General features: G+C 48.0%; 1 protein-coding gene and 1 pseudogene across 1 annotated transcript; both read left to right on the forward strand.

The window, feature by feature from the left end:
• The first annotated feature begins 43,691 nt into the window (after positions 1-43,691).
• On the forward strand, positions 43,692-105,575 carry LOC139229870 (H-2 class II histocompatibility antigen, A-U alpha chain-like). Its single transcript, XM_070861504.1, has 5 exons — positions 43,692-43,840; positions 68,754-69,002; positions 78,472-78,753; positions 84,795-84,942; positions 105,392-105,575. The coding sequence occupies exons 1-4, from the start codon at positions 43,774-43,776 to the stop codon at positions 84,938-84,940; spliced, it is 744 nt and encodes a 247-aa protein (XP_070717605.1). The 5' UTR covers positions 43,692-43,773; the 3' UTR covers positions 84,941-84,942; positions 105,392-105,575.
• On the forward strand, positions 94,526-94,728 carry LOC139230662 (U2 spliceosomal RNA; annotated as a pseudogene).
• Positions 105,576-144,179: the final 38,604 nt, after the last annotated feature.

Raw genomic sequence — 144,179 nt, forward strand, 5'->3', positions numbered from 1 at the left:
ACCAATATCCCAACCAGGTCAATAACTTGCGTTCAATTCAATGTGCTTCAACTTTAGCTAACAGTCTCTTATGGGAAACCTTATCGAGTGCCTTCTTGAAGTCCATATAAACTGCATTCACAGAAATTCCTTGTCTGCTACTTTAGTTACTTCCTCAAAAATTTCGATTAGGCTCGTCAGACATGACCTCCCCTTTACAAATCCATGTTCCCTCTCTAATCAGCTCAAATTTCTCTGAAGTGCCCAGTCGCTCTGTCCTTACACCTTGTTTTGGCAACAGCCTCGCTTCAGGCACTGGCATCTGTTAGACTACATCATCGTCCGAGCGAGGGACCGCAAGGATGTCCGCATCACTCGCGCCATGAGTGGAGCTGATGACTGCTGGACTGACCACCATCTAATCCGCTCTGTCATCTCCATCAACGTAGCCTCAAAACGGCGGGGACAACAGAAATGCTGCCGTGTAAAAAACCAACACTGAAGCACTCAAAGACCCTGCAAAGATAGCCCTACTCAGCCAATGCCACACAGCCAACCTGATAACTTCCAATGAACCCGAGCTACAGAGTGCCCACAGTGCCTGGTCTTCCCTCAAGTCCACCATAATTAGATCCTGTGAAGAGATGCTCAGTCACTCTACCAGAAAACATCAAGACTGGTTCGATGAGAACAACCAGGAGATCCAGGAGTTAATAAGTCGCAAACGCAATGCATTTTTGAATTGGAAACAATACCACAACTCGAGTGAAAGAAAGCAGATATATAGACAATGGAAGGCCGAGATCCAACAAAAAACTTGTGTCCTAAGGAACAGATGGTGGGTGGAAAAAGTGCAGGAGATCCAGCAACTAACCGACAACTATGATATGCGTGGATTTTTTTAAGGGCAATCAAGACCACCTATGGCCCAAGCACCCAAGGTCCTATTCTACTGACAGCCAAGAACAGAGAAGTTCTCATCAAGGACTGAGAGGCAGTCAACACTTCGAGGATTTTCTCAACCAAGACTCTGTCTTCGACGTGAGTGTAGTCCACTCCCTCCCACAGCATGCAAACCACCACCATCTCAGCACAAGCCCAGCCCAGCATGAGGTTGAAAAGACCATCCAACAACTGAAGGACAACATGGCCTCAGGAGTAGATGGAAACCCTGCCGGAGTACTAAAGCATGGTGGAGAAGTACTCTTGGTGCAAATCCATGACCTCATCTCTCGTACCCGGAAGGAGGAGAGCATGCCAGGGGATCTCATAGACCCCGCAATTGTGACCATCTACAAGAAAAGTGACAAGTCCGACTGCAGTAATTACAGAAGCGTTTCCCTGCTGTCTGCCGCAGGGAAAATCATCGCAAGAATCCTCCTCAATTGTCTTCTCCCAGTGGCTGAAGAGCTCCTCCCAGAGTCGCAATGCGGATTTCACCCACTAAGGGCACAACGGACATGATCTTCACCACACGGCAAATCCCAGAGAAATGTAGGGAGCAGCATCAACCTCTGTAAATCTAAACGGGTCAGGCAGCATCTGTGGAGAGAAAGTAGAGATAACGTTTCTATTATTTATTTAACCTTTGGCAACCTGTATCACACCACAACCAGAGGGCCTACCTGTTGGAGTCCCAAGGGATCCCAGCATCCCTTGGGAGCACGGTATATAAGCAGGCCACCCACATGGTACCTGCATTCTGGAGTCTTATTAAAGGAGCTAAGGTCACACCTACTCATTGAGCTTATCAATTGGCAACGAGATAACGAAGAGATAACGAACAACCGCGCGAAAATGCAAAGAACAGTTGGTATCCTGGAAAAGTTCTCAGAAGGGGACGATTGGAAGGCCATCATGGAGAGACTAGACCAATACTTCATGGCCAACGAGCTGGAAGGGGACGAGAATGCTGCTAAATGAAGGGCGATCCTCCTTACTGTCTGTGGGGCAACAACCTATGGCCTCATGAAGAATCTTCCAGCTCCGGTAAAACCAACAACCAAATCTTATGAAGAATTGTGTACGCTGGTCCGGGAGCATCTAAATCCTAAGGAAAGTGTTTTGATGGCGAGATATCGGTTCTACACGTGTCAATGGTCGGAGGGCCAGGAAGGATACACCTTCGCAAACTATTGACTGTTGAAACACCGAATCTGAGCAAAGCTATAACGATAGCCCAGGCATTTATGGCCACCAGCGACAACACCAAACAAATTTCGCAGCATAAAGAGATTTCGGCCAATAGTGTGCACAAAGTAACCTCGTTTTTGAGCAGGAATATACATGGCAGAACGCACACACCGGCTGCTGCCTGACCTCAGATGACCCAGAGTCTGCCATCAATCGTTAATGTGAGGCAGTTAACACCCTGTTGGCACTGGAGGTGACCATCAGCCCATCAATGCCGCTTCAAGCACTATGTGTGCAACGGCTGCAGAACAATGGGACACCTCCAGCGAATGTGCAGGCGAGCTGCAAACCCTGCAAACCACCACGTTGCAGAGGAAGATCGATCCACTGTGGATCAGGCTGAATTGGAGACTCGAACCGAGGAGGCAGAAATGTATGGGGTACACACCTTCACCATGAAATTTCTACCAATAATGTTAAAAGTTGAACTGAAAGGAATTCCAGTATCCATGGAGCTGGACATGGGTGCGAGTCAGTCCACAATGAACAAAAAGGCCTTTGATAGGCTGCGGTGCAACAAGGCACACAGGCCCAAGCTCAGCCCCATTCACACCAAGCTAAGAACTTACACCAAGGAACTGATCCCTGTAATTGGCAGTGCAGAAGTCAAAGTCCCCTATGTTGGAGCAGTGCACGAACTCCCACTATGGATTGTACCAGGAGATGGCGCCACACTGTCTGGCTGGGTAAAATCCGCTGGAACTTCGACAACATCCGAATGCTTTCGTCCGTCGACGCTGCCTCATGTGCCCAAGTTCTGAGCAGATTTCCATCATTGTTCGAGCCAGGCATTGGAAGCTTCTCTGGGGCGAAAGTGCAGATCCATTTGGTTCCCGGTACGTGACCCATCCACCACAAGGCACAGGCGGTACCATAAATGATGCGAGAGAAAGTGGAAATTGACCTGGACAGACTGCAGCGAGAAGGCATCATCACACCGGTGGAATTCAACGACTGGGCCAGTCTGATTGTTCCGGTACTTAAAGGTGACAGCATGGCCAGAATTTGTGGGGACTATAAAGTAACGAATAACCGTTTTTCGCTGCAGGACCAGTACCCACTACCCAAGGCAGACGACCTATTTGCGACCCTGGCTGGAGGGAAGACATTCACGAAGTTGGACCTGACCTCGGCCTACATGACACAGGAGCTGGAGGAATCTTCGAAAGGCCTCACCTGCATCAACAAGCACAAAGGTCTGTTCATCTATAACAGATGCCCGTTTGGGATTCGGTCGGCCGCGGCAATCTTCCAACGGAACATGGAGAGCCTGCTAAAGTCGGTTCCTCGCACCATGGTTTTCCAGGATGACATACTGGTTACAGATGTGGTCACCATCGAGCACTTGAAGAATCTGGAAGAGGTTCTTAGTCGGTTGGATCACGTGGGACTCAGGTTGAAATGCTCAATGTGTGTTTTCCTGGTGCAGGAGGTCGAGTTCTTGGGAAGAAGAATCGCAGCAGACGGCATCAGACCCACCGACGCCAAGACGGAGGCCATCAAGAACGTGCCGAGAATACAGAACGTGACGGAGCTGCGGTCATTCCTGGGACTCCTTAACTATTTCGGTAATTTCGTACCCGGGTTAAGCTCCCTGCTAGAAACCCTTCATGTGTTACTGCGCAAGGGAGATGACTGGGTATGGGGGAATTCACAAGAGGCTGCCATTGAGAAAGCCAGAAATCTGTTGTGTTCAAACAAACTGCTTGTTCTGTATAACCCTTGTAAACGATTAGTGCTAGCTTGTGATGCGTCGTCATATGGGGTCGGGTGTGTGTTACAACAGGCTAACGAATCGGGGATTTTACAACCAGTCGCCTATGCGTCCAGGAGTCTGTCCAAGGCCACAAGGGCCTACAGCATGATTGAAAAAGAGGCTCTGGCTTGCGTTTACGGGGTGAAAAAAATGCACCAGTACTTATTTGGCCTTAAGTTTGAGCTTGAAACTGACCATAAGCCGCTCATATTGCTGTTCTCTGAGAGCAAAGGGATTAACACCAATGCCTCTGCCCGCATCCAAAGATGGGCGCTCACACTGTCGGCATACAACTATATAATCCGCCACAGACCAGGCACAGAGAACTGCGCTGATGCTCTCAGTCGGCTACCATCGCCCACCACCGGGGTGGAAATGGCACAGCCTGCAGACTTGCTCATGGTAATGGATGCATTCGAAAACGAAAAGTCACCCATTACGGCCTGCCAGATCAGGACCTGGATCAGCCAGGATCCTTTACTGTCCTTGGTAAAAAAACTGTGTCCTCCATCGGAGCTGGTCCAGCATCCCAGCAGAGATGCAGGAGGCAATTAAGCCGTTCCACAGGCGCAAAGACGAAATGTCCATACAGGCGGATTGTCTGTTGTGGGATAATCGCGTGGTCTTGCCCAAGAAAGGAAGAGAAACGTTCATTCGTGACCTACACAGCACCCACCCAGGCATTGTAATGATGAAAGCCATAGCCAGATCCCATGTGTGGTGGCCTGACATCGAGTCAGATTTAGAGTCATGCGTGCACCAGTGCAACACTTGCTCTCAACTGAGCAATGCACCCAGAGAGGCACCGCTAAGTTTGTGGTCGTGACCTTCCAAACCGTGGTCGAGGATCCAGGTGGACTATGCGGGCCCATTTCTAGGCAAAATGTTCTTGGTTGTCGTGGATGCTTATTCAAAATGGATTGAATGTGTAATAATGTCTGTAAGTACGTCCACTGCCACCATCGAAAGCCTACGAGCCATGTTTGCCACACACGGCCTGCCGGATGTCCCTGTCAGTGAAAATGGGCCGTGTTTCACCAGTGCTGAGTTCAAGGAATTCATGACCCACAATGGGATCAAGCACGTCACATCTGCCCCATTCAAGCCTGCATCCAACGGCCAGGCAGAACGGGCAGTTCAGACCATCAAGCAAAGCTTGAAACGTGTGTCAGAAAGCTCCCTGCAGACCTGGCTGTCCTGAGTGCTGCTCAGCTACCCACCAGACCCCACTCACTCACTGGGGTTCCCCCAGCCGAGCTACTCATGAAAAGGGTGCACAAAACAAGGCTCTCTCTTGTCCAACCTGATCTCCATGATCACATGGAGGGCGAGCGACATCAATAAAGTGTGTACCATGACCGCGCAAATTTGTCACGCAATATTGAGGTCAATGATCCTGTGTTTGTTCTCAATTATGGACATGGTCCCAAATGGCTCGCTGGCACAGTCATAGCCAAAGAAAGGAGTAGGGCGTTTCAGGTCAAATTGGTCAATGGACTAACACGCAGAAAACATTTGGACCAAATCAAATTGCGGTTCACTAACGGCTACGAACAACCCAAAGAAGACACCACTAACTTTGGCCCTCCAACACACACACAAGTGGCAACCGACATCATGGTTGACCAGGAAGCCGAACTCACCATCCCCAGCAGTCCAGCAAGGCTGGATGCCCAGCAGCCCAGTGAAGAACTAACCAACCCTCCCACACCCACATTTGTACTGAGACGATCGACAAGGGAGCGAAAAGCCCCAGATCGTCTCGCCCTGTAAATAAGTGTACTATTGACTTTACGAGGGAGTGATTTTATCTATTTAACCCTCGGCAACTTGTATCACACCACCACCAGAGGGCCTACCTGTTGGAGTCCCAAGGGATCCCAGCATCCCTTGGGAGCACTGTATATAAGCAGGTCACCCATGCGGTACCTGCACTCTGGAGTCTTATTAAAGGAGCTAAGGTCACACTTACTCATTGCACACAGTACTCAGTTTCATCCTTTATTATGAGCTTATCAGTTTTGGGTCAAAAAGAACAAATTCTTAACAAGCACTGAAAGGGGGAGGGGAAGAAAGAACAAAAGGGAAGGTCTGTGATAGGGTGGAAGGCAGGAGAGATTAGAGAGACTGTCATGTATTCAACTATCATTGTAACCCATGTATAAGCTGACCTAAGTTGTACACCTTGAGAACATTGACCACAAGGGGGTGAACTTGTGGGAGACACTCCTAACCTGGACTTTCAGGTATAAAAGGGGAAGCTCCACCCACCTTCATCACTTGAGGTCTTGGTAATAAAGGTGACTGGTCACAGAGTGACCTTCTCTCAAGTATGGGCCTCGTGTGCATTTATACTGTATAGTAAGGACGTATCAGAGACAAAAGGGATAATGGGCCGAATTGAAATGGTAATGCGGGAGTTAGAAAAAGGTTAGTCAAGATAGGGTGAGAATGGCAGAATAATGACCAGCTGCCATTAGAGACAAGGGGGAAAAAACAGGCTCTGGAGGGAGTCAGAGATTGGCAGCGGTTACGCTCTGAAATTGTTGAATTTGATGTCGAGTCCAGAAGATTGTTAAGTGCCTAAACAAAAGATGATGTGCTGTTCCTCGAGCTTGCATTGAGCTTCATTGGAACAGTATAGGAGACCAAGGACAGAGAGGTCAGAGTGGGAGTGGAGTGGAGAATTAAAGTGACAGGCGACTGGAAGCTCGGGGTCACACTTGCGGACTGAACGGAGGTGCTGCACAAATCGATCACCCAATCTACACTTGGTCTCCCCAATGTAGAGGAGACCACATCGTGAGCAGCGAGTACAGTGTATTAAATTGAAAGACGTACAAGTAAATTGCAGTTTCACCTGGAAGGAGTATTTGGGGCTCTGGATTTTTTTTCCTTGTCTCCAAGGGACCTGAAGACAGTGGAGACAAGAAAGAGAGAGCTAGTATTCTCTGACTTCCTGTCGATGCTGCTACAGTAACTCAATGAGAATAAACACCCAAATATATACAATTCCTTCAGAGCCTTCAACATCCCTTTTCAGTAATTCCAACAGATACTTCGCTAAATATCTTTATTCAGTTTACACGAAAGACAGAAATCAAATGTTAACAAAGTCCTTCAGTGTCAACACCATTCAGAAACCGGTAGGAGCTAAAGCCCACTGAGGATTCTGCCCGATATATACTTACTTTCTTTGACATTGAACTAGACTGTTCAATGGGAATGATGTGGAGCAGACCACAGAGCCTCTCCTAACCTGAAGGCAGAATAAACGTCCATTTTACACCCCAATGGTCCTCTCAATGACCACTCTGGTAGAGACATGTGCCTTGTTTCTGTGCTCCTCTGTCACTGTTCACACAGCTCCATCTGGGTCATTGCCCTTGGAGCAGGGACAGGCTGTCACCCACCCAACTGTTGACATGGTTTTCCTCCTGAAGTGCTCAGAGAGGGTCACATTTCCACAGACAAATGCATCGGGCCAACTTGCAGCATGTGTGACATTGACTGTAGGACCCACTGCACCTCGTCACACTCAGTCTGTGCATTCAGGGTATGGAAGACTCTCCTCTTGAGGTAATTGAGGGATTCACTGATGGAGTTTGTAAAGCACCATGGGTCACACTGACTGCACCCTGGACCTTGAAAAACCATCAAACTGTAAAGCCGGGTGTCCCTATTCACTGCCGCCTCGCTCTGCTATCAAACTGTATGGTTGTGTCAGCTCTCCTGTAAAGTGCGTCAATCACCTGAGAATGGAGGCCTGTACTGAACCCCGCCTGATGTTACAGAGATCGCCCCTGACTGTCTGCAATGGTCTGATTGTACATATAATGAATGGCTGTAGGGAATTCAATTCCAGCCGGTGAGCTGCATCCGCCTGCAATGCTGCCTCACTCTCCGTTGCTCCATCCCTCCTCCTCCTGCTCCTCTATGACAAACACATACAGAGAATGTCCATCGGGAATGTCACTCCTGTTCTAGAGAGCTCTCAGTGTGGGTGGGGAGGGTTCAACACATGCCACTGATCTCACACCCTGCGGGCAGTCAGAAGCAGGATGCTGGAAATAATGGTCCCACAAAGTGGTTTCCAGTTCCAGAAATGGCTGCTCAAACTCTCCACACACTTCAGGCTCAGAAACTCTCACTTCCCCTGTCTCAGCTGATCCTGGCAACAGCTGAGCCTTATCGCTCTCAGTCTAACGTACCCTGAGAGCACGACCAGTGTAACAGCAGGAGGTTCAGGGGCAGTGCCACTAAATGTATTGATATTTGCTGGGTGGGGACTCAGCGAGTGGATCATAGGAAGCAGTAAATTGTCTTTGGAAACTCAGGAGGAATTGTGGGGAATCAAACCAGCGTAAACAGCTTCTTTCCTTTTTCACTGGCCAATCCACTGAGTTGCTCCAATTTTAGGCCCACAAATAGCAAAAATGACATGCAATTTCAGGTCACAGAAATTACAACACACAAGGAGCCGCTCGGTCCATTGGAGTACGGATGCAATGGGCTGAATGGCCTCCTTCGACAGACACCTCTCCTCTTCTTCAAAATCAAACTCTTCAACTATTCCTTTGGTCACCTCCCCTTACTCTTCTAACCTCTCCTCATTCTCTGCCTCACCTGCTCAAACAGCCTTGGAGGTGAATTCTCTCAGAGTCTCTCCCACTCCACCTCAGTAACACTGGCTGAAGTTCAGTGTTCAGGGTTTGTACCTATGATCCAGAGATGGAGCAGGAGGAACACTGAGCAATTTCACCCCCTGGAGATGTTTCACTGTGTTACAGACTCTGTATAAGTGTGAGCTGGTGTTCATGAGATCAGGGCTTCTGATCCCCGATGCATCCAGTGCGATAAGATGAATTGTGCTGACAATATCAAACTGTCTCAGACTGTCACAAATAAACTCCAGTCGACAACCAGTGACACCTCTCTATGCCACGTCTCATTGGTTAATAGTGCAGATGGGGGAGGAGTTATTGTTGAGCAGATCAACAGTTTAATGTGTTGTTCAACCAGTTCACAACATGGTTTGAACCACATCCAGGGACTTTCCAGTTATCACTTCCTTAAGACGGAACAGTCCCTTCTCAGTACAATGCCTAGTTTGGTCATTTAAAGCTGGTTTCACAATCAGTGCAGGAAAGGTGCCTTGTTAATCGTTTACAGCCCAGTGCTTTTCTTCAGGAGAACCTTTAACCAGGCAGACACTTCGATTCCCTGCAATCCCCCATCCTGATCTCTACCCTGCGTTCTCTACATTGTAAACAGTGATCCCTCATCTCCTTGTCTGTGCCTCCTTCAGACTGGTCTCATACTTCAATAGATTATAAATCATTCCCACCACTTGTTCCCTCTGTTTTCGCCCATCCCGAAGAGCCTGAAGAATAGGCTTCAGACATCCGTAGAATCCTCACTGACACATTCTCAATCTTCAAATCCCAAATTCCAATTCTAGATCCTTAATGTTGATTCCCTCAAACATTAACTAGCACGACATTTGGAACTGTTGTTAGATGGAGTGATGTGTGTGGCAGGATGGCTCAATTTGTCATTCTCTCAGCTTGGAATTGGACAGTTGTTAGTTTTATCAGAAAGACAAACATATATAAACATTGATGGGACTCATCCCTCCCCAATCCACATGCTAGACTGAGGTTTCTAGACTGACACTGCAGTGCAGGACTGAGGCAGGGCTGCATCATTAGGCAGGGGACTTTCGGTTGATATGTAATTCTGAGGATCGTTGCCTTTCCAGGTGGATATTAAAGGCAGGAGATTCCCTAATGTCCTCACCAAGATTCCTCTCACAACCATCACCATAAACAAACATAGCAATTATCTCGAGGGTAGAAATCACTGCTGGTGATAATGGTCGAGGAATAGTTAGACCTGGAGATTCCGCTTGGATTCCGTCCAGATATCAGCATAATGTGGGCGGAATTGACTGACTTTGCACAAATATCGCGGAATTTAAAACGTAAGTGAGTTACGTCTGTTACCATTTACCCTCGGATTTCTCTGATCTTTTACTCTGGGTCTGAAGTCAATTCGTCCGAAGCAGTCCCCGCCCACAAAACCGGTCACGCCCCCACCACCCCCCCCAGGTTGGCATGGAGAGTTTCCCCCGGTTGTGCCCATTCAGGGATGTTCATCACATTGCGCCCAGAATTGTGGGCACACAGGCACCGGTGGCAATATTAATCCATCATTAATGACATGTAGTTGCAGTAAGCAGCAGTCAGTTGAAGCCTCACTCAGGTCTGTTTCTATACTAAGGCTACAATGACTTTAAATTCAGTTTCAATTCTGGTGTTTGTGCAGACATCAGCTTTCCATGCCCCCATTTCACACTGTTCACACAGGGCTTGTAAAGCACTGGGCTTTGGCCTGGCTGAAATCCGATTGGTTGCTCTGTGAAATTGACACTATTGTGTCTGGAACTGAGAACAGGAGAGCAATTGAGGTCCCGGAGAAAGATCTGGGAAACAGATTGGGAGTTGCACATTCAGATGAACAGCAACTAAGACCTCAATTTGAACCTTGCCCATCCGATGAGAATGGTGTGTGGGGAGGAACTAAAATCCCCCAAGTCCATTTTTAGGCCACTCCATTCCCCCCGTGGCATTTTATAATAACCGCCTTTCAAGTGAGCCAAGGACCTTGCTGCAGACAGGCGAGGGCCTCATGGACACTGTGTAAATCAGGCCACCAAATGTCATTCTCAGTCTGACACCATTCTATTGTCGGAAAATCCCACCTGGTTCACTCGTGTCCTTTAGGGAAGGAAATCTGCCGTCTTTACCTGGTCTGGCTGATACATGACTCCAGACCCACAGCAATGTGGTTGATGCTTAACTGCCCTCTGAACTGGCATCGCAAGCCGCTCAGTGGTACTAAACCGCTATGACAAAGTCAGCACTGTGGTAGTGCCTTCACCACACGGCCTGCAGCGGTTCAAGAAGGTGTCTCACCACCAGCTTCTCGAGGGCAATTGGGGATGGGCAATAAATGCTGGCCTTGGCAGTAACGCCCACAACCCAGGAACAAATAAATAATATTAAAGAAAACAGCCCGATAGGGGCACCCTGGCGGGATTGTCTGGAGTATAATTGTGAACGCGAGCTGCAGGCACTCCGATCAGCTGTACCCGAGTGTGGTGTTGTCTTACAATCGAAGGAACTTCATCAAACTCAGCCTCAGGGAGGCGGAACAGACAAGATGGCTGCTGAGGGACAAGGGCTACCCTTTTCAGCCATGGTTATTGACACTGTTTCACAGCCTCAACACACCGCACCACATCAGATGCAACAACAGTAATGCCACCACAAGGAGGTCATCGAGCTCTCCGTCGGCTCCTCAAGCAACGGGGGCTCCTTGCAACATGCTGCAGACAGACTCACCCAAATAACAGTCACCTCCTGTATCCTACACAACATCGCCATCCAGAGAGGTTTGGAGTTTCAGGAGGTAGATGAGCACAGAGACCCATCCTCCCATCAGGAGTGGGTGAGCAAATGTGCTCTGGAGGTAGAGGGAGAGCAGCCTACAGGTAGAGATGTAAGGGTCCTTCTTATTGAGCAACACTTACTCTGAGCAGCTCAATCCCCCTCCGCTAAACATGAATCCAATGTCTTTGTAGTCACAGTCCTGATCAGCTCAGTCCCCATTCCCTTAATCCTGCATTCTCTAACACTAAAACCATCCAACCAACTTTCACATCAAGGACTTAATGAGAAAACATACTCAAAGCTGTTCAAATTGAGGAAGATTTTACTGAAGACTCAGACACAACCTTATCCATCAAATTATCCATCATTAAATCTGGGGACCGATGCCAAAGTTGTGAGAACTGTCTCACAGACTAGTCAAGCAACACCCTGCCATAGAATCGTACCTATCAGTCCCAGTCCCAGACTCCTCCATCACCAGTAAGTTCCTGCTCCATGACTGCAGTGAAAGCTCTGACCTTAGTTGTCAGACGCTGCATGATGTCGGGCTCCACAGGTCATTGGCTGGAAGTCACCACGCTGGAGAGGATGGGTTCGGCACGAAGCCATGGGTCAAGCTGAAGACAGACTCCTCCATCCTCGTAGCCACGACCCGTAAGCTTTCAGGCAGGCTGCCCGGCCCACCAAACATTTGATTTGTCAGACCCATCAGCCTTCTCTGAAGCTTGACCCGGTGACATCCTCATCTGACTCCTCTACAGCTAAACTAGTATGCAACCTACCACCCCCCCCCCCCCCCCCCCCGCAATGTGGGGCATATGGTGTCTCTTCTACCCAGCGTGGCTGCTGCCCACTAGTGCCTGGTGTGTCCCAGTGTGAGGATCCGTGTTGTACCTTAGCATCTAAGTCACGTGTGGTACCGGTCTCTGAGCTGGTGCCTGCAACAATGGTAACAATTGACACAGTGCCTTCTTCCTCATTCTCTTCCTCCGGAGGGCAAGGTGGCTCTTGCTTTTCTTCCTGTTCCTCCGGGTGGGCGAGGTGGACCTTGCTTCTGGGAGCCTGCAGTGATAAAGCTCGAAGGGTTAGGGTGCAGCCCGTGTGGCCACTATAGGAAGATGTATGTGATGGGACCATATGGAGCTTGTGAGTGAGAATAGGTTTGAGGAATTGGGAACCAGGAATAGTTGTGGATATATAAGGAAGTTGGAATGGCCATATCACTCCAGGCAATATGTCCCCAGCTCTGCAATGGCCACGGCATCTGCCACTTCCCTCGCGATTACCGCCAGCACTGCATTCTCAAGGGGAGTGATCCCATGGAGCCCTGCTTTCCCTCCCCCATTCAGGTCCTCCTGGCGCTTGTTATGTGTTACCTTGTCCTAGAAGAGAAAGAGTGGTGCATGTGAATGGGTGTATTGGCAGGTGTGTTTGTGTGTGTGTGATGCCTCATGTGGTTGAAGAGCTGTGAGATGTATTTGAGGTGTGGGTAGTGCCTTTATAGGATGCAATAGTTTGGGGTGTGTGAATGTCCGTGTATAGTTAGATGGTGGATGAAATGCGTTGAGGTTGTGATCAGGGACGGATTAAGGGTGCCTCGGGCCCAGGGCAGTACCCTGGCCATGGGCTCCCTTCTCTCATTCATATCGTGCAGTAAATGACCTTAGTGAGCTAAGTCACAGGACACTATACTGAGTATGCATCAAGTCAAGGTTTGGTCAGGTCCACATCTCAAGTTATGTTCTCATTGATACTATGACGATACTCATTTAATATTTTATTATGTTTCCAAACAATCAAACTGATACCTTGATGAAATACTGTATAAACAGTAAACAACAACGCTTTAATAAAAAAAAATCTTTACATTTTGAAACTAAATCGACAATGACACCAATTTAGAACAAGACAGCACAATTATTTTTGGAAGACTGTTATTTTATTCCATTTTCTCCACAGAGGCAACTACAAGTGTAACATTACATTGGTCTTTTCCGAGATTTTTGTCAGCTAAACCCGACAATGATTTTCGAGAAATCAAGTCCTCTCAGTACTTCGCTCTCGATGTTCATGATTGAAAGACTATTAAACCGATCTTGTCCCATTCAGTTCCTGATCGCTTCCTTGATGCATTTTAGTTTGAGAAGGACCGCTCACCACTGCAATTTGATACCATTATCGACAGATATAGCCGAAGAGCTATTTCAATGTTAGAAAAGGTCTGGGTGAGGGTGCGTGTATGGAGGAATTGGTACATTCTCAGCTCTGCTGACTTAGGGCCCAAGATTCCACATGGACTTTTTTTGGAGGAGTTGTAGAGGTACGTCCGATTTTTTAGTGGCCTGACTGTGCAAAAAAAAAGTTCCAAGTTTTGCCGGCATAACCTTTCATTTTGGAGCGGTGCAGATTGTCCTTAGGCTCTGTGGGTGGAGCTTAAGGTCTGCGCCGAAAAACTGAGGTTGCCAGGGTAACGAGGGACACACTGAAAGGCTGAGGCACAAATAAAGCATTTCCCCTTTGTAAAATAGATCACTGTGCGACTTGAGACAACAGACTGAAATCTTAATATATGAAATTATATGACATTTCTTTATTCCTTTTTAAATTTATAGATTTTTTTCACCTCTACAGTGCTGGTGCCACTGCAATCCCAGGCCAAAAGGCCCCCGCACCGACCTGCACCTATCCCGGGCCGAAAGGCCCCTACACCCACCCCCCCCCCCCCCCACCGCCGTGTCTTCAGCTCCACTGAAACAATGGCGTCTTCTCTCCACCGATTTTCTCTTCTCTGTGCCGATTTCCTTCAGTGTAAGGAAGGTTTTTCAGAAAGGTGCAGTGCGCCGTTTTAGAAAAAAATCATACTTGGCCAAGCTCGCTTAAATGGCCAGAAATGGCACTTCCGGCAGGTTCCGTCCCCAGTGACGTTAAAAAAAAAATCTGGAACTAAATAAAATCAGACGTGCCTACTTTAGAATGGCACAGAAACTTTGGTGAAATTTGCAGATTTTAGTCTGCTCCAAATAAAAACAGCGTAGGCCGAACAAACAGTGCAGAATGGTGGCGGAAGTTCAGGCCTTAGTTTGTTTGACACAAATTGAGGTTTGAAGCTCTGTTGAGGATGTCACAAAGCTAGAAAACTGGATGAATTCACTTTCAATCATACGTTCCAGATCTTTGGGATAGGAGCGGGCAAGATTTGTTGGCGGCTTGCTTGACCTCATGAGTTAAGAGAGTGGCTAGCTTGAACAGGAATCCAAACTTAGTGGATTTCCTTGTATGCTTCATGGCGGTGTTTCAAGGTACTGATTAGTTGATCAATGATGACAAGGAACATTTCAGTTTTGAATTTCTCTTTGGGTGACAGCACAGTGCTTTCAGCAGCTCCATCGACAGCGATGGTTGCATTCCGGGACGCGCCTCTGAGCTGAATTGTACTCGTTGTGGCCACACAGTTTAATCCCTAGGTCTTCGAAGTCCTCAAACTCTGTCCGCTGGGTCTTGACAAAATCGACAGGGACTTGAGTAACGACACCATGACATTCAGATTCAAGCCGATCTCTTGAAGCGAGAGATTGGACAGGTGAAAGCGCTTGAAGACTGTGTTCCAAATAACAATGAGAATATCTGAATCCAGTTCGCCCAAGTTTATTAAGGATCAACTGAGCTTCATTTCGGCATTCAACTTTCTGTTCCATGTCAGTTGCCAGGGATTCCAACACGTCGCATATGGGAGTGTAACCTTTGAGCAGGGCTGACACTGCTTCATACCTTGCTGACCATCCAGTAGCAGAAAGCTGTTTGATGACAGACAGTCCTAAAGGCTTTAGTTTTTCAAAAAGCAGCCGCCAGCAATATGCCGATGCAGAGAGAAAAGTGTACAACTTTTGTACAATGTCAAAAAATCTGGCCTGCATTCGGCACTGTTTTTCCCCACAAGGCTGAGTGAGTGCACTACACGCATGGTATAAACGTTACATATGGGCATTGCTCTTTGATGATAGTTTGGGCACCAATGTATTTCCCACACATATTTGAAGCATTATCATAAGATTGTCCACGACAATTTTGTTTGTCGATCCCGCTCTCATCCAGAAAGACCAGTATTATTTCTGCTATTTGTTGTCCAGTATGACCGATTATCAGCAAGAACTTTAGGAACCTTTCCTCAGGACCAGTTGGTAGAACATAGCAGACGACAAATGTCAGCTGATCTGAGTGTGTGACATCTGGCGTTGAATCAACAGATATTGAATGATGATGAACGTGGACCACTTCCCTTATCTCGGGAGATTCCTATCAACAAGAGCAGGCTTTGACAACGAGATCCAACACCGCCTCCAGTGCGTCAGTGCAGCCTTCGGCCACCTGAGGAAAAGAGTGTTTGAAGACCAGGCCCTCAAAACTGTTACCAAACTCATGGTCTACAGGGCTGTAGTAATACCTGCCCTCCTGTATGGCTCAGAGACGTGGACCATGTACAGTAGACACCTCAAGTTGCTGGAGAAATACCACCAGCGATGTCTCCGCGAGATCCTACAAATCCCCTGGGAGGACAGACGCACCAACATTAGCGTCCTCATCCAGGCCAACATCCCAACATTGAAGTACTGACCACACTTGATCAGCTCCGCTGGGCAGGCCACATAGTTCACATGCCAGACATGAGACTCCCAAAGCAAACGCTCTTACTCTGAACTCGTTCACGGCAAACGAGCCAAAGGTGGGCAGAGGAAACGTTACAAGGACACCCTCAAAGCCTCCCTGATAAAGTGTGACATCCCCACTGACACCTGGGAGTCCCTGGCCAAAGACTGCTCTAAGTGGAGGAAGTGCATCCAAGAGGGCGCTGAGCTCCTCGAATATCGTCGCTGAGAGCATGCAAAAATCAAGCGCAGGCAGCGGAAGGAGCGTGCGGCAAACCAGGCTCCCCGCCCAACCTTCCCTTCAACCATTGTCTGTCCCACCTGTGACAGAGACTGTGGTTCTCGTATTGGACTGTACAGCCACCGAAAAACTCATGCTAAGAGTGGAGCAATTGTTCCTCGATTCCGAGGGACTGCCTATGATGATGATGATGATTGAATAGAACCTCGCTGATTTCAATTGCTACATAACCGTCTGAAGTACTTTGCCACCCATCAGACTAATCAGTTCTTCACAAGTGGTGGGAGACAAATATCAAGTATGCCCCTTGCCTTTGTTGGCGAACGCTTAATGTGTTCAGCAAGAAATGCATCGTAGTTTGCGAGAACCTCCAACACATCCAGATAATTACCATTACTTGGAGACTCAACGATTTTGTCTCTGCCTCGCAATGAAAGACCTCGTTCTCGGAGAAACATTATCACACAGACAGTCCGCTCTAACATCTTGTGCCAGTACTGCTGTTCATTTTCAAACTGGAAGACAATATGATCATCCACAACCAGTGCCTGCTTGTCTACTGCACATTATTACCATGGCTTCTCTATGCTGGTGGCTGTTTTCATGAGATGAAATACTCTCATCTCCATGCTTCCAGTCATTAAACCCATGAGTAAAGTGGCTACTTGTTTGTGCTGTGACCTTGTAAGCAGAGCAGTATATCTACTGTTTGATGGTGAATAACACAGCCACGTTCACTCCACACGTTCCCCTGTCAGTGGGTGCACACGTGTGAAGACGGACTTCGAGCAGTATCGGCGACATCCTTCCTTGGCATGAATCACACCGGAGTTTTGGAAGTCTTTATTACAGTTTCGGCAGTCCTCACTACCTTTTGCAATCCCATGGTTTTACATATCTTCTGAGATATTGTCGCCCCACAGCCCAGTGTCACTCGTAAGTTGCGTCTCTTTCAGCTCAGTGTGCACCGGTTGGTTTTCATCTTCTTCAACATTTGGACTTGGAGCTCCACCTCGGCCCACTCCGGGTCCGGGGCCACTCCGGGTCCGGGGCCACTCCGGGTCCGGGGCCACTCCGGGTCCGGGGCCACTCCGGGTCCGGGGCCATTCGTGCTTTCGTTGTTGAAGTTGACTGCACAGCGTCGTCTTGGCCTTCATCTTCATAATCTGGAGTTTTTAGTTGGAAAAAATTACCGAGTTTAAGCAGTTTAGCGACTTCTCGTCCCTTTTGCTCCTTGCGTAGCTGGTGCTCTGTACTTTTTTCACCCCCGATTTGAGTGTAGAATGCATCTCTAGAAAAAGGGCATTGAGAGTCTGTTTACATCCTGGGAGACCCTGGGCGAAGATCGCCCTAGGTGGAGAAAGTGCGTCCGGGAGGACGTTGAGCTCTTCGAATCTCAACGCTGCGAGTGTGAAGAGGTCAGGCGCCGGCAGTGGAAGGAGCGTGTGGTAAATCAGTCCCACCCCCCACTTCTGTGGCTCTCGTGTTGGACTGTTCAGCCACCAAAGAACTCACTTTAGGAGTGGAAGCAAGTCTTCCTCGATTCCGAGGGACTGCCTATGATGATGACATCAAGTGGAGAATAACATGTGCCTGAGCCCTCGTAGCTTCTCTCTGCTCTTGCTACGTCACTTATGTCAATATTGTTTACCCTTAATCCCACCCTGTATGGGTCCCACTCTAGGCTTGGGCTCTGCCCCATCAGCCCCCCACAACCACCCCCCGCCTTTAATCTGTCCCTGGTTGTGATGCTGGTGGTGGTGCAGTTATTGAGCAGTTTGTTTGTGAGATGGGCTCTTACCTTGACCAGTCGTGTCAAATCATTAAATTTTTTGCAACACTGGAGCTATGTCCTGGGGACAGGGCTCCCGGCTGTCACCTCCCGAGCAATCTCCTCTCACATCCACCACATTAGGTGCCTCTGTGGTCTCCTTCCCCCCTTCGGGTACAGGACATCCTCCTCCTCTGGACCACTGTAAGTCGACAAAATCAACTCTGGACTGTTGTGTTTATATCCCTGTTGGCTGTACACCCTGAAAAGGACTTTTGAAATACTGTGACACAAGATGGCTGGTCTGGATTAGGAAGAAACCTGTTGCTGGGAGAAACACATGGGGGCGGGTCTCTCCCACAGAAACTGATGAGAGAAGCTAGATCTGTTCAAATGTTAATTTGAACACTGGCCTGCCAGCAGCCTATGACGTCAGAGCTGGGTGTCAGAGCTTAGCAAGGCCAAGGGACTCTTGTGTGTGGAGCCAAGTTGTCTAGGGAAGAGAGCAAGGAGCTAGGACAAGACCAATACCTGCATTGTCTCCACAATGGTCCAGCAATCAGGACCGATGGGTCATTTAAAACCCACTCGGGAAGCCTTCGGACATCGATCGGCTGGCTTTGTTCAGACCCCACCACATCTCAGTTAGCGCAAGATAAGATCTGAAGAAGCCAGAAAGGTTCCCCGGAGGGAACAGAACCAGCCAAACCCAGCCAGAATTGTGGATTCTATCGCATCCTACATGAAGACACGTTTGCCCACTCCTCGAGGATAAGGACCGAGAGCCAAGCCTCGCTTCTCCAACCCAACGGACTTTAACCTCGCATGCTTCAGCCAAGCATGGAGCCATGGAGGGCAGCGAAGGTTCACCAGGCTGATTCCCGGGATGGCAGGACTGACATATGAGGAGAGACTGGATCGACTGGGCATGTATTCACTGGAGTTTGGAAGGATGAGAGGGGCTCTCATAGAAACATATAAAATTCTGACGGGACTGGATAGGTTAGATGCAAGAAGAATGTTCCCGATGTTGGGGAAGTCCAGAACCAGGGGACATAGTCCAAGGACTGAGATGAGGAGAATCTTCTTCACTCAGAGAGTTGTTAATCTGTGGAATTCCCTGCCGCAGAGAGTTGTTGATGCCAGTTCATTGGATATATTCAAGAGGGAGTTAGATATGGCCCTTTTGGCTAAAGGGATCAAGGGGTATGGAGAGAAAGCAGGAAAGGGGTACGGAGGTGAATGATCAGCCATGATCTTATTGAATGGTGGTGCAGGCTCGAAGGGCCAACTGGCCTACTCCTGCACCTATTTTCTATGTTTCTATAAAGCACTGAGGAAGGACCAGCGAGCAAGGAAGGGTGGATTGGGTGAGAACTCAATAGTTGCACACTCACCAACCAATCCACGAAAGTGCGTGAGGGGGTGTCAGTGTGCCCTAACCAAACCAGAGGGGGGTTTAGAGTTAGGTGGGTCCTGGGAGGGTTTAGCCCACGGGAAGGGTTGGTCTGTTGTAAGGCTAACAAGGGAAGTGCACTGTTTTACTGGGTATTACTGCACTGTGTGGTTCTACTTCACCAGCATCTGGCAAGTGGAGTGGAGGTGTTGATCTGTTGTAATAAACCTTGTGTGATTTTGAACGCAAAACATTGATCCGCGTCTCACTATAAGACAATCCGTTGTAACTCTTTTTGCCCGAACATAAGGACAGGGTTAGTGTGCTTGCTATAAGTGGGTGTTAAATCATAAACAGCAGATTGGATAACTGTGAGAGACCTATTGGCACCGGTCTCTGCGGAAAACCAACCCGTAGCACAGCAAGCAAGGCAGGGCCGATTTGGCACCTGTCACTGCCAAGTAAAAACCCTTAGGTATTTGGACCCTACGGGGAGGCCTCGAAAACCTCAGGAAATAACCGTAGACTGACCACTTACAGATCTGGGGACCACGAAGGGACCGGAAATATCTGTGAGAATGACCAGTGTGGGAAGTAAAAGATCCAATATGGAGGATAGGATAGCCTCACACGTTTTTACAAAGATTAATGTGGCCCAGCAATGGGTGCTGGACATGTTACACTCAGACAGTCCTCAGGCTAGGGCTGCAGAGTGGACAGGGAGTGTAAAGCATAAGAAGTCAAAGGAAAAGGCAGTCTGGCTCTTGTGCCTACAAAGCCAAGTCCGACTGCTCCGGCATGAGGTCGAGTGCCTCAAAGTGGGGCTGAGAGAGTCAGAAGAGCAGTCTGACGCTAAAGAGATAGTGGGGAAAGGGTTAGTGGAGGACTTGCATGAGGAGAGGTGAGCATTGGAGGAATATTCCCGTAATACTGGGGAGTACCTCCGATGCCAAGTGACGGAAGCCAAGTGCAACGAGCAGACGTTAAAGGAAGAAAACGGCAGGTTAGCAGCGAAAGCTGAATGGACATAAAGCCAGTTAAGGGACATTAAGGCCGCATACAGGGTAACTAGGAGTAGGAGCTACGAGGATTGTGACCATGGTCCCTGCGAGGAAAGAATTAAGAACTTGACCCAGGCTTTGTCAGGACCCCGAGGCATGGTCTGACTTATGGTGCCGGGCAAACCGCGGGTTGAATGAGAAGGGCAGGAACCTCCACCGGTACAGGAGACAGAAGCTCAGGTTAGGGTAGTCCCAACAGCACCAGAGGTGCAACTGAGACCGATGTGTCCTCTGTGGCAGCAGAGGTACGGCCCACCCACACCAAACCGCGACCAGGGACCGTTACAGAATGATTACGTGGTCCCATTCACCACCCCTCAGTTACAGGCCATGGTTGCTGGTCTACCAAAGTTAAAACAGGATGGGGATCTCTCGGTTTACTTCATGGAAGTTGAGCAAGTAGTGGGGATTAATGGGTGTAAGACCCACAGGCTGATACTGTGTTCCCTGGATACAAAACTGTATCAGAACTTGTCCACAAACATGAAAGCAAGGCACTATAGATAGGTTAAAGGAGGAAATCCTGAGAGTGATGGGGCAATACCCAGGGTAGTCTGTTCTCACAGGTAGAGCGGACCCTACAGTTGTCCGGCGAGGCCCCAGTTGCCTTTGCGGACAGGCTATGGCCAGTGTACGCGAGGGCAACTGGAGGGGTGTCAAACCATGCACAACTGATCGGGGCCCCCAGAAATCACTGGCTCAGGACCCTAATCGCGAACAGCTTGCCACGTGTTAAAGCCAAGGCTGAAGCATGGTTCGATGCCGACGACCCCACCAACACGGAGGCAGGACTGGCCTTTAAGACCAGCTGTGAGGAAGAGACCAAAAGTAAGGGTAGGATCTGCGCGATCAAGGTCAGTAAAGGGGATAGGAGGGAATGGCGTCAGGAGGGGCCCCACACTGACGTGTCTAAGACTTATTTTAGATGTGGAGAAACGGGGCACTGGAGACGGGACGGCCCGCTCCAGAAAACGGGACCCGGGAGGAAACCCCAGCCAACCGAGGCGAAAAGGGCGACCGAGGAAACCTTCGAGGTCCTGGTGGCAGCCCTCCGTACGGTGCTGGGGAAGGACGGAGGGAGGCTAGATGCTGTCGTGAGCAGCGTTGTGCCGACTGAGCCCGTATGCCCTCCTTCATCCTGACTAGAACGTGCCCAGCCTCAGTACCTGTGTCCACTCCTCTATGATGAGTGGGGCAGGCCCTGTGTGAAGGTGGGGGTCGAGACGGTTCAGGGGAAGTATTTGGTGGACACCGGAGCTTCAAGCACGGTGGTCCACTCAAAGCACCCAACCAACTAGCCCCGGTCTAACAAGGTCCCATTGAGTTTAATGGGATTCACAGGGAGTGAGCAGGCAGGAGCGATGTCTAAACCCCTGAAAATACAGTCAGGGTCTCTCACCACCACGTAGGAGTGTGTGTTAATGAAATGGGAACAACCCGGGTGGGGAATCTTCGGGTACGATTTTATGTTAGCACACAGGATCATTGTAGACATGAGGAATCACTGCCTATGGGGGGGCAGTCGGATCAGACAAGGTGGAAGAGGTGGTAGTTATTCCCAGGGACAAGGGGACAGGGATAGTGTCTGCACCATGAAACCCAAGGGGAGTTACAACCTGGAACAGTTGGTCAGTAACACCCCAGCCCAGTACCAGGTGGATGTGAGGAATAACCTCGCTGCATTCACCACCCACAAACAGATTGTGGACGGGTGACTGAAGTAAAGGTTTGGGTGGACGGGGGCCCTGTGTCACGGCCTCAGAAACAGTACAGTTTTCCCCGGGAAGCAGAGGCAGACCTGGAAACAGCGCTGGGATCCCTAGTACAACAGGGAGTGTTGAGAACGATTGCCACGCATGTGAACTCCCCACTCTGGCCGGTCAATAAACACGAACAGTTGTGGAGGGCCACTGTGGGCTATCGGGTCATCAACAGCAACATCCCAGCTTGTGCGCCCAGAGTCGCGGCTGTCGCTGACCTGATCGGAAATATCCCAGCGACCGCGATATTTCCAACGGGTTCTGGTCCATCCCCCTCCGCCGGGATGACCAGTCTAAGTTTGCCTTTATGTTTAAAGACAACAGTATACTTGGACGTGTCTTCCCCAGGGTTTTCACAACAGCCCCTCCATTTTCCACCAGAGCATGGCCAATGCTCTAAACAATTTAGCCAGCCCCAGCAGCTCATTCAGTATGTGGACGACATTCTCGTTTGCAGACTATGCAGCCACGGCAACCCCCCTACTTCGGCTCGGATTTGCAGACAGCACCTGCGTTGGATGCGATTAATCAGGGGGAAGAGTTTTCCCTGGAGGTAGTGGCCAGCGGGGACAGTTTGAGCATGGTGTTGCTCCAGGAGTGACACGGCAGGCTGAGACCCGTGGTCTACTCCTCCAGGGTTCTCATGGATGTTGAACGGGGATATTTCAACTGCGAGAGGCATTTGCTAGTCACGCATTGGGCCTTAAAGCACTCCCAGTTCTTTACAGGTTCATCCTCTCTTACACTCCTCACCCATCACACACCCACGCAGATGCTGCTGGACGGCAGGATTAAGGATGGGACAGTGAGCAGTTCTTGCAGGGGTTGACCGAACCCAAGTTAGCAGCTAATATGATCTACCCAGGGACAGCCCATAGATGCACGGTGGAAGGGGTATGGGATGTGGAGGAGTGACTCAGGGCTGGGATACACCCGATGGGCCGGGACATCTATGTGGATGGGTCCAGCACCGCGTCTGATGGGGAGCGTCCCACAGAGTGTGGGATCTATGACCCAACCGCTAAAGTTGAGAAGGCCATAAAGCTCCCCAACACCATGAGCGCTCAGCACACCGAACTGGAAGCAGTGGCCTATGTGGTGACCCATCCCATCGGGTTCCCTACTCCATACATCATTTGCTCAGATTCAATGTTCACGTGTAACTCCTGCACGGAATATTTGGCAATCTGGGCAAGGCGAGGTTTTAAGTCCGCCGATGCACAAGGTTTTAAAGGCCACTGGCACGCGAGGGGATTACTAGATCCACAAGGTGAAACCTTACTCCAAAACGGAGCCGAGAGGGGAAAGGAACCAAAAGGCCGACGAGCTAGCCAAAAGGCAAGCTTGGGAGTGCATTTTATGGGATCCAGATGGAGCAGGTCCAATAGCAGCGATTCTTGACAGGGGAGGCATGCAGGGGATAGCTCTGGCCCCGGATCTCAAACAGACACAGGCCCAGGACCCTGTTCTTAAAGCTGTCCTACTAGACAGAGAGAAAGGGGAAAATGTAGAGGGTGCTGCAGACATTTGCGTCCGGGACGGAATGCTTCAAGGGGGACCGGTGGGTGGTCCCAGCACAGCACCGAGAGGAATTCCTCCAGCTGGCCCACAGGGGCCCAGGGGCGGGACACCTGGGGCCAGAAACGACTTGGCAGAGAGTAGAGGAGGCAGGGTGGCGGCCACAGCTGAGGGAGGATGTCCGGGACTTCTGTGCACATTTTCTGGTGTGCGCAGCAAACAATCCCGACCCCCAGCGCAGGAAGGCTCCCCTGGGACACACCAGGAGGATGGAGGGGCTGTGGTGATCATTGCAGATCGATTTCATCGGGCCCCTACCCACCACTAAATCAGGTAATAAATACTGTTTATTTGATGGACGTTTTCTTAAAGTGGATTGAAGCCTTCCCTTGCCGGGAGGCCACAGCCCTGGCCACTGCTCGGATCCTGGTAAAGGAGGCATTCTCCAGGTGGGGGCTGTCCCAGGTCATGGAGTCCAACCAGGGAAGCCATTTTACGGGTCAAGTGATGCAACCACCCTGAAACTCCTGGGGATAGAGGGGAAATGGCATGTGGCTCACAACCCTCAGTCATCAGGGATAGTGGAGCGCATGAACCGGACCCTGAAGGAACAGTTGAGGAAGGAGGTGGGCCAGTTCCCAAAAACCTGGGACGAGGTTCTGCCTCTGATTCTCATGGGGGTCCGACCCAGCCCCTCCAGGAGCACAGAGTACTCCCCTGATGAGCTGATGACCGGGAGGACCATGCGCACTCCAACCCATGTGTTGGTGCTGGTCCTCACCGAGACACAGCTCCGGGAGGTAGACCGGGATAAGTTTGTACAGCAGCTGTACAGTACTTTAAAACAAGTCCACATCCAGGCAGCCAACAGCCTGGGGAGGCAGCACCAACACAATCGGCTGTTGCTAGAGTCTCAGTACACACATGAATGGGAGGTGGGGGACCAGGTAATGGTCTGTAATTATACCCGAGTGGGGGTGTTTGAGCCACTGTACATGGGGCCGTACATCATCGTTGACAAGGCGAGCCCCATGGTCTACGCAGTGAAGCTCCCCAGATGCACGAAATGGTTCCACATCAACCAGTGCAAGCTGGTCAAGCCCGATGATGGAAGGACCAGGGCTAAAAGGCACCAGGGCACCACCATGAGCCTGGTGGAGGTGGGTCTCCCTCCCCTGATATGGGACAACGATGACCCGGTGAAAGGGGCGGTAAGGAGGAGCAGTCTGATCCCACGGCCGAGGGTGCCGTGGTCACCTCCCTACTCGCCCACCACGAGCCGCAAGAGGCCCCGAGTGTAGAGTCATGGGGCTCTCGAGCCCTGCGACTACCGGACCCACAGTCTATATAGTTTGTTTTACATTTTGTTTCGTTGTCAGTCTGTGTGTGTCCTGCTGCTTGTGTATAACCTGATGGAACTGTGGAGGAGAAAACTCTCTCACAGAACGGATTTTTGCTTGTGTTTTATGTTATAGGAAAGTAAGGAAGTCCAAGAACACCAAGGGAATGCCAGGAACGTTCGTTGTGGTCCTGTTCCTGAACTGGTTTGGGATCGGCAGCTTGGAGAGGGGAGACACTGAGGAGTCCGTCCTGTACGGCTGCACTGGGGGGAAAGGACCCAGCATGGTACGGGGGGGTAGGACTGGGGACACCGACGGTGTGGCAGCCTACTTCCATGAGGGAAGCTGGTCGGGGTGGCTGGGATCCAATTCCTCGCGGTATTCCAGCAGCAAGGCTTTCACGTATGGCGAAGCTTCCATCCTGTGCCCCGGGCTACAAGTCACAGCCACACGGGTTAGGGTGACCGAGGGGAGGCGCGTATACTTGCAGTGTGAGGGACACATACCCCTGGGACGGTGGTGGTGGCTCAGGAAATTGAGCCAAGATAAAGGCAATCGATCCGTGGACTGGGAACAGCTGGGGAACGATGTGTACCGTCAGATTATGGGGACGAAGGGGAGCGTTGAAGTGTACTGGCACAAATGGTGGAAAGAAGAGGTCGGAATTTACGTGTGTATGTGGGGGTCTGAATGGGTCTGCCCAACGGGCGTGTTGATCGCGTTTTCGCAACGGTGACAAGACTCCAGGACCGGGATCGTTTGGGGACGGAGTATGGACTCGTGTGTGATCCCAGACTCTCCAGATACCGTAAATTCCACGGAGATGCTAGCACGCGATGTAGAGCCCCTTCCCACAGGCCCACCGGTACAGGAGACGGGGGTTAAATGCCCCGCCACCATCCTGGGGTCAAGGAATGGGTTGGTGCTAGTCCCGACCGGGAGGATACTGTACCATGATCTGCACTACTCAGTTGCCTCAGTTATCTTAAACCTGACCCAGGTTCACTGCCACGGTGGTGTCCTGCAGAGACCAAAAGACATTACGAGGCTCTGATTAAAGAAATGTTTAGGAGGTTCTATGAGTTAAGTTACGGAAGCACGGATCGGGACAGTGTGTATGATCTGACCTCGGATTAGCGCGGGCGGTTGGGAAAGGTACAAGTGGGTGTTGTTTAACGACGCAGCCACAGCATTTAGCACTGGCATGTCCATTGTTTACAGTATGGGCGATGCTCAGTTGCAAATGCAGGTAAATACCTTGAGGGATCGGTTGCACAAGATACTGCGAGAAGGTAACGTGATAGAGGGGTCAGAGTTACGGAAGGATCAGGCTATGACCATCCATTTGAAGGAGATCATAGCCGAGCTGGAGGCACACGCTTAAACGATTAACAGTTGGATCCGAGAAGATCGGAATGCCTCAGCTCAGGTGATAAGCTGTGTGTTGTACGGTGCTTGGCTGCTGAATGAAGGATGCAGTAATTGGGAGGACCTTCAACAAGGTCGCATTCCTTCATGGATCAGCAACTGACACCTCACCGCGCTCAGCCCGTACAAAGGTTCCATGAGCCCTGTGCCAACTCCGACTCGCCTCAGAGGCTTACCCAGTCCCGGTAGATTGTGTCCGGTCCAATGCTACGGTAATGGGGGTTGTACTTCGGATGCCGGTGATGAGCGGGTCACCACGATTGGCACTGGTATACCGAGTACAGAACATCGGCGTTCTGAGGGACATCATGGGGTGCCACCGTTTGTTGTAAAGTGGGGATCCACCATGCCCGGCACTGACCTTACTGGGTGCCAGAGCAGGGGAGCACACGTGGTACTATGTCCTCAGCATTTGTATTCTTTTGATCAACCGATGTGTGGGTTTAAATCAGAGGGTGCGGAGCCCATTAATTGCACCATGGAGGTGATGGCCCAGAGCCACGTTCCACCCCAGGTAGCTTACACAGGCGGAGGGACATACTGTATCATGACCAGCGTGACTCAGTACCGAGTGCGTAACCACACTTGGTGTCCAGTTACAGATCAGATCTTCTGTTTCAAACCCCACACCGAGGTCCAGATAGCCCAAGAACGTATTATCCCCATCGCGGAACCCGGTACTGATCACATCACGGTAAACGACACCATCCGCGATTTGTAGCGGTATGTAACTCAGTTTGGTAACGAGTTTCCACTTCTGCCCGAACATCTCACAAAACTACTCAAAGAGGTTGAACTATCCCAAAAACACTTTTACATCCTGGTACAGCAGAACCGGGAAAGGGAAAGGAGATAAAACTGCTTGTATCTCCACCATGGTGGGACATTGGCGTTGACATCGAGGTCCCTCCATGGATTTGGGTCATTTCTCATGTGTTGGTGTTAGCTCAATGTGTGATAACCGTGTACCTGATTCATTTATGCTGCAGAAAGCGTGGAAAGACACTCAGAAATCAGCAGCTAGCGTTGATCGACAACCAGCCCGGAATTTGAAACGTCTCTTGCCTGTTCCCGCGGGATGTGTGTAAATACCTATATATTTCGTCTGGAGAATGTATTTATGTATTTTCTGTCACTGTTTGTAAGGGCACTCAAACCCTGGCTGCTGACAGTTGATTAAAGTTTTGGCCATGGTGGTGAGTTGCCTGGTTTTAAAGGAACGTTGGTAATACCCTTTGTAAAGTGTGTTATAAACGTTATATGCTGTAACCGCAGAGGGGGACCCATGGGGAATAGGTAACTTCGGTTTGGTAGGGCTATCACGAGGCATTCTCCTCGGAAGGATGATATTTTCCCCGTGGAGGACAGTGTTAATATCAAAGGGGAGTCGACAAAGTCAACTCTGGACTGTTGTGTTTATATCCCTGTTGGCTGTACACCCTGAAAAGGACTTTTGAAATACTGTGACACAAGATGGCTGGTCTGGATGAGGAAGAAACCTGTTGCTGGGAGAAACCTGTTGCTGGAAGAAACATGTGGGGCGGGTCTCTCCCACAGAAACTGGTGAGAAGCTAGGTCTGTTCAAATGTTAATTTGAACACTGGTCTGCCAGCGGCCAATGACGTCAGAGTTGGGTGTCAGAGGTTAGGAAGGCCAAGGGACTCTTGTGTGTGGAGCCAGGTTGTCTCGGGAAGATAGCAAGGAGCTAGGACAAGACCAATACCTGCATTGTCTCCACAATGGTCCAGCAATCAGGACTGATGGGTCATTTAAAACCCACTCGGGAAGCCTTTGGACATCGATCGGCTGGCTTTGTTCAGACCCCAGCACATCTCAGATAGCGCGAAATAAGACCTGAAGAAGCCAGAAAGGTTCCCCGGAGGGAACAGAACCAGCCAAACCCAGCCAGAATTGTGGATTACAGGAGTATAACTGTCGAGCGTTTTGGAAGCTCTCTCTTCGTTCTATCGCATCCTACATGAAGACACATTTGTCCACCTCTCGAGGATAAGGACCGAGAGCCAAGCCTCTGCAACCCGACAGACTTCAACTTTAACCTGGATCTCGCATACTTCAGCCAAGCACGAGGCCGTGGAGTCGAACCACTGAGGAAGGACCAGCGAGCAAGGAAGGGTGGATTGGGTGAGAACTCAATAGTTGCACGCTCACCAACCAATCCACGAAAGTGCGTGAGGGGGTGTCAGTGTGCCCTAACCAAACCAGAGGGGGGTTTAGAGTTAGGTGGGTCCTGGGAGGGTTTAGCCCACGGGAAGGGTTGGTCTGTTGTAAGGCTACCAAGGGAAGTGCACAGTTTTACTGGGTATTACTGCACTGTGTGGTTCTACTTCACCAGCATCTGGCGAGTGGAGTGGAGGTGTTGATCTGTTGTAATAAACCTTGTGTGATTTTGAACGCAAAACATTGGTCCGCGTCTCACTATAAGACAATCCGTTGTAATTCTTTTCGCCCGAACATAAGGACAGGGTTAGTGTGCTTGCTATAAGCAGGTGTTTGCTAGTGCTGTTGAGGAGGGGTTAAACTAATATGGCAGGGGGATGGGAACCTATGCAGGGAGACAGAGGGAAGTAGAATGGGGGCAGAAGCAAAAAATAAGAAAAAAAGTAAAAGTGGAGGGCAGAGAAACCCAAGGCAAAACGCAAAAAGGGCCACATTTAAGCAAAATTCTAAAGGGGCAAAGGGTGTTAAAAAGACAAGCCTGAAGGCTCTGTGCCTCAATGCGAAGAGTATTCGATATAAATGGACGAATTAACTGCGCAGATAGCAGTTAACGGATATGATGTAATTGGCATCACGGAGACATGGCTCCAGGGTGACCAAGGCTGGGAACTCAACATCCAGGGGTATTCAACATTTAGGAAGGATAGACAGAAAGGAAAAGGAGGTGTGGTGATGTTGATGGTTAAAGAGGAAATTAATGCAATAGTAAGGAAGGACATTAGCTTGGATGATGTGGAATCGGTATGGGTGGAGCTACAGAATAGCAAAGGGCAGAAAACGCTAGTAGGAGTTGTGTACAGACCACCAAACAGTAGTAATGAGGATGGGGACAGCAACAAAGAAGAAATTAGGGATGCATGCAATAAAGGTACATCAGTTATCATGGGCGACTTTAATCTACATATTGACTAGGCTAACCAAACTGGTAGCAATGCGGTGGAGGAGGATTTCCTGGAGTGTATTAAGGATGGTTTTCTCGACCAATATGTCGAGGAACCAACTAGAGGGCTGGCCATCCTATACTGGGTGATGTGTAATGAGAAAGGACTAATTAACAATCTTGTTGTGCGAGGCTCCTTGGGGAAGAATGACCATAATATGGTAGAATTCTTTATTAAGATGCAGAGTGACACAGTTAATTCAAAGACTAGGGTCCTGAACTTGGGGAAAGGTAACTTCGATGGTATGAAACGTGAATTGGCTAGAACAGACTGGCGAGTGATACTTAAAGGGTTGACGGTGGATAGGCAATGGCAAACATTTAAAGATCACAAGAATGAACTTCAACAATTGTACATCCCTGTCTCGAGTAAAAATAAAACGGGGAAGGTGGCTCAACCATGGTTAACAAGGGAAATTAAGGATAATGTTAAATCCAAGGGAGAGGCATATAAATTGGCCAAAAAAAGCAGCAAACCTGAGGACTGGGAAAATGTTGTAATACAGCAGAGGAGGACAAAGAGTTTAATTAGGAGGGGGAAAATAGAGTATGAGAGGAAGCTTGCTGGGAACATAAAAACTGATTGCAAAAGCTTCTATAGATATGTGAAGAGAAAAAGATTAGTGAAGATAAACATAGGTCCCTTGCAGTCGGATTCAGGTGAATTTATAATGGGGAACAAAGAAATGGCAGACCAGTTGAACAAATACTTTGGTTCTGTTTTCACGAAGGAAAACACAAATAACCTTCCGGAAATACTAGGAGACCAAGGGTCTCATGAGAAGGAGGAACTGAAGGATATCCTTATAAAGCAGGAAATTGTTTTAGGGAAATTGATGGGATTGAAGGCCGATAAATCCCGGGGCCTGATAGTCTGCATCCCAGAGTACTTAAGGAAGTGGCCATAGAAATAGTGGATGCATTGGTGATCATTTTCCAACATTCTATCGACTCTGGATCAGTTCCTATGGACTGGAGGGTAGCTAATGTAACACCACTGTTTAAAAAAGGAGGGAGAGAGAAAACGGGTAATTATAGACCAGTTAGCCTGACATCAGTAGTGGGGAAAATGTTGGAATCAATTATTAAAGATGAAATAGCAGTGCATTTGGAAAGCAGTGACAGGATCGGTCCAAGTCAGCATGGCTTTATGAAAGGGAAATTATGCTTGACAAATCTTCTGGAATTTTTTGAGGATGTAACTAGTAGAGTGGACAAGGGAGAACCAGTGGATGTGGTGTACTTGGACTTTCAAAAGGCTTTTGACAAGGTCCCACACAAGAGATTGGTTGCAAAATCAAAGCACATGGTATTGGGGGTAATGTATTGACATGGATAGAGAACTGGTTGGCAGACAGGAAGCAGAGAGTCGGGATAAACGGGTCCTTTTCAGAATGGCAGGCAGTGACTAGTGGAGTGCCGCAGGGCTCAGTGCTGGGACCCCAGCTATTTACAATATACATTAATGATTTAGATGAAGGAATTGAGTGTAATATCCCCAAAGTTTGCAGATGAAACTAAACTGGGTGGCGGTGTGAGCTGTGAGGAGGATGCTAAAAGGCTGCAGGGTGAATTGGACAGATTAGGTGAGTGGGGAAATGCATGGCAGATGTAGTATAATGTGGATAAATGTGAGGTTATCCACTTTTAGGGCAAAACCCAAAGGCAGAATATTATCTGAATGGCAGCAGATTAGGAAAGGGGGAGGTGCAATGAGACGTGGGTGTCATGGTTCATCAGTCATTGAAAGTTGGCATGCAGGTACAGCAGGCGGTGAAGAAAGCAAATGGTATGTTGGCTTTCATAGCTAGGGGATTTGAGTATAGGAACAGGGAGGTCTTACTGCAGTTGTACAGGGCCTTGGTGAGACCTCACCTGGAATATTGTGTTCAGTTTTGGTCTCCTAATCTGAGAAAGGACGTTCTTGCTAGTGAGGGAGTGCAGCAAAGGTTCACCAGACTGATTCCCGGGATGGTGGGACTGAAATTTGAGGAGAGACTGAATGAACTGGGCCTTTATGCACTGGAGTTTAGAAGGATGAGAGGGGATCTCATAGAAACTTACAAAATTCTGACGGGACTGGACAGGTTAGATGCAGGAAGAATGTTCCTGATGATGGGGAAGACCAGAACCAGGGGACACTGTCTTAGGATAAGGGGTAGGCCATTTAGGACTAAGATGAGGAGAAACTTCTTCACTCAGAGATTTGTTAACCTGTGGAATTCCCTACCGCAGAGAGTTATTGATGCCAGTTCATTGGATATATTCAAGAGGGAGTTAGATATGGCCCTTACGGCTAAAGGGATCAAAGGATATGGAGAGAAAGCAGGAAAGGGGTACTGAGGGAATGATCAGCCATGATCTTATTGAATGGTGGTGCAGGCTCGAAGGGCCGGCTGGCCTACTCCTGCACCTATTTTCTATGTTTCTGTGTTGCTATGTGTTAAATCATAAACAGCATATTGGATAACTGTGAGACCTATTGGCACCGGTCTCTGTGGAAAACCAACCCGTAGCACAGCAAGCAAGACAGGGCCGATTTGGCACCAGTCACTGCCAAGTAAAAACCCTTGGGTATTTGGACCCTACGGGGAGGCCTCGTAAACCTCGGGAAATAACCGTAGACTGACCACTTACACCTCCTCCACCAGAACTTGCAGTTTGCAAAATTGGGTGCCTCACAAGCCAGTCACTGGAGGTGAGGTGCCCGAGTCCTGGGCTGGAGGCCACCAGCTGTGTACCTCTTAAATGTACCCTTTTGTTTTTCTCACTTATTTCACTTCATGTTGTCTTATTAATCCACTTCGGTCACAATTGCAAATATTGGAAATCTGAAATAAAAACAAGGTTGCTAGAAATAAGAGTTTGAATGGAGTAAATGAGCAAAGGAATCTAAGGGAACAGATTCACAAATCATTTAAAGTAGCAATGCAGGTTAACAAAGCTATAAAAACGCATCAAAGCCCTGGGATTAATTTCTAGAGAATAGAATTGAAAAACAGAGTCGTAATGTTGAACTGTATAGAATCTTAGTTTGACCACTTAGTGTACTGTGCACAGTTCTGGTTTCCATATTACAATCTCGGGATTGCTACCAGTGCCACGTGCTAGTCAGAGTAGGAATCGCAGGATAGCGCAGATGAATACATGGCTTGAGCAGTGGTGCAGCAGGGAGGGATTCAAATTCTTTGGGGCATTGGAACCGGTTCTGGGGGAGGTGGGACCAGTACAAACCGGACGGTCTGCACCTGGGCAGGTCCGGAACCAATGTCCTAGGGGGAGTGTTTGCTAGTGCTGTTGGGGAGGAGTTAAACTAATATTGCAGGGGGATGGGAACCTATACAGGGAGACAGAGGGAGACAAAAAGGAGGCAAAAGCAAAAGACAGAAAGGAGATGAGGAAAAGTGGAGGGCAGAGAAAACCAAGGCAAAGAACAAAAAGGGCCACTGTACAGCAAAATTCTAAAAGGACAAAGGGTGTTAAAAAAACAAGCCTGAAGGCTTTGTGTCTTAATGCAAGGAGTATCCGCAATAAGGTGGATGAATTAATTGTGCAAATAGATGTTAACAAATATGATGTGATTGGGATTACGGAGACGTGGCTCCAGGATGATCAGGGCTGGGAACTCAACATCCAGGGGTATTCAACATTCAGGAAGGATAGAATAAAAGGAAAAGGAGGTGGGGTAGCATTGCTGGTTAAAGAGGAGATTAATGCAATAGTTAGGAAAGACATTAGCTTGGATGATGTGGAATCTATATGGGTAGAGCTGCAGAACACTAAAGGGCAAAAATCGTTAGTGGGAGTTGTGTACAGACCTCCAAACAGTAGTAGTGATGTTGGGGAGGGCATCAAACAGGAAATTAGGAGTGCATGCAATAAAGGTGCAGCAGTTATAATGGGTGACTTTAATATGCACATAGATTGGGCTAGCCAAACTGGAAGCAATACGGTGGAGGAGGATTTCCTGGAATGCATAAGGGATGGTTTTCTAGACCAATATGTCGAGGAACCAACTGGGGGGGAGGCCATCTTAGACTGGGTGTTGTGTAATGAGAGAGGATTAATTAGCAATCTCATTGTGCGAGGCCCCTTGGGGAAGAGTGACCATAATATGGTGGAATTCTGCATTAGGATGGAGAATGAAACAGTTAATTCAGAGACCATGGTCCAGAACTTAAAGAAGGGTAACTTTGAAGGTATGAGGCATGAATTGGCTAAGATAGATTGGCTAATGATACTTAAGGGGTTGACTGTGGATGGGCAATGGCAGACATTTAGAGAACGCATGGATGAATTACAACAATTGTACATTCCTGTCTGGCGTAAAAATAAAAAAGGGAAGGTGGCTCAACCGTGGCTATCTAGGGAAATCAGGGATAGTATTAAAGCCAAGGAAGTGGCATACAAATTGGCCAGAAATAGCAGCGAACCTGGGGACTGGGAGAAATTTAGAACTCAGCAGAGGAGGACAAAGGGTTTGATTAGGGTAGGGAAAATGGAGTACGAGAAGAAGCTTGCAGGGAACATTAAGGCGGATTGCAAAAGTTTCTATAGGTATGTAAAGAGAAAGAGGTTAGTAAAGACAAACGTAGGTCCCCTGCAGTCAGAATCAGGGGAAGTCATAACGGGGAACAAAGAAATGGCAGACCAATTGAACAAGTACTTTGGTTCAGTATTCACTAAGGAGGACACAAACAACCTTCCGGATATAAAAGTGGTCAGAGGGTCTATTAAGGAGGAGGAACTGAGGGAAATCTTTATTAGTCGGGAAATTGTGTTGGGGAAATTGATGGGATTGAAGGCCGATAAATCCCCAGGGCCTGATGGACTGCATCCCAGAGTACTTAAGGAGGTGGCCTTGGAAATAGCGGATGCATTGACAGTCATTTTCCAACATTCCATTGACTCTGGATCAGTTCCTATCGAGCGGAGGGTAGCCAATGTAACCCCACTTTTTAAAAAAGGAGGGAGAGAGAAAGCAGGGAATTATAGACCGGTCAGCCTGACCTCAGTAGTGGGTAAAATGATGGAATCAATTATTAAGGATGTCATAGCAGCGCATTTGGAAAATGGTGACATGATAGGTCCAAGTCAGCATGGATTTGTAAAAGGGAGATCATGCTTGACAAATCTTCTGGAATTTTTTGAGGATGTTTCCAATAAAGTGGACAAAGGAGTACCAGTTGATGTGGTATATTTGGACTTTCAGAAGGCTTTCGACAAGGTCCCACACAGGAGATTAATGTGCAAAGTTAAAGCACATGGGATTGGGGGTAGTGTGCTGACGTGGATTGAGAACTGGTTGTCAGACAGGAAGCAAAGAGTAGGAGTAAATGGGTACTTTTCGGAATGGCAGGCAGTGACTAGTGGGGTACCGCAGGGTTCTGTGCTGGGGCCCCAGCTGTTTACATTATACATTAATGATTTAGACGAAGGGATTAAATGTAGTATCTCCAAATTTGCGGATGACACTAAGTTGGGTGGCAGTGTGAGCTGCGAGGAGGATGCTATGAGGCTACAGAGTGACTTGGATAGGTTAGGTGAGTGGGCAAATGCGTGGCAGATGAAGTATAATGTGGATAAATGTGAGGTTATCCACTTTGGTGGTAAAAACAGAGAGACAGACTATTATCTGAATGGTGACAGATTAGGAAAAGGGAAGGTGCAACGAGACCTGGGTGTCATGGTACATCAGTCATTGAAGGTTGGCATGCAGGTACAGCAGGCGGTTAAGAAAGCAAATGGCATGTTGGCCTTCATAGCGAGGGGATTTGAGTACAGGGGCAGGGAGGTGTTGCTACAGTTGTACAGGGCCTTGGTGAGGCCACACCTGGAGTATTGTGTACAGTTTTGGTCTCCTAACTTGAGGAAGGACATACTTGCTGTTGAGGGAGTGCAGCGAAGATTCACCAGACTGATTCCCGGGATGGTGGGACTGACCTATCAAGAAAGACTGGATCAACTGGGCTTGTATTCACTGGAGTTCAGAAGAGTGAGAGGGGACCTCATAGAAACGTTTAAAATTCTGACGGGTTTGGACAGGTTGGATGCAGGAAGAATGTTCCCAATGTTGGGGAAGTCCAGAACTAGGGGTCACAGTCTAAGGATAAGGGGTAAGCCATTTAGGACCGAGATAAGGAGAAACTTCTTCACCCAGAGAGTGGTGAACCTGTGGAATTCTCTACCACGGGAAGTAGTTGAGGCCAATTCACTAAATATATTCAAAAGGGAGTTAGATGAAGTCCTTACTACTCGGGGGATCAAGGGGTATGGCGTGAAAGCAGGAAGTGGGTACTGAAGTTTCATGTTCAGCCATGAACTCGTTGAATGGCGGTGCAGGCTAGAAGGGCTGAATGGCCTACTCCTGCACCTATTTTCTATGTTTCTATGTTTCTATATGGAGGCATTGGAGAAGGTGCAAAAAAAAATTCAAGAATGATACCAGAACTCAGAGGTTATGGGATGGATTTTCCAGTCCTTTGCACTCCAGGTCTCGCCCCGGAACGGCGTGAGATGGACGGTGAGATCTCCTGCATCAGGTCGCGATCCTCGGGTCGGGTTTTACAGCAGCGCTGAGCAGCACCGCCGGGAAGAGCTGCTCTGGGTGTGCAACGCCCCTGGTTGTGACACCGGCGCGGGTTTAGACTCGAACCCGACCCGTCCGCCTGGGAAACCAGAGCGGTCCAGCCATGCCGGCGGTGAGGAAGGTAACGTGCTGCAAAGCTAAGTGCGAGTGTTTGTTCTTTTAATTGTTTTAGTGATTTGTGTTGTGGTGGCGTGGACAATGTTTTGGGGATGTTTTTGTGTTTTTTAAGGTTTCCACCCCACCCCCAAGGCCTCTCTTGGAGCGCACACGGCCTGGCACTTTAGTTTGCGAGTTTCCTATTTTTGTGCCTCGAAAGTTACAATGCCTCCCTTCGTGCTGCGCCCCCAGACACAGGGCCCAGATGGTGAAAATTCCTTATTAAAGCACAAGCTATTCCCAGCCAGTAACTTTCTTGCCCTGCCTCCGTTTTCACCCCCAAAAAAGAGTAGCCTAAAATCCAGCCCTATAACCATCAGGAAAGACTGGACAGGCTGGGGCTCTTTAAGAAAAGCTGAAAGGTGACCTAATAGAGGCCATTAAGATTATGAATGGGTCCGATTGGATAAACATAGAGAAAATATTTCCACTTGCGTGGAGTCCAAAGCAAGGTGACATAATTATAAGATAATAAAACCAATGAGGAATTCAGGAGAAACTTCTTTACTCAGAGTGGTTAGAATGTGGAACTCACTACCACAGGGAGTAGTTGAGGCAAATTGCACAGATGTATCCAAGGGGAATCTAGATAACGACATGAGGGAGAAAGGAATAGAAGGATTTGCTGATGGGGTGAGATGAAGCAAGGTTGGAGGATGCTCGTGTGGAGCATAAACACCAGCATGGACCTATTGGGCCGAATGGCCTGTCTCTGTGCCGCAAATACCACGTTATTCCATGTACACTGAAGGTCTTGCAATGCCTATAATGGGAGAACAACATCTCGGCTAGAGCTCCTTTGTCAGAACGAAGAATTGCCCGATAGGAGAGCTCTTTATTGGAACTGACTAAAATGCAGGGAGAGAGATAATCGGTAGACTGGCCAGGCAGTATTTTCAAAGCTAAAAAGGGATGAAAACTGCTAAAGATCACCACAGTGAGACAATTCCAAACATTAAAGGAAACTAAAAACAGCTACATAAGGAAAAGAAGTGAAAATACTGGGACACCCAAAGCGTTTGTTTATTTCGCCCACACTCATTTATTTGAATGTAACTATTGGAATCAGTTCTGACGCAGGGTCACCACCCTGAAACATTAACTCTTTCTCTCCACAAATGCTGCCTGACCTGCTGAGATTTCCAGCATGTTCTGTTTTATTTCAGATTTCCAGCACCCACAGTATTTGGCTTTTGATTTATTTGGGGTGAGATTGGCCCACACCAGTTGTATGAAACGGGTCTTGGAGAATGGGCTGCCTGTTTTACACTGCACCCCATTCTCTTCTCCAATTAAATCACCAGAAAATAAAACGGGGCGCGGTGTAAAACGGGCTGCCCATTCGCTATTGGCCCACACCAGGAGTTTCACCCTCCAATTTCACCCACCCCCCAGGTTTGTAAGCCGATTAATGAGAGAATGTAAAGCTCCTCCTGCAGGGGGCGACATTGTAAAGCCACTGTGTTGATCACAGCATGAAGTTCAGCTTTGAATATCCTGCATGTGTTTGGATTAAGCATTTGTCCCAATAACAGCTAATCTCAGCCAGGCTGTGCTCTGATGGGTGTAATGCAGATTATCTGGTCACACAGCAATTCTGGACATTTGCAAGTGAAATCAGTTACTCAAGGGGATTCCCATTCTGCAATGACATGGAGGAGCTATCAGCTTCCCCAGTCACACTGTGCAGGAACACACCGCCCATTGAGACGATGCCACAGTGTCAGAGTCTCTGTCACACTCTCTGCATTCAATTGGACATCAGCTGTCATCATCATAGGCGATCCCTCGCTGTAGTGCAAAATGGGCAACAGTTTAATCATTTCATCGCACCCTCACTGACTCATTGAGCTCAATGGAAAGGAAATGTGATGGCGTGTAAAACGGACCGCTGATTCACCATTGTCCATTTTGCACCAAAACAGATTTCTACACATTCACTGCCCCAAATCTGGTGATTCAAGCTTTGCAGTTGATCAGATGGAGCTAATTTAATGGCATTATGTCCACTGCCAATGATGAGAATCAAAGTGATACCCCTATTAATATTCATCAACTCATTCTGACCCTCCTAACCCATCACTTGTACAGCTAGTGTCAGCAATCAATCAGAATTTCCAATCAATAATGGTCTGATTCATTGTTGGATGTACTCGGGATGGAGTGGGTTAGACCGACATGAATCTTCCATCTCGTGGATTCAGGTTCAATCTCGGCTAAAAAGGTAGAAGCAGTGGCAGAACCAGAGGATGTGGGCCCCAATACAAACATAGATTTAAAAATCACAGAACGACAGGGAAAAGTGCAGCCGGCCAGGGAAGATCCCACGCAGCCGCTCCTTGAGTGAGGGGGTCCGGGGGGCCGGAGGGAGTTTGGGGTCTGGGGGAGCCGGGACCAGTGTGAGGGAGGGTTTAAGGGGTGGTGGGTTACCGTGGGGTCCGGGAGCGGAGCTGAGCCGGGAGCAGACGACGGGACGATGGTGCTCCAGGCTCGGGCTCTGTACGATTTCCAGAGCGAGAATGTGGGCGAGATCTCGGTACGGGAGGACGAGGTGCTAACCATGTACAGCGAGCACGACATTGAGGGCTGGCTGGAGGGGGCCAACAGCCGCGGCCAGAGGGGCCTCTTCCCGGTCTCATACGTGCAGATCCTGCGGGCCGGGAGCGGGGGTCACGCTGCGCCCAGTGTCGGTGTCGGTGTCGCCGAGCCTCCCGCTATGCCAACGTGCCGACCGGCGGCTAATACAGCCCGGCACCGCCTCAGCCTCAGCAGCCTTCCCCCTGCCGGCCTTCCCCACCGCCAGCACCTTCTGCCCCCCGCGTCTCGCCCAAACGGGCGGCGGCGGCCTCGGGGGACTGGTCCTGGTGGGACTGCAGCACCAGGCGTCGGGCAGTTGGCGATGATGACGACCGGGACAATAACTCGACGGTGGGGGACGAGCCGCTGTCCGGGGGCGGCGAGAGCAGGGGAGGGCGGTGGATTTCGACGGGATGGGCCGTTATCGAGTGAGCATGGGGGCGAAGTTCCCCGCCATCTCGATGCCCCACATCCCCGAGAAGCAAGCCACTGGCCATTTCGAGGAGGACTTCATTTCCAAGCGGAAGAAAGGGCTGACCCTGTGGATGAACCACATGACGAGCCACCTGGTGCTGGCCCACTGCGACATCGTCCAGCACTTCCTCACCTGCAACGACCAGAAGGTTTGGAAGCAGGACAAGGGGAAAGCTAAGAACAACATGGGGGGGGGCAACTTCTTCCTGACACTCAGCACCTCACAGAGCCCCCTCGACCTGCAGGAGGTGGACAGCAGGGTCGACGGGTTCAATACTTTCACCAAGGGGATGGACGAGAGCGTTTTCCAGCTGAGCCACACCGCCAGTGAGTTTGTGAGGAAGCAGGTGATGGGCTCCCCTTCAGGCGAGGGTCCCAATGCCACGGCATTGGCTGCATTGGTATTGTTAGGCCACTGGGTTGAAGCTTTTTCCTGAGTGTTGGCTGCAATGGTCAGTTCAAAATTAGTGTGAACACCATCAACCCAACTCTCACAGCTTAAACCTGCTCTTGGTCAACGTTAGTGACAATCTCCACTCAAACTTAAATACCCATCAATAAAACATTGTCCTGCTGGGTGTCGAGGAAATTTCTAAGTTAAAGTAACTCAAGCGGAGATTTCAGAGTCTTGCTTCAAGAGATTCTTTTAATATGTACAGGCGAGATATCTCGGAGAGCTGCTTGGTCCTTACCAAGGCAATACTCTGAAATTCTATAGAAACTTGTTCCATCTTTATACAGAAAAAAAGGAATTTTATCTCTACAATTGACACCTACATTATTCAGGAACATTACCAATTCTAAACAGGGCACAAAGGTCAGTTTACACAGCCCAACAGTATCTTGTCACGTCATTATTCAATCTTTTCGAGGGTCAGCAAGATCATCACTAAAAGCCCCTCTTATCAGAGAAATCAGTTTGTCCAGGCAATGGGGGTATCTTAACATATACAAATACCAGATGTACAGCTTTCATGTTATCTGTTCTTTTCTAACAAAGAAGAGACATCAAGTATTTTCTGGCCTTGCAGGATTCTGCAGTCTCAGCACAGAATTAAACTTACTAAAAGGAAGAGAGAAATTTAACCCCTTCCTATATCGTGAACTAAAGTTCTTCCACACTGGGACTGCCAATCAGAATTTTGGGCACAAATTGCTTGTGATTTCCCATCAGACAACACACCTTCTGTAATGCACACCCTAATTGCCAATAGAAACTCCCAGCGGGTGAAGCTCATTCTTGGGTACTGAAGACGAACGTCTACGCCAGGATTTAGGGCGTGTGAAAAAAACATCATACTTGTGCAGTCAGGGCAACCTTCTGATTTTAGGCAACATAGCGCGGCTCGACACTGTAGCTAACCCATGCTGTACCTGCCCTGGGAGTGTTTAATGGGACAGTGTAGATAGATCTTTACTCTGTATCTAACCCGTGCTGTACCTACCCTGGGAGTGTTTGATGGGACGGTGTACATAAGAACATAAGAAACAGGAGCAGGAGTAGTCCATACGGCCCCTCAAGCCTGCTCCGCCATGGCTGATCTGATCATGGACTCAGATCCACTTCCCTGCCCGTTCCCCATAACCGCTTATCCCCTTATCATTTATTTCTGCCTTAAATTTATTCAATGTCCCAGCTTCCACAGCTATCTGCGGCAGCGAATTCCACAGATTTATAACCCTCTGAGAGAAGAAATTTCTCCTCATCTCTGTTTTAAATGGACAGCCCCTTATTCTAAGATCATGCCTTCTTGTTCGAGTCTCCCCCATCAGTGGAAACATCCTCTCTGCATCCACCTTGTCAAGCCCCCTCATAATCTTATACATTTCAATAAGATCACCTCTCATTCTTCTGAAGTCCAATGAGTAGAGGCCCAATCTACTCAACCTTTCCTCATAAGTCAACCTCCTCACTCCCGGAATCAACCTAGTGAACCTTCTCTGAACTGCCTCCAAAGCAAGTATATCCTTTCGTAAATATGGAAACCAAAACTGCACGCAGTATTCCAGGTGTGGCCTCACCAATACCCTGTAAAGCTGTAGCAAGACTTCCCTGCTTTTATACTCCATCCCCTTTGTAATAAAGGCCAAGATTCCATTAGCCTTCCTGATCACTTGCTGTACCTGCGTACTAACCTTTTGTATTTCATGAACAAGTACCCCCAAGTCCCGCTGGACTGAAACACTTTGCAATCTTTCTCCATTTAAATATTAACTTGCTCTTTTATTTGTCTGCCAAAGTGCATGACCTCACACTTTCCAACATTATACTCCATCAGCCAAATTTTTGCCTACTCACTTAGCCTGTCGATATACATTAATGATTTAGATGGAGGAATTGAGTGTAATATCTCCAAGTTTGCAGATTACATTAAGCTGTGAGCTGTGAGGAGTACGCTAAGAGACTGCAGAGTGACTTGGACAGGTTAGGCGAGTGGGGAAATGCATGGCAGATGCAGTATAATGTGGATAAATGTGAGGTTATCCATTTTAGGGGCAAAAACACGAAGGCAGAATATTATCTGAATAGCGGCAGATTAGGAAAAGGGGAGGTGCAATGAGACCTGGGTGTCATGGTACATCAGTCATTGAAAGTTGGCATGCAGGTACAGCAGGCGGTGAAGGCGGCAAATGGTATGCTGGCCTTCATAGCGAGGGGATTTGAGTATAGGAGCAGGGAGGTCTTACTGAGGTTGTACAGGGCCTTGATGAGGCCTCACCTGGAATATTGTGTTCAGTTTTGGTCTCCTAATCCGAGGAAGGATGTTCTTACTATTGAGGGAGTGTAGCGAAGGTTCACCAGACTGATTCCCGGGATGGCAGGACTAACATATGAGGAGAGACTGGATCAACTGGGATCACTGGAGTTTAGAAGGATGAGAGGGGATCTCATAGAAACATATAAAATTCTGACGGGACTGGACAGGTTAGATGCAGGAAGAATGTTCCCGATGTTGGGGAAGTCCAGAACCAGGAGACACAGTTTAAGGATAAGGGGTAAGCCATGTAGGACTGAGATGAGGAGAAACTTCTTCACTGAGAGAGTTGTTAACCTGTGGAATTCCCTACCGCAGAGAGTTGTTGATGCCAGTTCATTGGATATATTCAAGGGGGAGTTAAATATGGCCCTTACGGCTAAAGGGATCAAGGAGTATGGTGAGAAAGCAGGAAAGGGGTACTGAGGTGAATGATCAGCTATGATCTTATTGAATGGTGGTGCAGGCTCGAAGGGCCGAATGGACTATTCCTGTACCTATTTTCTATGATTCTATATTTCTATCTTTTGCAGATTTTTTGTGTCCTTCTCACACATTGCTTTTCCTTCCATCTTTGTATCATCAGCAAACTTGGCTACATTACACTCAGTCCTTTCTTCCAAATTGTTAATATAGATTGTAAATAGAGGGAGCTTTACTCTGTATCTAACCCGTGCTGTTCCTGCCCTGGGAGTGTTTGATGGGACAGTTTAGTGGGAGTTTTACTCTGTATCTAACCCATGCTGTTCCTGCCCTGGGAGTGTTTCATGGGACAGTGTTGAGGGAGCTTTACTCTGTATCTAACCCGTGCTGTATCTGCCCTGGAGTGTTTGATGGGGCAGTGTCGAGGGAGCTTTACTCTGTATCTAACCCATGCTGTACCTGCCCTGGGTGTTCCAAATGGGACAGTGTAGAGGAAGATTTACTTTGTATCTAACCCGTGCTGTACTTGCCCTGGGAGTGTTTGATGGGACAGCGTAGAGGGAGCTTTACTCTGCATCTAACCATGCTCTACCTGCCTTGGAGTGTTTGATTGGGCAGTGTAGAGGGAGCTTTACTCTGTATCTAACCCGGTGCTGTACCTGCCTTGCAGTGTTTGATAGGATGGTGTAGATGGAGCTTTACTCTGTATTTAACCCGTGCTCTACCTGCCCTGGGACTGTTTGATAGGGCAGTGTAGGGGGAATCTGATTGTTGGTGGACCATGTGTGTGACGTCAATAGCAGATGCTGAGGGTGAAGCAATTCTTTCTCAAATAAAGCAAGCTCAAGGCTCATTCGGTGAAATTCAGATCAGGCTTGCATTTCACCTGGAAACAGCTGAGGAGTGATATCTCAGTTTGTGATTGGCTTATTAACCCTCAGCCACATGTCAATTACAGTGTGATACTTCAGTAAAGTGAGTGAGATAGAAACTTAACTTCAGAGAGAAACTGACTTCAAACTAAGAGGAGCTGGCAGTGGGTGCAGACTGATCACACTTGGGAGACTTGAGAGGATCAGAATGGAAGCTGGGCGTTACTTTACTGTGTTCACACTGGTTTTAATACACGGAGCCTGTGCTGAGAAATGTGAGTTATTAAATAGTAACATTTTATATAGATTCTAAATATTATTAACAATCCCTAAAGTCAGTGTGGTATTATTAAACTGAGTTAAATTATATTAATAATCCTGATCTCACTGGGGTCGGTGTGGTGTTATTACAGGCTGTGAGTTATTATATTATATTATATTATATTAATAATCCTGATCTCACTGGGCTCAGTGTGGTGTTATTACAGAGAGTGCAGACTGTGAGGTATTATATTATATTATATTATATTAATAATCCTGATCTCACTGGGCTCGGTGTGGTTTAATTACAGGGAGTGCAGGCTGTGAGTTATATTATATTATATTATATTAATAATCCTGATCTCACTGGGGTCAGTGTGGTGTTATTACAGGGAGTGCAGACTGTGAGTTATTATATTATATTATATTATATTAATAATCCTGATCTCACTGGGCTCGGTGTGATTTTATTACAGGGATTGCAGATTGTGAGTTATTTTATTATATTATATTATATTAATAATCCTGATCTCACTGGGGTTGGTGTGGTGTTATTACAGGGAGCGCAGATTGTGAGTTATATTATATTATATTAATAATCCTGATCTCACTGGGCTCGTTGTGGTTTAATTACAGGGAGTGCAGGCTGTGAGTTATATTATATTATATTATATTAATAACCCTGATCTCACTGGGCTCGGTGTGATTTTATTACAGGGAGTGCAGATTGTGAGTTATTATATTATATTATATTATATTATATTTTATTATATTAATAATCCTGATCTCACTGGGGTTGGTGTGGTGTTATTACAGGGAGTGCAGACTGTGAGTTATTATATTATATTATATTATATTATATTATATTAATAATCCTGAGCTCACTGGGCTCAGTGTGGTGTTATTACAGGGAGTGCAGACTGTGAGTTATTATATTATATTATATTAATAATCCTGAGCTCACTGGGCTCGGTGTGATTTTATTACAGGGAGTGCAGACTGTGAGTTATTATATTATATTATATTAATAATCCGGATCTCACTGGGGTTGGTGTGGTTATTACAGGGAGTGCAGAGTGTGAGTTATTATATTATATTATATTAATAATCCTGATCTCACTTGGCACAGTGTGGTGTTATTACAGGGAGTGCAGACTGTGAGTTATTATTATATTATATTAATAATCTGGATCTCACTGGGCTCGGTGTGATTTTATTACAGGGAGCGCGGACTGTGAGTTATTATATTATATTATATTATATTAATAATCCTGATCTCACTGGGGTTGGTGTGGTGTTATTACAGGGAGTGCAGACTGTGAGTTATTATATTATATCACATTAATAATCCTGATCTCACTGGGGTTAGTGTGGTGTTATTACAGGGAGCGCAAACTGTGAGTTATTATATTATATTATATTAATAATCCTGAGCTCACTGGGCTCGGTGTGATTTTATTACAGGGAGTGCAGACTGTGATTTATTATATTATATTATATGAATAATCCTGATCTCATTTGGCACAGTGTGGTTTTATTTCAGGGAGTGCAGGCTGTGAGTTATTATTATATTATATTAATAATCCTGATCTCACTGGGGTTGGTGTGGTGTTATTACAGGGAGTGCAGACTGTGAGTTATTATATTATATCATATTAATAATCCTGATCTCACTGGGGTTAGTGTGGTGTTATTACAGGGAGCGCAAACTGTGAGTTATTATATTATATTATATTAATAATCCTGAGCTCACTGGGCTCGGTGTGATTTTATTACAGGGAGTGCAGACTGTGATTTATATTATATTATATGAATAATCCTGATCTCATTTGGCACAGTGTGGTTTTATTTCAGGGAGTGCAGGCTGTGAGTTATTATTATATTATATTAATAATCCTGATCTCACTGGGGTTGGTGTGGTGTTATTACAGGGAGTGCAGACTGTGAGTTATTATTATATTATATTAATCATCCTGATCTCACTGGGCTCAGTGTGGTTTTATTACAGGGAGTGCAGACTGTGAGTTATTATATTATATTAATAATCCTGATCTCACTGGGGTTGGTGTGGTGTTATTACACAGATTGCAGGATTTGAGATATTGGGGTAGAGTTTACACTTTGAGCGCCTTTTACATCGGAAAACATCCCAAGGTGCTTTACTGGAGCATAAAATGATAAAATGTAACACCGAGCCAAAGAGGGTGACCAAATACTTGGTTAAAGAATTGGTTTTAAGGAGTTACTTAAAGGAGGAGAAAGAGGTGGGAAGCTTCAGTGAGGTAATTCCAGAGCTTAGGATCTAGGCAGCTGAAGGCATTTCTCCCAATACAAAAGCAAAATACTGTGGATGCTGGAATCTGAAATAAAAACAGAAAATGCTGAAAATACTCAGCAGGTCAGGCAGCATCTGTGGAGAGAGAAACTGAGTTAATGTTTCAGGTCAATGACCCTTCGTCAGAACTGGAAAATGTTAACAGGTTTAACAGATTTTAAACAAGTGTAGGGGCAAGGAAAGGGGGAGGGCAGGAAAGAACAAAAGGGAAGGTCAGTGAGAGGGTGGCAGGCAGGAGAGATTAAATGACAAAAGGTATGGTTGTACAAAGCAAAAGGAGATGGTAATGGGACAACTGTACTGATAGATCGCTGGGGATCCCGGAGGTAATGCTGCGGGGGCAGGAAGAGAACCATTGCAGGTGATTCTCTGGCTACGACAAATAGATAAGAATGGAACCAGGCGAGGGCAGTCCCACCCAGCTGGACGACAGGAGAGACATTGGAGGAGGATCATGTAGTCAACCGTGTCAAAGGCTGTAGACAGGTTGAGAAGAATGAGGAAGAAATAGTTTAGCACAACACAGTCACAGAGGATGTCATTTCTGACTTTAATAAGGGCCGTTTCAGTGCTGTGGCAGGGACGGAAACCTAATTGGAAAAGGCTCGGGTGTATTATTTAAGAGGAATTGCTGACAGCATATTTGAAATAAAGGTGGACAGTACCTGAGAAGAGAGAACTGTTAACAATGTCAGCTAACATGGGAGCTGGGAAGGGAAGTTGGGTGGTCAGCAGTATAGTGGGAATAGGGTCGGGGAAGCAGGAAGTGGGTCTCATTAACAGGATGAGCTCGGAGAGAGCATGAGGAGAGATCGAGAGAACCTGGAGAGAGATGTGAATTCAGGGCTGGGTCAGGAGGGAACCTTGGGAAAGTTTAGCCCAGTGGGCGAGGGGGAGGGAGGAAGGGAAGAGGCAAAGGCAGCTGAATGGATGGTCTCAGTTTTAGTGACCAAAAAGTCCATGAGCTCCTCGCATTTGTTGGGAATGACGGTGGAGATGGGACTTGGGAAATGGGATTATGGGACTCGGGAGGGAGGGTGAGGAGCGGAGATCAGGGCTCTGGGGGGGGGGGGAGGGTGATCAGGGTTCGGGGGGGTGGGGGGAGTCGGGAGATCACGGTTTGGAGGGAGGGGCGCGGGAGTCGAGAGATCAGAGGTCGGGGGGTGGGGTGGGGTGATCAGGGTTCGGGGGAGGGGGAGAAGTCGGGAGATCATGGTTCAGGGTGAGGGGGGGAGGGGAGATCACGGTTCGGGGGGAGGGAGGGGAGATCACGGTTCGGGGGGTGAGATCAGGGTACGGTGAGGGGGGGGGAAGTCAGGAGGTCAGGGTTCGGAGGGGGAAGTCGGGAGATTAGGTTTGGGGGGGGTGGGGGAGATCAGGGTTCGGGGGTGGGGGGGGGAGATCAGGGTTTGGGGGTGGGGGGGGAGATCAGGGTTTGGGGTGGGGGAGGGGAGGAGGAGATCAGAGTTCGAGGGGGGAGATCAGGGTTCGGGGGTTGGAGTTGGGAGATCAGGGTTTTGGGAGGAGTTGTGAGATCAGGGTTCTGGGGGGTTTTGGAGTGGGGGGGGGGGGGAGTTGGGAGATCAGGGTTCCTGAGGGGGGGGGAGGGAAGTCGGGAGTTGGGAGATCAGGGTTCCTGGTGGGGGGGGCGGGAGGAGTCTGGAGATCAGGGTTCCTGGGGGGGGGGGGGGGGCGCGGAGTTGGGAGGTCAGGGTTCGGGGGGGGGAGTTGGGAGGTCAGGGTTCGGGGAGGGTTCAGGGTGGGGATGGGGGGAGATGGGAGTTCAGGGTTCGATGGGGGGGTGGGAGATGGGACATCAGGGTTCGGAGTGGGGTGTGGGTGTGGGGAGATGGGAGATCAGGGTTTGGTGAGGGGGGGGGGGGGAGTTGGGAGATCAGGGTTCGGGGGTGGAGTTGGGAGATCAGGGTTCCTGGAGGGGGGGGCGGGGGGGAGTCGGGAGTCGGGAGATCAGGGTTCCTGGGGGTGGAGGGAGGAGTCAGGTGATCAGGGTTCCTGGGGGGGGGAGGCGGAGTTGGGAGGTCAAGGTTCGGGGGGGGGAGTTGGGAGGTCAGGGTTTGGGGGGGGTGAGTTGGGAGGTCAGGGTTCTGGGTGGGGGGGGAGATGGGAGTTCAGGGTTCGATCGGGGGGTCGGAGACCGGACATCAGGATTCGGGGTGGGGTGTGGGGAGACGGGAGATCAGGGTTTGGTGGGGGTGGAGTTGGGAAGTCAGGGTACAGGGAGGGTTCGGGGTGGGGGGGGGGGACGGGACATCAGGGTTCGGGGGTTTTGGGAGATTGGGGCTTGGGAGTTGGGACTCAGGAGATTGGGACTCGCGGGGAGGGGGAGGGAGTTTGGGAAAAGCGTTCAGCTTTCCTCCAGAATCACTCGTCCTGCAAAGCCGGGAGCAGCAGGTGCAGTATGTTGGTTGGGAGTGGTACTGAGAGAGGAGGAACCAGTAAAGGTGTGAGTTAAAGCTGAGAACATCACTGTGGGTAAATAGTGAGATTGTTTCCACTGGTGGGCGAATGGGGAACAAGGGGACGGAGTCTAACTGCTCGCGGGGAGCTGCATGCCCCGATGTCACTGAGCGGCTGCAGGGCATTCTGGGAGGAGAGGGTGAACAGCCAGAGGTCGTGGTCCATATCGGTACCAATGACATAGGTAGAAAGAGGGATGAGGTCCTGCAGGCAGAGTTTAGGGAGCTAGGAGAGAGATTAAAGAGCAGGACCTCAAAGGTAGTAATCTCCGGATTACTCCCAGTGCCACGTACTACTGAGTATAGAAATAGGAGGATAGAGCAGATAAATGAATGGTGCAGGAGGGAGGGCTTTAGATTCCTGAGGCATTGGGACAGTTTCTGAGGGAGGTGGGACCTGTACAAGCCGGACGGGTTGTACCTCAACAGAGCCAGGATCAATATCCTCGCAGGGGAGTTTGCTACTGCTGTTGGGGAGGGTTTAAACTAACTTGGCAGGTGGATAGGAACCTGAGAATAGATTCAGTAGTTAGGGGAGTAAAGCTGGAATTGGAAAGCAAAAATATAGAAAGTGAATTTGAAGGACAGATGAAATAAGGGCTCGAAAGTAGTCAAGGAGGAAGTCTGGCTGTACTAACTGGTATATACTTCAATGCAAGCAGTATAGCAAATAAAGCAGATGAGCTGAGAGCACAGGGAGACATTTGGGAGTGCGATATTACAGCTACTACAGAGACATGGCTAAAAGAGGGGCAGGTACGGCAGCTCAACATTCCTGGTTACAGGATCTTCAGATGGGATAGAGAGGGGGGTAAAAAGGGAGGGGAGGTCACGGTATTGATTAAAGAAACTATTACAGCTGTGAAAAGGGATGATATGTTAGAGGGATCATCAAACGAGGCCATATGGGTCAAACTGAAAAACAAAAAAGGGGCGATCACACCATAGACCCCCAAACAGTGAGAGGGAGATAGAAGAGCAGATATGTTGGCAAATTTCTGACAAGTGCAAAAACTATAGGGCAGTAATAGTAGGGAGTTTCAACTATCCTAATATTAACTGGGACAAAATTAGTGTGAAGGGTATAGGGGGTGCGGAATTCCTAAAATGCATTCAAGAGAACTTTTTTTAGCCAGTATGTAGCAAGCCCAACATGGGAGGGGAGGGTTCTGGACTTAGTTTTAGGGAATGAAGCTGGGCAGGTGGAAGGGGTATCAGTGGGAGATCATTTAGGTACTAGTGATCACAATTCAGTTAGACTTAAGCTAGTTATGGAAAAGGACAATGATAGACCAGGAATAAAAGTTCTCAATTGGGGAAAAGCCAACTTTGCTAAGCTGAGAGGTAACTTGGCCATAGTGGACTGGAAACAGCTACTTGATGGTAACTCAGTGTCAGAGCAGTGGGAGGCATTCAAGGAGGAGATCCGGAGGGTTCAGGCCTTAAAGAAAATGGTTGGGACTAATAAATCTAGAGTCCCCTGGATGTCTAGGGACGTACAGGGTAGGATAAAGCAAAAAAGGGAGACTTCTAACAGAGACTGAGGGCTAAATACTACACAATCTCTAGAGGAGTATAGAAAGTCCAGGGGTGAAATTAAAAAGAATATTAGAAAAGCAAAGAGAGAGCATGAAAAATTCTTGCCAAGTAAAATCAAGGAAAACCCAAAGATGCCTTATAAATATATTAAGAGCAGGAGGATAACTAAAGAAAGGGTATGGCCTATTAGAGACCATGAGGGTAATCTGTGTGTGGAGGCAGAAGACCTGGGTATGGTTCTTAATGAATACTTTGCCCCTGTTTTCACAAAAGAGAGGGGTGATGCAGACACTGCTATCGAGGAGGAGGAGGAGGAGGAGGAGGAGTGTGAAATATTAGATGAAATAAACATAGTGAGAGAGGAGGAATTAAGGGGTTTAGCAGCTTTGAAAGTGGATAAATCCCCAGGCCCAGATGAAATGTCTCCCAGGCTGTTAAGTGAAGCAAAAGAGGAAATAGCAGAGGATTTGACCATCATTTTCCAATCCTCTCTGGCTTCAGGTGTGGTACCAGAGGACTGGAGGACCGCTAATGTGGTACCTTTGTTTAAGAAGGGAGAAAGGGATAGACCAAGTAATAGCAGGCCAGTCAGCCTAACCTCAGTGGTGGGAAAAATATTGGAAAAAATCCTGAAGAACAGGATAAATCTTCATTTAGAAAGACATGGATTACTCAAGGACAGTCAGTACGGATTTGTTAAGGGAAGGTCGTGTCTGACTAACTTGATTGAATTTTTCGAGGAGGTAATCAGGAGGATCGATGAGGACAAAGCGCATGATGTATTGTGTATATAGATTTTAGAAAGCTTTTGATAAGGTCCCACATGGCAGACTGGTCACGAAAGTAAACGCCTATGGGATCCAGGGCAAAGTGGCAAGTTGGATCCAAAACTGTCTCAGAGGCAGGAAGCAAAGGGTAATGGTTGATGGATTTTTTGTGACTAGAAGGATGTTTCCAGTGGGGTTCCGCAGGCCTCAGTACTGGGTTCCTTGCTTTTTGTGATATACATCAATGATCTAGACTTAAATATAGGGGGTATGATTAAGAAGTTTGCAGATGATACTAAAATCGGCAGTGTGATTGATAATGAAGAAGAAAGCTGCGGATTGCAGGAAGATATCAATCAACTGGTCAAGTGGGCAGAACAGTGGAAAATTTAATCCAAAGCAGAGTGAGGTAATACATTTGGAGAGGGCTAACAAGGAAAGGGAATACACATTAAATGGTTGCACATTGAGAAGTTTAGAGGAACAAAGGGACCGAGGAGTGCATGTCCACAGATCCCTGAAAGTAACAGGCCAGGTAGATAAGGTGGTTAAGAAGACATACGGAATGCTTGCCTTTATTAGCCGAGGCATAGAATACAAGAGCAGGGAGGTTATGCTTGAACTGTATAAAACACCCGTTAGGCCACAGCTGGAGTACTGCGTGCAGTTCTGGTCACCGCATTACAGGAAGGACGTGATTGCACTGGAGAGAGTACAAAGGAGATTTATGAGGATGTTGCCGGGAGTGGAGAACCTTAGCTGAGGACAGATTGGATAGGCTGGGTTTGTTTTCCTTGAAACAGAGGAGGCTGAGGGGGGACCTCACTGAGGTGTATAAAATTATGTGGGGCTTTGATATAGTGGATAGAAAGGGCCTATTTCCTTTAGCAGAGGGGTCAACAACCAGGGGCATAAATTTAATGTAATTGGTAGAAGTTTTAGAGGGGATTTAAGGGAAAAAAATTTCATGCAGAGGGTTGTGGGGGTCTGGAACTCACTGTCTGAAAGGGTGGTAGAGGCAGAAACCCTCACCACATTTAAAAAGTACTTGGATGTGCACCTGAAGTGCCATGACCTGCAGGGTTATGGACCTAGAGCTGGAAAGTGGGATTAGGCTGGATAGCATGGAAACGATGGGCCGAAATGGCCTCCTTCCGTGCTGTAAACTTCAGTACATGGAGGAGGGAGCTCCAGGAGGGCCAAGTCCAGACCGACAGCAGCTCACAGCGGTGTTGTGGAACTGGGGGACAAGACAAGGGAGAAAAATATGACAGTGCACTGATTCAAAAATTTCTATGCTGAGAGAGGAAGGAAGTGAGAGTGAGAGAGCTGGGGTTCAGAGAGAATCTAAAGAGTGAAGGAGTGAGAAAAAAGGAGTGAGTGTGAGTGAGTGAGTGAGTGAGTGAGAGAATCTTTCTTCCCATTAGTTCAATTTCAAAGGAAACACCAAATGAATTTTGAAGCCAATTAATTATCTGAGCTGTGCTTATTGACAGAAAAAAAATCATTGCTCGTGTATTTCTACTGTAAGACAGAGAAAGAGAGACACATTCACTTATTTTTAAAAGTTGAATTTTGAAAGATAGAGAGCCTTTTGGGGAGACACTGATAGGATAGGGAGGGAGGACAGGAGGGAACCAGATTGAGTGAGGGGACCACTGACACTGCTCCTAAAACTCCACACCCTCACTGCAGCCATTGGCCCTGCTGCCAGTTCACAAAATATTTGGTCGAGGAGAGATTTTGAGTTAATTTATTATGTTATTGCCAGTAAATTAAATTTGAGTTGAGAACTCTTACCTGGAGACAGATCGATTAGGTGGAGCCAGATGAAGATATATACATACCATATCAGTTTGAGACAATTTCAGTTTCAGACAGGAATTGAATTTAACATTTGAATAGCTTCCACTTATTGACCTCAGTCATTGCCCTACCTGACCAGACAATCTTTGACATGACCCTCACACTGGGAGAGGATGGGCAATGGGAGTTTTGATTGGCAGTGCAATAAGCCAATCCTCAACACAGAAAGCTGATACAGAGGTCAGAGGTCAGGTTTCTGCTTCCTGTCTATCTGGTAAAGGAGACAGTGTGAAGTAAGTTTGACTTGGAAACAGTCACAGAGTTCTCTCTTCCTAAGGTTCGGGCCAGTTACTTCAGCAAATACTGACGTGTAAAGTGAAACTAGGTCTATATCAAAAGCTAAATTTGTGCAATAGGTTTAATTTCATTGAACACTATTCTGTTCAGACAAGCAATACCTGTAAAATAAGCCAGTTTGTTAGCCTCATCTCACTAGAGTGCTCGGCAGGCTACTTTCCAGAAGATTGAAATGCCCATGGACAAGATCACGGTGTCCAGCACACAACAAGGGGTCTTCTTGTTACAGGCCTGGGTTCTGGCTATCGTATGACTAGATTTTTAAATATTCAGTCATGGGATGTGGGCATCGCTGGCAAGGCCAGCATTTATTGCCCATTCCTAATTGCTCCGCTGCCTTGAACCGCTACAGTCCGTGTGATGAAGGTAATCCCACAGTGCTGTTCGGAAGGGAGTGCCAGGACTTTGATCCAGTGACGATGAAGGAACGGCGATATACTTACAAGTCAGGATGGTGTGTGACTTGGAGGGGGACTTGCAGGTGATGGTGCTCCTATGTGCCTGCTGTCCTTGAATGTTGTTGGAACTGCACTCATCCAGACAAGTGGAGCGTATTCCATCACACTCCTGACTTGTGCCTTGTAGATGGTAGAAAGGTTTTGGGGCGTCAGGAGGTGAGTCAGTCACCGGGTATTGAACTTGTGGATTGGGCCCAGAAGAGCCGAGGGCCCAGAGGCAGCACGGGCCTGCCCATGCTGCGATATGTGTGTGCACTAGGTCTATGCAGCAGAACCGGTCTCCAGTCATCCTGGTTAACCCTTGCCACTGGCTAAAGGCTTAGCTCTGTCAAGCCGTGTGGTGGCTGATGTGTAACGATCACCACACGTTAAAAAAATCCACGCACAGGCATCTTCCATCCCCTCAACTGGAACATCTGTGAACTCGTGGAAACAAGTCATCCTCATTTGAGGGACCCCCTATGATTGATTGATTGAGTAGTTTTGATTTGATTGAGTTTTTCCGATGATACTTCTCACCTACAAAAAGTACTTTAACTGATTGACATCAGAATGTGATACTTAACAGCAATTAGAGTTTGTAGATTTAAAGGGACACCAATCCACCTTAGCAGCAGAATAATACATTATATGGTATACACGCCTGTCCTTATTAAACAGTGCAGTGAATAGTGTCATGAGAGATCCACGAGGAGATGCACCATGACCACCTCCTAACCTAACTGCTCATCACTGTTACCCTTCCTGGAGCCACTGACATTCATCAATGGGTCACAATTCTGGTTTATTTCCCCCATTTTTCAAAATTGCTATCATCACTCTCCTCCTCAAAACAAGACACTCTCAAACCCAATATCTTCTCCAACTAACAAACTATCTCCAATTTTCTCACCTTCTTTCAAGTCCCCTAATGTATAATTGACACAAACACTCCCACCTTTCCCATCATTCTCTCAGAATCCATTCAATCTGGTTTCCACTCTTCCCCCAGCACCAAGACTGTCCTGATCAAAGTCATTAGTGATACCCTTTGTGACTGTGACTATCCTTGTCTTCAATTACCTCTCCATGAGATCCAAAACAAGGAACCACTGTACCCTCTCCACAATCACTCGTCTGGTCCAACTCCATGGCACCACTCCTACCTGTCCCAATGCCGGAGTTCAGTATTGGCTTCTCCCCCTGCCTGTACCTCAGGAGCCTCCTTGGCCTGTTTTGTTTCCTTGTCGACCTGTTGCTGCTCAGCCACCCTTTCAGAAGTATGGCCCAGCTTCCATACTCGGTGTGTGTGCTGGCGATGCCCAGCTCCGTGCCCACTCACTGGTGAACATGCTGTGCAAGTGTTGGCCCAGCAAGAGCCTCTTCCAGCTCCACATTGGTTAAAATAAAGCTATCGATTATTTCTTCACTGCCTGGAAAATCTGGGGTTTAATTCCGGGGTTTGTTGGGGTTTAATTCCGGGGTTTGTTGGGGTTTAATTCCGGGTTTTGTTGGGGTTTAATTTCAGGGTTTGTTGGGGTTTAATTCCGGGGTTTGTTCCGGTTTAATTTCGGGGTTTGTTGGGGTTTAATTCCGGGGTTTGTTGGGGTTTAATTCCGGGGTTTGTTGGGGTTTAATTCCGGGGTTTGTTGGGGTTTAATTCCGGGGTTTATTGGGGTTTAATTCCGGGGTTTGTTGGGGATTAATTCCGAGGTTTATGGGGTTTAATTCCAGGGTTTGTTGGGGTTTAATTCCGGGATTTGTTGGGGTTTAATTCCGGGGTTTGTTGGGGTTTAATTCAGAGGTTTATGGGGTTTAATTCCGGGGTTTGTTGGGGTTTAATTCCGAGGTTTGTTGGGGTTTAATTCCGAGGTTTATTGGGGTTTAATTCCGGGGTTTGTTGGGGTTTAATTCCGAGGTTTATGGGGTTTAATTCCAGGGTTTGTTGGGGTTTAATTCCGGGATTTGTTGGGGTTTAATTCCGGGGTTTGTTGGGGTTTAATTCCGAGGTTTATGGGGTTTAATTCCGGGGTTTGTTGGGGTTTAATTCCGAGGTTTATGGGGTTTAATTCCAGGGTTTGTTGGGGTTTAATTCCAGGGTTTGTTGGGGTTTAATTCCGAGGTTTATGGGGTTTAATTCCAGGGTTTGTTGGGGTTTAATTCCGGGATTTGTTGGGGTTTAATTCCGGGGTTTGTTGGGGTTTAATTCCGGGGTTTGTTGGCATTTAATTCTGAGGTTTATGGGGTTTAATTCCAGGGTTTGTTGGGGTTTAATTCCAGGGTTTGTTGGGGTTTAATTCCGGGGTTTGTTGGGGTTTAATTCCGAGGTTTATGGGGTTTAATTCCAGGGTTTGTTGGGGTTTAATTCCGGGGTTTATTGGGGTTTAATTCCGGGGTTTGTTGGGGTTTAATTCCGGGATTTGTTGGGGTTTAATTCCGGGGTTTATGGGGTTTAATTCCAGGGTTTGTTGGGGTTTAATTCCGGGGTTTATTGGGGTTTAATTCCGGGGTTTGTTGGGGTTTAATTCCGGGATTTGTTGGGGATTAATTCCGGGGTTTATGGGGTTTAATTCCGGGGTTTATGGGGTTTAATTCCGGGGTTTGTTGGGGTTTAATTCCGGGGTTTATTGGGGTTTAATTCCGGGATTTGTTGGGGTTTAATTCCGAGGTTTATGGGGTTTAATTCCAGGGTTTGTTAGGGTTTAATTCCGGGATTTGTTGGGGTTTCATTCCGGGGTTTGTTGGGGTTTAATTCCGAGGTTTATGGGGTTTAATTCCGAGGTTTATGGGGTTTAATTCCAGGGTTTGTTGGGGTTTAATTCCGGGGTTTATTGGGGTTTAATTCCGGGGTTTGTTGGGGTTTAATTCCGGGGTTTATGGGGTTTAATTCCGGGGTTTATGGGGTTTAATTCCGGGGTTTATTGGGGTTTAATTCCGGGGTTTATTGGGGTTTAATTCCGGGGTTTGTTGGGGTTTAATTCCGGGATTTGTTGGGGTTTAATTCCGGGGTTTATGGGGTTTAATTCCGGGGTTTATGGGGTTTAATTCCGGGGTTTGTTGGGGTTTAATTCCGGGGTTTATGGGGTTTAATTCCGGGGTTTGTTGGGGTTTAATTCCGGGGTTTATTGGGGTTTAATTCCGGGGTTTATGGGGTTTAATTCCGGGGTTTGTTGGGGTTTAATTCCGGGGTTTATTGGGGTTTAATTTCGAGGTTTGTTGGGGTTTAATTCCGGGGTTTGTTGGGGTTTAATTCCGGGGTTTGTTGGGGTTTAATTCCGGGGTTTATTGGGGTTTAATTCCGGGGTTTGTGGGGTTTAATTCCGGGGTTTGTTGGGGTTTAATTCCGGGGTTTATTGGGGTTTAATTCCGGGGTTTGTTGGGGTTTAATTCCGGGGTTTGTTGGGGTTTAATTCCGGGGTTTGTTGGGGTTTAATTCCGGGGTTTATGGGGTTTAATTCCGGGGTTTGTTGGGGTTTAATTCCGGGGTTTGTTGGGGTTTAATTCCGGGGTTTATTGGGGTTTAATTCCGGGGTTTGTTGCGGTTTAATTCCGTGGTTTGTTGGGGTTTAATTCCGGGGTTTATTGGGGTTTAATTCCGGGGTTTGTTGGGGTTTAATTCCGGGGTTTATTGGGGTTTAATTCCGGGGTTTGTTGGGGTTTAATTCCGGGGTTTGTTGGTTTTAATTCCAGGGTTTGTTGGGGTTTAATTCCGGGGTTTGTTGGTGTTTAATTCCGGGGTTTATTGGGGTTTAATTCCGGGGTTTGTTGGGGTTTAATTCCGGGGTTTATTGGGGTTTAATTCCGGGGTTTATTGGGGTTTAATTCCGGGGTTTGTTGGGGTTTAATTCCGGGGTTTATTGGGGTTTAATTCCGGGGTTTATTGGGGTTTAATTCCACGGTTTGTTGGGGTTTAATTCCGGGGTTTATTGGGGTTTAATTCCGGGGTTTATTGGGGTTTAATTCCGGGGTTTGTTGGGGTTTAATTCCGGGGTTTATGGGGTTTAATTCCATGGTTTGTTGGGGTTTAATTCCGGGGTTTGTTGGGGTTTAATTCCGGGGTTTATTGGGGTTTAATTCCGGGGTTTGTTGGGGTTTAATTCCGGGGTTTATTGGGGTTTAATTCCGGGGTTTGTTGGGGTTTAATTCCGGGGTTTATGGGGTTTAATTCCGGGGTTTATTGGGGTTTAATTCCGGGGTTTATTGGGGTTTAATTCCGGGGTTTATTGGGGTTTAATTTCGGGGTTTATGGGGTTTAATTCCGGGGTTTGTTGGGATTTAATTCCGGGGTTTGTTGGGGTTTAATTCCGGGGTTTATGGGGTTTAATTCCGGGGTTTGTTGGGGTTTAATTCCGGGGTTTATGGGGTTTAATTCCGGGGTTTATTGGGGTTTAATTCCGGGGTTTATTGGGGTTTAATTCCACGGTTTGTTGGGGTTTAATTCCGGGGTTTATTGGGATTTAATTCCGGGGTTTGTTGGGGTTTAATTCCGGGGTTTATTGGGATTTAATTCCGGGGTTTGTTGGGGTTTAATTCCGGGGTTTATGGGGTTTAATTCCGGGGTTTGTTGGGGTTTAATTCCGGGGTTTATGGGGTTTAATTCCGGGGTTTATTGGGGTTTAATTCCGGGGTTTATTGGGGTTTAATTCCACGGTTTGTTCGGGTTTAATTCCAGGGTTTGTTGAGGTTTAATTCCGGGGTTTATTGGGGTTTAATTCCGGGGTTTATGAGGTTTAATTCCAGGGTTTGTTGGGGTTTAATTCCGGGGTTTGTTGAGGTTTAATTCCGGGGTTTATTGGGGTTTAATTCCGGGGTTTATGGGGTTTAATTCCGGGGTTTGTTGGGGTTTAATTCCGGGGTTTATTGGGGTTTAATTCCGGGGTTTCTTGGGGTTTAATTCCAGGGTTTGTTGGGGTTTAATTCCGGGGTTTTTTGTGGTTTAATTCCGGGGTTTATTGGGGTTTAATTTCGGGGTTTGTTGGGGTTTAATTCCGAGGTTTGTTGGGGTTTAATTCCAGGGTTTATGGGGTTTAATTCCGGGGTTTATGGGGTTTAATTCCAGGGTTTGTTGGGGTTTAATTCCGGGGTTTATGGGGTTTAATTCCGGGGTTTGTTGGGGTTTAATTCCGGGGTTTATTGCGGTTTAATTTTGGGGTTTATTGGGGTTTAATTCCGGGGTTTGTTGGGGTTTAATTCCGGGGTTCATTGGGGTTTAATTCCGGGGTTTATTGGGGTTTAATTCCGGGGTTTATTGGGGTTTAATTCCGGGGTTTGTTGGGGTTTAATTCCGGGGTTTATGGGGTTTAATTCCAGGGTTTGTTGGGGTTTAATTCCGGGGTTTGTGGGGTTTAATTCCAGGGTTTTTTGGGGTTTAATTCCGGGGTTTGTGGGGTTCAATTCCAGGGTTTATTGGGGTTTAATTCCGGGGTTTGTGGGGTTTAATTCCAGGGTTTGTTGGGGTTTAATTCCGGGGTTTATGGGGTTTAATTCCAGGGTTTGTTGGGGTTTAATTCCGGGGTTTGTGGGGTTTAATTCCGGGGTTTGTTGGGGTTTAATTCCGGGGTTTATTGGGGTTTAATTCCGGGATTATTGGGGTTTAATTCCGGGATTATTGGGGTTTAATTCCGGGGTTTGTTGGGGTTTAATTCCGGGGATTGTGGGGTTTAATTCCGGGGTTTATTGGGGTTTAATTCCGGGGTTTATGGGGTTTAATTCCAGGGTTTGTTGGGGTTTAATTCCGGGGTTTGTGGGGTTTAATTCCGGGGTTTGTTGGGGTTTAATTCCGGGGTTTGTGGGGTTTAATTCCAGGGTTTGTTGGGGTTTAATTCCGGGGTTTGTGGGGTTTAATTCCGGGGTTTGTTGGGTTTAATTCCGGGGTTTGCTGGGGTTTAATTCCGGGGTTTGTTGGGGTTTAATTCCGGGGATTGTTGGGGTTTAATTCCGGGGTTTGTTGGGGTTTAATTCTGGGGTTTATTGGGGTTTAATTCCGGGGTTTGTGGGGTTTAATTCCGGGGTTTATTGGGGTTTAATTCCGGGGTTTGTGGGGTTTAATTCCGGGGTTTGTGGGGTTTAATTCCAGGGTTTGTTGGGGTTTAATTCCGGGGTTTATTGGGGTTTAATTCCGGGGTTTGTTGGGGTTTAATTCCGGGGTTTGTGGGGTTTAATTCCGGGGTTTATTGGGGTTTAATTCCGGGGTTTATGGGGTTTAATTCCAGGGTTTGTTGGGGTTTAATTCCGGGGTTTGTTGGGGTTTAATTCCGGGGTTTGTTGCGGTTTAATTCCGGGGTTTGTTGGGGTTTAATTCCGGGGTTTATTGGGGTTTAATTCCGGGGTTTGTTGGGTTTAATTCCGGGGTTTATTGGGGTTTAATTCCGGGGTTTGTTGGGGTTTAATTCTGGGGTTTGTTGGGGTTTAATTCCGGGGTTTATTGGGGTTTAATTCCGGGGTTTATTGGGGTTTAATTCCGGGGTTTGTTGGGGTTTAATTCCGGGGTTTATGGGGTTTAATTCCGGGGTTTATTGGGGTTTAATTCCGGGGTTTGTTGGGGTTTAATTCCGGGGTTTATGGGGTTTAATTCCGGGGTTTGTTGGGGTTTAATTCCGGGGTTTGTTGGGGTTTAATTCCGGGGTTTATGGGGTTTAATTCCGGGGTTTGTTGGGGTTTAATTCCGGGGTTTGTTGGGGTTTCATTCCGGGGTTTATTGGGGTTTAATTCCGGGGTTTATTGGGGTTTAATTCCGGGGTTTGTTGGGGTTTAATTCCGGGGTTTATGGGGTTTAATTCCGGGGTTTGTTGGGGTTTAATTCCAGGGTTTATGGGGTTTAATTCCGGTGTTTATGGGGTTTAATTCCGGGGTTTATGGGGTTTAATTCCGGGGTTTGTTGGGGTTTAATTCCGGGGTTTATGGGGTTTAATTCCGGGGTTTATGGGGTTTAATTCCGGGGTTTATTGGGTTTTAATTCCAGGGTTTATTGGGGTTTAATTCCGGGGTTTATTGGGGTTTAATTCCGAGGTTTATGGGGTTTAATTTCGGGGTTTGTTGCGGTTTAATTCCGGGGTTTGTTGGGGTTTAATTCCGGGGTTTATTGGGTTTTAATTCCAGGGTTTGTTGGGGTTTAATTCCGGGGTTTAATTCCGGGGTTTGTTGGGGTTTAATTCCGGGGTTTATTGGGTTTTAATTCCAGGGTTTATTGGGGTTTAATTCCGGGGTTTATTGGGTTTTAATTCCAGGGTTTATTGGGGTTTAATTCCGGGGTTTATTGGGTTTTAATTCCAGGGTTTGTTGGGGTTTAATTCCGGGGTTTATTGGGTTTTAATTCCAGGGTTTGTTGGGGTTTAATTCCGGGGTTTAATTCCGGGGTTTATTGGGTTTTAATTCCAGGGTTTGTTGGGGTTTAATTCCGGGGTTTATTGGGGTTTAATTCCGGGGTTTGTTGAGGTTTAATTCCGGGGTTTGTTGGGGTTTAATTCCGGGGTTTAATTCCGGGGTTTATTGGGTTTTAATTCCAGGGTTTGTTGGGGTTTAATTCCGGGGTTTAATTCCGGGGTTTGTTGAGGTTTAATTCCGGGGTTTATTGGGGTTTAATTTCGGGGTTTGTTGGGGTTTAATTCCGGGGTTTATTGGGGTTTAATTTCGGGGTTTATTGGGGTTTAATTCCGGGGTTTGTTGCGGTTTAATTCCGGGGTTTGTTGGGGTTTAATTCCGGGGTTTGTTGGGGTTTAATTCCGGGGTTTATGGGGTTTAATTCCGGGGTTTGTTGGGGTTTAATTCCGAGGTTTATGGGGTTTAATTCCGGGGTTTGTTGGGGTTTAATTCCGGGGTTTGTTGGGGTTTAATTTCGGGGTTTGTTGGGGTTTAATTCCGGGGTTTATTGGGGTTTAATTCCGGGGTTTGTTGGGGTTTAATTCCGGGGTTTATTGGGGTTTAATTCCGGGGTTTATGGGGTTTAATTCCGGGGTTTGTTGGGGTTTAATTCCGGGGTTTATTGGGGTTTAATTCCGGGGTTTGTTGGGGTTTAATTCCGGGGTTTATTGGGGTTTAATTTCGGGGTTTGTTGGGGTTTAATTTCGGGGTTTGTTGGGGTTTAATTCCGGGGTTTGTTGGGGTTTAATTCCGGGGTTTGTTGGGGTTTAATTCCGGGGTTTGTTGGGGTTTAATTCCGGGGTTTATTGGGGTTTAATTCCGGGGTTTGTTGGGGTTTAATTTCGGGGTTTATTGGGGTTTAATTCCGAGGTTTATTGGGGTTTAATTCCGGGGTTTGTTGGGGTTTAATTCCGGGGTTTATTGGGGTTTAATTCCGGGGTTTATGGGGTTTAATTCCGAGGTTTATGGGGTTTAATTCCGGGGTTTATTGGGGTTTAATTCCGAGGTTTATGGGGTTTAATTCCGAGGTTTATGGGGTTTAATTCCGGGGTTTATTGGGGTTTAATTCCGGGGTTTGTTGGGGTTTAATTCCGGGGTTTATTGGGGTTTAATTCCGGGGTTTGTTGGGGTTTAATTCCGGGGTTTGTTGCGGTTTAATTCCGGGGTTTATGGGGTTTAATTCCGGGGTTTATTGGGGTTTAATTTCGAGGTTTGTTGCGGTTTAATTCCGGGGTTTATTGGGGTTTAATTCCGGGGTTTATTGGGGTTTAATTTCGAGGTTTGTTGCGGTTTAATTCCGGGGTTTGTTGGGGTTTAATTCCGGGGTTTATTGGGGTTTAATTTCGGGGTTTGTTGGGGTTTAATTTCGGGCTTTATTGGGGTTTAATTCCGGGGTTTATTGGGGTTTAATTTCGGGGTTTGTTGGGGTTTAATTTCGGGCTTTATTGGGGTTTAATTCCGGGGTTTATTGGGGTTTAATTTCGGGGTTTGTTGGGGTTTAATTCTGGGGTTTATTGGGGTTTAATTTCGGGGTTTGTTGGGGTTTAATTTCGGGGTTTGTTGGGGTTTAATTCTGGGGTTTATTGGGGTTTAATTCCGGGGTTTATTGGGGTTTAATTCCGGGGTTTATTGGGGTTTAATTCCGGGGTTTATTGGGGTTTAATTTCGAGGTTTGTTGGGGTTTAATTCCGGGGTTTATTGGGGTTTAATTTCGAGGTTTGTTGGGGTTTAATTCCGGGGTTTATTGGGGTTTAATTCCGGGGTTTATTGTGGTTTAATTCCGGGGTTTATTGGGGTTTAATTCCGGGGTTTATTGGGGTTTAATTCCGGGGTTTATTGGGGTTTAATTCCGGGGTTTATTGGGGTTTAATTTCGAGGTTTGTTGGGGTTTAATTCCGGGGTTTATTGGGGTTTAATTCCGGGGTTTAATTTCGGGGTTTATTGGGGTTTAATTTCGGGGTTTATTGGGGTTTAATTCCGGGGTTTGTTGGGGTTTAATTCCGGGGTTTGTTGGGGTTTAATTTCGAGGTTTGTTGGGGTTTAATTCCGGGGTTTGTTGGGGTTTAATTTCGGGGTTTATTGGGGTTTAATTTCGGGGTTTATTGGGGTTTAATTCCGGGGTTTGTTGGGGTTTAATTCCGGGGTTTGTTGGGGTTTAATTTCGAGGTTTGTTGGGGTTTAATTCCGGGGTTTGTTGGGGTTTAATTTCGAGGTTTGTTGGGGTTTAATTCCGGGGTTTGTTGGGGTTTAATTCCGGGGTTTGTTGGGGTTTAATTCCGGGGTTTGTTGGGGTTTAATTCCGGGGTTTGTTGGGGTTTAATTCCGGGGTTTATTGGGGTTTAATTTCGAGGTTTGTTGCGGTTTAATTCCGGGGTTTGTTGGGGTTTAATTCCGGGGTTTATTGGGGTTTAATTTCGAGGTTTGTTGCGGTTTAATTCCGGGGTTTGTTGGGGTTTAATTCCGGGGTTTGTTGGGGTTTAATTCCGGGGTTTGTTGGGGTTTAATTCCGGGGTTTGTTGGGGTTTAATTCCGGGGTTTATTGGGGTTTAATTTCGAGGTTTGTTGCGGTTTAATTCCGGGGTTTGTTGGGGTTTAATTCCGGGGTTTGTTGGGGTTTAATTCCGGGGTTTGTTGGGGTTTAATTCCGGGGTTTATGGGGTTTAATTCCGGGGTTTATTGGGGTTTAATTCCGGGGTTTGTTGGGGTTTAATTCCGGGGTTTATTGGGGTTTAATTTCGGGGTTTATTGGGGTTTAATTTCGAGGTTTGTTGGGGTTTAATTCCGGGGTTTATTGGGGTTTAATTTCGAGGTTTGTTGCGGTTTAATTTCGAGGTTTGTTGGGGTTTAATTCCGGGGTTTATTGGGGTTTAATTTCGAGGTTTGTTGGGGTTTAATTCCGGGGTTTGTTGGGGTTTAATTCCGGGGTTTGTTGGGGTTTAATTCCGGGGTTTGTTGGGGTTTAATTCCGGGGTTTATTGGGGTTTAATTCCGGGGTTTATTGGGGTTTAATTTCGAGGTTTGTTGGGGTTTAATTCCGGGGTTTATTGGGGTTTAATTTCGAGGTTTGTTGCGGTTTAATTCCGGGGTTTATTGGGGTTTAATTCCGGGGTTTGTTGGGGTTTAATTCCGGGGTTTATTGGGGTTTAATTTCGGGGTTTATTGGGGTTTAATTCCGGGGTTTGTTGGGGTTTAATTCCGGGGTTTGTTGGGGTTTAATTCCGGGGTTTATTGGGGTTTAATTCCGGGGTTTGTTGGGGTTTAATTCCGGGGTTTATTGGGGTTTAATTTCGGGGTTTATTGGGGTTTAATTCCGGGGTTTGTTGGGGTTTAATTCCGGGGTTTATTGGGGTTTAATTTCGGGGTTTATTGGGGTTTAATTTCGAGGTTTGTTGGGGTTTAATTCCGGGGTTTATTGGGGTTTAATTTCGGGGTTTATTGGGGTTTAATTTCGGGGTTTATTGGGGTTTAATTCCGGGGTTTATTGGGGTTTAATTTCGGGGTTTATTGGGGTTTAATTTCGAGGTTTGTTGGGGTTTAATTCCGGGGTTTGTTGGGGTTTAATTCCGGGGTTTGTTGGGGTTTAATTCCGGGGTTTGTTGGGGTTTAATTCCGGGGTTTATTGGGGTTTAATTCCGGGGTTTATTGGGGTTTAATTCCGGGGTTTATTGGGGTTTAATTTCGAGGTTTGTTGGGGTTTAATTCCGGGGTTTATTGGGGTTTAATTCCGGGGTTTATTGGGGTTTAATTTCGGGGTTTATTGGGGTTTAATTCCGGGGTTTATTGGGGTTTAATTTCGGGGTTTGTTGGGGTTTAATTTCGGGGTTTATTGGGGTTTAATTCCGGGGTTTATTGGGGTTTAATTTCGAGGTTTGTTGGGGTTTAATTCCGGGGTTTATTGGGGTTTAATTCCGGGGTTTATTGGGGTTTAATTTCGAGATTTGTTGGGGTTTAATTCCGGGGTTTATTGGGGTTTAATTTCGGGGTTTAATTTCGGGGTTTATTGGGGTTTAATTTCGGGGTTTATTGGGGTTTAATTCCGGGGTTTATTGGGGTTTAATTCCGGGGTTTATTGGGGTTTAATTTCGGGGTTTGTTGGGGTTTAATTTCGGGGTTTATTGGGGTTTAATTTCGAGGTTTGTTGGGGTTTAATTTCGAGGTTTGTTGGGGTTTAATTTCGAGGTTTGTTGGGGTTTAATTTCGAGGTTTGTTGGGGTTTAATTTCGAGGTTTATTGGGGTTTAATTTCGGGGTTTGTTGGGGTTTAATTTCGAGGTTTGTTGGGGTTTAATTTCGAGGTTTATTGGGGTTTAATTTCGAGGTTTGTTGGGGTTTAATTTCGAGGTTTGTTGGGGTTTAATTTCGAGGTTTATTGGGGTTTAATTCCGGAGTTTGTTGGGGTTTAATTCCGGGGTTTGTTGGGGTTTAATTTCGAGGTTTGTTGGGGTTTAATTTCGAGGTTTGTTGGGGTTTAATTTCGAGGTTTGTTGGGGTTTAATTCCGGGGTTTATTGGGGTTTAATTTCGGGGTTTGTTGGGGTTTAATTTCGAGGTTTGTTGGGGTTTAATTTCGAGGTTTGTTGGGGTTTAATTTCGAGGTTTATTGGGGTTTAATTTCGAGGTTTGTTGGGGTTTAATTCCGGGGTTTATTGGGGTTTAATTTCGGGGTTTGTTGGGGTTTAATTTCGAGGTTTGTTGGGGTTTAATTTCGAGGTTTGTTGGGGTTTAATTCCGGGGTTTGTTGGGGTTTAATTCCGGGGTTTGTTGGGGTTTAATTCCGGGGTTTGTTGGGGTTTAATTTCGAGGTTTGTTGGGGTTTAATTCCGGGGTTTGTTGGGGTTTAATTCCGGGGTTTGTTGGGGTTTAATTCCGAGGTTTATGGGGTTTAATTCCGGGGTTTATTGGGGTTTAATTCCGGGGTTTGTTGGGGTTTAATTCCGGGGTTTGTTGGGGTTTAATTCCGAGGTTTATGGGGTTTAATTCCGGGGTTTATTGGGGTTTAATTCCGGGGTTTGTTGGGGTTTAATTCCGGGGTTTGTTGGGGTTTAATTCCGAGGTTTATGGGGTTTAATTCCGGGGTTTGTTGGGGTTTAATTCCGAGGTTTATGGGGTTTAATTCCGGGGTTTATTGGGGTTTAATTCCGGGGTTTGTTGGGGTTTAATTCCGGGGTTTGTTGGGGTTTAATTCCGAGGTTTATGGGGTTTAATTCCGGGGTTTGTTGGGGTTTAATTCCGGGGTTTGTTGGGGTTTAATTCCGGGGTTTGTTGGGGTTTAATTCCGGGGTTTGTTGGGGTTTAATTCCGAGGTTTATGGGGTTTAATTCCGGGGTTTATTGGGGTTTAATTCCGGGGTTTGTTGGGGTTTAATTCCGGGGTTTGTTGGGGTTTAATTCCGAGGTTTATGGGGTTTAATTCCGGGGTTTGTTGGGGTTTAATTCCGGGGTTTGTTGGGGTTTAATTCCGGGGTTTATGGGGTTTAATTCCGGGGTTTATTGGGGTTTAATTCCGGGGTTTGTTGGGGTTTAATTCCGAGGTTTGTTGGGGTTTAATTCCGGGGTTTGTTGGGGTTTAATTCCGGGGTTTATGGGGTTTAATTCCGGGGTTTGTTGGGGTTTAATTCCGGGGTTTGTTGGGGTTTAATTCCGGGGTTTGTTGGGGTTTAATTCCGGGGTTTGTTGGGGTTTAATTCCGGGGTTTATGGGGTTTAATTCCGGGGTTTGTTGGGGTTTAATTCCGGGGTTTATGGGGTTTAATTCCGGGGTTTGTTGGGGTTTAATTCCGGGGTTTATTGGGGTTTAATTCCGGGATTTATTGGGGTTTAATTCCGGGATTTGTTGGGGTTTAATTTCGGGGTTTGTTGGGGTTTAATTTCGAGGTTTGTTGGGGTTTAATTTCGAGGTTTGTTGGGGTTTAATTTCGAGGTTTGTTGGGGTTTAATTTCGAGGTTTGTTGGGGTTTAATTCCGGGGTTTGTTGGGGTTTAATTTCGAGGTTTGTTGGGGTTTAATTCCGGGGTTTGTTGGGGTTTAATTCCGGGGTTTGTTGGGGTTTAATTCCGGGGTTTGTTGGGGTTTAATTCCGGGGTTTGTTGGGGTTTAATTCCGGGGTTTGTTGGGGTTTAATTTCGGGGTTTGTTGGGGTTTAATTTCGAGGTTTGTTGGGGTTTAATTTCGAGGTTTGTTGGGGTTTAATTTCGAGGTTTGTTGGGGTTTAATTTCGAGGTTTGTTGGGGTTTAATTCCGGGGTTTGTTGGGGTTTAATTTCGAGGTTTGTTGGGGTTTAATTCCGGGGTTTGTTGGGGTTTAATTCCGGGGTTTGTTGGGGTTTAATTCCGGGGTTTGTTGGGGTTTAATTCCGGGGTTTGTTGGGGTTTAATTCCGGGGTTTATTGGGGTTTAATTCCGGGGTTTGTTGGGGTTTAATTCCGGGGTTTATGGGGTTTAATTCCGGGGTTTGTTGGGGTTTAATTCCGGGGTTTATGGGGTTTAATTCCGGGGTTTGTTGGGGTTTAATTCCGGGGTTTATGGGGTTTAATTCCGGGGTTTGTTGGGGTTTAATTTCGAGGTTTGTTGGGGTTTAATTTCGAGGTTTGTTGGGGTTTAATTTCGAGGTTTGTTGGGGTTTAATTCCGGGGTTTGTTGGGGTTTAATTCCGGGGTTTGTTGGGGTTTAATTCCGGGGTTTGTTGGGGTTTAATTCCGGGGTTTGTTGGGGTTTAATTCCGGGGTTTGTTGGGGTTTAATTCCGGGGTTTGTTGGGGTTTAATTCCGGGGTTTAATTTCGAGGTTTGTTGGGGTTTAATTTCGAGGTTTGTTGGGGTTTAATTCCGGGGTTTGTTGGGGTTTAATTCCGGGGTTTATTGGGGTTTAATTCCGGGGTTTATTGGGGTTTAATTCCGGGGTTTATTGGGGTTTAATTTCGAGGTTTGTTGGGGTTTAATTCCGGGGTTTATTGGGGTTTAATTCCGGGGTTTGTTGGGGTTTAATTCCGGGGTTTGTTGGGGTTTAATTCCGGGGTTTGTTGGGGTTTAATTCCGGGGTTTGTTGGGGTTTAATTCCGGGGTTTGTTGGGGTTTAATTCCGGGGTTTGTTGGGGTTTAATTCCGGGGTTTGTTGGGGTTTAATTCCGGGGTTTATTGGGGTTTAATTCCGGGGTTTATTGGGGTTTAATTTCGAGGTTTGTTGGGGTTTAATTCCGGGGTTTTTGGGGTTTAATTCCGGGGTTTGTTGGGGTTTAATTCCGGGGTTTGTTGGGGTTTAATTCCGGGGTTTGTTGGGGTTTAATTCCGGGGTTTGTTGGGGTTTAATTCCGGGGTTTGTTGGGGTTTAATTTCGAGGTTTGTTGGGGTTTAATTCCGGGGTTTATTGGGGTTTAATTTCGAGGTTTATTGGGGTTTAATTTCGAGGTTTGTTGGGGTTTAATTCCGGGGTTTATTGGGGTTTAATTTCGAGGTTTGTTGGGGTTTAATTCCGGGGTTTATTGGGGTTTAATTTCGAGGTTTATTGGGGTTTAATTTCGAGGTTTGTTGGGGTTTAATTCCGGGGTTTATTGGGGTTTAATTTCGAGGTTTATTGGGGTTTAATTTCGAGGTTTGTTGGGGTTTAATTCCGGGGTTTATTGGGGTTTAATTTCGAGGTTTATTGGGGTTTAATTTCGAGGTTTGTTGGGGTTTAATTCCGGGGTTTATGGGGTTTAATTCCGGGGTTTGTTGGGGTTTAATTCCGGGGTTTATTGGGGTTTAATTCCGGGGTTTATTGGGGTTTAATTCCGGGGTTTATTGGGGTATGATTTCCCCCGGGTGAATGCTGTGTGAGGAGCAGTGTGTTTGGTCCTCACTCTCTCTCTCTCTCTCTCACAGACCTACACCGAGAATTCCAGCTCTATCTGGTGCAGGATGGCAGTCCCAACAAACAGTTCGATCTGGCGTTGGACGGGGACGAGGTTCTCTACATGGATTTCAAGCAGAAGAAGGAGGTGGCGCGGATCCCCGAGTTCCAGCACCTCACAATGCAGGCAGGGGAGGCGGGGATCTCTGCCGAAATCGCCAAACTGAAGCAGAATTTCAATGTTTGCAAGAACCTGTCGGGCGGGACACCAGATCGCAAAGGTGCGTGTGTGGGTTCCCCTTCTCCGGGGCCTGGTGTGGGGAGAGGGTCAGGGGCTCTGGGTTACTGGGCCTGGTGTGGGGGGGAGAGTCAGGGGCTCTGGGTTACTGGGCCTGGTGTGGGGACAGGGTCAGGGGCTCTGGGTTACTGGGCCTGGTGTGGGGAGAGGGTCAGGGGCTCTGGGTTACTGGGCCTGGTGTGGGGACAGGGGCAGGGTCAGGGGCTCTGGGTTACTGGGCCTGGTGTGGGGCGAGGGGCACGGTCAGGGGCTCTGGGTTACTGGGCCTGGTGTGGGGCGAGGGGCACGGTCAGGGGCTCTGGGTTACTGGGCCTGGTGTGGGGACAGGGGCACGGTCAGGGGCTCTGGGTTACTGGGCCTGGTGTGGGGAGAGGGTCAGGGGCTCTGGGTTACTGGGCCTGGTGTGGGGACAGGGGCACGGTCAGGGGCTTTGATTTGCTGTTTTGTGGTTGCTGGTCCTCTGCTCTCTGTTGGATTTATATCCTTGCTCATCAATCCTTGGTATTGGAGGTTTAGTCTCCAGTAATTTTGTGTGTGTGGGAAGAGATTTTAAAATACTGATGACATGGTGGGGTTTGGTCTGGCAGCAGGTTTCAGGTGAGCGGGATTGGGGTGAGCATCAAACCCACACGATGGCCTCAGTTGGATAGCTGCCTATTTGATTACATTGGGAATGGGCTGCCCACATATATTATCTGGGCAGGATATCTGATGGGCCTGCAGAGACCTAATTAAAGTGTGAATTCTCCTCTTAAAGGGAGTTTGCATTCACTTCTGGCAGATTTGTTTGGGACTGAAGCAATGAAACACATGACTGCTCCCAAGTTCCCTGACATTTCCCAGACGATCTTAGTGGAAGAGGTGAGGGAATGAAACACCATTCTGTTTCTGGCCACGGGCATCTGGTGGGTCCCCACATGAACAATAACCTCTTCCACCAGCACTGCTCAGGCCACAAGGGGAACACCTCGTGGGAGTCGTTGATTTAGTAAACCTTCCTTCAAGAAGGCTCTTTATGGTTTGACACTGGGGCATGCAGTTAGTTCGAGGCAATTATTGAGTTTACCATTAAATTAATCACTTGTATCACATTTGGCACTTGGGCTGCATTATAAGAATATCAAAAATTAGGAGCAGGAGTATGTCATTCAGTGAGATCATGGCTGATCTTTGACCTGCATTATCCCCATATCCTTTGATTCCCTTAATATCCCAAAATCTATCGATCTCTGTCTTGAATATACTCAACGACTGAGCCTCCACAGCTCTCTGGGTAGAGAATTCCAGAGATTCACCACCCTCTGAGTGAAGAAGTTTCTCCTCATCTCAGTCCTAAATGGCCAACCCCTTATCCTGAGACTGTGACCCCTGGTTCTAGACCCCCATCTGGGAGAAGCATCCTCCCTGCATCGACCCTGTCAAGCCCTGTAAGAATTGTGTATGTTTCAATGAGATCACCTCTCATTCTTGTAAACTCTAGAGAATATGGGCCTAGCCTGCTCAATCTCCTCCTCGGAAAATCCCCCCATCCCAGCAATCAGTCTGGTGAACCTTTGTTGCCCTCCCTCAATGGCAAGTATATCCTTCCTTGGGTAAGGAGACCAAAACTGTACACAATACTCCAGGTGTGGTCTCACCAGGGCCCTATATAATTGTAGGAAGACATCTTGGGGCCGAAAATGCCCCTTTCAGTCAGAGCTGTTGTGTCCTGAAAGAGGCGGCCACGGGTCGGTCAGGACTCACCACATGGATTTTCCCGGAGGCGAATGTCTCAGCTTCACCCATGTCGCCCCGTCGACGCCTCACCGACCGGCAGCGACCCACTTTCCACCCCGTGTGGGAAATTGCCCCACGGGAGCGAACCAGCCGCCGCTCGGTGCCCCCGGCGGGAACCACCTTGTGGCTGGGCAGCGCCTCCGCTCTTTAAAGGGGAGGGCGCACTGCCCCGGCTGCTATTTTATTTTAACAGGCAGCCCAGCCACACCCTCTCGGGTACTGGACCGCTGGCCCGGCCGAAACCTCCCTGGTGGCCCAGTGTTTGCCACTAAAGTGGCTGCAGAGCTCGCAGCGGCCCTCCCCTTTAACTGAAGGGGAGGGACATTGTAGCACATCAGCGCCGCACTAATGACTCTGAGTAATAGCAGCTCCGACCGGCCCCCACTTCCGCCCCTCTCCCAATGGCTGCCCCCGCTGATGACACCACTTCCGCCCCTCTCCGAGTGGCTGCCCCGCTGATGACACCACATCCGCCCTTCTCCCAGAAGCTCCCCGCTGATGATACCACTTCCGCCACTCTACCAATGGCTGCCCGGCTGAAGATACCACTTCCGTCCCTCTCCCAATGGCTGCCCGGCTGATGATACCACTTCCGTCCCTCTCCCAATGGCTGCCCGGCTGATGATACCACTTCCGCCCCTCTACCAATGGCTGCCCGGCTGATGATACCACTTCCGTCCCTCTCCCAATGGCTGCCCGGCTGATGACACCACTTCCGCCTCTCTCCCAGTGGCTGCCCCGTTGATGATACCACTTCCGCCCCTCTACCAATGGCTGCCCGGCTGATGATACCACTTCCGTCCCTCTCCCAATGGCTGCCCCGCTGATGACACCACTTCCGTCCCTCTCCCAATGGCTGCCCGGCTGATGACATCACTTCTGCCCCACTCCAAAAGTGCTGAAAATTGCCTCATTGTCCACCCCATGCATTGGGGCGGATGGTGATTTAAAAATCGGTAGAAGGACAGGGAACAATCTAGAATAAAATACTAACTGGAGCAGGGCTAATTTCAGCGAATTGAGGGGGGTCTGGCCCAGGTAAAATGGAGCCAAAGTCTGGCCGGCAGAAATGTAATGGAACAATGTCTGTCGAGATTGAAACAGAATTAACGTTTCAGGTCAATTATCTTTCGTCAGAACAACCTGAAATGTTAAGTCTGTTTCTCTCTGCACAGATGCTGCCTGACCCGCTGAGTATTTCCAGCATTTTCTGTTTTTAGTTCAGATTTCCAGCATCCGCAGTATTTTGCTTTTGTGTAAGTTGCTGGGATACTGACTGAGTTAAAAATAGGTAAGTAGGAGGTAGTAGGAAGGCTGGGGTACTTAAAGTAGATAAGTTACCTGGGCCGGAAGGGATGCATCCTCGGTTGCTGAGGGAAGTAGGATGGAAGTTGCGGAGGTACTGGCCACAATCTTCCAATTCCCCTTGGATATGGGAATGGTTCGAGGACTGGAGGATTGCAAATATTACACCCTTGTTCAAAAAAGCAAGAAGGATAAACCTGGCAATTACGGGCCAATCAGTTTAATGTTGGTGGTGGGGAGAGCTTTTAGAAACAATAATCCAGGACAAAATTAATAGCCACTTGGACAAGCATAGCCTAATAAAGGGGGAACCGTACGGATTTGTTAAAGGCAAATCGTGTTTGTCTAACTTGATTGAGTTTTTGATGAGATAACAGCGAGGGTGGATGGTGGCAGTGCAGTTGATGTGTGTAAGGATTTTGATAAAGTAACACACATTGTTAGCAAAATTGAAACCCAGGGGATAAATGGGGCAGTAGGATACAAATCGACTAAGGGATAGAAAACAGAGTTGTGGTGAAAGGCTGTTTTTCAGACAGGAGGGCGATGTACTGTGCTGTTCCCCAAGGTTCAGTACTAGTACCACGGCTGGTTTTAATATACATTCATGACTTGGACTTGGGGGTGTGGGCATAATTAAAAAAATGTGCAGATGATACGAAACTTGGAAGTGCAGTAAGCAGTGAGGAAGATAGTAATATACTTCCAAGTGGTCATAGTCCCACAGGGGGAGTCTTTGAGGCGGTCAACCAGTTAGTTTTTGATGGCGAAGCCGACTCCGTGGAGGTGGCCTTCTTCTGGTTTCCCTTTCCAGAAGGTGGTGTAACCTCCACCTTGTTCCTTGAGCTGGCCGTCCCCTGCCCGCCGGGTCTCGCTTAGGGTGGTGATGTCAATATCGAAGCATCTAAGTTCCCGGGCAACTATGGCGGTGCGGCGTTCCGGCCTGTCGCTGTTGGAGTTGTCCATGAGGGTCCTGACGTTCCAGGTCCAGAACTTCATGTTAACGGAGTGGAAGATGCCTGTGCGTGAGTTCTTTTAACGTGGGGCGATCGTTGCACACCAGCTACCACACGGGCTTAGCTGAGCGAGGTCTTGGTCCAGGGGCAAGGGGGTCCAAGATGACTGGAGACCAGGCACTGCTATATGGGCCTAGTTACCTGCGGCGAGATGTTGGCCTCAGGCTCGGTGCTGGGTAGCGCCCTTGGTGGTAAATGGTCCGAGGCCTGGTTGGGGACAGGCATTGGGGGGGGGGGGGGGGGCAGTGGGCCACCAGGGTTCAGGGTGGGAGGGCAGGAGGGTCACAGCCATGGTACTTACCACGTATTCGAGGTGAAGAGGAGGCCAGGTCACCGGTGGGGAAGGAGAGCTCCAGTCGTCGCTGAAGGAGGATGGAAGGCCAGTCGCCGATGGGAGAGGGGGTCGTTGAGGAGGAGGTCGTCTGTCGCTGGAGGTGTTCCGATCGTCACTGGAGGGGGGCGGTGGAGGCCCGATGTCCAGGTCGAGGGCGCCACCTCCGGGGGTCGTTGGAGGTCGGCGATGGAAAGCCTGCTGTAGGCCCGGATGGTCTGACCTCGTGGGGCTCGTTGGAGGTCGTCGCCTGGGGATGTCTGAGGGCTTCGGCTATTTACATCTATATCAATGAATCAGATGAAGGGACCGAGTGCAATGTATCCAAGTTTGCTGATGATACAAAGCTCGGTGGGAAAGTAATCTGTGAGGACACAGAGTCGGCAAAGGAATATAGACAGGTTAAGTGAACCGGCAAGAACGTGGCAGATGGAATATAATGTGAAGTTATCCACTTTGGTAGGAAAATATAAAATAATTCAATACTGCAGATGCTGGAAATCTGAATTAAAAACAGAGAATGCTGGAAATACTCAGCAAGTCAGGCAGCATCTGTGGAGAGAGAACCAGAGTTAACAGCCCACAAATCCCAGCCTCCCCGGGTCCGTACCGAGTGTGTACCGACCCAGGAAGGCATCGCAAAAGCTGGTTTTCAGCACACAATGTGCACTCCAGCTTAACAGATCCTCTGTATCTCGGCAGTCAGGACATTCGCATGGGCAGGATTGCAGTTTTAACCAAATCTTGCCTAGCAAATGTCCTGAAAACACTTGTGCCTGATAAAAGCAGGCACGTAGCCCACCTTTACAGGTGTAAGAGTTTTAAAACACACAAAAACACAAAAAATGTAAACAACATTTTATTGTCAAAGTTTATTTTAAACCATAATTTACAGAAACCTTTTTAAAAATTGAAAAAATAATTTCTCTAAGACATTTATTAACTAATTTTAATTGAGGTGTGTTTTCTGTTTGTGTGTTTAGTGTTTTTTTCTCATTAATAGCAATGGGAACTCGTAGATACGGAATTCTCCTTGCTATTAATGAGAATACTGTGGAATACTTTATCTGATTGGCTGAGAAGTCACACGTGACTGCACCGTCTGCGTTGGAACCTGGAGGATGGGAGCGCACTTCGCAGCGCGGGAAGTTAGGCCTTCCCACCGGAATCCCATGTCTCAGTACCACCAGGTACTTTCAGAAAAATTCTCCGGTCAGAGGCATTCGTCCGAAAGAAGCCTCCGACTGGAATTTCAGGGCCAATGTTTCAGGCCAATGACCTTTCGTCATAGGGCTATATTCCTAGAGTTCACAAGAATGAGATGATCTCATTGAAACGTCTAACATTTTTAAGGAGTTTGACTGGGTAAAAGCTGGGGGGATGTTTTCTCTGGCTGGGGAGTCTAGAACCAGGGGTTACAGTCTTAGAATAAGGGGTTGTCCATTTAGGACTGAGATGAGGAGAAATCTCTTCACTCAAAGGGTTGTGAATCTTTGAAATTCTCTACCCCAAAGAGTTGTATATGCTCAGAAATCGATAGACTTTTGGATACTAAGAGTATGTGGAGAGTGCGGGAAGATGGAGTTGAGATAGAAGATCAGCCATGATCTCATTGAATGGTGGAGCAGGCTCGAGGGGCCGAATGACCTACTGCTCCTAATTCTTATGTTCACATGCTGCCTTTGCTGCTGCTGTTGTTCCTCTTCCTCTATCCAAAACAATGAAGGAGGAATGGTGCCCATGATAAGCTGTGAATGTTTATTCATAATGAGTAAGGCAAAGAGAATTAGAACACGCAATCTCCGAGCAGAAATATCCCATGGAAATCCACTAAGCACAGTAGTGCACAGGTCCCTATGATCTGAGTGTCCCTTGAAATACTGCTTCCAGTGGTCCTCTGAAACCAATCCCATTTACTGAGTGGGTTCAACATGGGGAGGACTTCCATAACTTGGTGTCAAAACACATTGGAGCCCCAGTGACATCCCAGGACCCCAGTTTGCATGGAATCGTGGGGGGCTACTGGGGGGGCGATTAGCTACCTGAAAAAGTGTGGGGTTAATCAACGATGGGCAGGACTCGAGTGGGAACAGTAAGGAATCTCAGCGTTTCGTTACCATATGCCCACCTCATTCCCCCAGGAAAGCTGCTTTGCTCAGCTGTTGATTTGTTACCAGTACCTTTTGATTGGGTACAAAGTATTTACACAGAATCAGGCCGTTCGGCCCAATGGGTCTGTGTTGGTCTTTATGATCCACACGAGCTTTCTCCCATCCCGCTACATCTCACTCCATCAGCATATCCTTCTATTCCTTCCTCCCTCATCAATTCTGCTGGTAATTAATTGATGGCTTTTATTATTTGTCTTGTGAATGGAAATGATTTCCATGGGTTCACATTTAGTCCATGGTGAGCCAATCAGTGTGATTACCTTAACACCTCATGGTTATTTGAGCCATTCATGATTTTTGGTACTACAGCTGTATGAGAGATAATACAGACACACGCTGAACACATGATTTTTAAATGTATAGGTGTCAGATTGGCTCAGCTGGTCGCACTCTTCCTTGAAGGTCGTCCTCTCGGCTTACGCCGATGACGTGCTCCTCGCGGTAGAGGATCCCGCTGACCTGCGGAGGATGCGTGAGTGCCAGGAGATTTACTCGGCCGCGTCCTCCGCCAGGATCAACTGGGAGAAATGTTCCGGACTCCTGGTGGGTCAGTGGCGGGTGGACTCCCTGCCGGAGGAGCTCAGGCCTTTTGCCTGGAGCACGACCCATCTCCTCTATCTGGGAGTCTACCTTCGCCCCGACGAGGAAGCCTGGCCGGCAAATTGGCAAGAGCTGGAGGCCAAGGTCGCCGCTCGCCCATGGCGCTGGACAGGACTGCTCCGAGTGCTGTCCTACAGGGGTCGAGCGCTAGTCATAAACCAGCTGGTGGCCGCCATGTTGTGGTACCGGCTGGTCACTTTGACCCCTCCCCCTGCGTTTGTCGCCAAGATACAGAAGAAGTTGGTGGACTTCTTCTGGAACAACAGTAAGCACTGGGTCTCTGCCGTGGTCTTGAGGCTCCCGCTTGGGGAGGGCGGTCAGTCGTTGGTGTGCGTCAGCACCCAGCTCGCGACTTTCCGTCTTCAGACCCTGCAGAGATACCTTTACGTCGAGCCCCCTCCTAGGTGGTGTGCTCTGGCGACGTATTTCTTCCGCCAGCAGCACGGCCTCAACTACGACACGCAGCTCCTGTTTGTGAGCTTGGGGGGCGTCAGGACCGTCTTCCAGGAGCTGCCTGTCTTTTACAAGGAACTCATCAGGATCTGGAACAAAGTCTCCACCAAGCGCAGCTCTCCACCGGCTGGAGTGGCGGCTGTCCTGCAGGAGCCGCTGCTCGGGAATCCGTACCTCCACAACCGAGGTTTTAGGTGGCAGTCGGATGTGAGGGCTGTGGCTGGTGAGGTGACCAGGGTCAGGGACCTGCTCGATGGCGGAGGAGCGGGCTGGATGGTGTCAGACACGCGGGCGCGGCGCCTAAACTGGGCCGACGTCCGCCACGCGGCCGATGCCATCGAGTCGCTAAAAACAGCTCTGGGCCCTGACTCCGTTAGGTGCATCGAGGAGGCTCAGGCACGTGGGGAGATCCCGTCCGAACTGACCCCCGTCCGGACGGAATTCCTCATCGGCGCCAAACCCCGGAACCTCCCTCGGGAGCCGGCGCCTCACAACTTGAGCCGCCTCGGGGAAATCCCCTCCGTGCCTTTCAGTTCCGCGCGGAGGGGTTTCCTGTACGGGCTGCTCCTGCACACCCTCAACTTTGCCATTCTCGCCGGCCTTCCGGACACGCCATGGCGTACCATCTTGCCGTCCGGAGGAGGCGGGGGTCCCCGATGGAGTGCACTCTACGCGGGAGTCCTCCCAGTATTTATCGGGGACTTGGCCTGGAGGGTGGTGCACGGAGTAGTGCCATGCAATAAATTTTTAAGCCGGTTCACGGGCTCCCAGGCCGCCTGCAATTTCTGCGGTCTGGAAGAGTCCGTGTTCCATGTTTTTATGGAGTGTGCGAGGTTGCAGCCCCTGTTTTATTATTTAAAGGGGCTGCTCCTGAAATTCTGGCTGCACTTCAGTCCCATACTCCTGATCTTTGGGCACCCTGTGCGGAGGGGAGCGGGTAGGTCCGAGGGCCTCCTCGTAGGACTGCTCCTGGGCACGGCCAAGGGTGCCATCAGCCGGTCCAGGCAGCGGGCGGTCGAGGGGGTCGTTCAACCTGACTGCCTGCCTCTCTTCCGCTCTTACATCCGGTCCAGGGTGTCCTTGGAGATGGAGCACGCGGTGTCCACCGGTACGCTCGCGGCCTTCCGCGAGAGGTGGGCGCCGGAGGGACTGGAGTCCATCATCACCCCCGGCAACTAAATTTTAATTTGATTTTATATGTTTTAAAGTTTAATTTGTTTTAATTGCCGGTTTTAGTGTCCTCCACCTTTTAGCCAGGGGGCACTCCCTCCCACCCCCCTCTCTCCCTCTCCTCCCTCCCTCCCTCCCCTCTCTCTCCCTCTCCCCCCCTCTCCCTCCCCCCCCCCTCTCTCTCTCTCTCTCCCTCTCCCCCCCCCCCCCATCTCTCTCTCTCTCTCTCTCCCTCCCCCCCTCTCTCTCTCTCCCTCCCCCCTCTCTCTTTCTCCCTGTGTCCTGGCTAAGTTTTATCCCCCAGCCAATACCATCTGAAACATGAACTTGTCATTCATTTCATTTGCTGTTTTTAGAATCTTGTGTGCACAACAGATGGAAATCATTGTATGTAAAGTACTTGTGAATGTGCTGAGGGACTATATAAATACAAGTTCTTTCTTTGGTTAGATTGACCACCTCTGCATGTTGAAAATGTCTCATTTCAGATCTGACCAGGGTGGTCTCCTATTGATTATGAATTGGTCATTGTCACTCACTGTATATTTTTCACACTCTGCAGACTACCCATTGTGTTTTGTTTTATCCTGCTACATATTCTATCCATGCTGTGTCTGTCTCTTCCCACAGTTCCCCCTCAGACTGCCATGTACTCTGAAGACTCTGTAGAATGGGGACAGCCCAACACGTTGATCTGCCTGGCTGATGGATTCTACCCTCCGCGCATCACCATGAAGTGGAAAAGAAACAGTGAACCCATGACTGATGGAGTCAACAGCACGGAGTACTATATCAAAAAGGATTATTCCTTCCAGAGATTCTCGTACCTGAGCTTTGTCCCGAGTCCTGGAGACATGTACTCCTGCCATGTGGAGCATGAGGCTCTGGAGGAGCCAACTACTGTATTCTGGGGTCAGTATGGATTTGATGAGCTAGGAGCTGACTTCAGCACTGCTTTATGACAGGCTGCTGTGTAATACCCAAACTCCACCTCTACTTGTAAGCAAGGCCTCAGATTTATGTTTTTCACCCAAAAGCAGACAGATTTCATGTAATACAAAGTGATTTTATTCATTCACTCACTGTAATTAGTATGGGGGAAACTCCTAGGGGGAGAAATTCATTCTGTTGGGGCGTTGTCTCGGGCGGAGCGGTACATTTTGCACCAGCAAATGGGTGACATCTGCCACTGCACAATTCATCAGCTGTGTCCTGAGTGGAGCGGTTCACGAAGGGAGGTGCACACCTCTTTTAGGGAATGAGGCCGGCTGAGCATGTGAAAATCCCGAGCTAAACAGTCTTCCTCAGAGCGGCCTAATGGGGGGAGGGGGGGACCTGGAAAAAACCACCAAAAACATTCCCAATGTATAACTCCCGTCACCACAACATAAATCGCAAAAAGGAAAACCCAATTACACTTACCCGAGGTCGACATTACTTCCCTCACTGCAGTCACTACAGCTTGGAACAGCAGCTTCCACAGGCAGTCCAGCCAGGGCACGCTACACAGCACCACGGATCGGGCCGGTGTCACAACCAGGGGACGTTACACACCGGCTCACCACTTCTGGGCTGTAATGTTCCATGTTCCCCTCAAAACCGACACCGAATGTCCCGGTGAGGCGCTGGGAGCTGGCCACTTGCCCGGAAGTGCTTACCGCCATCATTGCCACCACTCCGGGGCACTAACAGAGGGGACAGAAGACCAAACATCCAGCCCATAGAGTATAAAAGTAAATCGTTTTGCAGAGCTCAGAGCGGTCTTAACCGAAGTGGTTTATTTGGGAATTTGCAAAGACTGGGAATTCCTGGTAAGTATTGGATAAGTTGAAGCTGTAAAAAGTTAAATATTACCCATAATTTAATCTAGATCAATTAAGTAATCAAGGAACTGAACTGTAAACTAAATTACTTAAATACAAATTTAATTACATTTAGTTAAATAGAACAAGATCATATAGGGATGGTAGTGCAGGTGGTGTTCCGCAACTGCAGCATGAGAGAAAGACTTGGATTTATATAGCGCCTTTCATGACCACCAGACGTCTCAAATTTCTTTACAGCCAATGAAGTGCTTTTGGGGTGTAGTCACTGTTGTAATATGGGAAACGCAGCCAATTTGCGCACAGCAAGCTCCCACAAACAGCAATGTGATAATGGTCAGATAAAATGTTTTGTTATGTTGAGTGAGGGATAAATATTGGCCAGGACACCGGGGAGAACTCCCCAGCTCTTCGAAATAGTGCCATGGGATCTTTGTGGGAGTTTGTGGAGCACATTGTGATCCCGGACAGTTACGTTTGCAGTAAGTGCCTGCGTCTTGAGGAACTTCAGCTCAGAGTTGTTGAGCTGGAGTCTGAGGTGCAGACATTGTGGGACATCAAGGAGAGGGAGGGTTACCTGGACACTTTGATCTAGGAGGCAGTCACACCCCTTAGGTTAGGTAGTGGTGTAGGTCTGGTTAGTGGTCAGGGACAGGAGGGTGTGACTGTACCTGAGGCAGGTAAGGGGACCCCAGGTACAGTGCTGGAGGAGCCTCAGCCTTTGTCCTTATCCAACAGTTTTGAAGTTTTTGCTGCCTGTGTGGATGAGGGAAAAGCCTGCAGCCTGAGCAGGCTGACCATGCTGCAGGAGGGCTTGAAAGGGAATGTAGTTGTGGTAGGGGACAGTATAGTCAGGGGGATAGATACTGTTCTCTGCAGCTGTGACTGGGAGTTCCGAAGGTTGTGTTACCTGCCCAGTGCGAGGGTTAAAGGCATCTCCTTGTGGCTGGAGAAGAACTTGGAGTGGGAGGGAGAGGATCCAGTTGTGGTGGTCCACATAGGAACCAACGACATGGGTAGAACTAGGAATGCGGTTCTGCTGAGAGTTTGAGGAGCTGGGTTCCAAATTAAAAAGCAGAACCTCAGGGGTGGTGATCTCTGGATTGTTGCCTGAACCACATGCCAATTGGTATCGGGATAAGCAGTTTAGAAGGTTAAATGTGTGGCTCAGAGTGGTGTGGGAGGCAGGGATTGTGCTTCATGGGGCACTGGCACCAGTACTGGGGCAAGAGGGAGCTGTTCCATTGGGACAGGCTTCACTTAAATCAGACTGGAACCAGTGTCCTGGCGAATCGAATAACTAGGGCTGTAGATAGGGCTTTAAACTAGTGAAAGGGAGGGTGGGAGGATTCAGGGAAGAATACCTTTAAAAGCAGCAAGAGAAATGTCAAGGCTCCAGAACAGAGCAGAGTTTTGGGTAAACATAAGCAGTGGGTCAGGAAGGGACAGAGAGAGTAACAAAGGGCATCACTGACTACGATGACATCAGGGAAAAATAGGAGAAAGTCAAAGGATTTGAGCGGTGTTCACTTCCGTCAGAAACGGCGTCGTGAAGCCGCTGTAAAGGAGACTTTCCAGCGGTGAGCTCTGCAGCGTGTGGGCCGCTGGAAAGGGACTACCACAGTGAAATTCACCGGGGAAAAGGTAGGACTTTTCCCGGCAGTGTCCCTGCGAGGTTTTCGATGCGGTGCCCGAACGCGACACCACTTTGGTAGGTAAAAAGTTGTCTGTCTTATTATTTTTATTACATTTTTCAGCATTCATCCGCAGTATTCATCTTTTGATATAGTTTTATTTATTTTTATTTCATTTTCCAGCATGCATACTATTTATCTTTTCATATAATTTTATTAATTGTTTTGGTTCCATTTAAACCTGCTGAGTTCCTGGCAGGGTCCACCCTGAGGATGGGAGGAGTGTTGGGAGGGCGACACCTGGTATAGGTGGTCAGAAGCAGGGCAGCACGCAGGGGAAGGTATTACTGTCAGCACCGTGCAGAGAGGCAGTGGGCAAGGGAGGTAGTACCAGGCCAGTGTGCCCACCGTCTTCACCGGCCTGAATCAGGATTGCGATTGGCTGCTTGGGAACGAGGGATATCCCCTGTCCACTTGGCTGCTCACTCCTCTGTGGAACCCCAGGACAGCGCCAGAGCATGTGTACAATGACACTCACTGTACCACCAGGTCCATCATCGAGCAGTGCATAGGTATCCTTAAGCAGAGGTTCCGGTGCCTGGACCACTCTGGTGGCACCTTGCAGTACTCTCCTCAACAGGTCTCTATAATCGTCGTGGTCTGCTGCATGCTGCACAACCTGGTCATCATGAGGGGACAGCCACTGGAGGTCGAGTCAGCAGTACCACCTGAGGAGGAGGAGGATCCCCGTCACCCCAGAGATAGGAGGAGTCAACCCCATCGCCACCCTGGAAGGGCCAGGTGCAGACTGGCCAGCACCCTCCTGGGAGGGTGTGTCCTCACATATATGGAGGTGTCTGACACCTCCCCTGTAATCTCCCTCTGCATTATATACTGTCAGTCTGCCAGGTTGCCCCACATCAGGAAACAGGATTCTTCTTCTGTCCTCCACACCGTCCATCAGTGTCTCCAGCTCCATATCAGTGAATCTGTTGGCTCTCCTTGCACCTCCTACACCAGCCATCTTCCAACCTCCTTTCCCCCCTCAGGGCCTTTGAAAAGGCCAGGGAGCAGCTGGCTCATTAGAAACCCTTACCATGCTGAATTTCTCAGTGGTGATAACACTCAAATTAAGACAGCAACATGCTGAAAAATCCACTTTGGAAAGATCATTAGCGCTGGAACCCATTTGTTCACTTTTGGAGCTGAATATGGAGTGGCCCAGCCATGAACAAATTTCTGCACTAATAGCCACAAAAAGGTGGGGGAGCACCAACTTTCCAGCGATACTGAATTCCGACCCTTGATCTAATAGCCATTACGGAGCCGTGGTTACAAAGTGGCTTCCCAATTTCTCCCTGCCCCATACACTGCTCGTCCCCTCTCAATGTTCTCCTTCTTTTTCACCCCCCACCCCCCAGTCTTGACTATCTTGTACAGATGGCCTCTAGTTTTGGTCTTCCCATCAAGTGGAAACACACACTCTGTATCTACTTTATCAAAACTCCTTCATAATTTTAAAGACCTCCATTAGTTCACCCCTCAGCCTTTTCTTTTCAGGAGAAAAGGGACCCAGCCTGTTCATTCTTTCCGGATGGTTTCACCCTCACATTCCTGGTATCATCCTCGTAAATTTTCTCAGCAGCCTCTCCTGTGTCTCTACATCCTTTTTATAATATGATTACCAGAATTGTATACTCCAATTGTGGTCTAACCAAGGTTCGATACAAGTTTAACATCATCTCTGCCTTTCAATTCAAACCTTGAAGTGAACCCCCGGTGTTTTGTTTGATTTTTGTTTAAGGTTCTTGTTAACTTACGACGCTACGTTGTGATTTGTGAATCTATACCCCTAGATCCCTTTGCTCCTCTACCCCTATTCTGACTCTTATTATCCATGCAGTATGTGGCCTCCTTATTCCTCCTACCAAAATGCACCACCTCGCACTTATCTATGTTGAAATTCACTGGCCATTTACACATCCATCCTGCAAGTTTATTAATGGCGTCTTGTATTTTATTGCAATCTTCCTCTATCGTATTAACTATACGCCCCCCCCCAATTTGATGTCATCTACAAATTTTGAAATTGTAGTTATGATTTACGAGTCCACAGTGTTTCTGGAAATGGAGAACAATAGTGGTTCTATAATGATCCTTGTGGAAAACCCCAATTTCCCCAATCCTACCTGCACTCTACCCTCAAATAAAACAACAAAAAAGCTGAAAATCCAGGGCCATAGTTTTAGCCTGAAAGTAGTCTACTGAAATGTATAAGAGCGTTCTCCTACCTTGCAGCTAGATCTCCTGCCTTCTGCCACCATAGCACCCCAAACACTTTCTTTCCTTTGGCCTGTCCCTCCATCAGCAATGGGGGGATTTGGCCATTGTAGTAATCTGTGCCCCACCTCAGTGTCATTTACCAGTTAAATGGGTGGACGGACAACACCAGGAGCAGTGTGAGCGCAAGATCTCAGTTGCTGATTCTAGCAGTGGGGTTTTATTGGGAGGCCTCACCAACTCATTTCCTCAATTTGCCATCCTGGGATCTGCCATTTTTGGGCAGTAACTGAGGAAATTCCTCCTCCGAGTTTGCAGCGATACAAATCTAAAAATAGGTGCTGATAATATTAGTGAATAAACAATTAATATATCTGTAACCTTCCTCTGTCCTCTCTTTCAGTGGAAGTGTTTAAAAAGTAGATAGGGCAGTGTCACACATTAACAGAACCATTGAAATTTACAGTACAGGAGGGGGCATTTGGCCCATATATTTGTGACGTCTCTTTGCCAGAGCAACCAAAACTCATCCCACTCTCTCTCCATAGCCCTGTATCTATCCAAAACTAATCCCACTCTCTCCCCATAGCCCTGTATCTATCCAAAACTCATCCCACTCTCTCCCCACTGCCCTGTATCTATCCCAAAACTAATCCCACCTTCTCCCCACTGCCCTATATCTATCCCAAAACTAATCCCACCTCCTCCCCATTGCCCTGTATCTATCCAAAACGAATCCCACTCTCTCCGCATAGCCCTGTATCTATCCCAAAACGAATCCCACTCTCTGCCCATTGCATTGTATCTATCCAAAACTAATCCCACACTCTCCCCAATTACCCTGTATCAATCCAAAACTCATCCCAGTCTTCCATAGCCCAGTATCAATCCAAACCTAATCTTCCCCCCTCTCTCCTCATAGACTTGATTTAATTCCACAGCTCTGCATTCTCCCCATAGTCCTCTTAACTGTGGTCATACCAATAATTGTCCAAATTTATCACCAGCAGTAACTCTTAAACCATGGACCCTCGAGTGTGACTAGCCCATGGAATTATGGAGATTTGTGGCCAGTGGGTATCCAAATTGTTGATGTGTGCTACTGGTGAGCAAGTCTCCCCACCAGTAGCGTGGATTGGTTAAATAAGCTCTCCACTCTGTTCACCTTGTGTTTCACTGTGAGACGCTCATTCTTTTCTTGCTTCTCTCGATACAGAGCCTGAAGTACCCGAGGACAAGTCTGGTCCTGGGACAGTGATCTGTGCTCTGGGACTCGCTCTGGGAATCATCAGTGCTGTTATCGGGATCATCTTACTGATCAAAGAGAGGCAGCGTCTGCAGGCTCAGCAACAGGGCATCTAGGGGTAAGTACGCAGCACACTAACTCCTCATAGTCTGTGTGTATTGTTACTGGAAGCAAAGCTCAACCAGAGTCTCGAATCCTGATGGTTAGTCGCTGATTCCTGCTGCCAAGTACAAGTATGTGGACAAGATTGAGCTAGGCTGTAATACCCTTGTAAACACTCAGTGACCCCTGAAGACTCAGACCTGAGCTGAGGTTCAGAACGGGGGTCCCAGCAACATCTATCAACCTCAGGAGACACCTTCACCATCTGACAATACTCCGAAACTACACCATAACACTGCAATATTTCATCAAGTTTTGAAGTCTTTCAAGCAACTATGTTCAGCACATTCATTCCATTTGGCATGCTCACTGGCCATCTATTAAATCTCAAGTGCAGTATCATTCTCCTTATCCTGATATCCCCCTCTGGGCAGTAACATTCTCCTTATCCTGATATCCCACTCAGGGCAGTAACATTCTCCTTATCCTGATATCCCACTCAGGGCAGTAACATTCTCCTTATCCTGATATCATCCTCAGGGCAGTAACATTCTCCTTATCCTGATATCCCACTCAGGGCAGTAACATTCTCCTTATCCTGATATCATCCTCAGGGCAGTAACATTCTCCTTATCCTGATATCATCCTCAGAGCAGTAACATTCTCCTTATCCTGATATCATCCTCAGCGCAGTAACATTCTCCTTATCCTGATATCATCCTCAGAGCAGTAACATTCTCCTTATCCTGATATCATCCTCAGCGCAGTAACATTCTCCTTATCCTGATATCATCCTCAGGGCAGTAACATTCTCCTTATCCTGATATCCCCCTCAGAGCAGTAACATTCTCCTTATCCTGATATCATCCTCTGGGCAGTAACATTCTCCTTATCCTGATATCATCCTCTGGGCAGTAACATTCTCCTTCTCCTGATATCATCCTCAGGGCAGTAACATTCTCCTTATCCTGATATCCCCCTCAGAGCAGTAACATTCTCCTTATCCTGATATCATCCTCAGAGCAGTAACATTCTCCTTATCCTGATATCATCCTCAGAGCAGTAACATTCTCCTTATCCTGATATCCCCCTCAGAGCAGTAACATTCTCCTTATCCTGATATCATCCTCAGGGCAGTAACATTCTCCTTATCCTGATATCCCCCTCAGAGCAGTAACATTCTCCTTATCCTGATATCATCCTCAGGGCAGTAACATTCTCCTTATCCTGATATCCCTCTCAGAGCAGTAACATTCTCCTTATCCTGATATCCCCCTCAGAGCAGTAACATTCTCCTTATCCTGATATCCCCCTCAGAGCAGTAACATTCTCCTTATCCTTATATCATCCTCACTGCAGTAACATTTTCCTTATCCTGATATCATCCTCAGGGCAGTAACATTCTCCTTATCCTGATATCATCCTCAGAGCAGTAACATTCTCCTTCTCCTGATATCATCCTCAGAGCAGTAACATTCTCCTTATCCTGATATTATCCTCAGAGCAGTAACATTCTCCTTATCCTGATATCATCCTCAGAGCAGTAACATTCTCCTTATCCTGATATCCCCCTCAGAGCAGTAACATTCTCCTTATCCTGATATCATCCTCAGAGCAGTAACATTCTCCTTCTCCTGATATCATCCTCAGAGCAGTAACATTCTCCTTATCCTGATATCCCCCTCAGAGCAGTAACATTCTCCTTATCCTGATATCATCCTCAGGGCAGTAACATTCTCCTTATCCTGATATCATCCTCAGAGCAGTAACATTCTCCTTCTCCTGATATCATCCTCAGAGCAGTAACATTCTCCTTATCCTGATATCATCCTCAGGGCAGTAACATTCTCCTTATCCTGATATCATCCTCTGGGCAGTAACATTCTCCTTATCCTGATATCATCCTCAGGGCAGTAACATTCTCCTTATCCTGATATCATCCTCTGGGCAGTAACATTCTCCTTATCCTGATATCATCCTCAGGGCAGTAACATTCTCCTTATCCTGATATCCCCCTCAGGGCAGTAACATTCTCCTTATCCTGATATCCCTCTCAGGGCAGTAACATTCTCCTTACCTGATATTATCCTCAGAGCAGTAACATTCTCCTTATCCTGATATTATCCTCAGAGCAGTAACATTCTCCTTATCCTGATATCATCCTCAGAGCAGTAACATTCTCCTTATCCTGATATCCCACTCAGAGCAGTAACATTCTCCTTATCCTGATATCCCACTCAGAGCAGTAACATTCTCCTTATCCTGATATTATCCTCAGAGCAGCAACATTCTCCTTATCCTGATATCCCCCTCAGAGCAGTAACATTCTCCTTATCCTGATATCATCCTCAGAGCAGTAACATTCTCCTTATCCTGATATTATCCTCAGGGCAGTAACATTCTCCTTATCCTGATATCCCCCTCAGAGCAGTAACATTCTCCTTATCCTGATATCATCCTCAGGGCAGTAACATTCTCCTTATCCTGATATCATCCTCAGGGCAGTAACATTCTCCTTATCCTGATATTATCCTCAGGGCAGTAACATTCTCCTTATCCTGATATCCCCCTCAGAGCAGTAACATTCTCCTTATCCTGATATCATCCTCAGGGCAGTAACATTCTCCTTATCCTGATATCCCCCTCAGACCAGTAACATTCTCCTTATCCTGATATCCCTCTCAGAGCAGTAACATTCTCCTTATCCTGATATCCCTCTCAGAGCAGTAACATTCTCCTTATCCTGATATCCCCCTCAGAGCAGTAACATTCTCCTTATCCTGATATCCCCCTCAGAGCAGTAACATTCTCCTTATCCTTATATCATCCTCACTGCAGTAACATTTTCCTTATCCTGATATCATCCTCAGGGCAGTAACATTCTCCTTATCCTGATATCCCCCTCAGGGCAGTAACATTCTCCTTATCCTGATATCCCTCTCAGGGCAGTAACATTCTCCTTATCCTGATATTATCCTCAGAGCAGTAACATTCTCCTTATCCTGATATTATCCTCAGAGCAGTAACATTCTCCTTATCCTGATATCATCCTCAGAGCAGTAACATTCTCCTTATCCTGATATCCCAGTCAGAGCAGTAACATTCTCCTTATCCTGATATCCCACTCAGAGCAGTAACATTCTCCTTATCCTGATATTATCCTCAGAGCAGCAACATTCTCCTTATCCTGATATCATCCTCAGAGCAGTAACATTCTCCTTATCCTGATATTATCCTCAGAGCAGTAACATTCTCCTTATCCTGATATCATCCTCTGGGCAGTAACATTCTCCTTATCCTGATATCATCCTCAGGGCAGTAACATTCTCCTTATCCTGATATCATCCTCTGGGCAGTAACATTCTCCTTATCCTGATATCATCCTCAGGGCAGTAACATTCTCCTTCTCCTGATATTATCCTCAGGGCAGTAACATTCTCCTTATCCTGATATCCCCCTCAGAGCAGTAACATTCTCCTTATCCTGATATCATCCTCAGAGCAGTAACATTCTCCTTATCCTGATATCATCCTCAGGGCAGTAACATTCTCCTTATCCTGATATCCCCCTCAGAGCAGTAACATTCTCCTTATCCTGATATTATCCTCAGAGCAGTAACATTCTCCTTATCCTGATATTATCCTCAGAGCAGTAACATTCTCCTTATCCTGATATTATCCTCAGAGCAGTAACATTCTCCTTATCCTGATATCATCCTCAGGGCAGTAACATTCTCCTTATCCTGATATCATCCTCAGAGCAGTAACATTCTCCTTATCCTGATATCATCCTCAGAGCAGTAACATTCTCCTTATCCTGATATCATCCTCAGGGCAGTAACATTCTCCTTATCCTGATATTATCCTCAGAGCAGTAACATTCTCCTTATCCTGATATCATCCTCAGAGCAGTAACATTCTCCTTATCCTGATATCATCCTCAGAGCAGTAACATTCTCCTTATCCTGATATCATCCTCAGGGCAGTAACATTCTCCTTCTCCTGATATTATCCTCAGGGCAGTAACATTCTCCTTATCCTGATATCCCCCTCAGGGCAGTAACATTCTCCTTATCCTGATATGCCCCTCAGGCCAGTAACATTCTCCTTATCCTGATATTATCCTCAGTGCAGTAACATTCTCCTTATCCTGATATCCCCCTCAGAGCAGTAACATTCTCCTTCTCCTGATATTATCCTCAGTGCAGTAACATTCTCCTTATCCTGATATCCCTCTCAGGGCAGTAACATTCTCCTTCTCCTGATATTATCCTCAGTGCAGTAACATTCTCCTTATCCTGATATCCCTCTCAGGGCAGTAACATTCTCCTTATCCTGATATTATCCTCAGAGCAGTAACATTCTCCTTATCCTGATATTATCCTCAGAGCAATAACATTCTCCTTATCCTGATATCATCCTCAGAGCAGTAACATTCTCCTTATCCTGATATCCCAGTCAGAGCAGTAACATTCTCCTTATCCTGATATCCCACTCAGAGCAGTAACATTCTCCTTATCCTGATATTATCCTCAGAGCAGCAACATTCTCCTTATCCTGATATCATCCTCAGAGCAGTAACATTCTCCTTATCCTGATATTATCCTCAGAGCAGTAACATTCTCCTTATCCTGATATCATCCTCTGGGCAGTAACATTCTCCTTATCCTGATATCATCCTCAGGGCAGTAACATTCTCCTTATCCTGATATCATCCTCTGGGCAGTAACATTCTCCTTATCCTGATATCATCCTCAGGGCAGTAACATTCTCCTTCTCCTGATATTATCCTCAGGGCAGTAACATTCTCCTTATCCTGATATCCCCCTCAGAGCAGTAACATTCTCCTTATCCTGATATCATCCTCAGAGCAGTAACATTCTCCTTATCCTGATATCATCCTCAGGGCAGTAACATTCTCCTTATCCTGATATCCCCCTCAGAGCAGTAACATTCTCCTTATCCTGATATTATCCTCAGAGCAGTAACATTCTCCTTATCCTGATATTATCCTCAGAGCAGTAACATTCTCCTTATCCTGATATTATCCTCAGAGCAGTAACATTCTCCTTATCCTGATATCATCCTCAGGGCAGTAACATTCTCCTTATCCTGATATCATCCTCAGAGCAGTAACATTCTCCTTATCCTGATATCATCCTCAGAGCAGTAACATTCTCCTTATCCTGATATCATCCTCAGGGCAGTAACATTCTCCTTATCCTGATATTATCCTCAGAGCAGTAACATTCTCCTTATCCTGATATCATCCTCAGAGCAGTAACATTCTCCTTATCCTGATATCATCCTCAGAGCAGTAACATTCTCCTTATCCTGATATCATCCTCAGGGCAGTAACATTCTCCTTCTCCTGATATTATCCTCAGGGCAGTAACATTCTCCTTATCCTGATATCCCCCTCAGGGCAGTAACATTCTCCTTATCCTGATATGCCCCTCAGGCCAGTAACATTCTCCTTATCCTGATATTATCCTCAGTGCAGTAACATTCTCCTTATCCTGATATCCCCCTCAGAGCAGTAACATTCTCCTTCTCCTGATATTATCCTCAGTGCAGTAACATTCTCCTTATCCTGATATCCCCCTCAGGGCAGTAACATTCTCCTTATCCTGATATCCCCCTCAGGGCAGTAACATTCTCCTTATCCTGATATTATCCTCAGAGCAGTAACATTCTCCTTATCCTGATATCCCCCTCAGGGCAGTAACATTCTCCTTATCCTGATATCCCCCTCAGGGCAGTAACATTCTCCTTCTCCTGATATTATCCTCAGTGCAGTAACATTCTCCTTATCCTGATATCCCCCTCAGGGCAGTAACATTCTCCTTATCCTGATATCCCCCTCAGGGCAGTAACATTCTCCTTATCCTGATATTATCCTCAGGGCAGTAACATTCTCCTTCTCCTGATATTATCCTCAGAGCAGTAACATTCTCCTTATCCTGATATCCCCCTCAGGGCAGTAACATTCTCCTTATCCTGATATCCCCCTCAGTGCAGTAACATTCTCCTTCTCCTGATATTATCCTCAGAAGAGCAGTAACATTCTCCTTCACCGCTGATGAAATTGACTAAGTGACGTGAAAGAGAAAGTAGTGGTGACTGGTTATTTTTCAGACTGGAGTAAGGTAACACAGCTTTGTTCCTTAGGGGTCAGTGCTGGGACCACTTATTTTCTTGCTGTATATTAATGACTTGCATGGGTGTATAGGGCAGAATTTCAGATTTTGCAGATGACTAGAGTGTGATAGACTTCAGGAATGTATAGACAGACTAGTGAAATGGGCAGATACTTGGCAGATAAAATTTAACACACAAAAGTGTGAAAATAATGGAGTGGACATATAAACGAAATAGTACAATCCTAAAGGGGGTGCACGAGGAGAGAGACCTGGGGATATGTGTGCATAAATCGTTGAAGGTGGCAGGGCAGATTGAGAAAGCAGTTAAAAAGACTTACAGGAACCTGAGCTTCATAAATAGAGGTATTAGTGTACAAAAGCAAGGAAGTTATGATGAACCTATATAAAACACTGCTTCAGCCCCAACTGGAGTAGTGTGTCCAATTCTGGGAACTGTACTTTAGTAAGGATGAGAAGGCCTTAGAGAAGGTGCAGGAAAGATTTACAAGAATGATTCCAGGAATGAGCGTGTTGAATAAGTATCTGAAAGAAGAAAATTGCAGGACTACAGGGAAAGGGTAGGGCAGTGGGACTAGCAGAGTCGGAATGGGCTCGATGGGTCGAATGGCCGCCTTCCGTGCTGTAACCATTCTATGATTCTTCTAGGTGTACTGGGCTCCGCCATCATAGAGGATGGGGATATTCCTGGAGCTTTCTCCTCCCGTTAGTTGTTTATGGTCCACCATCATTCACTTCTAGATGTGACAGGATTGCCGAGCTTTGAACTAATCCATTCCTTGTTGTAAGGGGAGCTTGGGGTGTGGGTTTGAATCCACACTCCCAGGGGGTTCTGTACGTGTGATTTATGAGGATGGGTGAGTAACGAGGCACCAGACACAGTGGGTAAGAGTACAACATGGCTAATGTTGTTTATTTAGAATAGTGAACACCAAGATAGAGGGCATAGGAAGAGGTCATAAATAGCAGTAATGGCACAATCTCACTCAACAACACAAAAATCCTTGCAACAGGGAAGGGGAAAATAAGAGGTTAAAACATTCCACTCACACACAACCACACCTCCCACTTCCACCCTTCTTATCAATTCCTATCCTAAATTGAGTCTGTGAGGGGGTTTGGCCTATACTCAATCCTATCAACTCCGGGGTTCTGGGGGCACTTATTTCAGCTCAGGGTCCCTCTGGGGTGGGTTTTACGTTGTTGGTCGGTTCGGTTTTCCTCCTCGGTGTTGCGTCGGTTTCTTCTCTTTGCCTTTCGGTTGGCTCCTAAGCAAAAAGCTGCTGGAGTTAAGCTCACCTTCCCCAGAGCGAGGGCCCTGTGAAAAGCTGACTCAACTCCCAAAACCTGACTCCAACCTCCAACCTCTTCTGTGTCTTTTCGGTTTGACGTTGTCTTTGGGTTGTAGACGGTACAGTAAAATCTTATTCATGTAGCCAAAATCGAGCTCGTAGAATGTCCTGAGCACTTCTCGAAGGAGAGCCTGATAGAGGCGTTCTGTCTCTTTTGGGCACCACTCAGGTAGGTGCACCTCGGTAAGGTTTAGGGTGACGGAGGCCACGGCGTAGTGGACCCCCTGGTATAGCAGCTTGTCCGTGGGAACCAAAACCAAACCGTTCTCTGGTCCTGGGTGTGGTAGGGCATCTGTCCGTGTCAGTTGGTTCGGTCGGGGCTGTGGGCAGGGGCTGTCTGGGGTGTGCGCTTAACTCGGTGGCGTGGATGGAGCTGGGGTGGCTTACTATGCATGCGACCATGCTCCGGTCCCATCCCGTCCCCTCCCCTTCATCCTGTCACTGTCGGGAGAACGCTATGGAGATGCCTGCCGGGCATATCTTCTCTGATCCCCACATGCACACATACACTCCTAACTCCGCCTCCCACCATTTATCCCAACACACACTCACTCCCACCTGGGTGCCCGTGATGGTCCGGTAGGTGCTGTTGTCCAGTCTCCCAATCTGCTGTTAGATTTCCCATGTCCTTGCTCAGCTTCCTGAGCCACCACCATCTTCCCACCAGGATGTGCCCCTTACAGGTCAGGCGAACCCTCTTCCCAACCACTACCCTAACCTGGGATGCGGTCACCTCAATGCTGGGGCAGGAGACTGATGCTTCCCCATATGTGACCCCGGGGTGGCTGGAGTAGCTAGTGGAATTGGACCCCAACCACCCTGGCCACCTTCCCCTGTGGGTATATATTGCGGTCCCCTCTACCCCTGGTGTCCCTTCTCCTGTGGTGACAGTCGGTGCCTGCCCCCCTGAGCATCCAAAAATAATGGCTTCTTCAGTCTCTCCCCGGTAGCCGATGCACTTTCTGATGTAGGTGCACAGGAGCAGGATTTTCCTCATCTCTGGTTCCTCTTCTGAAAGACAAAATCTCATTTGGTTCAAAAACCCTGAGCCCCCTGGCTCATCCCTCCCCCATTTTCAACTCTGTCTGCACCTCACAGTACCCCTGCACGGGTTTAAACTGTGTGTGCCTATCGGTCTGACCGCAAACCGCAATTTTACTGTGGAAGTCAAGGGGTTTCAACCAATAAACACTTGAAACAACAAACAAACCTTACACAAAAGAGGAAGTGAGAGAAACAAAGAAGTCCAGGCTCCCTATCCTATTGGCTCAAAAGCCTCACTGTTATACTCCCTATATTGCAGAGGCCACCTGAGCCCCACTACACTAGAGAAAACTTTAAATATATATCCTACTGCTCTCCTTTTTAACCTGCTTGCCACCCTTCCCGAGTGGCTGTGCTAATCCCTGGGCTCTCCTTGGTTTTCCTTTTATGCGGGGGAATGTAGGGGGGAGACCACCTCTCCTTTGGCCTCTTGGGCTGGACCGACCTCCGTGGCCCCTCTGTCTCCCCTGCCAAGGTGTCCCCCGAGCTTCGGGTAGTGTTTACTGGGCTGGTACAGCCCCTCACCCCATCCAGGGATGGCTCACTGTCCTCGGGAGCAACGAAAATTCCCCCGGCAGGCTCCTTACTGCCAGGGACTCCCATATCCTCTGGGGGCTTTGGGTTGTACAAGGGTTCCACCTGGAAACCACTCGCAGCTGATACACTCACAGCATTTCCTCAGCTCTTCTAGGGACCACTCACTGCTGGGACCCACCGCCACCCTCTCTCCTGCAGGCTCTGGGCTGTCTGCACCGAAGGCTAGGCTATCCCCGACAGGCTCCTCACTGTCGGCGGCCCCTGTCTCCGGTACAACCCCTTCCTCGTCAGGAGACCTTGACTGCGCGGCCCTTTTCCCCTAGTACCTCTCGGGAAAGTAAAACAGGCTGCTAGGGACAGTGGCACCCTTGGCTGCGGAGTCCGAGCGGATCTCCTAACGGATGGAGGTGAGTCCTCGTCCCATATATAAGGTGGGAATCCCCCTTCTTGTGGGTCCCAAATCTGTAGGTAGTTTGTACCTGTGTAGCAACTCACTGCTCCTTGTGGTCGCTTCTCGGCCTTTTGGCTAAGATCATGCGTAACTGACCTGACAGGGGAGTAGCCACCATGACCTCCGGGTGGTTCTCCCTGGATCAGGAAGGTATATGCTTGCTTTTTTGGAAACAGGAGGTGGGTGGGGTGGCTTGACCCATCCACCTCCATGGCACGAACCTGGTATTGCAGTACTTCCAGGAACGGTGCAGTGGCTCTAGGCCTTTTGGCTAAGAGCATTGGCGCAGAGTGATCCTTGGCGTGTGCAAGGTGACCTCTGGCGTTTGTGATTTGACAAAGAATTGGAACGATTGGCTACGAATTTCCCCCCAAAAAAACTCACTGCTCCTTGTGGTGGGATCGGTGGGGCTGCAGTGGTGGGCTGGGGGCCTGGGTTTCCCGTCGGGATTATCCCTCCGGGCTACCCTTTCCCACGAGGTTTTGCCTTGTTGGGGTTAAACAGTTTACATTGTGAAACCATTTAACCCGGCGGGGCATCTTGACCACGTATACTATTGGGCTTGCCTTGTCGACAATGCTGTAATGCCCCATGTATAGTGGCTCAAAGACTCCCACCCTGGCAAAGTTGCGGACCATGACCTGGTTCCCCACCTGCCACTCGTGGTGTTTGCTCGGTTCCAGCAGCAATCGGTTGGTCTGATGCTGCTTCCCCATGTTAGTGGCCGCCTGCCAGTGACTCTGCTTGAGGTGCTCCAACAGACCCTTGGTAAAGCGGAGCCTATTCACCTCGATTACCTGAGCTTCCGTCAGGACCGGGGCAAGTACATGGGTGGGGGTTCGCATGGCTCTTCCAGTCATGAGCTCGTATGGGGAATACCCCATGCTTTTCGACTGGCTGGCCCGGATCCCCATCAAAACCAGGGGCAACCTCTTCACCCACCTCTGCGGGGAATCCCCAGACTCCTTCCTGAGTTTTTCTTTCAAGGTCCTATTCATACGCTCCACTAGCCCTGAGGACTGGGGGTTGTAGGCAACATGCCACTTCCCCTCAATCCCCAGCACCTGAAGGGTTGCCTGCATGACCTGTCCCGTGAAGTGGCTCCCCCGGTCGGACTCCACGTACTGTGGAAGTCCCCACCTGGAGAACACCTCCCTAACCAATATCCTGGCGGTCCCTGCTGCTGTGGCTGTTCGGCAAGGGAAGGCTTCAACCCACTTTGTGAAAGTGTCCACCAAAACCAGGCAGTACCGGTACCCTCCCTTAGCCACAGGTAGAGGCCCTATGTAATTGATTTGTATCGATTGCCATGGTCCCTCGACCCTCCTTGCGTATCCTAGAGACACCTTTCTTTTCTGGGGATCTGGATTATTGGTTGCACAGACAAGACAGTTCGCACAAAATTCACGCGTGTCTTCCCGGAGTGGGGCCACCACCCGACCTGTTCCACCCGTTGCCAGGTGACCTCCGGTCCTGGGTGTCCAGCTCCAGGGCCTGCGTGGGCCAGCTGAAGGAATTCCCTCTGGTGCTGCTGGGACACTATCCACTGCTCTCCTTTAAACAACATCTTCTCCCTCACATGGATGTCTGTGCCTCCGTACGGTCCTTCGACCTTTTCTCCCGCAGTCAGCTTGTCCATGTCGGACTTGAGGACGGGATCTCGTGCCTGTACCTGCTGGAGGTCCGGGGCTAAAGCCACCCCTGTGCCCCCTTGTGTCCCCTGTCCGCCCCGGATAGCTGCTATGGAGCCTGCCTCGAGCGGGTTCCACTTGGTTCTCGTTCGGGCTCCCTCTTTGGCCAGTTGATCTGCCTTTTGGTTCCCTGCAGCCCTGGGCTTATGTTTGTAATGGGCCTTTACTTTGTGAATGCAAATATCTGCCCCTGTCCCTACTGCCTGCATGGTGTGTGCCCCTGTCCCTACTGCCTGCGTGGTGTGTGCCCCTGTCCCTACTGCCTGCATGGTGTGTGCCCCTGTCCCTACTGCCTGCATGGTGTGTGCCCCTGTCCCTACTGCCTGTGTGGTGTGTGCCCCTGTCCCTACTGCCTGCATGGTGTGTGCCCCTGTCCCTACTGCCTGCGTGGTGTGTGCCCCTGTCCCTACTGCCTGCATGGTGTGTGCCCCTGTCCCTACTGCCTGCATGGTGTGTGCCCCTGTCCCTACTGCCTGCATGGTGTGTGCCCCTGTCCCTACTGCCTGCGTGGTGTGTGCCCCTGTCCCTACTGCCTGCATGGTGTGTGCCCCTGTCCCTACTGCCTGCGTGGTGTGTGCCCCTGTCCCTACTGCCTGCATGGTGTGTGCCCCTGTCCCTACTGCCTGCATGGTGTGTGCCCCTGTCCCTACTGCCTGCGTGGTGTGTGCCCCTGTCCCTACTGCCTGCATGGTGTGTGCCCCTGTCCCTACTGCCTGCGTGGTGTGTGCCCCTGTCCCTACTGCCTGCGTGGTGTGTGCCCCTGTCCCTACTGCCTGCATGGTGTGTGCCCCTGTCCCTACTGCCTGCGTGGTGTGTGCCCCTGTCCCTACTGCCTGCATGGTGTGTGCCCCTGTCCCTACTGCCTGCGTGGTGTGTGCCCCTGTCCCTACTGCCTGCATGGTGTGTGCCCCTGTCCCTACTGCCTGCATGGTGTGTGCCCCTGTCCCTACTGCCTGCATGGTGTGTGCCCCTGTCCCTACTGCCTGCGTGGTGTGTGCCCCTGTCCCTACTGCCTGCATGGTGTGTGCCCCTGTCCCTACTGCCTGCATGGTGTGTGCCCCTGTCCCTACTGCCTGCATGGTGTGTGCCCCTGTCCCTACTGCCTGCGTGGTGTGTGCCCCTGTCCCTACTGCCTGCATGGTGTGTGCCCCTGTCCCTACTGCCTGCGTGGTGTGTGCCCCTGTCCCTACTGCCTGCATGGTGTGTGCCCCTGTCCCTACTGCCTGCATGGTGTGTGCCCCTGTCCCTACTGCCTGCATGGTGTGTGCCCCTGTCCCTACTGCCTGCGTGGTGTGTGCCCCTGTCCCTACTGCCTGCATGGTGTGTGCCCCTGTCCCTACTGCCTGCATGGTGTGTGCCCCTGTCCCTACTGCCTGCATGGTGTGTGCCCCTGTCCCTACTGCCTGCGTGGTGTGTGCCCCTGTCCCTACTGCCTGCATGGTGTGTGCCCCTGTCCCTACTGCCTGCGTGGTGTGTGCCCCTGTCCCTACTGCCTGCGTGGTGTGTGCCCCTGTCCCTACTGCCTGAATGATGTGCTGCAGTCGGGGTTTTATAGCCAGGGGCTTTCCGTCTACAGATGTATACCTGCGACGGGACCAGATGGCGAGGTACTCCGTGCAGGCATTGCAGGTGAACATACTATCTGAACAGATAGTATAGGGCCGTGGGAATTCGGCGGGGTGGGTGACTACATACATGACTGCCGACAGTTCAGCATGCTGGGTCCTCATGGTGGTTGGGAGCTTTATGGCCCTGGCAATGCGTGCCTGGGGATCATAAATCCCACACCCTGTGAGCCTTTCCCCCACCACCACTGTGCTGGACCCATCAACAGAGATCTCCCAGCCGTGGGAATGGATCCCTGCCCGGAACCCTATGTTCACATCCCAGACCCCCGCAACGGAGCAATGGTGGGCTTTCCCGGGGTACAGCATGTTGGTTGCCAGTCGGGCTCACACATCCCTTTTACTCTCAGATCCATCTGTGAGAGCAGGAGAGTCCAGCGAGCAATGCGTACACTGCTCACTGTCCCATCCTTAATTCTCCCATCCAGCAGCATCTGAGTGGGGGTGTGATGAGTGAGGAGGGTGATAGGGGACACTCCTGTAAACACCTGCGACCGCTTCACAGCCCAGTGGGTGGCCAGCAGATGCCTTTCACAGTTTGAGTAACCCCTCTTAACCTCAGTGAGGACCCTGGAGGAGTAGACCACCGGACTCAGCTGGCCGTGCTGCTGTTGCATCAGCACAGCACTTAAGCTATCCCCGCTGGCTGCTACCTCCAGGAAAAATTCCTCGCCCTCATCTACCGCTCCCAGAGCCGGAGCTTTCTGCAGGTCTCCCTTGTGGCGGGTAAATGCTGCATCACAGTCCTCATCCCAATCCCACTCCATGCCTTTGTGTAGGAGCCGGAGTAGGGGGGCTGCAATGGCTGCGTAATCCTCAATGAAGTCCCTGCAGTAACCGGTCAGACCCAGGAACGACCTCACCCCTGTAACTGTAGTCGGAGCCAGTAACTCCTGAACTGCCCTCCTCTTAGCCTCATCAATGGCTCTCTCCCCTGCCCGCACAGTCAGCCCCAGGAATTTTACCTCTGTCTGGCCGATCTGTGCCTTCTTAGGGTTTACTTTAAAACCCTCCTCGTGCAGCAGTCCCAACAGCTCTGCCAGCAGGGGACCGTGCTCTTCCTCCGAATCGGAGAATAGCAGCAGGTCGTCCACATACTGGACTAGCTGTCTGGGTCTGCTGAACTCTTTCAGGCAGTTGGCCATGCACTGATGATAAATGCTCGGACTGTTGTGGAAGCCCTGGGGAAGACAGTTCCAGGTATACTGCTGTCCTTTGAATGTAAAGGCGAATTTGTACTGGTCCTCCTGCTGCAGCAGGATGGGCCAGAACCCATTCGAGATGTCCAGCACACGGCTGCGGACGCGGGGATGGCTGTGACTCGGTCAGCTACGGCTGCCACTGTGGGCGCACAGGCAGGGATATTTTTATTGAGGACTCAGTAGTCCACCGTGGCCCTCCAAGAATTGTCCGTTTTCCTAACCGGCCAAAGTGGAGAGTTCACATGTGGCTGTTGGTCTCAACACTCCCTGTCTGACTACAGATCCCAATGCGACCTCTAGGTCTGCCTCAGCCTCCCTGGGAAAATTATACTGCTTCTGGGGCTTAGACATGGGGTCCCCATCTACTCTGACCTTGACCCCATTTACCCGTCCACAGTCGTGCTTGTGCCTGGCAAATGCCGCCAGGTTGGCCCGCACAAAAGCCTGATAGGTCATCGGGGTGCCGTCTACCAGAGCGCTGAGGTCATATCCCTCCTTCGGCTTTACAGTGCAGAGGGAACCCTTCCCCTGCTTCCCCTGGATGACTGCTGTACCTTCCCCTTCCCCAGTGTCAGCTGTGCCCCACAGAGCGGTTCCTCAGGTCGACCAGAATTTTCTGGCTGCTGAGGAAATCTGCCCCTAGGATGCCTTTACCCACTCCCTCCCACGGCAGAAGGACACCGTTCCACATGGTGTGGAGGGTGCCTATGTGTATCTGCAGTGGTTTGGAGAAGAAGCCCTCGTGTTCTTCTCCAGTGAAGCTGGTTAGGCAGTAGGGGATCCCACTGGATAGGGGTGAGGTGGTCGGGTCGTCTACATGAACCAGGGTGCATGAGGCCTCTGTGTCCAGCAGATACTCCCCCCGGACCCCCTCAACCCCCATCATGACACATGGTCTGCTCCACGCATCATAGGTGACCGGGCAGAGGTACACGGGTTCCTCGGGGTCTAGTCATTGGGGAGGTGTTGGGTCTGGGCCTGAGGGACTTCTCCCCCGGTCACGCTGCGACCTTCCCAGTCTGGGTAAGGAGTGCCTGCAGAGCCGCGAGGAAACCCTCGAGTGGGACGGCAGGGCTGGGTACAGCTGGTTTGGGAGGGCTTGCAGCCGCAGGGACTGGGGCTGAGGTTGGAGCCTGTGGACACCTCTTTTCCTGCCTCGGATCCCGGCATTCCCTCATGTGCCCTGTCTTCCCGCGCCCGTAGCAAACCACCTCTCTGCCTGCCGGCCAATTCCCTTCTTGCCTCCACTCTCTCTTATCAGAGCCAGGGCGGATCTCGCACACCTTCCCCTTGGTGGGTTTCTCCTCCCCCGCTTCTGCCATTGCAAAAAGAGAGGGTCAGCTGCCTCAGCACCGTCTCCTCTCTGGCTTGGGGGTCTCTGAAATCGAACCACAGGTTGGCCTGGGCATGCAACTCAGGCTGTTTGCCACCAGTGCACGCAGCCAGCGACCGCATTGGTGTGCATCCAGCTGGGTTCGGTCCAGCTTCCTCACACACTGGCCACAGTCGATCAGCGAACGCCTGGGGGGTCTCCCCGGGTCTCTGGACAGTGGCCTGTACCCAGTCGAACGGACAGCCGTTGTTCAACCCCATGGCCTCCAGGGTATCCTCCTGGAGAGCGGCCACTGTTCGCTGACCCCTCTTGCTCTCAGCAGAGAAAGCCTGACACAGGGCTGGGTCCAGTGAGAACAGGAGCAGTTTGCTCCGTTCGGCCACATCGCAGTCATTTATGTCTCCTACCTGCTCTACTTCCATAAAGTGGACAGAGGGTCTCCTTTTCGGGTAAGTTTATTCACATGGGCCACCATCTGCCACAGCTGGGTCGCACTGTGGGGAACCACGTATTGGTTCTGTAGGGGACCCTCAGCCTGACCCACTGCGGGTGGTCCGAATCTACTCTGCCTGATGGGGCACATTGGGGCTGGTCCCAGAGGTTTAGATTCCAGCATCTCACCCTGCCTCTCCTCCGGAATCCCCAATGGGGCTGTGGGAGAGGGCCTGTAGGATTCTTCCTCCCTATCCTCCTCCCCACAGCCTGTTTCACTATGCTCCCCCTTCTGCACCTCGGCTGGACTGATAAGGCACACCACTCCTTTACTGGGTGCCTTGCTTTCAGCCCAGCCAAGGGCTTTTGCCTCAGCTCGGGCCAGAGCTTTGGTGTCGGGCCGGGTGGGGATTCGAGTCTCGGGCACTTCCAGAGCTTTTGCTCCGGCTAGAACAAGGGCTGCTTTGGCTTCAGCCAGAGCCAGAGTGAGCCGATCAATTTGTTCCTGAAAGGAACGATGATCCGCCTCTGCCCTGCTGTGGCACACCTGAAGTGCAGCCTGCAGCTGGAGACTCTTACCCGCTCCCAACTTTACCTGGTTCTGAGCCTGGGCAAGTTCCTCCTGCAGTCCCCTGACGTAACCTTTTCCCTCAGTTACCTGGGACTGAAGGAACTCCCTGTGGTTGCGATAGCTTTCTCCATCTCTCTCTCGTTCCTGCCTCTCCCACTTTAAATCCTGATCCAGCTTTTCCCTTTCTTTGCTGGTCTTTACCAGCTCCACTCTCTCTGCTCAGCTAGCTCTGTCTGCAGGAGTCTACCTGCCTGTCCAAAACCTGTATTTGCTTCCGAAAGCAAATCAGCCACACTGCCTTTTCCACTGATCTTTTATGATCTTTCCTCTGGGTCCACCTGGCTGCTGCATCCTCAGGCCATTCAGCCCTCAGCAGCGCCTGCACCCACTTCCTTGAGCAGTTTATCCTTGATGTTGCATACCTAGCAATCTTACCCTCCATTTTATACTCCTCTCCACCAAGACTGACTGTCTCTTCACCCTCACTCAATGCATGTCTCTTCGTGGTCGCCATTGTAAGGGGAGCTTGGGGTGTGGGTTTGAATCCACACTCCCCGGGGGTTCTGTACGTGTGATTTATGAGGATGGGTGAGTAACGAGGCACCAGACACAGTGGGTAAGAGTACAACATGGCTAATGTTGTTTATTTAGAATAGTAAACACCAAGATAGAGGGCATAGGAAGAGGTCATAAATAGCAGTAATGGCACAATCTCACTCAACAACACGAAAAATCTCACAACAGGGAAGGGGAAAATAAGAGATTAAAACATTCCACTCACACACAACTACACTTCCCACTTACACCCTTCTTACCAATTCCTATCCTAAATTGAGTCTGTGAGGGGGTTTGGGCTATACTCAATCCTATCAACTCCGGGGTTCTGGGGGCACTTATTTCAGCTCGGGGTCCCTCTGGGTTGGGTTTTACGTTGTTGGACGGTTCGGTTTTCCTCCTCGGTGTTGCATCGGTTTCTTCTCCTTGCCTTTCGGTTGGCTCCTAAGCAAAAAGCTGCTGGAGTTAAGCTCACCTTCCCCAGAGCGAGGGGCCTGTGAAAAGCTGACTCAACTCCCAAAACCTGACTCCAACCTCCAACCTCTGGTTGGTTTCCTTGCTCAGCTCAGCTGTGGGAAGTCACTGCCACTGCCTGCTGGTTTTCAGTCTCAGTGACTTCGTCTGCGGAACTGCTGCTTCTTCCCCTGGTGGAGCGAGAGCGAGAGGGAGCTCTCTCTAGATACAAGCTGCAAGCTCCAAGCTCTCCAACTTCCAAAACCTTCCCCCTCTCCAAAACCTCCCCCACCTTCCAAAACCTCCAACTCTCCAGCTGCTTCCACACCCTGCTGCTTCTACCCCCCCGGTGGTTCTGGAGGTCCTATAACCAATTTAGTTCTGGCCTTTTCGTGCTCAAACTCAGTTGGTGGTCCATTGTGTAAGTTTGGGCGGGGAGATAGCTTTGAATATTTAATCAGAAGATGTCACAGGTACAGGTAGGTGTGAGGACAGGGGTATTGTTTCAGTGCACATTGGTGCCTCAACGTCTGTTGGTCCATTGTAACGTCCCGGGAGTCAATTACCACATTGATCTCAGGACCATTGTCTATTGTCCATATTAATTAGGTGGATAATGGTCCACATTCATAATTTGATTCAAACTGGGCCGGGTAGTCCATTGGTTGAGGATTTCCCCGCTTCAGGCCTGACTCGACCCCTGATTGGCCTGCCAGAATGCACTTTTCCCCATTGGCCAGTGCCTCTGTCTCGCTTGGGAGCCAGATTCCACAATGTTCATTTAAAATGAATAGAACGATCCCATGTTAGTTTTCTTGTCCTTGGGGTGTTTCAATAAAATGCGGCTGTGGATTTTCGAACCTTACACTTGTCGGATCGCTTAGTTATGTCTTTAGCATGTTGCTTCCACTGTTTAGCTTTGTTGCAGCTTCCCCAGGTTGGCACCTCATTTTGAGGTAGGCCTGGTGCTGCTCCTGGCATGCTCTTCTACACTCATTGAACCGTTGATGGTAATGGTAGAATGAGGGATATACCGGGCTGTGAGGTTACAGATTGTGGTGGAATACAATTCTGCTGTTACTGATGGCCCACAGTGCCTCATGAATGCCCAGTTTTGAGCTGCTAGATCTGTTCTGAATCTCTCCCATTTCATCATCATCATCGGCACTCCCTCGAAATCGAGGAAGACTTGCTTCCACTCTAAAAGTGAGTTCTCAGGTGACTGAAGAGTCTAATACAGGAATTACAGTCTCTGTCACAGGTGGGACAGACAGTGGTTGAAGGAAAGGGTGGGTGGGGAGTCTGGTTTGCTGCACGCTCCTTCCGCTGCCTGTGCTTGTTTTCTGCATGCTCTTGGCGACGAGACTCGAGGTGCTCTTCCTCCACTTAGGGCGATCTCTGGCCAGGGACTCCCAGGTGTCGGTGGGGATGTTGCATTTTATCAAGGAGGCTTTGAAGGTATCCTTAAAAACGTTTCCTCTGCCCACCTGGGGCTCGCTTGCTGTGTTGAAGCTCCGAGTTGAGTGCTTGCTTTGGGAGTCTTGTGTTGGGCATGTGGACGTTGTGGCCTGCCCAATGGAGCTGATCGAGCGTGATCAGTGCTTCAATGCTGGGGATGTTGGCCTGATCGAGAACACTGGCGTTGGTGCGTCTATCCTCCCAGTGGATTTGCAGGATCTTACGGAGGCAGCGCTGGTGGTATTTCTCCAGCGTTTTGAGGTATTTGCTCTATATGGTCCAGGTCTCTGAACCATACAGGAGGGTAGTATTTAGCACAGTACAGATAGTGGTGTCACACATGATGGAAGGTGTCCTCAATGTGAAGATGGGACTTCGTCTCCACAAGGACTGTGCGGTGGTCACTGCTACCAATGCTATCATGGACAGATGCATCTGTGACAGGTAGATTGGTGAGGACGTGGTCAAGTAGGTTTTTCCCTCGTGTTGGTGTTCTCACTGTCTGCCACAGACCCAGTCTGGCAGCTATGTCCTTCAGGACTCAGCCAGCTCAGTCAGTAGTGATGATACCGAACCATTCTTGGTGATAGACATTGAAGTCCCCCACCCAGAGTACATTCTGTGCCCTTGCTACTCAGTACTTCTTCCAAGTGGTGTTAAACATGGAGGAGTACTGATTCATCAGCTGAGGGAGGGCGGTAGGTGGTAATCAGCAGGAGGTTTCCCTGCCCATGCTTGACCTGAAACCATGAGACTTCATAGGGTCCGGAGTCAATGTTGAGGACTCCCAGGGCCACTCCCTCCCGACTGTATACCACTGTGCCCCCACTCCTGGTGGGTCTGTCCAGCTGGTGGGACAGGGCATACCCAGGTATGGTGATGGAGGTGTCTGGGACATTATCTAAAAGGTATGATTCTATCACTAACTCAAGCTGCTGCTTGACTAGTCTGTGGGACAGCTCTCCCAATTTAGGCACAAGTCCCAGATGTTGGTAACAAGGACTTTGCAGGGTCGATGGGGCTGGGTGTGCCATTGTTGTGTCCGTAGCTGGTGCCGAGATCAATGCCAGGTGGTCCGTCCAGTTTTATTAATGTTTGTTGTTGCGGTTTGTTACAACGGAGTGGCTTGCTAGGCCATTTCAGAGGGCAGTTAGGAGTCACCCACTTTCCCAGACACACAGGCTGGTAAGGTTTGGCATGTTACCTTCCCTAAAGGACATTATTGAACCAGATGAGTTCTTACAACAATCTGCTGATTTCATGGTCACCGTTACTGATACTGGCTTTTTAATTCCAGATTTATTTAATTAACGGAATTTAAATTCCACAGCCTCCGTGATGGGATTTAAACTCGTGTTTCCAAATAGTCCTGTATCATAACCACTATGCTAGCGTTCCCGACCATATTCATCGTGACATTATAGCAGGTGACGATTCTACCCATTTATACTGTAATGTAGACTCTCATTGTTATCTAGTTACCTTGCATATAATACACACACACTAGGATAAGCCCACGTTACTGATGGGAGGACTGTGCAGACAATGAGATAAGAAATTAATGTGCAGAGTTTGCTGACTTTTTCTTTCCCCCAATTTAGGTGGGTGATTGAAAACACTTCGCATCACCATGACCCTCTCACTGTGACCCCCTCGCCGCTTGGTGTGAACTGTAACTCCTTTCTGAACTCTGTGTTCTCTGTTTGTTCTTGTGCCACATTAACAATGTCAGTTCAATAAGATGTTTGTGGTGTCACAGATTTCATTAAAAGTTGTATAAATCCCTAGACTGAGTTTTTTGTTGTAGTTGCATTTTCACCATATCCTCTGCAATGTTCTGTACAATTGTTTAATGGACTCAGCAGGTTGGCCAAGCCCTGCTGGATAATACAGCTCCCTGGCACCTGATTTTAACTTTGGGAATCCAGCTGGTGGCAACGTGAAGCCCGGGAGATTTTAACACCCAGGCCTCATTTGCATGTCCCCTGAAACTAACGGGAAACAGGATGAACGTTGGCAAAAGGCCTCCGGCCAGGACCACAGATCTCCATCACTCGGGTTGGTCGTGAGGAGGGGGTGGAGCCCGTGGCTGGAAGGCCTAAGCTTTCCTTGTGGGGCCAGGAGAGAGAGTAGTGGCTTATAGGTAAGTTATAGAGGGTGAGGGGCACAGTGCCAGAAGACTTGGTCCTTGGTGATGGAACAAACAACAACTTGTATTGGGCAATGATGTAATAATGACTGAGGCAGAGGAGTGGACTGTACAATCCTGCAGAAGGCCACTCGTAAAGTGGGGGGGAGAGGGGGGAAGGAAAAGGAATGAGGCTGTGGAGTGATTGAAAATGAAGACGAGGACCATGGAGCACAAGAAACATAGGAAAAAGACCAGGGTCCATCTAGTTCAACAACTCCACCTTGGTAGTCACATGATACAATGGTCGAAAACCCCAGAACCAATCACAACACTCAATCTCTATCAATGATACTGGGTTTTTGGACCAATCAGACCAATCAATCTCTATCACAGACCCAGACATGAGGTGAGGGAAACCCCAGTGGTGGAGAGCTTTGGGAACCACAAGTCCAAAGTCCCCTGTTCCTCCCAAGCACCCTACACACATGTCCCAAATTACTCATACTGTATCCCAAAATGTTATTTTCTGAAACAAATCTAATTTGTGTTTGACTGAATCCACCGTCTCCCATAGATTGACCACTCACTGACTGAAATACTGTTTCCACAGCTAGTTAAAATTGACCCCGTTCAAGCGCAGGCCTTGTCCTCTGGTTCTACTGTTCTGGACAAGATGAAACAGCTTGTCACAGTCAACATTATCCAGTCCCTTTTTAGAATCCTACAACAGCAATCGTATAACCTCTCAACCTTCTCTCTTCCAGTGAGAACATGCCCAATTTACATAATCACTCCTCGTAATCCTATCCCTCCATCCTTCTATCATAACATAAGAAATAGGAACAGGAATAGGCCACCCTTGAGCCTGCTCTGCCATTAAGTGGGAGCGAATCATAGAAGTTTACAGCACGGAAGGAGGCCATTTCGCCCAATAAGAGGTTATCCAGCCTAATCCCACTTTCCAGCTCTAGGTCTGTAACCCTGCAGGTTACGGCACTTTAAGTGCACATCCAAGTACTTATTAAATGTAGTGAGGGATCCTGCCTCTACCACCCTTTCAGGCAGTGAGTTCCAGACCTCCCCCACCCTCTGTGAAGAAATTTCCCCTCAAATCCCCTCTAAACCTTCTACCAATTACTTTAACTTTATGCCCCCCTGGTTGTTGACCCCTCTACTAAGGGATGTACAGGGATGGAGTATAAAAGTATGTAAGTCCTGCTCCAACTGCTTAAGGGGTTGGTGAGACCACACTTGGAGTACTGCGTACAGTTTTTGTCTCATTTAAAGAAGGATATACTTGCATTGGAGGCAGTTCAGAGAAGGTTCACGAGGTTGATTTCTGAGATGAAGGGGTTATCTTGTGAAGAAAGGTTGAGTAGGTTGGGCCTTATTGGAGTTTAGAAGAATGAGGGGGGATCTCATTGAAACATACAAGATTCTGAAGGGGCTTGACAGGGTAGATGCAGTGCATTTCTATAGTAGTTTCCACAATGTCAGGACGTCCCAAAGTACTTTACAGCCAATGAAATAGTTTTTGAAGTGTAGTCACTGTTGTAATGTAGAAAATGCTGCAGCCAATTTGTGCACAGCAAGCTCCCACAAATAGCAATGTGATAATGTCCAGGTAATCTGCTTTAGTGATGTTGGTCGAGGGATAATTATTGGCCAACACACCAGGGAGAACTCCCTTGCCATGGGATCTTTTACGTCTACAAGAGGGAAGCTGGTGCCTCGGTTTAACATCTCCACAATAACGAAAAGATATGAGCTAGTTCCATCTCCAGTCCTTTTTACTCTGCCGTAGTGATGGACTATAACACGACTCTGCATCCACCTATCTAAAACAGATCCCCACTGACATTACTATTCCCCTCCACACAGCACACGTTCACCAAATGTTCCCCCAATCATAACATTTCAGGTCTGCCTGTTCACGGTCACTCTCCCCAGGGTTATTTTAATCTGAATTGTGCCTAGTGTGGACTGTGATTGCTCAGGTTGGGATTTGGGCTACACACCTGTAAACCAAGTACTTCTGCTATCTTCAATCGAGCATAGTTCAGATGCCTATATGTATGTCACCACTTGCAAAACTGCAAGGAATCCAGTAGGATTACAAGTTAAAATTCCTTACAGTAAATCCACAAAGCTACAGCAGATACACATTCCTTGTTTACATATCCTACTGACATTAAAAAACATAAAATAGGCACCTGATCCATGCACTTTAAATAAAACCATCCCAGCTGTGACACAAACCCCAGCTTATCAGTTAGTTCACATCCAGTGTTGTGAGTATTTGATGGGTGTTAGTGGCCCAGAAAGTCACCGCTACAAAATAAGAATAAACCCTATGGACCACTCGGCTATAACCTAGGCATCGAGTCAGGACATGACAAAAACACACCCAGCCCAGCAACATTGCAAAGTCCTCCTCCATCTGAGGGTGTGCCAAAATTGAGAGTTTCCCACAGACAAACAACTCAACAATCATACTCATATATTTATCAGCCAATATGTCAATTCCTCCACAACCAACAGATCAGGTCAAAGTTCTGCAGTCAGGTCACATCAGGTCACAAATGGTGATCATCATAGGCAGTCCCTCGAAATGAGGATGGCTTGCTTCCACGCCAAAAAAGGAAGAGTTCACAGGTGTTTCAATGAAAGACCTAATATTCCAGGTCCTGAACTACATCCTGAAGGATGGAAGATTCCTGTGCTTGGATTTTTTTAACGTGTAGTGACTGTTGCACACCAGCCACCACACGGGCTTGACAGAGCTAGGTCTTGGTCCAGTGGCAAGGATTAACCAGGACGACTGGAGACCAGCTCTGCTGCACGTACTTAGTGCGCTCACATATCGCAGTGTGGGCTGGCCCGTGCTGCCCCTGGGCCATGCCTTTTCTGGCCCCGAACTTGAGTCTCTCCTGAGCCCCCTCTACAATCTCTCACCACTTCTTCGCCCCGACCTCGCTGCTCCTGCTGTACCTGCCCACGCTCCAATCACCGATCTGGACCTTGATGACGTCCCTCTTTGCTGCCGTCGCCCTCCTGCACCAGCTCGCGCTGTACCTTGCAGTGGTACGCTGCCCATGGCCACCGCTCTCCGCTCCTTTTATGGTCCCGACCTGCTGATGGTCTCTCGCAGGTTGAGGCAATTAAACAACTAACAGGAGGAGGAGGCTCCATCAACATCCCCATCTTCAATGATGGCAGAGCTCAGCATGTGAGTGCAAAAGACAAGGCTGAAGTAGAAGCAAAAGATAGAAAGAAGAAAAGTAAAAGTGGATGGCACAGAAACCCAAAGCAAAAATCAAGGAGGGCCACATTACAGCAAAATTCTAAAGGGGCAAAGTGTGTTAAAAAGACAAGCCTGAAGGCTCTGTGCCTCAATACAAGGAGTATTCGGAATAAGGTGGACGAATTAACTGCACCGGCAGCAATTAATGAATATGATATAATTGCCATCACGGAGACATGGTTCCAGGGTGACCAAGGCTGGGAACTCAACATCCAGGGGTATTCAACATTTAGGAAGGATAGACAGAAAGAAAAAGGAGATGGGGTGGCATTGCTGGTTAAAGAGGAAATTAACGCTATAGTAAGGAAGGACATTAGCTTGGATGATGTGGAATCTGTACGGGTGGAGCTGCGGAAAACCAAAGGGCAGAAAACGCTAGTGGGAGTTGTGTACAGACCACCAAACAGTAGTAGTGAGGTTGGGGACAGCATCAAACAGGAAATTAGGGATGCGTGCAATAAAGATACAGCAGTTATTATGGACGACTTTAATCTACATACAGATTGGGCTAACCAAACTGGTAACAATACGGTGGAGGAGGATTTCCTGGAGTGTATTAGGGATGGTTTTCTAGACCAATATGTCGAGGAGCCAACTAGCGGGTGGTCTTCCTAGACTGGGTGATGTGTAATGAGAAAGGACTAATTAGCAATCTTGTCGTGCAAGGCCACTTGGGGAAGAGTGACTATAATATGGTAGAATTCTTTATTAAGACGGAGAGAGACACAGTTAGTTCAGAGACTAGGGTCCTGAACTTAAGGAAAGATAACTTCGATGGTATGAGACGTGAATTGGCTAGAATAGACTGGCAAATGATACTTAAAGGGTTGATGGTGGATAGGCAATGGCAATCATTTTAAGACCACATGGATGAACTTCAACAATTGTACATCCCTTTCTGGAGTAAAAATAAAATGGGGAAGGTGGCTAACAAGGGAAATTAAGGATAGTGTTAAATCCAAGGAAGAGGCATATAAATTGACCAGAAAATGCACAAAACCTGAGGACCGGGAGAAATTTATAATCCAGCAGAGGAGGACAAAGAGTTTAATTAGGAGGGGGAAAATAGAGTACGAGAGGAAGCTTGCAGGGAACATAAAAACTGACTGCAAAAGCTTCTATAGATATGTGAAGAGAAAAAGATTAGTGAAGACAAACGTAGGTCCCTTGCAGTCAGATTCAGGTGCATTTATAATGGAGAACAAAGAAATGGCAGACCAGTTGAACAAATACTTTGGTTCTGTCTTCACGAAGGAAGACACAAATAACCTTCCGGAAATACTAGGGGACCGAGGGTCTAGTGAGAAGGAGAAACGGAAGGAAATCCTTATTAGGTGGGAAATTGTTTTAGGGAAATTGATGGATTGAAGGCCGATAAATCCCCGGGGCCTGATAGTCTGCATTCCAGAGTACTTAAGGAAGTGGCCCTAGAAATAGTGGATGCATTGGTGATCATTTTCCAACAATCTATGGGGTACTGAAGTTGCATGTTCAGCCATGAACTAATGGAATGGCAGTGCAGGCTCGAAGGGCCGAATGGCCTACTCCTACACCTATTTTCTATGTTTCTATGTTTCTATGACTCTGGATCAGTTCCTATGGACTGGAGGGTAGCTAATGTAACACCACTTTTAAAAAAGGGAGGGAGAGAGAAAACAGGTAATTATGGACCGGTTAGCCTGACATCAGTAGTGGGGAAAATGTTGGAATCAATTATTAAAGATGAAATAGCAGCGCATTTGCAAAGCAGTGACAGGATCGGTCCTAGTCAGCATGGTTTTATGAAAGGGAAATCATGCTTGGCAAATCTTCTAGAATTATTTGAGGATGTAACTGATAGAGTGGACAAGGGAGAACCAATAGATGTGATGTATTTGGACTTTCAAAAGGCTTTTGACAAGGTCCCACACAAGAGATTGGTGTGCAAAATTAAAGCACATGGTATTGGGGGTAATGTACTGACGTGGATAGAGAACTGGTTGACAGACAGGAAGCAGAGAGTCAGGATAATTGGGTCCTTTTCAGAATGGCAGGCAGTGACTAGTGGGGTGCTGCAGGGCTCAGTGCTGGGACCCCAGCTATTTACAACATACATTAATGATTAAGATGAAGGAATTGAATGTAATATTTCCAAGTTTGCAGGTGACACTAAGCTGGGTGGCAGTGTGAGCTGTGAGGAGGACACTAAGAGGCTGCAGGGTGACTTGGACAGGTTCGGTGAGTGGGCAAACGCATGGCAGATGCAGTATAATGTGGATAAATGTGAGGTTATCCACTTTGGGGGCAAAAACACGAAGACAGCAGATTAGGAAAAGAGAAGACCTGGGTGTCATGGTACATCAGTCATTGAAAGTTGGCATGCAGGTACAGCAGGCGGTGAAGAAGGCAAATGGTATGTTGGCCTTCATAGCTAGGGGATTTGAGTATAAGAGCAGGGAGGTCTTACTGCAGTTGTACAGGGTCTTGGTGAGGCCTCATCTGGAATATTGTGTTCAGTTGTGGTCTCCTAATCTGAGGAAGGACATTCTTGCTATTGAGGGAGTGCAGCAAAGATTCACCAGACTGATTCCCGGGATGGCAGGACTGACATATGAGGAGAGACTGGATCGACTGGACCTGTATTCACTGGAGTTTAGAAGGATGAGAGGGGATCTGATAGAAACATATAAAATTCTGATGGGACTGGACAGGTTAGATGCAGGAAGAATGTTCCCGATGTTGGGGAAGTCCAGAACCAGGGGACACAGTCTAAGGATAAGGGGTAGGCCATTTAGGACTGAGATGAGGAGAAACTTCTTCACTCAGAGTTGTTAACCTGTGGAATTCCCTGCCGCAGAGAGTTGTTGATGCCAGTTCATTGGATGTATTCAAGAGGGATTTAGATATGGCCCTTACGGCTAAAGGGATCAAGGGGTATGGAGAGAAAGCAGGAAAGGGGTACTGAGGTGAATGATCAGCCATGATCTTATTGAATGGTGGTGCAGGCTCGGAGGGCCGAATGACCTACTCCTGCACCTGTTTTCTATGTTTCTATGTCTATGTTTCTATCCAGCTTCCCTTTAAATGCATCTGATAGTTGCCTCAACTAGTCCTTGTTGTAGCGAGTTCCACATTCTCACCACTGAGTAAGGAATTTTCTCCTTAATTCCCAATTTGATTTATTAATTACTATTTCTGAGCCCTAGTTTTGAACTCCTCAACAAGTGGAAATATTTTCTCTATGTCTACTCTATGAAACCCTTTCATTATCTTTATGACTTCTATCAGATCATCCTCAGCCTTCTCATTTCCAGAGAAAAGAACCCCAGCCTGTTGAATCTTTCCCGATAAGTATATCCTCTCAGTTCTGGTATCATCCTTGTGAATCGTTTTTGCACCTTCCCCAGTACCTCTATATCCTTTTTATAATATGAAGACCAGATCTGTGCACAGTACTCAAAGTGTGGTCTAACCAAGGTTCGATATAAGTTTAACTTATGCTCTTTGCTTTTCAATATTGTACTTGTAGAAACCCCGGTACATGGTTTGCCTTTATAGCCGAATTAACCATGTCGCTACTTTGTGAATCTGTATCCCTAAATCCCTTTGCTCCTCTACCCCACCCAGACGCTTATTATCCATCATCACCATCATAGGCAGTCCCTCGAAATCGAGGAAGACTTGCTTCCACTCCAAAAATGAGTTCTTAGGTGACTGAACAGTCCAATACGGGAATTACAGTCTCTGTCACAGGTGGGACAGACAGTGGCTGAAGGAAAGTGGGGAGTCTGGTTTGCCATACGCTCCTTCCGCTGCTTGCACTTGGTTTCTGCATGCTCTCGGCGATGAGACTCGAGGTGCTCAGCACCCGCCCGGATGCACTTCCTCTATTTAAGGCGGTCTTTGGTCAGGGACTCCCAGTTGTCGGTGGGGACGCCACACTTTATCAAGGAGGCTTTGAGGGTGTTATTGAAACGTTTCCTCTGCCCACCTTCGGCTCACTTGCCGTGTAGGAGTTCCGAGTAGAGGGCTTGCTTTGGGAGTCTTGTGTCAGGCATGCAAACAATGTGGCCCGCCCAGCAGAGCTGGTCGAGTGTGGTCAGTGCTTCGATACTGGGGATGTTGGCCTGGTCAAGGACGCTAATGTTGGTGCGTCTGTCCTCCCAGGGGATTTGCAGGATCTTGCGGAGACATCGTTGGTGGGTATTTCTCCAACGATTTGTGGTGTCTGCTGTATATGGTCCGTGTCTCGGACCCATACAGGAGGGCGGGTATTACTACAGCCCTGTAGACCATGAGCTTGGTGGTAGATTTGAGGCCCTGATCTTCGAACACTTTTCCTCAGGCGGCCGAAGGCTGCACTGGCGCACTGGAGGCGGTGTTGAATCTCGTCGTCGATGTCTGCCCTTGCCGATAATAGACTCCCGAGGTATGGAAAGTGGTCCTTGTCCAGGGCCGTGCCGTGGATCTTGATGACCGGTGGGGGGCAGTCTTGTGTGGCGGGGACAAGCTGGTGGAGGACCTTTGTCTTACGGATGTTTAGTGTAAGGCCCATGCTTTTGTACACCTCAGTGAATACATTGACTATATCCTGGAGTTCAGTCTCTGAATGTGCGCAGATGCATATGTCGTCCACATATTGTAGCTCGACGATAGAGGTTGGGACCGTCTTTGATCTGGCCTGGAGACGATGAAGGTTGAACAGGTTCCCACTGGTTCACTCCAGTTCCACTCCAGTGGGGAGCTTGTTGAGTGTGAGGTGGGGCATTGCAGCGAGGATGTGGTGGCAAGCTTAACAAAGATAGACATAGAATAACAGGATACTGACTTGCAGTTAGGCTAGGTGTTGAACAATAGGAAACCTGGCTTGTTGCTTCGTAGCTGAAAAATGTAAAGCCCCCAATGTAATGGAACAGGTGACCCATATGGATTGCAGTTTTCGGCTTTAAATACTGTACGCTGGTAGTCAAGGGTTGAGTCGGCTGGTGAGGAGTTGAGGAACTCTAGCCGTTCTCCCTTGGCCAAGCTATAGGTATTTACAAATAAACTTTATTTTTGATTCTTTATCAGACTTGTGTTGAGCCGTTATTTTGGTTTCACATCAGAATGGATTAGGCGGTGATCCGTCCAGCAGTCGTCAGCTCCTGTCATGGCGCGGGTGATGCACACATCCTTGCGATCCCTGGCTCGGACAATGACATAGTCGAACAGGTGCCAGTGTTTGCCTGAGGGCGCCACAACACCATCCCAAATTGTTTATCAACAGAAAGGGATACCACTCCCTGAACGTTCAGTTAGTGTGTGACCACCAGCGAAGGATCCTGGCAGTTGATACCTGGTATCCAGGCAGCTCCCATGATGCCTTCATCCTGCACCAGAGCAGTGTGCCCACTCTCTTCACCAGCCCAAACCAGGACTGTAGGTGGCTGCTTAGGGATAAGGGATATCCCCCACTTGGCTGCTCACTACATTTTGTAACCCCAGGACTGCGGCCGAACATACTTATAATGACACTCATTCTGGGACCAGGTGTATCATTGAGCACTGCATTTTCATGCTTAAACAAAGGTTCCATTGCCTTGACCGCATTGCAGTATTCGCATGAAAGGGTCTCCATCTTTGTGGTCATCTGCTGTTGTGAGTTCATGCACTTTGGCAGAAAAAAATCAAAGAGCAAGTTATTATTTAAATGGAGAAAGATTGAAAGTGCCGCAGTACAGCGGGACCTGGGGGTACTTGTGCATGAAACACAAAAGGTTAGTATGCAGGTACAGCAAGTGATCAGGAAGGCCAATGGTATCTTGGCCTTTATTGCAAAGGGGATGGAGTATAAAAGCAGGGAAGTCTTGCTACAGCTATATAAGGTATTGGTGAGGCCACACCTGGAATACTGCGTGCAGTTTTGGTTTCCATATTTACGAAAGGATATACTTGTTTTGGAGGCAGTTCAGAGAAGGTTCATTAGGTTGATTCCAGGGGGAGGGGGTTAACTTATGAAGAAAGGTTGAGTAGGTTGGGCCTCTACTCATTGGAATTCAGAAGAATGAGAGGTGATCTTATCAAAACATATAAGATTATGAGGGGGCTTGACAAGGTGGGTGCAGAGAGGATGTTTCCACTGATGGGGGAGACTAGAACTAGAGGGCATGATCTTAGAATAAGGGGCCACCCATTTAAAACAGAGATGAGGAGAAATTTCTTCTCTGAGGGTTGGAAATCTGTGGAATTCGCTGCCTCAGAGAGCTGTGGAATAAATTTAAGACAGAAATAGACAGTTTCTTAAATGATAAGGAGATAAGGGGTTATGGGGAGTGTCATGTATGTAACCTTTATGTAACACCACTGCAATACTGTATATACCTAAGAAATGCACACCTTGACCACAGGGGGTGAACTTGTGGGAGACACTCCTCACCTGGTCATCCAGGTATATAAAGAGAGGTCCCACGCAGGGTCATCATTTGTTGGTCCTATAAATAAAGGTTTAGGTCATAGAGTGACCTTGTCCATAGAATGTGCCTCGTGTGGATTTGTGTTATTGAGTAAGGACTTTACATTGGCGACGAGAAACGGGAATCATCGACCCACGAGAATGGCCACCGGTAGCACAGAGGAACGGTACTGTGTTGGTGAGGACTGGGACGATTTCATTGAGAGTCTTCAGCAGAGCTTTGTCACAAAAGACTGGCTGGGAGATGCAGCGGCCGACAAGCGAAGGGCTCATCTGCTGACCAGCTGCGGACCTAAGACTTACGCGCTCATGAAGGACCTGTTAGCACCTGAGAAGCCGATGAACAAAACCTTTGAAGAGCTCAGCAAACTAATTGGTGAGCACCTCAAACCGGCGAGCAGCGTACACATGGCCCGACACAGATTCTATACCCACCGACATCGGGAAGGACAGAGCATACCGGACTTCGTTGCGGACCTCCGGCGCTTGGCCAGCCTCTGTAAGTTCACAGACGCCTGCAGGGGGGATATGCTAAGGGATTTCTTTATTGAGGGATCGGTCATGTCGGGATTTTCAGAAAGTTAATTGAGACCAAGGACTTGAACTTGGAGGCAACGGCTTTGCTGGCTCAGACTTTTATGGTGGGGGCGGAGAAAACCAAGATAATATACGCGCGCAATTCTGCCTCCAACGTGGCGATGGATCAGGGAATCAATATCATAAATGCGACTCAGAGCCCCGCAGGCAGGCAAGGGCAGACAGCAATAGACCTCAGAGTAGGTCTTCAACAGAGACAATGGCAGGCTGAACGGACATTTACGCCATCCCAGTGGACAATGCAGCCTGGGATGGGGCCATTGACACCCACTAACAGGGTGCTCAAGAGCAGTCAAAGGGACAATAAGACCATAAGAATTAGGAACAGCAGTAGGCCATCTAGCCTCTCGAGTCTGCTCCGCCATTCAACAAGATCATGGCTGATCTGGCCGTAGACTCAGCTCCACTTACCTGCCCGCTCCCATAACCCTTGATTCCATTATTGGTTAAAAATCTATCTATCTGTGATTTGAATACATTCAATGAGCTAGCCTCAACTGCTTCCTTGGGCAGAGAATTCCACAGATTCACAACCCTCTGTGAGAAGAAATTCCTTTTCAACTCAGTTTTAAATTGGCTCCCCTGTATTTTGAGGCTGTGCCCCCTAGTTCTAGTCTCCCCGACCAGTGGAAACAACCTCTCTGCCTCTATCTTGTCGATCCCTTTCATGATTTTAAATGTTTCTATAAGATCACCCCTCATCCTTCTGAACTCCAACGAGTAAAGACCCAGTCTACTCAATCTATCATCATAAGGTAACCCCCTCATCTCCGGAATCAGCCTAGTGAATCGTCTCTGTACCCCCTCCAAAGCCAGTATACCCTTCCTTAAGTAAGGTGACCAAAACTGCACGCAGTACTCCAGGTGCGGCCTCACCAATACCCTGTACAGTTGCAGCAGGACCTCCCTGCTTTTGTACTCCATTCCTCTCGCAATGAAGGCCAACATTCCATTCGCCTTCCTGATTACCTGCTGCACCTGAAAACTAACTTTTTGGGATTCATACACAAGGACCCCCAGGTCCCTCTGCACCGCAGCATGTTGTAATTTCTCCCCATTCAAATAATATTCCCTTTTACTGTTTTTTCTTCCAAGGTGGATGACCTCACATTTTCCGACATTGTATTCCATCTGCCAAACCTTAGCCCATTCGCTTAACCTATCTAAATCTCTTTGCAGCCTCTCTGTGTCCTCTACACAACCCGCTTTCCTACTAATCTTTGTGTCATCTGCAAATTTTGTTACACTACACTCTGTCCTCTCTTCCAGGTCATATATGTATATTGTAAACAGTTGTGGTCCCAGCACCGATCCCTGTGGCACACCACTAACCACAAATTTCCAACCTGAAAAGGACCCATTTATCCCGACTCTCTGCTTTCTGTTAGCCAGCCAATTCTCTATCCATGCTAATACATTTCCTCTGACTCCGCGTACCTTTATCTTCTGCAGTAACCTTTTGTGTGGCACCTTATCGAATGCCTTTTGGAAATCTAAATACACCACATCCATCGGTACACCTCTATCCACCCTGCTTGTTATATCCTCAAAGAATTCCAGTAAATTAGTTAAACATGATTTCCCCTTCATGAATCCATGTTGCGTCTGCTTGATTGCACTATTCCTATCTAGATGTCCTTAATGCTATTTCTTCCTTAATGATAGCTTCAAGCATTTTCCCCACTACAGATGTTAAACTAACCGGCCTTTAGTTACCTGCCTTTTGTCTGCCCCCTTTTTTAAACAGGCGTTACATTAGCTGCTTTCCAATACACTGGTACCTCCCCAGAGTCCAGAGAATTTTGGTAGATTATAACGAATGCATCTGCTATAACTTCTGCCATCTCTTTTAATACCCGGGGATGCATTTCATCCGGACCAGGGGACTTGTCTACCTTGAGTCCCATTAACCTGTCCAGTACTACCTCCCTAGTGATAGTGATTGTCTCAAGGTCCTCCCTTCCTACATTCCCGTGACCAGCAATTTTTGGCATGGTTTTTGTGCCTTCCACTGTGAAGACCGAAGCAAAATAATTGTTTAAGGTCTCAACCATTTCCACATTTCCCATTATTAAACCCCCCTTCTCATCTTCTAAGGGACCAACATTTACTTTAGCCACTCTCTTCCGTTTTATCTATCGGTAAAAGCTTTTACTATCTGTTTTTATGTTTTGCGCAAGTTTACTTTCGTAATCTATCTTTCCTTTCTTTATTGCTTTCTTAGTCATTCTTTGCTGTCGTTTAAAATTTTCCCAATCTTCTAGTTTCCCACTAACCTTGGCCACCTTATACGCAATGGTTTTTAATTTGATACTCTCCTTTATTTCCTTGTTTATCCACAGCTGGTTATCCCTTCTTTTTCACTGGAATATATTTTTGTTGAGCACTATGAAAGAGCTCCTTAAAAGTCCTCCACTGTTCCTCAATTGTGCCACCGTTTAGTCTGTATTCCCAGTCTACTTTAGCTAACTCTGCCCTCATCCCACTGTAGTCCCCTTTGTTTAAGCATAGTACGCTCATTTGAGACACTACTTCCTCACCCTCAATCTGTATTACAAATTCAATCATACTGTGATCACTCATTCCGAGAGGATCTTTTACTAGGAGATCGTTTATTATTCCTGTCTCATTACACAGGACCAGATCTAAGATAGCTTTCTCCCTTGTAGATTCTGTAACATACTGTTCTACGAAACAATCCCGTATGCATTCTATGAATTCCTCCTCCAGGCTACCCTGTGCGATTTGAGTTGACCAATCGATATGTAGGTTAAAATACCCCATGATTACTGCCATTCCTTTTTCACATGCCTCCATTATTCCCTTGATTATTGTCCGCCCCACCGTGAAGTTATTATTTGGGGGCCTATAAACTACGCCCACCAGTGACTTTTTCCCCTTACTATCTCTAATCTCCACCCACAATGATTCAACATTTTGTTCATTAGAGCCAATATCATCTCTCACAACTGCCCTGATATCATCCTTTATTAACAGAGCTACCCCACCTCCTTTCCCTTCTTGTCTATCCTTCCGAATTGTCAGATACCCCTGTATGTTTAATTCCCAGTCTTGGCTACCCTGCAACCACGTTTCTGTAATGGCCACCAAATCATACCCATTTGTAATGATTTGTGCCGTCAACTCATTTACTTTATTTTGAATGCTGCGTGCGTTTAAGTAAAGTGTTTTAATACTAGTTTTTAAACCATGATTTTTAGTTTTACCCCTCCTTCAGTCCCTTTATATTCATACATATTGTCCCTTCCTATCACCTTGTGGTTTACACTTATCCCAGTGTTACTCTGCTCTGTTGCCTCCTGCCTTTTGCATTCTTTCTTGGGGTCCTGTTCATCTGCGCTCTCACCCACTCTAACTAGCTCAAAGCCCTCTCCTGGGTTCCGAATACTCCTCGCTTTTTGCTTCTGTCTCCATTTTGTTTCCCTCTATCTCCCTGCATTGGTTCCCATCCCCCTGCCATATTAGTTTAACTATTCCCCAACAGCACTAGCAAACACTCCCCCTAGGACATTGGTTCCGGTCCTGCCCAGATGCAGACTGTCCGGTTTGTACTGGTCCCACCTCCCCCAGAACCGGTTCCAATGCCCCAGGAATTTGAATCCCTCCCTGCTGCACCACTGCTCAAGCCACGTATTCATCTGCGCTATCCTGCGATTCCTACTCTGACTAGCACGTGGCACTGGTACCAATCCCGAGATTACTACTTTTGAGGTCCAACTTTTTAATTTAGCTCCTAGCTCCTTAAATTCATCTCGTAGGACCTCATCCCTTTTTTGACCTATATTGTTGGTACCAATGTGCACCACGACAACTGGCTGTTCTCCCTCCCTTTTCAGAATGTCCTGCACCCGCTCCGAAACATCCTTGACCCTTGTACCAGGGAGGCAACATACCATCCTGGAGTCTCGGTTGCGGCCGCAGAAACGCCTATCTATTCCCCTTACAATCAGAGAGGAATGGCTGGTAACAGCTCTTTTGTTCACAAGAATGGGAATCTCAGTTCATGCTGGAGGTGTGGGGGCAGACACACTGCTAGGACTTGCAGGTTTCAACAATTCGTCTGCAGAAATTGTAACCTCAGTGGCCATTCAGCCAGAATGTGCAGGAAGCCTGCGACCAGGCTAATTTATGAGGCGGATGGACCAGAAGAGGGGTCTGCGAGGCAGGATGATACTTGGGACAAATCAAGTTCAGCGGGTTCAGGTGGCAAATATTCACAGCTCATATACCAAAATGCCACCTATGATGATGAAGGTCCTATTAAACGGCATCCCTGTGCGCATGGAGCTGGACACGGGGGTCAGCTAGTCAAATCATGAGCGTTTAACAATTCAAAAAGCTATGGCCACTCAAAGCCAGCAGACCCAAACTAGAACGCATTGAGACACAATTACGGACGTACACCAAAGAAATCATTCCAGTGCTAGGCAGTGCAATGTTGGCTGTCACACACAATGGATCAGTGAACCGGCTGCTGCTCTGGATTGTCCCGGGCAATGGTCCCACACTATTGGGCAGGAGCTGGTTAGCTGAGATGAACTGGAAATGGGGGAATGTGCACGCAATGTCATCTGTGGAGCGAAGTTCGTGCTCACAGGTCCTACAGCAATTTGATTCACTATTCCAACTGGCGTCGGGACGTTCAAAGGTACCAAAGTAGTGATACGCATCACCCCGGACGCCAGACCAGTGCACCACAAAGCCAGAGCTGTGCCGTATGTGATGCGGGAGAAAATTGAGAGCGAATTGGACCGGTTACTGAGAGAGGGCATCATCTCTCCCGTTGAATTCAGCGACTGGGTGATCCCCATCGTTCCTGTCCTAAAAGTGGATGGCTCGGTCAGGATCTGTGGCGACTATAAGGCCACCATCAATCGGGTGTCCCTACAAGATCAATACCCGCTCCCGAGAGCGAAGGATCTTTTCGCCACACTGGCAGGCGGCAAGCTGTTCACCAAGTTGGACCTCACTTCAGCCTATATGACCCAGGAACTGGCCGACGAATCTAAACTACTGACCACCATCACCACGCACAAGGGACTGTTCGTTTATAACAGGTGCCTGTTTGGCATTCGATCAGCGGCCGCGAATTTTCAAAGAAACATGGAAAGCCTGCTCAAATCCATTCCTGGAATGATCGTATTCCAGGACAATATCCTCATCACGGGTCGTGACACCGAGGAACACCTCCACAACCTGGAGGAGGTGCTACGCTGACTGGACTGGGTAGGCCTGCGACTCAAGAAGTCTAAATGTGTGTTCTTAGCTCCTGAGGTTGAGTTTCTGGGCAGGAGGGTTGCTGCAGATGGGATTCGGCCCACCGAATCCAAAACAGAGGTGATTCGACGAGCGCCCAGGCCCAGCAACACATCGGAGTTGCGTTCATTTTTGGGACTCTTGAACTATTTTGGGAACTTTCTGCCGAACTTAAGCACATTGTTGGAGCCGCTACACGTGCTCCTGCGTAAGGGTTGCGATCGGTTTTGGGGGGACTGTCAGGAACGGGCTTTCAATCGGGCGCGGAACCTACTTTGTTCAAATAAGTTGTTGACCCTGTACGACCCCTGTAAGAAATTGGTTCTGACATGTGATGCATCGTCCTATGGGGTTGGGTGCGTGTTGCAGCAGGGTAATGCTGAGGGTCAACTACAACCTGTGACTTATGCCTACAGGTCGCTCTCTCAGGCAGAACGGGGATATGGGATGGTTGAGAAGGAAGCACTCGTATGTGTCTATGGTGTGAAAAAGATGCATCAGTACCTTTTTGGCAGGAGGTTCGAATTAGAAACGGACCACAAGCCGTTAACATCCCTGTTGTCAGACAGCAAGGCTGTCAATGCCAATGCATCAGCTCGTATACAGTGATGAGTTCTCACGCTGGCTGCGTATGACTACCCCATCCGGCACCGGCCTGGCACTGAAAATTGCGCTGACTCACTCAGCAGGCCACCACCGAGGGGGCAGCGGAGCAAAGTGCTGAGATGGTCATGACCGTTGATGCCTTTGACAGCGCAGGCTCCCCCATCACAGCCCACCAGATCAAAATCTGGACCAACAGAGATCTCCTCCTATCTCTGATTAAGAAATGTGTCCTGACTGGGGATTGGGCGCCTGCACACGGAGCATGCCCTGAGGAGGTCAGACCGTTCCGCAGATGGATGGATGAGCTCTCCATCCAAGCCAACTGCCTACTATGGGGCAGCCGGGTAGTCATGCCCCAGAGGGGCAGGGAGGCATTCATTAGGGAACTCCACACCAAGCACCCAGGCATCGTGCTGATGAAGGCAATTGCCCGGTCACATGTCTTGTGGCCGGGAATTGATTCAGATCTGGAACACTGTGTTCGCAGGTGCACAACGTGTGCCCAGCTGGGTAATGCCCCCAGAGAGGCCCCACTCAGCCCGTGGCCCTGGCCCACCAGGCCATGGTCACACATTCACGTAGACTATGCGGGCCCGTTCATGGGAAATTGTTTCTCATTATGGTTGATGCGTACTCGAAATGAATCGAGTGCATCATTTTGAATTCGTGCACGACATCCACCACTGTGGAGAGTCTACGTGCGGTCTTTGCGACCCACGGCTTGCCGGACATCCTTGTCAGCGATAATGGCCCATGTTTCACTAGCTACAAATTTCGGGAGTTCATGTCGGGTAATGACATCAACCATGTCAGGACAGCACTGTTCAAGCCAACCTCCAATGGCCAGGCGGAACATGCGGTGCAAATCATAAAACAAGGCATGCTCAGGATTCAAGGTCCCTCCCTTCAATGCCGCCTATCACGCCTCCTGCTGGCCTATAGGACCCGACCGCACTCGCTCACGGGGGTCCCGCCCGCGGAGCTCCTTATGAAACGTACACTCAAAACTCGGCTGTCCCTCATTCATCCAGTCTTGTCTAACATTGTTGAAGGCAAGTGCCAGTCCCAAAATGAGACCATGACTGAAACTTAAGGGGGAGATGTATAGAAATTGATGACCCCGTATTTGTTCTCAATCACGCTTTGGGGCCCAAATGGCTTGAAGGTACTGTAATAGACAAAGATGGGAATAGGGTCAATCGTGGTTAAACTTAACAATGGGCAGATAAGCCGCAAGCATCTGGACCAAGTAAAAAAAAGGTTCAGCATGGATACTGAGGAACCCGAGGAAGATCATGAGATGGTGCTCACACCACCGCCAGTGAACGAGCAACAAGAACATTCAGCAGCATGCACAGTCCCGACGATCAGCCCGGACAGGCCGGAATCACCACAGGGGACAGACACTCACGCCAAGGCTCAACAACCAGAGCCCCAACTGCGGCGCTCCACGAGGGAGCATAGACCACCCGAAAGACTTAACCTATGATCCCATGGGGGGGTGATGTCATGTATGTAACCTTTATGTAACACCACTGCAATACTGTATATATCTAAGAAATGCGCACCTTGACCACAGGGGGTGAACTTGTGGGAGGCACTCCTCACCTGGTCATCGAGGTATATAAAGGTAGTTCCCACGCAGGGTCATCACTTCTTGGTCCTGTGAATAAAGGTTCAGGTCATAGAGTGACCTTGTCCATAGAATGTGCCTCGTGTGGATTTGTGTTATTGAGTAAGGACTTTACAGGGGGCAGGCAGGGAATTGGAGCTGAGTCCATGATCAGATCAGCCATGATCTTATTGAATGGCGGAGCAGGCTCTAGGGGCCGAATGGCCTACTCTTGTTCCTATTTCTTATGTTCATATGTTCTTATGCTACATAACCTGGCTGTCAATAGTGGACAGCAGCTCGAGGCCGAACTAGCAGTCCCACTGCAGGAGGAGGTGCAGGAGGAGGAGAAGGAGGAGGGGAGAGGAGGGGGAGGAGGAGGAGGAGGAGAAGGAGAGTCCTGAGCCACCCAGGAGGTGTCATCACCATCCCAACCCTGCAAAGAAAGTCCAGGCTCATCTGATTGCTGCTCGATTCCGATAATTTCATCCCCACATGACCCTTCAATGTCTACTCTCCATGGCCATCCCAATGAGTGACTTGATACACCATTGCCCACCATCACATTATACACCTGCCCAGATATAGGTGCAAAAAATAAAGATTTAATACATACTCAATATAACTCCAAACAACTAACAGAACAATAAACAATGCAGAAAAGTAACACATATACATAATTTGCCACCTTTGTACATTTCCAAATAACCCATCTTACGCATGCCTACCCTACCACTGTGCCTCAGTGTCTCCCCTGTGGCTGCCTCATGGGTCAGGGAAGGCTGCTGTCTTCCCTGTGTGGAAGCCGCAGATGTCCTTCTAGGACCGGCTGCAGACTGGTCAGCATCTTCCTGGGTGCTTGGCGAGGCCATGCGTGGAGGAATTGCTGGAGCGACAGGTTTGCGGCCAGGAATGCTGCTATCCTGAGGGAGCACATCATCCCTATCCTGGTCCGAGGAGCCTGAGTCATTCACCGGGGACGGCACAACACCACCACCACCGATCTGAGGGAGCTCAGGTCGGTGCTGTGACACCAGACTGGAAGGTCCCCCGTGGCCCATGGTGGATCCAGCCGCGTTAGCAACACTGAGGTGTCGGGGGGCATCCAGCCGAGACTGCATGAGAGCAGCCACATTCTCAAAGCCAGCAGATATGACAGCACTTAGACACTACGCAGATCTTGCACAGAGTGCATAAGAGCATTCTGAGCTTCCAGGGCCACGGCCATCCTCCCCAAACCAGCACCAATACGCTCGATCCCTCGCGCCTGTGCTGCAATGGCAGCTGCCACATCACCTACAGGTTGTGGCCTCACATCTGGATCGGACCGTGTACTCCCAGTATCTGAGCTGGTGCGTGTGGGTGGAAGCAGTGGCACGGTGCTGTCAGCAGTGTCCCCTTCCTCATTGGCGAGGTCCCCAAAAGATGGAGTCAGATCGAAAATGCTCGAAAACTCAGTGTCCTCAATGCTGTCAGTATGCTCATCTCACTGGCTCTCGTTAAGGGTCTCCTGCAGGCCTGGGAACGGTCTCTCATCATCCGGAGTCTCAGCAGGATCCTCTCCCACACCTCGGCTGACACTTGGCCTCTCATCGGCAAGCACCAATGGGAGAAGGGCTGCCGTGAGGGGGAGGTTCAGCCCTTCTCTCCATTGGGTCGCTGTCCTATTATAGATGGAGGTCCCCAACACCTCTTCCGTGATCTCCCTCCAGGCATTACTAAACACTTGGTGAGTTGGTCTCCCTACATTTGGCTGCAGGACTCGCCTCCTTCCCTCGACACCCTGCTTCATGAAAATCACGTTGCCCTTCTTCCCACAGGAGCACCAGCCATCCTTGAACACAGCTCCTCCCCACCTCAGGGTCTAGCTGCAAACCCTGGCCTTTAAAGCCAAGGAGCAGCTGCCTCATTCGCTACAAATCACCCTAAGGGTGAATTTCCCCATGGGAATACCACTCCAATCAACCCACCCACACCGCTGCAAACTATCAGTGTTGAAGGGCAATTAGACTGCTCCTGGGCACGGCCAAGGGGGCCATTAACCGGACCAGGCAGTGGGCGGTCGAGGGGGTCGTTCAGCCCGACTGCCTACCTTGCTTCTGCGGTTACATCCGGGCCAGGGTGTCCCTGGAGATGGAGCACGCGGTGTCCACCGGTACGCTCGCGGCCTTCCGCGAGAGGTGGGCAACGGAGGAACTGGAGTGCATCATCACCCCCGGCAACCAAATTTTAATTTGATTTAAGTTGATTGTCAAAAGTTTATTTGTTTGTCCATTTTAGTGCCCCTTAAATAAAGGGGCTCTTGATTTATTGTTTTACACCAAAATAGTTGAAGGGCAATTAGTGCTGGAGGAATTTTTGGGGGTAAAAAGCTGAATATGGATCCATTGGTCGCCGCAACCCTAGCGGTGCTAATCGTGGGAAAACAGCGGTAAGTCTGCCAGTTTTTTGTCGGCACTGAATTCCGACCCCCAAGTCTTTAGTTGCTCACAAGCTTTTATTCACTGACACCCATTAAATGCCATGCATCCCTCAGATCAGCTTGCAACCCTTCCCCAGCCCACTCCCATTTATATGAGAGCAAGAGTCCACCAGTAAATCCCACCACCTGCAAATAATTAACCCACAAGTGGGGAATACACCACTTAAGTACAATTAACAGAGTCCCCTCTTTTCTTTAAATCAAAAATTAAACTTTACGTCACAAACAAAATTTTAAATTAAAGACTTCATCCTCTATGCAAAGTATCACATTGATAGACGACCCATCTCCAGATTGCTTCACAATTTCTGTACGTGCAGTTCTTTTCGTAAAACAATCAGATAGTTGATGGCTTGAATCTCAGAGATTTAATTTTAGAGATTTCCTTTTTCTCCAGCATTTGTTTCAAGCCAACAAAGTCAATCCGTAACCTTTTCTCACTCACATTTTTGGTGATGTACATTATGCCGTAATGAACGATTGTCTATAACATTCAATGTGTAGACTATCTTCAGCACTCCCATTATACAGGATGTCACTCAAGATATGTCAAATAGAATCCCACATCCACTACCTCTGCAAGAGCGAGTGTTTCAGCAACCAGAGGACTTTCACAATCCTTTTTATTTCCTTAGCTTCCCAAGCTAAAGGACAACATTTCCCATTCTCACCCATTAGAAACCAGCTGCACGACAATACTCATCAGGAAGATCAGCTTGTGAAGCATCGCCACAAATAATTATCATGTTGTTTGGCTCACCCAAGGGTGGGAACTTCAGTGCGCATTTATCCAAATTTAAATGTTCTTAATATTTTATTTGCCCTGAAAAAACATTTTCTCCTGTGGGATGTTTCATTGAAGTACTTAACTCCAACACATCAAAACTAGCACCTGGTTTAGTCAGTGTGCATAACCAATCAGCTTCGCAATTGCTCTGTCTCTTCTTTAGATATACCATCACAACAACAACTTGTATTTATATAGTGCCTAATGTAGTGAAACGTCCCAAGGCGCTTCATAGGTGTGTTACAAGACAAAAAATTGACACCAAGCCGCATAAGAAGAAATTAGGGCAGATGGCCAAAGGGCTGGTCAAAGAGGTACGTTTTAAGGAGCATCTTAAAGGAGGTAAGAGAGGTAGGGAGGTGGAGAGGTTTAGGTGGGGAATTCCATAGCTTGGGGCCTAGGCAACAGAAGGCACGGCCACCGATGGTTGAGCGATTATAATCACCTTTGTGATGACCTTGTATGATTAACCGGACTGGGAGTAACTCTCTAGATAGGACCGTTGACTTATTTTGGTTGATATCCAAACCAATATATTTAAAAGCCCCACAGGCCTGATTCTAAATTTTAAACTCTTTTCTAATCTTATTAAGGACAAATTTCTCAAATTCTGCAATACCATCCCACAGGAAATTATGAACTTGTATCATGAAGATGCCTGAAAATTTTCCTTTATGGTATGGTGCCAATAAAACATTGCGGGATCTGATTTTAGTTGAACACAACCTATTGTCAGCAAAACAGCTCATGGAAATACCATACCCTGAAGCATCATTCAGGCCACAGACGCATTTGTTTAGTTTCATAGTGTTAGATCTCTTAATTTCCAATGAAATACGAACTCCGATGGTAGTTTTAACTTTTTAATCTTGGCAGAGAGCAACAAACTTCTTGGCTTCAAGCCAGGTCTTTGTTCTTACTGAGACACATAGTCAAAATGGCTGTATTTTATACCGGGTTCAATTTACAAAAAAGAACTCGCCTTCTTTGACCTTATTGGCTCAATCAATATTCTTTTAACGTTTTAATTGGCTCGCTACCCAAGATCCGAAAATGTCAAGTTGATTGATGAGTTAATGCAACATGCTGAACTGCATGTAGCAGCCTTGACTTGGGGGTCTGTGAATTTTCACAGTCTGTCTAAATGAGCCTGTTTGAATACTCTATCAATCCCCCCTTTGATTCTTTCACAAACTGAATCATAAAACATCAGGTATCACTGGTTAAACATTCTACAAAATAATTTCATACATGTTAATAGAGTTTCCTTCTAAAATTTGTTGATGTATTTCGCCATATGTCTGGACTAGTAGCTTCCACACAAATTTACACCAACCCGTGTTCCATCGTGGCCACAATGGAAGTCTGATTTTAGTAGGTTAATTAACCTTATTCCAATTTAATCCAAATCAATATCTTAGTTCAACCAGTAAACAACCTTCCCTTAAGCATAACATACCCCTGTGCCACGTACAGACGGTCTGCTGGGACCTGCAAGGTGTCTCACATGCGGGACAGCAGCTACAGCCGCCTGGTCGCAACAACATTTAATCAACATAAACAAACAATATAAAAGTAAAACAATTACAACAAATAGAATTAAACCTTCCACCAATGAAGTTCCTATTGAACCTAGCCATTCAGTGGCTCCACTCCACAAAGTGAATGATGGGGGTTGCTTAAGTTTTTCTACCTCCTTTTGGATATGCTCCGCTAAGTGGATAATTTCTTCAGAGCTATCTGGGATATATGTGCAACACTCAGTTCCGAGTAGGGTGCAAATATCTCCCTTTTCAGCCAGGATGTAATCAAGGGCCAGTCTATTCTGTAGGGCTACTGTGCGGATTACTACCATTTCTGCATTGATTTTAACTAGGGCCTCTGAGGTATCATTGGCTACTCGTTCCACAACGGATGCCATGTTAATGGATTCCCTTGCCAGTTTGGCGGTGCCATACCTGGGGATCAGAATGGCAAAGAACCTCTCTGTTTCTGTGATAGCTCTCTTAGGACAGTGTAAATGTTCCGACAGTGACTTTATATGATACATATAAGGCACAATGTAGGCTAAATAGCAGGATCCCGTCCAATTCTGGGGCAGCCAAGGGTAGGCCTTGTGGCCACACACCCAATAGGTGCCATTATATGCAATGAATGTTAGCTGTTTCTTTGTCAGCAACACTCCGGGGCCTGTCCAGGCTTTTCCATCTGTTTTATTCAGAATCCCCGTTACGTTAAAAATTCCCACATCGGCCCAGTTTGGACGGTTCCGTGGCTTGATTATATTATAATTCCGGGAGCAGTTATTATACCCCATATTTTGGCCTCCTTTGATGTTTCTAATCAGACAGACCGATTCCCCCGGTCTTCCTATTCCCGTTGTATTAGTGATAACAAAAAATGAGGGCCGTTTGGAATTATTGTAGCACAGTTGGTATCCCCCTTCAAAGGTAGTCAGATTACAACCTGCTGACTTCCATTTACATGCCCAGTTTTCCGTATCCTGAAACGCATTGCCTGTTTTATTTTGATTAATTATCCACTCAGCCATTTCCGAGATATTCAAGGGAACTGGCCTCAAGGGAATCCCTCCCTTTGAGTGAATAGAAATATGTGCTCACACCCAACAACGAGAAATGTTACATTGTTTGGCATAAATGTATGACATATATAAAAAGGTATTTACATGTAATTCCCTTGCTACCCTACTATTTCCCTTTGGTGCAGAGGGTCGGCTAGTAAGAAGTAGGCCTATGCCTAGAATACCTACAATCAATAATACAGTAAATTTATACATTTTCGCAAAAAGTAATTGTCCTTATTAGATTTCAGCTTCAGTTACGGGTGCTCGTTTAACGTGTGAAGCGTGGATCCAGGCTTTCTTTCCTTGGACTTTAACAGCTGCCTGGGTGGTCAATAACACTTGATAAGATCCCTCCCACTTGGCACCCAAAGGTTCTTTATGCAACTTTTTCACATACACCCAGACTCCCGGGATGATGTCGTGTCCTCCTTCGGGTGGATTACCCCAAACTGCCAATACCTGTCGGGAAACGGAACTAATAGCATTGGTTAAGTTCCGACAGTATGATAACAAAGTGTCACTCATTAAGTGAACATCAGCTTTCCGTAAATCGATAGTTCCTGGCAGCGACATGGGTCTTCCTGTTATAATTTCAAATGGGCTTAGACCTGTAGTTCTGTTCGGGGTTGCCCTAATGCTACATAGCACTACTGGTAGTGCCTGGGGCCATGGTGTTCCTTCTTGGTGATTTGTGCTTTGTTGATGCTGGCTTTATGTCCTTTCAGCCGAAGGTGATCCAGCAAAGCTCGTAAATCTTGTTCATGCTGTTCTTCCGTGTTTGAAGCTAGCAGGATATCGTCTACATATTGTTGGGGTAAGCATGTTAATTCCGCCCCTGTGTCTAAAAGACAGTCCACATCCTTATCGCCCACCCTCACAGTTATATATAGCCCATCTCCTCCCTGTTGTATTAGTGCGAGGAGGGGGGCCAGGGTAGGCTCTAATCGTTTTTTGCTAGCCCAAGTAACTCCTTCTGTTGTTGTATTGTCAGTCGCTTAAATGCTTCTATGAGGTTGTTATCTTGTGACAAGCCTGGTTTGTTGGCTGAATTGTATCCCTGGCTGCGTCCTCTTCCCCAGCCACGACCTTGCTGTTTTGCCCTGCACGTCTTGGCCCAGTGACCTTCTTTCCCACAATAATGACATTTTCCGGGTAATTTTCCTAATAACTTGTTTATCGGAATCCTGGGATTTCCATCCCATAGCCTGTACAGCTCGGACTTTAGCTCCCATATCCCGATCTAATCGATCCACCAATGCTGCAAAGGTAGTTCCTCTACCTTCCCAGTCCGGTAACACTACCTTAAGCATTTTGGACAGTTCTGGCTTTAGACCTGCCACGAAAGCTGCTTTCAGGAGTCTAAACACTTGTTCATCCATTTCCTCATCCGTATTATTCATACCCGAATGTTCTAGCCACGAGCATCTAAACCACTCGTCATACTCCAGGACCTCCTCTGTTCCTTTCTGTTGGCAGGCTGCAATTTTTCCCCAGTCTATCTTAGCTGGACTGAAGGCTTGCAGCCAGTGTTTAATCGCCTCCCATCCTGCATCTAATTCTTGCTCATTCTGCCCCAAAGCTTCATCTACCTTGTCGTGCAATTTTCTTCCCTGTGTTTTTGGCACCATTATGGTCAAAATTTGCACTCCATCCCAGGGATGAAGTTGATATATATTTTTAAGCGGTCCAATTGGTCCCACGTTTTTACTCCCCCTTTCTTTGGATTGGGCAATTCCTTGGACCATTTATCAATTTTCTCTGGGTCTGCCGGAGCATGAACTAAGTATTCTGCATACACTCTTCTCTTGGTTCCGCCCTCATCCGCAGTCTCTTCTGATTTGACTACAACTCGTCTTTTTTTTAAACGGGGCAAAGCACACCCCTAATTCTTCATCATCCTCCGACACTGTATTGTCGGAGGATTCAGAATTCGTATCTATTCCTCGGTCGTGTCTTCGGGTTTGCGCTTTTAATTTATCCAAACATGGGTACCCTGGGAATTGATCAATACATTTTCCTTTTCCTATTACTGTCTCTTGACCTAATGATTTTTTCCATTCTTTAATTTCACCTTTAAGATCTTTAACTTCCACTTTGTAAGGGGTTTTCACAGGGTTGTTGTGCCTTGGGTGTCTCTCTCTGGGCCTCTGCCCTCACAGCTTATGCCTGGCCTGTGAGGTACCCTGAGTGCTGCAAGAGCACCCCTGGAGAGACTGTGTCCACAGCTTATGAAGGGGGTTTTGAGACTCGTGCGTCCCCACAGCTTATGCCTAGCCTGAGAGTGTCAAACACTCCTAACCCCTTCTTCCCGAGCCTGTGACACACAGTTGAGCGTTTTCGAGGCGCTCCTAGCTTCCCTTACACTGTTCTGACATAAGACTCACGATCAGGAGATGTAATACAATAGAACTGAGACAAGGTGATTCCAAGAGGAACTTTCGGCTTCCAATTTATTTGACAAGGTGTAACTCAACAAACAGCAATACACCAACAAAACAATTCCCCTAAATCCCACTAAAACAGACCCAACGAAAATCTTTACAGCAGTTTAACAGTACAATGCCCAACCTCCCACCTTTCCTGGCCTAACTGAGTTGGGAGTTCTGGGGACCAGAGGTTATACTCACTACTGTGCCTTCCGCAGTCTGGTGGTTTGTTTCTTCTATCTTCGGTGTCTTCGGACACTGGTTTTCCTTCAGTGTCGAGAGGCTTGTGGTTGTGGTTGTTGAATCACCAGGGCAGGGAAAATCATCACTCCTCTATACCACTACGTCAGGAACCCCTTTTTTATTGCCAGATTATCCAGTCCGCCTCTCCTACTGAAGTCGATTCTTCTCATTGGTGGACTTTTGATTTTGTAAAATGCAGCAGTTTGAGGTTTTTAGGTTTTTTTCCCACTGATCTTAACCTACTCAAGGTTTGAGTGGGTGTTGATTGCATTGGCCTCCTGTAGCCATTGTGCTAGTCTGGCCTGAGCCAGATATTTCTATGCCTGATGAAAAAGGTGTTGGAATATGTATGTGGCATTGTTTAAATGCTAATGTTTTCAAAGGGGCAAGTTTCGAGGGTATACAGTTCCCAGACAATTTGATTAGTTCCAAAGTCCAAACTGGCCCTTTTGATATTGACTCCACCCCTTTTCTTGCAGACCTTTTAAAAAATCCCAAATTCGATTAAAGTTCGTAGTTTCTTCCATGTGCACTTTAGGATTTCAAACTTTCTGGTAGATAGTTCCAAATTAAATTCCCTTTCCTATGAGTCCAAACACTGGGGGGGGGGGGTCTCCATTTGTGTCCCAAAGTTTTCCTTCCATCGGTTTCAATTCACAGCACAGAATGATCCCACAGCCCTTTTCCTTCTGGGTAAAATGAGGGGGTTTTCATCCTCCCCTACAGCTTCCAGCTTTTCAAGTTCAAGTTTTTTCTGTCACAGCTGTGCACAAACAGCTTGCAATGGATCCTTTGTACTGGTCAGTTCTCGATCATGTTGGGAACGCATTATAATTTCATTCCAGTTTCGGATCTGGCCCATAACCACTAGGGACCATCTAGTTCGCTCTTTATTTTTCATACAGGTCGTTTTTCCCCAGACCCTTTTAATCTCGTCCAAGGACCATTGTCCTTTGGAGGTTCCGTACTTTTGTTCGATCTTAATACAGGTTTTAGATAAGTTGAATTGTTGCTCTATGTATTCTTTCAACTGTTCGAGAATTAAATCTAGCGAAACTTCAGGTGGTGCTTGCCCACCTTTAACAGTTGTAGGCAATTTTTTGTTCTTATCTCCTGTCGCCATTTCTTTACTGAGTTCGTTACTGGGGCCTCGAGTCGTAGGCTTGCTAGCCGATCAATAGGTCGGTGATTAATTAACTAACACACCGCCGAAGTTTAGACGTCTATGGGACCTCGAGCCGACTACCAACTGGAGGGTTCGCAAACTGGAGGCTTTCGGAATCGCGTAGAAGGAGAGGCGAATTTAGACTTTTAACCGAGGACTTTTTTTTAAAAAAGAAGAAGAGGAGTCCTTACCTCAATATATAGGTCCGATGTCCAAAATTCAGTTTCTTTCCTCAGCGATCCTATTCGCAGCGCCAAAATTGTTAGATCTCTTAATTTCCAATGAAATACGAACTCCGATGGTAATTTTAACTTTTTAATCTTGGCAGAGAGCAACAAACTTCTTGGCTTCAAGCCAGGTCTTTGTTCTTACTGAGACACATGGTCAAAATTGCTGTATTTTATACCGGGTTCAATTTACAGAAAAGAACTCGCCTTCTTTGACCTTATTGGCTCAATCAATATTCTTTTAACGTTTTAATTGGCTCACCATAGTTTTACTTCCGCGTCTGCTGCGTCGTTAGGCGGTTTCAGAAACACTGCTCTAGAAAGTATCACCCTACACAAATGCAGCTTTATGTCAATTGGCCTGTACTCCCATGAACATGTGGCCATAAGAGCCAAAAAGATGTTTAAGATTACTTTTCCAGCAGTGCAAGAGATCACTAACATCTGTATCATCCAGTTTCTCTTCAAAACCCCGAGCTACCAACCTCGCGTTAGCCTAAGAAGTCCAATCGCAAGGACTTTTTCAGTACAAGCCCATCTATGCAACAAAGCTAGTTGACCCCTGGTCATCAAAATCCATGGTGCGGCCTTGGACAACGTGGACCATTTTCCATACCTCGGGAGCTTATCAGTAAGGGCAGACATCGACGACGAGGTCCAACACCGCCTCCAGTGCGCCAGTGCAGCCTTCAGTCACCTGAGGAAAAGAGTGTTTGAAGACCAGGACCTCAAATCTGGCACCAAGCTTATGGTCTACAGGGCTGTAGTGATACCCACCCTCCTGTATGGCTCAGACACGTGGACCATATACAGTAGACACCTCAAAGCACTGGAGAAATACCACCAGTGCTGCCTCCGCAAGATCCTGCAAATCCACTGGGAGGATAAACGCACCAACATCAGTGTCCTCGATCAGGCCAACATCCCCAGCATCGAAGCACTGACCATACTCGACCAGCTCCGTTATGCAAGCCACATCATCCGCATGCCCGACACAAGATTCCCAAAGCAAGTGCTCTACTCGGAACTCCTACACAGCAAGCGAGCCCCAGGTGGGCAGAGGAAACATTTCAAGGACACCCTCAAAGCCTCCTTGATAAAGTGCAACATCCCCACCGACATCTGGGAGTCCCTGGCCCAAGACCACCCAAAGTGGAGGAAGAGCATCCAGGAGCCTCGAGCCTCATCGCCGAGAGCATGCAGAAACCAAACGCAGACAGCGGAAGGAGCATGCGGAAAACCAGACTCCCCACTTTCCTTCAACCACTGTCTGTCCCACCTGTGACAGAGACTGTAATTCCAGCATTGGACTATACAGTCACCTGAGAACTCACTTTTAGAGTAGATGCAAGTCTTGATGATGATACCTCAGAATAAATTCCAAATTGTTTCCAACTATCTAACCCCCTTTATTTTGCCTCCCTCATTCATTTATCCTCAAGTTTATTGACAGCCACTAAAACCTCATGATCATGAGTACCTCTACCTCTAGTTCTGTTACATGCCTGTTCTAATGTTTTTGATCTGTGGCCTCTACTTCCACTTCAGTCCGTAGGGATTACCACTGTGAGATCTCCCTCTTGCACTATCGGAGGCTCTTTCTCTAGTTCGTGATCCTTTTTGACGCGAGAGATACTTTCAGACTCTATCACTACTTGTACTGCACTCATTTACTTTCCACTCTTTTCACCCTGTTCTGTCAGTCCATGGACCTCGCTTCTTGACCAACATTCAACTAAATTTATACCTGCCAGTAGCTTCTCCTCCTGCACGACCTAAAAGTGTTTCCCCGCTTCATTCATTAGTCCCTTCTGGAACATACGTCACCCGTGTACCCACTCTGGGCAACTGCTCTGTGGATGTGATATGTCTGTCATGTGTGTCATGATCACTCACATTACTACTGTCCAGACCTTTATCTACATCATTCTGTTCCTCAGGACCCTCATCAAAAAATCATGAACATTTGAGTTACAAGGTGCCATGTTTACTTCGATCAATTGCTGGGAGTTCGAGATTTTATAATTAATTCCAATTAATCGTGAAGAAGGAACCTTAATAGTTTGATTACCATGTTTGACATGCACTGTCTTACCATCATGACCTATTACCTGACCACAGCCTTTCCATTCCCTATAACCCTCTCTTGTATTGTGTACCAAATCTCCTGTATTGCACTCAGTCTCACACGGTCCAATACCATGCCTCAGTTCTCTGCGCATTTTCTGATACCTCAGCCTTGATAAAAGCCCATCTCCCTGCAAGCAAAGCATTTAAACGCTCAGAAAAATGGCATTCATTGTAATATTTTCTAGAGCAGGAGGATCATCACAAAGAACAGAAGGCTACAGGTGTGGTGCCAGAGGCCTGGAGGACTGCTAATGTTGTACCTTTGTTTAAAAAGGGAGAAAGGGATAGACTGAGTAATTACAGGCCAGCCAGCCAAACCTCGGTGGTGCGAAAATTATTGGAAAAAATCCTGAAGAACAGGATAAATCTTCATTTGGAAAGACATGGATTAATCAAGGACAGCACGGATTTGTTAAGGGAAGGTCGTGTCTGACTAACTTGATTGAATTTTTCGAGGAGGTAACCAGGAGGGTCGATGAGGGCAGTGCATATGATGTAGTGTATATGGATTTTAGCAACGCTTTAGATAAGGTTCCACATGGCAGATTCATCACGAAAGTAAAAGCCCATGGGATCCAGGGCAAAGTGGCAAGTTGAATCCAAAATTGGCTCAGAGGCAGGAAGCAAAGGGTAATGGTTGATGGATGTTTTTGTGACTGGAAGTCTGTATGCAGTGGGGTTCCGCAGGGCTCAGTGCTGAGTCACTTGCTTTTTGTGGTATATATCAATGACCTGGACTTGAATGTTGGGGATATGATTAAGAAGTTTGCAGATGACACTAAAACCGACTGTGTGGTTGATAATGAAGAAGAAAGCTGTGGACTGCAGGAAGATATCAATGTACTGGTCAGGTGGGCAGAACAGTGGCAAATGGAATTCAATCCACATGTGTGAGATAATGCTTTTGGGGAGGTCTAACAAGGCAAGGGAATACACATTAAATAGAAACATAGAAAATAGGTGCAGGAATAGGCCATTCGGCCCTTCGAGTCTGCACCACCATTCAATAAGATCATGGCTGATCATTCACCTCAGTACCCCTTTCCTGCTTTATCTCCATGACCCTTGATCCCTTTAGCCGTAAGGACCATATTGAACACCCTCTTGAATATATCCAATGAACTGGCATCAACAACTCACTGCGGTAGGGAATTCCACAGGTTAACAAATCTCTGAGTGAAGAAGTTTCTCCTTATCTCAGTCCTAAATGGCTTACCCCTTATCCTTAGACTATGTCCCCTGGTTCTGGACTTCCCCAATATCGGGAACATTCTTCTTGCATCTAACCTGTCCAGCCCTGTCAAAATTTTATGTTTCTATGAGATCCTCTGTCATCCTTCTAAACTCCAGTGAATACAGGCCCAGTCATTCCAGTTGCTCCTCATATGTCAGTCCTGCCATCCCGGGAATCAGTCTAGTGAACCTTCGCTGCACTCCCTCAATAGCAAGAACGTCCTTCCTCAGATTAGGAGACCAAAACTGACCACAATATTCCAGGTGAGGTCTCACCAAGGCCCTGTACAACTGCAGTAAGACTTCCCTGCTCCTATACTCAAATCCCCTAGCTATGAAGGCCAACATACCATTTGCCTTCTTCACCACCTGCATGCCAACTTTCAATGACTGATGTACCATGACACCCAGGACTCGTTGCACCTCCCCCTTTCCTAATTTGCCACCATTCAGATAATATTCTGCCATTGTGTTTTTGCCACCAAAGTGGATAACCTCACATTTATCCACATTATACTGCATCTGCCACGCGTTTGCCCACTCACCTAACCTGTCCAAGTCACATTGCACCCTTTTAGCATCCTCCTCACAGTTCACACCGCCACCCAGCTTAGTGTCATCTGCAAACTTGGAGATATTACACTCAATTCCCTCATCCAAGTCATTAATGTATATTGTAAATAGCTGGGGTCCCAGCACTGAGCCCTGCGGCACCCCACTAGTCACTGCCTGCCATTCTAAAAAGGATCCGTTTATCCCGACTCTCTGCTTCCTGTCTGCCAACCAATTCTCTATCCACGTCAGTACATTATCCTCAATACCATGTGCTTTAATTTTGCACACCAATCTCTTGTGTGGGACCTTGTCAAAAACCTTTTGAAAGTCCAAATACGGCACATCCACTGGTTCTCCCTTGTTCACTCTACTAGTTGCATCCTCAATAAATTCTAGAAGATTCGTCAAGCAGGATTTCCCTTTCAAAAATCCATGCTGACTTGGACCGATCCCATCACTGCTTTCCAAATACGCTGCTATTTCATCTTTAATAATTGATTCCAACATTTTCCCCACTACTGATGTCAGGCTAACCGGTCTATAATTACCCGTTTTCCCTCTCTCTTCTTTTTTAAAAAGTGGTGTTACATCAGCTACCCTCCAGTCCACAGGAATCGATCCAGAGTCGATAGACTGTTGGAAAATCATCACCAATGCATCCACTATTTATAGGGCTACCTCCTTAAGTACTCTGGGATGCAGACTATCATGCCCCGGGGATTTATCGGCCTTCAATCCCATCAATTTCCAGAACACAATTTCCCGCCTAATAAGGATTTCCTTCAGTTCCTCCTTCTCACTAGACCCTCTGTCACCTAGTATTTCCGGAAGGTTACTTGTGTCTTCCTTCGTGAAGACAGAACCAAAGTATTTGTTTAACTGGTCCGCCATTTCTTTGTTCCCCATTATAAATTCACCTGAATCTGACTGCAAGGGACCTATGATACTGAAAAGTGTAGAGGAACAAAGGGACCTGGGAGTGCAGGTCCACAGATCCCTGAAGGTAGCAGGCCAGGTAGATAAGGTGGTTAAGAAGGCATATGGAATACTTGCCTTTGTTAGTTGAGGCATAGAATACAAGAGCAAGGAGGTTATGCTTGAACTGTATAAAACACTGGTTAGGCTGCAGCTGGAGTACTGTGTGCAGTTCTGGTCACCACATTACAGGAAAGATGTGATTGCACTGGAAAGGATGCAGAGGAGATTTACAAGAATGTTGCCTGGACTGGAGAATTTTGGCTATGAGGAAAGATTGGAGATGTTGGGTCTGCTTTCTTTGGAACAGAGGAGGCTGAGGGGAGACCTGATTGAGGTGTATAAAATTGAGGGACCTGCGTAGAGTGGATAAGAAGGACCTGTTTCCCTTGGCAGAGGGATCAACAACAACTCACTGCCTGAAAGGGTGGTAGAGGCAGAAACCCTCACCACATTTAAAATACTTGGATGTGCACTTAAAGTGCCGTGACCTGCAGGGCTACAGACCAAGAGCTGGAAAGTGGGATTAGGCTGGATAGCTCTTGGTCGGCCGGCATGGACACGATGGGTTGAAATGGCCTCCTTCTGTGCTGTAAATTTCTATGATTCTATGTCCCATTTCCCGGAGGACCCTCGGGTGGATATCATCCAACCCTGCTGCTCTATCTATTTTTAAGTTCTTAATTCTTTCTAAAACAATATGCTTATGTTAATGTAACTGATAAAACTAGTATTATTAAATTCTAATATTCGAGCATCATCTTCAAGGGTGAAGACTGATGTAAAGTACTCATTTAATGATTCTGCCATATTCTGAGTCCTCTGTCACCTGTCCTTGAACACCCTTCAGTGGCCCAATACAATCTTTGATAGTTCTCTGACTTTTCACATAACTAAAAAACCTCTTCCCATTACTGCCACAGTTGTCTACAATCCTTTTTTCCATTAGTCTTTTTGATGATCTAATAGCAGCCTCCGTTTTCTTTAGTTGATTTTTGTATTCAACCCCATTTATTTGAGTGTTAAATTTCTTTAATTTATAGAAACATTTCTGTTTACATCTTATTGGGCTCAATTTTCCCCGATGCCATTTTTTGGCATATTGCAAGAGTTATGGCAGGTTTTCTTTGCCCCGACTACTCCAAAATAATAACTAGCAAGCTTCCCCGTTCTATTTTTTGAAAATGGTGCTGCGCAGCTTGTCCTTTAGCTTCAGGGGGTGGAGCCTAATGTCTGTGCTGAGAAAACAATGGCCCCCCCACCCACCCTTCTGTGCATGCGCAAAAAAAAAATATGAGTTTTTGACGTGACTGCTATTGGCGCACATGCCCAGTACAGCTCCCGGTCTACATTCGGCCATTTTTAAAGAGCCAGTTGTGTGTGAGGACTTTAATTCGCAGTGGAAAAATCGGAGCTGCAATACAATATGCAACACGGCTCAAGGACCAAGAAGTTTCACGGGATGAAGTAGAGGCACTAGTTATTGTAATTGAGGCCAGATGGCACGAGCTGGATAACAGCAGATGACACATAAAAGTTCCATCAAAAGAAATGAAGAAACGCTGGAACCAACTTTCAGAAGATTACTGTGGAATGGTGGCCACCCAGAGGTCTGGAGGCCAGTGCAATAAGTGGCAGGACCTTGGTCAAGTAGTGCAAGTAATATTTTCATTTATTCAATGCAATTGCAATTGTAAATGTCATGTTTGTAACTACAATGTAACACCACTGTATCACTGTATACACTCAACTTAGATGCACACCTTGACCTTAGCGGGTGAACTTGTGGGAGACACTCCTTACCTGATCACTCAGGTAAATAAACGGAGGTCCCATGCAGGGTCATCACTTCTGGAGTCCTGTAATAAAGAGCTAAGGTCACAGAGTGGCCTTGTCCCTGGAATGTGCCTCGTGTGGTTTCATGCTGTAGAGTAAGGACTTTACATGTGGGTCGTGAATTCCCGTTTCTCGTCGCCAGAGAATGGCCACCAGTAGCACAGAGGAACAGTACTGTGTTGGGGAAGACTGGGACGATTTTGTTGAGAGGCTTCAGCAGAGCTTTGTCACGAAAGACTGGCTAGGGGGATGCAGCGACTGACAAGCGAAGGGCTCATCTTTTGACCAGCTGCGGGCCAAAGACTTATGTGCTCATGAAGGACTTACTGGCACCCGAAAAGCAGTCGGACAAAACCTTTGAAGAGCTTAGCAAGTTGATTGGGCAGCACCTCAAGCTGGTGAGTAGCATACACATGGCTTGGCACAGATTCTACACCCACCGACGTCGTGAAGGACAGAGCATACCGGACTTCATAGCGCACCTCCGGCGTTTGGCCAGCCTCTGTAAGTTCACAGACGCCTGCAGGGGGGAGATGCTAAGGGACTTCTTTATCGAGAGTATCGGTCAAGCGGGAATTTTTCGCAAGTTAATTGAGACCAAGGACTTGACCTTGGAAGTGGCGGCGTTGTTGACTCAGACTTTCATGGCGGGGGAGGAAGAGACGAAAATGATTTACGCACGCAATTCTGCCTCTAACGCGGCGATGGATCAGGGAGTCAACATCCTCAATCCTACTCACTCAGAGCCCCGCGGGCAGGCAGGGGCAGCCCGACATTCATCAGGCAGTAATAGGCCCCAGAGTAGGTCCACAACAGAGACAATGGCAGGCTGAACGGACATTCACGCCATCACAGTGGACAATGCGGCCCGGGATGGGGCCATTGACACCCACTAATAGGGTACTTAAGAGCAGTCAAAGGGACAGTCAGCACGGAATACCTGGCCATTACCCTTTTGTCCCCAACAATGGAAACTTTCACTCCAATACCTGCTCCCAAGAGCAGAGGACCTTTTCGCCATGCTGGCGGGCGGCAAGCTGTTCACCAAGTTGGATCTCACTTCAGCTTATGTGACCCAGGAACTGGCCGACTAATCCAAACTACTGACCACCATCACCACGCACAAGGGGCTGTTCGTTTATAACAGGTGCCCGTTTGGCATTCGATCAGCGGCCGCAATCTTTCAACGCAACATGGAAAGCCTGCTTAAATCCATTCCTGGAACGATCGTATTCCAGGACGACATCCTCATCACAGGTAGAGACACCGAGGAACATCTCCACAACCTGGAGGAGGTGCTACGGCGACTGGACCGGGTAGGCCTGCGACTCAAGAAATCTAAATGTGTATTCTTAGCTCCTGAGGTTGAGTTTCTGGGCAGGAGGGTTGCTGCAGATGGGATTCGGCCCACCGAATCCAAAACAGAGGCGATTCGACGAGCACCCAGGCCCTGCAACACATCGGAGCTGCGTTCATTCCTGGGACTGTTGAACTATTTCAGGAACTTTCTACCGAACTTGAGCACGTTGTTGGAGCCGCTAATTGTGCTCCTGCATAAGGGTTGTGATTGGTTTTGGGGGGCTTTTGATCGGGCGGGAAACCTACTTTGTTCAAACAAGCTGTTGACCCTGTATGACCCCTGTAAAAGTTTAGTCCTCACATGTGATGCATTGTCCTATGGGGTTGGGTGCGGCAGGGTAATACTGAGGGTCAACTACAACCTGTGGTTTATGTCTCCAGGTCGTTCTCTCAAGCAGAACGGGGCTATGGGATGGTCGAGAAGGAAGCGCTTGCATGTGTCTATGGTGTAAAAAAAAATCAATACCTCTTTGGTAGGAAGTTTGAATTAGCGACGGACCATAAGCCGCTCACATCCCTGTTGTCAGACAGTAAGGCTGTCAATGCCAACGCATCAGCTCGCATACAGCGATGGGGTCTCACGCTGGCTGCTTATGACTACTCCATCTGGCACCGGCCCGGCACTGAAAATTGCGCTGACGCGCTCAGCAGGCTTCCACTGGCCACCACTGAGGGGGCAGCGGAGCAAAGCGCTGAGATGGTCATGGCTGTCGATGCCTTCGACAGTGCAGGATCCCCCATCACAGCCCACCAGATCAAAATCTGGACAAACAGAGATCCCCTCCTATTCCTGATTAAGAAATGTGTCCTGACTGGGGATTGTGCGCCCGCACACGGAGCATGCCCTGAGGAGGTCAGACTGTTCCACAGGCGGATGGATGAGCTCTCCATCCAAGCCGACTACCTACTATGGGGCAGCCGGGTAGTTATGCCCCAGAAGGGCAGGGAGGCATTCATCAGGGAACTCCACAACGAGCAGCCAGGCATTGTGATGATGAAGGCCATTGCCCGGTCACACGTTTGGTGGCCCAGAATTGACTCAGACCTAGAACACTGTGTTCGCAGGTGCACGACATGTGCCCAGCTGGGTAATGCCCCCAGGGAGGCCCCGCTCAGCCCGTGGCCCTGGCCCACCAAGCCATGGTCACGCATTCACATTGACTATGCGGGCCCGTTCATGGGGAAGATATTCCTTATCGTTGTAGATGCGTACGTGAAATGGATTGAGTGCATCATTCTGAATTCATGCATGTCATCCACCACCGTGGAAAGTCTACGTGCGATCTTCACAACCCATGGCTTGCCGGACATCCTGGTTAGTGATAATGGCCCGTGTTTCACAAGCTATGAATTCCGGGAGTTTATGTCAAACAATGGCATCAACCACATCAAGACTACGTCGTTCAAGCCGGCCTCCAATGGCCAGGCGGAACGTGCGGTCCAAATCATTAAGCAAGGTATGCTCAGGATTCAAGGACCCTCCCTACAATGCCGCCTATCGCGTCTCCTGCTGGCCTATAGATCCCGACTGCACTCGCTCACGGGGGTCCCGCCCGCAGAGCTACTCATGGAGCGGACACTCAAAGCTCGGTTGTCCCTCATCCACCCAGTCCTGACCGACATAGTTGAGGGCAAGCGCAAGTCACAAAACGAGTACCGTGACCGTAATGCGAGGGAAAGATGTATAGAAATAAATGATCCTATATTCATCCTCAATCACTCCATGGGGCCCAGATGGCTTGAAGGTACTGTAATTGACAAAGAAGGGAATAGGGTCATTGTGGTAAAACTCAACAATGGTCAGATATGCCGTAAGCATCTGGACCAAGTAAAAAAAAGGTTCAGCATCGACACGGAGGAACCTGAAGAAGACCATGAGATGGAGCTCACAACACCACCAGTGAACGAGTAACAAGAGCAATCAGAAGAATGCACAGTCCCTGCGGTCAGCCCGGACAGGCCGGAATCACCACAGGTGACAGACACTCACGTCAGTGTCCAACAACCAGAGCCCCAACTGCGGCGCTCCACGAGGGAGCGGAGAGCACCTGAAAGACTAAACCTATGACCCCAATGAGACTTTGGGGGGGGGGGGGGCGGGGAGGTGATGTCATGTATGTAACCACAATGTAACACCACTGTATTACTGTATATATTCAACTTAGAGGCACACCTTGACCTTAGCGGGTGAACTTGTGGGAGACACTCCTTACCTGATCACTCAGGTATATAAATGGAGGTCCCACGCAGGGTCATCACTTCTGGAGTGCTGGAATAAAGAGTTCAGGTCACAGAGTGGCCTTGTCCCTGGAATGTGCCTCGTGTGGTTTCATACTGTAGAGTAAGGACTTTACAGTAAATATGACCATCTGTATATGTCCCACCCAGCAGAAAGACACACTCACTAAAAAGTTATATTTTCATCTTTGC

The sequence above is a fragment of the Pristiophorus japonicus genome, chromosome 19, assembly GCF_044704955.1.
Source record: "Pristiophorus japonicus isolate sPriJap1 chromosome 19, sPriJap1.hap1, whole genome shotgun sequence".
Classification (NCBI taxonomy): domain Eukaryota; kingdom Metazoa; phylum Chordata; class Chondrichthyes; family Pristiophoridae; genus Pristiophorus; species Pristiophorus japonicus.

Coding starts and splice junctions, on each gene's coding strand:
- LOC139229870 (XM_070861504.1), top strand. CDS start 43,774: ATGGAAGCTGGGCGTTACTTTACTGTGTTCACACTGGTTTTAATACAC. Junction 69,003..78,471: donor CGGGACACCAGATCGCAAAG/GTGCGTGTGTGG, acceptor CTCTTCCCACAG/TTCCCCCTCAGACTGCCATG. Junction 78,754..84,794: donor GCCAACTACTGTATTCTGGG/GTCAGTATGGAT, acceptor CTCTCGATACAG/AGCCTGAAGTACCCGAGGAC.